This window comes from Dromiciops gliroides, chromosome 2, assembly GCF_019393635.1.
Source record: "Dromiciops gliroides isolate mDroGli1 chromosome 2, mDroGli1.pri, whole genome shotgun sequence".
Lineage (NCBI taxonomy): Eukaryota > Metazoa > Chordata > Mammalia > Microbiotheria > Microbiotheriidae > Dromiciops > Dromiciops gliroides.
This window is the reverse complement of record NC_057862.1, coordinates 132,878,084-133,022,262: the sequence shown is the minus strand read 5'-3', so window position 1 is coordinate 133,022,262 and position 144,179 is coordinate 132,878,084.

Here is a 144,179-nt window from a genome sequence, read left to right as displayed (position 1 = left end):
GAAAAACAACAGCACCAAAAACAAAAGAAATAGTATGGTTCAATCAGCATCCATATTCCACAGTTCTTTTTTTTCTGGATTTGGAGAGCCTTTTCTATCATGAGTCCTTTGGAACTTTCTTGTATCCTTGTATTGGTAAGAATAATCTAGTCTATCACAGTTGATCAACACATGTTGATGATACTGTGTACAATGTTCTTCTGGTTCTGCTCATCTCACTCATCATTAGTTCATGCAAGTCCTTCCAGGTTTCTCTGAACTCCTCCTGCTCATCATTTCTTACAGCACAATAGAATTCCATTACATTCATATACCAGAACTTGTTCAGCCATTCCCCAATTGATAGGCATTCCCTTGATTTCCAACTCTTTGCCACCACAAAATGAGCATCTATAAATATTTGTGGACATGTGAGTCCTTTTCCCTTTTTATGATCTCTTTGGGAAAAAGACCCAAAAGTGGTATTGCTGGGTCAAAGGCTATGCACAGCTTTATAGCCCTTTGGGCATAATTCCAAATTGCTCTCCAGAATGGTTGGATCCGCTCCACCAACAATGCATTGGTGTTCCAATTTTTCCACAGCTTCTGCAGCATTTATTATTTTCCTTTTTTGGATGACCATAGTTTCTTAAAGGCAATACTGATAAAACACAAAGAGGTACATCAGTAAAGAAATGGTCATGAATTATTTTGTTTTTAACCACAAGAACTTATAAACCCTCTCTGCTAAGGTGTAAAAGAAGATTTGGGGTATGGACAGAGTTCCCATAGCAAGAAATTATGACTTTTGGAGCAAAAGCATTCAATCAAGATAGACACCACACAAAGAGGATCTTTGGTTATCAAACTTTCATCTAGTTAGGAAGGAATATTTTCCTAATTCCAGATAACAAGAATGCTTCAAAATGACCAGTTCTAATATCAAACCTCTTTGGAAAAAGTTAAATCATTTAAAAGTGAGACAACTAAATAGCATGTGATGTTAGGCAATAAATAAAATAGTGTGTATTAATATTTCCCAGCCACTGTTATAGGCTTCAGGGATACAGATAAAAATGTTACACAGTCCTTACCCTCAAGTCATATCCAATCTACTGGGTAATTAATTAATGAATTGGTTATTGTTATGGTTTTGTCTCTAAGGGGATGATGCTCATCCATCTTTGAACTTCTTCCTTCTCCCTTCTTAGATGTTCTCTTTTTAGCCATGTGAGTAAAAGTCACTACATATAGACAACAAAATCATCTAGAGTCTGACAGTGCCACTTTGAGATAAGATTTTGCTTTGGTAACATTTAAAAGGAAACTAATTTAAGATGTCCAACAGGCTTTTCTAAAATGCTACCATTTTGTTTTAAATGCACTAAATATTTTGATAAGTAGAATTTACCTGATCTAAATATTCTGATAAGTAGAATTCACCTCATCCACCACAGGAAATGCTAGCTCTCCTTGAGGTTTTTTTTTCCTCTGATGCTTTAAAAATCTCATTATAGGCTGTTCCAGTTTAAGTTCATCAATAAGAAATAATCTAAACATTCTTTACTCTAATTTCCAGTTTACTCAACCTGAGTTTAATATAATTTAAGATGGGCAGCTAGATGGTACAATGGATAGAGTGCTGGCCCTAAAGTCAGGAAGACAAGTTCAAATCCAGCCCCAGACACTCACTAGCTGTGTGACCCTCGGCAAGATGCTTAATTCTTAATTCTGCTTCAGTTCCTCACCAGTAAATTGAGTTGGAGAATGAAGTAGCAAACCACTCCAGTATCTTTGCCAAGAAAACCCCCAAAATGAGCTCATGAAAAATCTGACATGACTAAAATGACTCAACAGCAAAAAAAACATAAGATTCTCATGATTTGTATCATATTATATCTGTCTATTAGACCATCTCAAGATAGGCATTGTTATGTTGTCATAAATGTTCCTTTAAAAAAAAATACTTGCATAGAGAAAGAAATTACAAAATCCCAGATCTGAAAGAAGTCTCAATAGTGACCTTTGTCTAAAAAGGAATACCCAACAAGTACTCATTTGATATTTCCTTGAAAAAAAAAAAAGATCTTTGCAGGAATTAGCAGAAAGAGAGAGTTTAATTTGAATTCTAAGTTCCTTCTAGTTCAAAATCTATAATCTTATAGTTGTTGTTTGTCTGAATATATGTTTTCATTGGTTTTGGAAATCCTGAGGGGGAAAAATTCCTAAAAGCAAGTCAGGTTATCAACTGTTCTACAACACGTATTCTTAGATGGTTGCCCAGAACACATAAAAGACACATGGGTTAAAGAGATAGCATGTGTCAGATGCAGGCCTTGAACTCATGACTTCTTAACTCAGAGGCTTTCTCTATTTCCATTACCCCCGGTTGGCTTTCCTGATCAAATTCTTATATCCAGTTCTGGAACCACAAACCAACCCACATTTATCAATAGTTCTCATTGCTAGAAAAATATTTTTCCTCATATAAAAACTAAATCTGTCTCTTTGGTACTTCCACCCATTTCTCTTTGTCTGGCAATTGGGGAAGAAGCAGAAAAAGTTAAATTCCTCTTCCCCATAGTATATTTAAACCTTCTCTTCTCCAGGACAACCATCACTAGTTCTTTCAGTAAGTTTTTCAAGGCCTTTCACTACATTCATCACCCTCCACTGAACGTTCTTTAGATTATCAATACTTTTCCTTAAATATGATGTCTAGAACTGAACACAATACTCCAGATTTGATCTCACAAATGTAGAGCAAATTTCAAGACTATGGAGAAATATTGGATTTCTACTGAAGAAACTTTGGAAGCATGAATTCACTTTGGTAATGGGGGGAAATAATTATAACAATAAACCCATAAAACATAAATGAAACACAGAGTCAATTTCCCTAAAGTAGCTAAAGAAAGATGAACATTTCCTGGGGTAAAAAAGAAAATGGATTTATAGACATAATAGAGCACATAATAAACAAGTCAAAAGCTAACTAAAACACCTTTGCAACAAACACATCTCTCCACCAAGCAATAGTAAAGGCTGACAAGTGCACATCATTGGATTTGTCAATTGTAACCGAAAAACTTTTACTTCTGCAAGGAGCTTCTGAAATTTCTAAGATGAAAAACTGGACTCAAAAGGCCCTACTTGGGCAACATCTGTTTTTTTTGTATGTGAGGCAATTGGTTTTAAGTGACTTGCCCAGGGTCACACAGCTAGTAAATGTCAAGTGTCTGAGGTCAGATTTGAACTCAGTTTCTCCTGACTCCAGGACCAGTGCTCTATCCACTGTGCCACCTCGCTGACCCTACTTGGGCAACATCTGAATGAACTCAATCCGCAAATATGGTGGAAAATAAATAAATGATAAGGAAGGGTTTTATAATGTAGATTTAAGAAAAGATCATTGACATCAGAAATTATTATTATTAAAGGTACCAGATTTAATGGTCAATACAGATTATATGAGGAAATGGTAGAAACTGTGAGACATTATCAATAAAAACAATTTATTGCCTACCAAATACTTTGCAAGCCACATCCCAGTAGCTAGAATTGCATTTATAAGAGGCTCACTCTCTTTCTTAGGCAGATAAATGACAAATCCAACCCCAGAATATCCTGTAGAATATAAATAATATGCTGTACTTGTGCCAGGCATTTATTAAAGAGTGTCACTCACAATCCCTGGATATAACGTTAATCCATTTAAAATGTAAGAACAATATCTTAATTGATGTTTTCATACCAAATGCTTAAAATCTCCAAGCTATATGAAAGAGAGATATAACAAAGATCAAACTCATGTGGGAAGAGCATGAAGTGTATATCAAACCTGTGCATTTTCTACTACTGGGATTATACAGAGCATATTTTCAGTGTGCCTGTGGAGGATAAGTTTACATCCTAATACTTTTATTTAACTTTAAATTAGTTAGTTTGTCTAACTATGCAATAATCTAAAGAACATTAAATGTAAAAGAATAATAGCAGGATAGCAACTTGTCCCATGACCATTTCTATCTGAATTCCACATATATATATATACACACACACACACACACACACACACACACACACACACACACACACATATAGTGTTTTAGGTTGGCAAAAGGATTTATATACATTATTTCACTGATCTTCATAAGAACCATGTAAGATAAGTAGAGGATTGTGGCTAAATTATTCTAAATTAATGGAATTTGAAGATAAGCTGTAGCTTTCAGCAAAAATCACAAAGCCTAAGACCATTAGCCCAATTTCTTGGCTAGGGTTGTCCCAAACAAGACTTGGAATTGCTGAGTTTCAGATGTTTTGAAGGAATACTTGGCATTCATGTAAGAAATGAATAGTAGAGAATGTGGCAGAATTTGTTTTCTCTTTTCTAAGCTGAACCAATTCATTTATCCCCTTTTTTGCCCCAGTTCAAAATTGAATCATCTTAAATATTTTCCTCTGAAATCCTTCTAAGTTTCCTACACCCCTCAACTGTAGAGTCCAATATTGGATATAGTGATACTCAATATAAACCAGTCAAATAGGAAATGGTTTCATGACTCTTACTTATTACATGCCCATTAGTGAAACCCCAAGGCTTGATTCTTTTAATAGCACTAAATTGCTGCATCACGTTTCGTTTGTTCATTGAGTTATTTTCAGCACGATGTCCGCTACATTCCTTCTGCTTCTATTATTTGTTGACAGCGAGGTTATTAACTGAACAGTGGTGTTATTTACCACGTCACTAATACCCTAGTACAGTACAGGAAATCTCGAAGCAGCAGAGACCTCCGAGGTGAAAAGTAGACCAACATGGGGGCTTATTGCTTTAAATGATCAATAGGGAGGCCCGAAATTGGCAGCTTGCAACACCAGCAGATGCAACACCACCAGTGGGGATGGTACACCAATAATGTCAGGAGCAATCTGTGGGAATGAATAAAATGTGGGCAGCAGGAATTCATTAGATGAACAGATTGGAGTGGGTTACAGTGTAGTTATACACTGAGCAGGCTTGGTCCTAAGGCAGAAAACACCAGCATGAGCACAGACAAGAAGCTGATTTTTTTTTCCTTTGGTCCCACAAGACACATTTGAAAATGCTGGCAACCTCATCCCAGGCCTAGATTGATGGAATTCCCTTTGGAGGGTGTCAGATCTCCTTAAACAGCTTGAAGGGTTGCTGGTGAATGATGCGAGGCTCTCCTTCCTTCTACCATGGGAATTGAGCATACTGCCTCCAGAACCCTGTCAACTTCAGGATGCTCTACTCCATTGTGGCCAAAGACTGACATTTTACAGAGCATCATGTGATAGAAAGTACTGATTCATGAACAGAATGCATTACCTTTGTGCTTATATTTTGCTGAATGCAAATTTTAGCTTTGCTCATGCTACTTCCCATTTTTCCCCTACATTCCCCTCATCTCTCATTACTCCTTTGGCCTGCTCTGTATTCTACTCAAACTTGGCTGTTCTCTGACTTCAACAAATATTCTTTCTTTACTCTGCCCAGTCTCTTACTTCAAACCCCATGCCTGGAAATCCCTCAATTGCTCCCTCAATTTTTTTTTTTTTTTGGTGAGGCAATTGGGGTTAAGTGACTTGCCCAGGGTCACACAGCTAGTAAGTGTCAAGTGTCTGAGGCCGAATTTGAACTCAGGCACTCCTGAATCCAGCGCTGGTGCTTTATCCACTGCGCCACCTAGCTGCCCCACTCCCTCAATTGTTAATGACTCTTTGAAGTCTACCTCAAGTGCCCCCTCTTTTGTGTGAAGTCTTCCCTCATCCCTTCTTTCAGAAACAACCTCCCTACTCATACATGATATAGCATTTTGTCTGAAAATCCTATAATTGACTTTGCACACTTTTAAGAATTATCTATGAACCTCCATGAGTGTTTATCTCATTGTGCCTAGCACAGTACTCTACATGTAAAAAGGGTTTAATATGTTTGTCTTATAAATAACTGATGTGATCTGGAATGTTCCTTAGTTCTGATAAATTTTTATCCTTCAAAACCTATTTCAAAGCATAACAATAAAATAAAACAAGAAACTATTAACTAAAAATACATTAGGACCTTTATTTATATACTATGTATAAAATATAAACACCATGCTAGGTGACAAGGAAATTACAAAGATAAACTAGTCATAGTTCTCCCTTAAAACACTTTATTCTACTGGAAGAAATTAGAACATGTACAGAGGCAGATATTATACATTTATAAAATGGGGATTATTATAGCACCTACCTCACATGATTATTGCGATCATCAAATGAAATAATGCATGTAAATCATTCTGCAAACCTTAAGGTGCTCTGTAAATGTTATTACTGCTACAGAAATGATTCAACCATCCCTTTCAACAAACATTTACTAAGCACTTGTTATATACAAAACAGTCCGGTAGGCAGTGAAAATAAAAAGATAAAAATGAAATATACCCTGCCTTCAATGAGTTTATATTCTCCTATGAGAAACATAGTCTACAGGGAGAGAGAAAACAATCAATAATAGGTCATAAAGAGAAACACACAGAGATTTAGTTCTTTCTATGAAAACATGAGCAGCTATACTACATTTCCCAAGAAAACATTTTGTGTCTCATGTCATGGACACCTTGGAAATAATTCCAGCTGAAGTGGATCAAAAAAGAAAATCCTGGATCAAACATATGAATTTCTGGGACCATAAGAGAAGATCCTAACTCAGAAGGACTCAAGGAAGACATGCACAGAAGGTGAGTAGACACTGCTTATTACTAAATTAATGAGCATCTAGATGGGAATTAGCATGGTACACTGAAAAACTGATTTATGAATCAGAAAACCTGGGTTCAAAGCCTGCCTCAAAAGCCTACCTCCTGTGTATACTTGGGCAAGGTGTGGACCCTTATTAGCCTCAGTTTCTTCATTTGTAAAATGAGGGAATTTGAGTAGATAGCTTCTGAAGTCCCAGTACAGAGTATCTCCAAATTCATATTGGCCCTGACTAAAAAAACGTCAACTGCATTTCATATATAAGTTCCAGGATGCTCTTTCCCTGTATAATAAAAAGGAAGAATAGGAAATTTTGACATAGTTGTGTTATAATCCACTCTTGGAAGTGGTCTAGATTTGGAAAAGCACTAGACTGAGGAACAAGTGTCCTGGGTTCTAATTATTCTATAGTCACAGGATAGTTATGCATCCTTAATGTTACTGAGTTTCAGCAGACTCGTATACAAATTTTCCTCAACCTGAAATGGAAGCTCAAACTCGTTTCTTTTCCAAGTCTGGTATTTTTTCCATGGCAGTATTTTGCTCACAAGGTCTTGCTTTCCGCTAAAGAACTGACAAAATAAATAATCTATAACAATGTTACAATTTTTGACAATGCAACTTTCTAGCAACACAGGCTCTTCATTCAAAAGAATGAGACTTGTGGTCAGAATTTCAGTTAAATGGCAGGCCAATTTTGGATTTAGAAGACATACGAGAAGTTATCTAGTCAAACTTCCTGATTTTGTAGATAAAGAAACTATGATCTGAAGCTGCTAAATAACTACATAAAATTCTAGAATCTCAGAGTTAGATAAAACCTAAAAGGTCATGTGGTCAAACCTGACCAAAAAATCCCCTAAATTAGCAATTCTCAAACATTTTAATCTCAAAACACTTTACTGTTCTAACCCTAAAGAGCTTTTGTTTATGTGGGCTATTTCTATTGATATCTACCTTGTTAGAATTTAAAAGATCTTACTGTTATCATGAAAATTGTCAGTCCCCAACATTCCTGCATCTAACTTTTTCAACTTCAAGCATTCACATGATTTTAGTAGTAAATTCATTTTCACTTTCTTATTGGCAATGATGTACATTTGCAGATATGTGCAATAGGAAAAAAATGAAGGTCCCTATATGTGTAAATTTGGAGTGACTGGTATCCTTCTAGAATATCAATAGCCTATGTCATTAGGTCTCATTATTGAAATGTTTCAGCCAGAACAGGTATTACTGAAAATAGCCAAGGCTCGGGTCTTCATGCTCCATGAGGTGGCCACTGTTGTACTGGGAAGTTGTACTGAAGTTAAGCTCACTGGCCTGTTTATAGACTCCATTATATTGTCCCTTTTGGAAAATTTAGAAAAAGTTTGTACTTTTTGAGTGCTACATCATATCTCTTATACTCCAGGATCTTTCAAAGATAACCCAAAACGTGGTCAGCAATCACATCTGCCAATCATTTAGTACACAACAGTACAATTATTCAAGGTTTAATGATTTTATTTCATTGAGGACAGCTAGGTGTTCTCTTGTAATCTCCAAACTTATCTTGACTTTAAATTCCCTGTCAGTTATTTTTGTTCTGTTTTCCTTGGGAAAGAAAACAAAAAACAAAATGGGAATTTAATATTTCAGGACTTTTCCCACTGTTCATTATCAAAATCACATCTATACAAAGCAGAGTTCGTATCTTTTCTTTGACCCCTCTGTTGCTACAACAGCAACAACAACAAGGCCAACCCTTTTTGTTGGCCTTAATATTTATACTAAGCCTTAGTTAAGTCAACTCTTTAGCATTTATGACATTATTAATGATATTCTTTTGTAATCATTTTCAACTGATATTCCTGTTTATATTTTCTTCTCATTTCATTTTATAAATTGAGTTGGTTAATGAATTCTCTGTGCAGAAACGTTTTTACTCTTAATTTGTTTCTCCTTTTCTTCTTTATCAGAATCACTTCCATTTTAATCTTAAAATTTTTCTTTTGAGAGTTTCCTATTTGCCTTGGACTTGCTACTCCTACATAATACTGCTGGCTTCTATTTTCCCTTTATCCTAACCCTTGAAAATCTTTCCACAAATCTAGGGCTACTACCAAAATAAGTTCACTTTTGCTTTCCTCTTTTGTGATTTTATGACAGAGTAGGTCACTGCCCTCCCCCCCCCCAACTTTTGCCCACCAGTTTTTCTCCAGATCTTCCATATCCAAATCCAGGGAACTTTTCACTACAAAAAGAAAGAAGATGTTGAGGTAGTTCCCTGTCTTGTCATGTGTGTCATCTTACATCAGTTAGGCAGCTCTCTATTCTGTCCATTAATATAACTGGCCATTCATCTGATTTCTGACTGCAGTCACTTCTGTAAATGAATTCTGAATGTCCATGAAGAAATGTCACATATTTCTCAGGGAGACATACAGGTAAGGGTCTCTAGGGTTATTATTTGCTGACTTGAGATGTATATTTATTGATAACCTATAGAACCTTGGGTTCCAATCTTGCAACCTTTACATCGACTGAATTGGCATTATGGTCAGAAGGGATTTTTCCTGGGCAGTTCAGATCAAGTAATATAAAGGAAACTTTACTTTTTAGTTTGCTTGTGCAATAATTATTTAAAAACTGTCCTACTTGCAGGTCACACCAGATACAGATTGTTAAACATCAGATATTCTATTCATTCCACATCCATAGATGTCATTCTGTGCCAACTGTTCATTTGTATTCCTACCAATAGATAGCACAGCTTACATTTAGATTCCAAAATTTTCTCACACTATTATATCAGCATTATTTGGCTCTGCTCTAAAAGTCTTAAGTTTACTTATCTATTTAATCTTCACTCTAGTAATTTCATATGAAGGACATTTTCATAGCATCATATTCTCATAGATTTAGAGTTAGAAGAGACTTCAAAGGCCATCTAGTTCAAACCTCTCATGCTATAAATAACAAAACTGAGGCCTATAGAGACCACATTACTTACCCAGGGTCACATATGTGCTTTTCAAAGTCAAGATTCAAACTGAGACCCTCTGATTCCAAATGTAGCACTACTTTAATTTCTATAACATTATTATCATAAATAAACTGCAAACACTTAAATTTCTATACTTGATTTTCCTAGAACATGCTTCATATCATTAAATATGCCATGTTTAAGGGACTTTTCTTATTCTTTTTATAAAGGACTAAAGTGTTAGTTTTGTAATAAGTTTGGGTCTATACAAATATGAGACAAAAAATATGTTGGTAAAAAGCCCTAAGTTTTCTAAATGTAGATGAGTACAGATTAAGAAAGCAGTAATTAATTTCCTTTGACCTCAAGCTGAAATTCCTTTCTAAAGCTGTCATAAAGAGAAAGAGGCCAGAGAGAAGAAGTGAAACTGTGTAACAATGCAATTAAACCCTTGTAATGAGGTCAGCCATTGGACTTGTTGCAACTGATATCATTATAGCAATGAGAAGGCATTATATGGATGGCCTGATTTTTTACTTGATGCATTTTTTTTACTTAACTCTTTAGCACCAGATATATATTTCCTAGCCATACAATGCAATACATAAATGCATACATGCATGTATTACATATGGAGAGAGAGAGAGAGAGAGAGAGAGAGAGAGAGAGAGAGAGAGAGATTCATTCTACAGCTGCATTTGAAGAATAGAAAATTTACCAATCTTAAATCTCTTTTTTGTGGAAAGCAATAGAGTATAGAAGAAAGAGTTTTGGAGTCAATTAACCTGAATTCTGGTCCCAGTTTTCCCAGTAAATGTGACCCAGTAGTAACATGTCACTTTCCCAGTAACATGTCACTGAAACTCTATGGATTAGAACTCCCCCTTTGTAAGATGAGTGTTTTGACCTACAGAGTGTGAAGGATTCCTTTGAGTTCTAAATTTGGATGGTTCTAGCACCCTTTTATTCACTAAATTCCAGTGGCTCCTTATCATCACCACAATAAGATTTAAAAACCTGTTTGGTGTTTAAAGCTCTTCATAACAGGCTCCACCTTTCCTTTCCTCTTTCATCTTCCATCCCCTCCACACCCTTACCTCTCCACAAACTCTTCAATTCAGTGACAATGGCCTCCTTGCTATTGTTCAAACCAGACACTCCATCTCTGACTCCCAGAATGGCCATCTTGATTCCCCTGAATTCTAAGGTCCTTCCTCTATTATTTCCAATTTATTCTGACTATATTTTGTTTGTACCTAGTTGTTTGTATGTTGTTTCTCACTTCCCCCCCCCTCCCCATTACATTGTGAGCACCTTTAGAGTAAGGGCTGCCATTTGCCTTTTATTTTATTTCTCCAGTACTTAGTACAATTCCTGAAGGGGGCAGCTTGGTGACATAGTGGATAGAGCAGTGGCCCTAAAATTAGGAGAACCTGAGTTCAAATTTCATCTCAGACTCTCACTAGCTGTGTGAATGTGGACAGGTTACTTAACCCCAATTACCTTAAATATCCAGGGCCAACTCCAGTTGTTGGGAGATATATATAGATATATATATACACACACACATACATATAAACATTCATACACACACACTATATATATATATATATATAGTGAGAGCTGGAATAACACCCCCTGCTGGGAAGAACATTTTGTGAGCTCTGCCCTGAGGACATAGCCATGTGGCCTTGGTGTCAGGAAGTGATGTTTGCTCATGGGTACTGTCGATCAAAGCTACCAGCCAATTAGCTTGGAGCTGTGTGTGTGTGTACAGCTCTGTTTCCTGTTGGAGAAGAGGCTTCTGGGTGAGGGAAGGAGCAAGTGCTCTCTCTTTTGCCGGGGACCTCAGTTTGAATGGAGCTGAGATGCTGGCTCCCTGAGATAGATAGATGAAGGAAAATTGGCCTCTTTCTCTCTCCTCACCAAATTCTTATGCTCCTAAATAAATATTTAAAGGTCTAAACTCTTGGTAAAGCTTATAATTAATGGCAACCACTCATTAGATTTTTAGACAGTCTAGCTAGAATTTTAGCCCCTTTCAGTAGCAACTTTAATATATATATGTGTGTGTGTGTGTGTGTATAGGTATGTGTATATATGTGTGTATATATCTCCACACATAAACACACACATACATATATATGTATATATCACAAGCATACATATATATATGTGTGTGTGTGTGTGTGTGTATCTTGCCACTGGATCCAGATGGCTCTGGAGGAAAGAGTGAGGTTGGTGACTTTGCCCAGCCCTGCCTCACTTAAATCCAATTCACTGCAAGTCATGACATCACCCCAATATCATGGTCCTCTTCAAGAATGAAGGACAGACAACAACAACAATTCCTTAAACATAGTAGACTATTAATAAATGTTTACTATTTAACTAATCAAAAATATTTAAAAACCTAAAAATAAGTAAGTTATTGGCTATGTGAGCCACTCAAACCATCACCAAAAAAAATGGAACAGGCATTCAGAATAAATTCTGAGCTAAAAATAAGAGCTCCGCAATTTTTATTTTTGTTTTCATTTCCCAACAATTATGTATCCATAGATAAGAAAAGGGGTGGAGTTCATGTATATATGTATCTTAAAATTAGTTGATTGCTTTTGTTATGTGTATTAAAAACTCTCCTCTGAAGTCTTACTCTGGCACATTTTCATGTTATGGAGGAGACCTTGGGCTTTAAAAAGACATGACAAAAGAATATAAGTTCCAAAATATCATTAGAAGCTAGAATGGATCATAGATGGAGAAATGAATGGTACATCAGAGGTCATCTTGTTGAACACCCCAGTTTTACAGAAGAGAAAGCTAAAGCACAAGGCAGTTAGGTGACACCTAAGATTGCATGTACAGTAGTATCAGAAGTTAGATTTAAACCCAGGTCTTCTAAGCCCATAATTTCTGCATTGTACTATGCTTGTTAGGTACGCTTTGAGTCTGTCTTCCTGGGACTGTTCTAGGTAAGTAAAGGAAGGGGTCATTGCCAAAAGCTTGATAGCCAGGTGATTATTTTGTTAGGTTATAACAACTCATGAGGACCATTTACTAAGGTAGAAAATTATTATAATCAACATTAGAAAGGGAGGAATCCTTAATGAAATAATGGACCATTGACTAAAATAACCATTAAAGAATTAAATCTTGAAGCACAAATTTCTAGTGTTTCCTCGTTATAACTAGATTTATATCTCCTTAGCATGGTTTATAATTTAGTATTTGAGAATATTTGCTTCTGGCTATGGAAAACAAAAACAAAAGCTTCAGGAAAAGTGTGTGTGCGTGTTCACATAATAGAAGCTAGAACTAAACTGTTGATATATTGTGCAGTTTGATCAAAGACTACAATTTAAATCATTTTCCCTATTCCTTCATTTCAGAAAGTTTTGTGCCAATAGAAATCTTCATGACCCATCATGTTTCTGTATGAGATATGAACCTTTTCACATCCCATGATTTGTAACAATCACAGCTAACTTTTCTATATTTTTCCTGTGTATCTCAAGATGATATCTGAAAATTCACTGATTTCCACTTCTGTGCCCTTAAACATTTTTCTGTGATTGTATAGTATTTAACCAAGTTGAATGACCCTAATTGAATCTATCATACAATTCCATAGCTGGAAGCTATAGTTCCAGCAAAATTTTGTCATTCTTAATGAATCCCAGAATGATATTTTCAACAACTTGCTTCAAAACTTCTCCATTTACCAATATCCAGTAGTCTCTGTGGGGGGGAGGGGGGATAATCTACCATTTGAATACATTGATTTGGACAAAAAATAAAAATGTGAACATTTTGCCCTCCTATTTAGAATCATAGAATTTCAGAGTTGGAAGGAAATTCTGTGGCTATCCAGTCTAATACAGATGCAGAAAGAAATTCTCACTCAGTATAGTCAATGAGAAGTCATCCAGATTTCACAGGAAGATTTGCAGTAAGAGATAATTCACAGTCCCCTAAAGCAAACCAATCTATTCTAATAATTAGTGTAATTTCCTTACATCAAAACTTTGTTTGCCTCTTTGTAACTTTTATCCATTGTTACTAAGTCTGCCCTTTAAAGCCAAACACATGTCTAACTCAATTTCATAATGAAGACCTTTCAAATACATGAAGACAATTATTTATGTCCCCCAAGGTTCTTCACTTCTCTTAGCTAAATATTGCCAGTTCCTCCCCATAATCTTCCTATGGTATAGACTCAAAGCCCTTTACAAACCTGGTTTTCTTTCTCTGGATATTCTCCAGGTTACCAGTGTTTCCCAATGATGCCCATAAATGAACATAATACCCTAGATGTGATGCATCTTGTGCAGAAAACTGTTAGACTACCACATCACTATTACTAGAAGCTGTGACTTTTTCAACAAGTCCCAAGATCAAGTGAGATTTGTTAATATTATTAATACTAACAATAATTAATTGGTTGATAAGATTGTTAAGCATTATATCATACTGTCGACTAACGGTGAGCTTAATCTACTGATATATCCAGATCCTATTCAAATAAACTTTTGTCTAATCACATTTCCTTCATCTTATACTTATTAAGTAAATTCCTTGAGCCTGTAAGCTAGACTTTATATTACCTCCTATTAAATTTCATTTTCTTAAATTCAACCAAATTGTCTAGCCTGCCAAGATCTTTTGGGATCCTGAATTTATTATCTAGTATGCCAGTTCTTACTCCAAGCTTTGTGTCATCTTCAAAATTGTAATGATGCCCACCCCCCATGCAAATCATTGATAAAATGTGTTCAACAGTACTAGGGCCAAATGCAGATTACTGAGATACACCAATGGAAACTTACTGACTAAATTTGACTTCTAATGACAATTCTGAGCATAGCCATTTAACTAGTTTCCTTTAATCTATCCAATTGCATTATTATATAACTTATTTTAATGTTTTCTACAAGAATAGAATGTTATTTTTAATAAATCTTGGTTTAAAAAAAGGTAAACTATGTCTAATATTTCTTTGAAGCATTAGTTTAGTAATTTCAAAACAGGAAATGTTAGTCTGATACAACCTGTTCTTGAATAAGTCATATAGATCTTTTTCATCATTACTTCTTTTTTCTAGATGTTAACTAACTACCTCTTTATAATACATTTTGAATCTCCCATGAAATTGAAGTCAAATTTACTTGCCCATAGGTTTGTAACACAATCTATTCCTTTAAGAAAGATCAAGAACCAGCAATATCACTGCTACATTTATATCCCAAAGATATCTCCAAAAAGAGAAATAGAGCTGTTTGTACAAAACTATTTATAGCAGCTTTTTTGTGATGACTACGAATTGGAAATCAAAGGAATGCTCATCAATTGGAGAGTGACTAAACAAACTGTGGTATATGATGGTGATAGAATATTATTGTTCTATAAGAAATGACAAGCAGAATGACTTCAGAAAGGCCTGGAAAGATATGCATGAAATGGTGTATTGTGAAGTGAGCAGAACCAAGAGAACATTTTACATAGAGACAGCAATATTGTTTGATGAAGAATTGTAAATGACTTGACTTCACAACAATACAATGATCCTAGACAATCTTGAAGGACTATTGATGAAACATACTATCCACCTCCAAAGAAAGAACTGTTAGTGATGGAACAGACTGGAGCATTCTATTTTTCACTTTTTTTTTATTAATCTAGTTTTCTTGTACAAAATGACAAATATGGTAACATTTTACATAATTATATATGTATAGCCCATAACTGATTATTTCCTGCCTCAGGGAGGGGGGACAGGAGGGAGGGAAAGAGGGATAAAAATTTCAACCCCAAACTATAAATAAAAATATTTATTATTTTTAAAAAAAGAAAATTAGATTGCAGTGTCAAAAAGGTCCTACAAGTGTTCACTTGTATTATGTCATCAGTATTTTATTGGAATACAATTGTAGATGATTGAATGAATTAAGAACTTTGAGTCAAAAAATAAAAGAAAGATCAAGAAAATAAATATTCTTCTCTTCTCTAATTTTCCAAAGATATATCATTGAAATATCACTGGCAGTGGTTTAATCATTGTATCTACCAGTTATTGTTTAGGTTTGGAGTTTTTTTGTTTGTTTGTTTGCTCAGTTAGTTGGTATTTGGCAGATTTGTTAGTGTCCAAGGATATAATCCATGCTGGTCAGGTCTCTGAATTCTTCAAAAACAGTTATGTGCTCTTACTATTCTCTTATCTTTGGTCCAAATTCCCTGCTAATCATTTTTTGTTCTGGTCTTTCTAGTATAAAGGACATTCTCCTTGAAAGAGAAAAGAAGAGTAGAAGAATTAGGCAACTCTAACTTCTCTTTTTTCAGTTATCTTTATTGTATCCATCTCAAGCAGCTGTCCTTGGTTGGTGTTTGTCCTTTTCTTGAAGAGGACCATGACATCAGGAGGTAATGTCACGACTTGCAGTGAATTGGATTTAAGTAAGGGAAGGCTGTGCCAGCCCACTCTATCCTCCAAAGGCATCTGGACAAGATATATATCAGGACAACTGGATATGGCTCCTGGTATTTTTAAGGCAGTGGGGTTAAGTGACTTGGCCAGAGTCACACAATTATTAAGTATCTGAGATGAGATTTGAACTCAGGTCCTCCCAACTTCAGAGCCACTGCTCTATCCACTATGCCATGTATCTGCTCCAACAGCTATCCTAAAACTTCTTTGATGGTGCTCTTCTACCTAGCATAACTGGGAAAAATGTTCTTTTGACTATTAGCCTTCTTTGCCAGCTTTAGCTCGTTCTGATCTTTAGCATTTCTAACAATATTGTTTTAGGAGATTGTGCTGTTTTTGCATTCATTCTCTTTTTTCTTTCCATTACTTCCCCACATATCCACACTAGTCATTTCAGACAGTTTCTAATTTCCCTCCTCAGCATAATCATTTCCCAAAAAGGGATCAATTTTAACCAGATTAAAAACTTAATAAATGTTCATTACTTTATTTTTAGTTTTGCTGTAAGAAAGAAATTGTCTCTGAAGTCCCTTCTTGTCCATCAAAAAGCTTAATGAGAACTTGCTGTATTCTACGATGTCTAGAAAATCAGAATAGATTAGATTTTAACTACTTTTTGAAGGGTACCAATATTTTCCTTTGTCTGCCTACTATTTTCCCTTCATTTAAAAAAATAGATTTTTGTAAATAAATTATCCAATTAAAAAGTAAGTACAGATTTTTTGTAGAACAAAAACAAGGAATTTCAGCTAATTTTACCATAGTATTTTCATAAGAGAATATGAAAAGAAACCATACACAATTTAATATTGTCTCTGATTATATTAACTTTTCCTTATTTTTATATCTAGCTGTCTATATCAGGATTTTACTAAACAGAGATAGACCTTCATGCTCACTTTATCTAACCATAGGTTTTCTTGATAATATACAAGTTGATCTGGTGGACAAAAAATATAATGGGAATATGTGGCTTCCCATCTTAACACAATAAGGGTCTCTATTCTAATTCAGATATATGAAGCAGAACATGAGACAGTATCAAACTCTGTCTATAACTTAGTAAGCTGATCCTGAGTGGCCCTCAGACTTCAGGGGTAGCAGTGTTTTATACTTAGAATGACGAGAATTGAAGTCTTGAACAAATAAACTAATATAGAGTATAAGCCAACCTTAACCACCTTTGAATGCAGTAGTCATGAGGTCACATAAAGATAAGCATAGGTGTTAGTAGAAATCCTTTGGTGCCAGAGACTGTACTTAATGAACTCATCTATCATTCTGTTTCTGTTTACATGTCTCTCTCCCTCTGGGAAGGGGCCCCGTCTAATGAGACTATATTGGCAGGTTACTTCAAAAAGTGTCATCTTTTTCATGTGTGTGTGTATGTATTTAATCCCAACATAGAAATGGAAGTTCCTCAATGGCATGGAGAGAGCTAGTAATGTTACCCTCAAACACCTCCCCCTAAAAAAATTATTTTTTTAACAGAAAAGAAATGATTTTGTTTTATTTATATGGTAGTCATAAGCTAAACCAGCTATCTGTGTATAGTCTCATCATAAACTTATTATAATAAATATCAAAATTAATGCAAAGACAGAAAAAAGAATGAAAATGAAGAAATACTATAATAACTTTTTAAAATTCTATCCTGATAAATTTAAATGAATTATTAGTGATAACAATAAGAAATGGGTAGATATAGTTATAAAATTCTAAAAGGCAGGGGGCAGATAGGTGGAGCAGTGGATAAAGCACTGGCCCTGGATTCAGGAGGACCTGAGTTCAAATGTGACCTCAGACACTTGACACTTACTAGCTGTGTGAACCTGGGCAAGTCACTTAACCCTCATTTCCCCATCCAAAAAAAAAGTTATAATATTTTTATTTAGAAATTTAATCATTGTAACTCAATTGCCATAATGAGACCTAAAGCTTCTAAAACTCACCTTTGTTAAGAAACCTGCCTCTTACAGAGATGGAAACCAAATGTAACACAGGTATATGCTTGTCAAGTGTAGACATGGAAGGAACCCAAGGGCATAAAAGATTTAGAATATAAAATAGTGTGTGAAGTCTTACTTAGAAGGATAGTGGGATTTTATTAGCATAAAAGCTTGATAGAAATCTAACTAAGCAAAATTTACTCACAAGGATTTGATTTAAGGATGATGATGGAAAGAGGGGAACAAACAGAAGAAAGATGGACAAAATCTGTGAAGATATTAAAAATAAACTCTTCTCACCATCAAGGAAAATGGGGCTGTCATAAATGACTCTAACGTCACATTACTGGGTGTGTTTCTGGAATAAGTTTCTAGGAGTGTTTTCAGGGAGCTCACAGTCAACAAGGAGAGACAACATTCAAACAACCGAGTACAAAGAAGACACATACAGGATAAACAAGGGATAGTCTCAGAATGAAGGCACTAAGATTAAGGAGGACTGAGAAAGGCTTCTTGCAGATATTTAGAGTTTACCTGATAATTGAAGAAAGTCAGGCAAACCAGAATGCAGAGATGAGGAGGGAGAGAATTCCAATAATGATCAATAGTCAGTGAAAATGCTTGGATTTGGAAGAATGAATGTCAGGTGAGGAACAGCAAGGAAACCAGTTTCACTGGATCTCAGAGCATATGTAGGGGAACTGGGTGTAAAAAGACTAGAATGTTAGAAAGAGGCCAGGTTATGAGGGGATTTAAAATCTAAGTGGGATTTTATATATGATCCTGAAGGTGATAGGGAGATGAAAGTTTATTGATTGGGATAGGGAAGGAAGGAATGACATAATCAAATTTGAGTTTGAGGAAAATCAACTTGGTAGGTTAGTGGAAGATAAACTGGAGTGAGAGAGACATGAGACCGGGAAACTAAACAGTAGTAGACTAATGTAATAGTCCAATCATGAGGTAATGAGGGGCTCCTCCATGGCGATAGGAAGGCCACAGAAGGGTATACGAATTAAATCACTTGACAATTGGTTGGAAATGGGAGAGTATGTGTGGTGAGAGACTTAGGATGACACCTGAGTTACAAGCCTGAAGGACTAAAAGGATGGTGGTTCTATCAATAGTAATGCTAATAATTCACAAGATATATAATGGAGGAAGAGATACCAGACATAGAAAATATCATAGACCTAATTATGTTTTCTAAAATGATTAAATGACAATCTTTCTAATAAGATCAATTTTTAATTAAACTATACACATAGCAAGGACATTCTGGATGAGGATATTAGCAGACAGTAAAAAAATTTAAATAAACCAAATCTTCACTCAATTCACTAAAAGAGAATAGTGAATAGAATATGCCACTGTGCTTGTTGTTTGGTATTGGGAAAAGCATTTGATTCAGTAGAGCAAAATTTTAGGCTCTCCTCCAACACAGATGTCTTCCCTGTGCATGTCAAAATTATACAAGACCCCTTTAAAATGTAGTCAGAGAGATACCTTTGCTAGATGATTCTCTTTATAAGCATCAAGCAATGAATAAAAAAGGAGACTTTAGCTTTTCTTGTCAAAGTTTTTCAACACTGTTTCAGAGGAGATCCAGCACAGAGTGCAAGTTGAAGAGGAATTCCTCTTCAGTGGCAAAGTGCTCCAGATGCTCAGGTTTGCAGATGTTGGTTGCATCTAAATCTGGAACATTACAGACCCGACTAAAATAGATACACAATCCCTCAAATGAATTACAACTAACTATCCCCCTGGGAAAAACACATAGATAAAACATGAATACTTTTAAAACTATGATATGCAATAAAATGGACCACCTATAGAGCTCATCCATGCATCTATCTATCCTATCTATTTATGACAAAAACTGCAAATGGAAATTGAATTAGGACCAGAATTAATTAGTAGAGCAAAGTGAGATGCTTTTAGTGACCCAAAGTTTCTTTTTGCAACATTGGCCTATATTTTTAATATCAATATTCTTCTGGTGCTGCTATGTGGCTGAATACTAGTATCTAATTTGGAAATGAAATATAGCTAGGAGGTAGAACTAGCACACTAGGTAATGGATTCAGGATCCCAAAAGACCTTGGTAGGCTATACAATTGGACTGGATATTTTTGTGGGGCAATGAGGGTTAAATGACTTGCCCAGGGTCACACAACTAGTAAGTGTCAAGTGTCTGAGGCTGGATTTGAACTCAGGTCCTCCTGAATCCAAGGCCAGTGCTTTATGCACTGCACCGCCTAGCTGCCCCCGGACTGGATTTAAAAAAAATAATAAATTTAATAGGTATAGAGATAAAGTTTAACATTTGGGTTCAAGGAGTTGACTTTTGGCATATAAGATGAAGTTTATCTGAATAGGTTCTGGATATTTTAGTGGACTCTAAGTTCAACATTAGTCAACTATATTATATAAAACTCAACAATAAATCTTTTTTGATCTTGAGTCTATGACAGAACAGGATAATGTAGAGGAACTGGGAATGTTTAGCTTGGAGAAATGAAGGTATCCTCAAAGCACAGTAGAGAGACATAGGATGGTTATGAGCAGGCTACATCATCTTAGAAACAAGAAGGATAGAGAAGATATCATCAAAAATATATGAATAGATGGGCTGGTAATAAGGCAATAACAACCAGTTAATGATGAAAAGGCTGTGTATTCCATTAATATTATTGCTATGTCATGAGGAGAGCAAAGGAGGCCCCCATAGCATTGGTGGGATTCTTCATCATAAACTTATGAGAGGACATGGGTTAGATTCACATAAGAAGTACAATAATGGATAGGTTGTGATATGAATATTTGAAAGGAATACTCATATCCCTGAGGTAATAATTTCTTGTTGGAGTATGTGGTATCACCAAATAGAATGGAAACTCCATAAGGACAGAGATTGCACCTTGGGTTTGTAAAAAAAATGTTTATTTAGTATTCTCCCACTATAATCATCACCAGGATACCCTACCTCAAGAAGCTCTTAATGAAAGCTATCAACTGGTTTGGCTGCCATATTGTCTAACAAAATGCAGGGTACTTATTGTATCATGCAGGACCATCACTAAGCCACCTGTGAGATTTTTTAGGGCACATACATCATGTTGTATGCCCCTCTCTCCCAGTATTTTAAGAGAAAGACTTGGGTTGAGATAAATTACAAGGTTAAACTTGAAGAGTAAATGATTACATCATGATTAGAGATAAGTTTTAAAGAGGAGTTCCATTGGATTTGCCAAGTGGGGGGGTGAAAAGAAAGGAAAGGATTATTATTTAGGAGATTCAGCTATTCCTTTTTCAACTATCACTTAGGTAAAATACTTTCTCACTTAGTCACTGGCATACTTTTAATACTAAGGAAGCTTAATTAAATTTAACAAGCTTCTATTAATCACCTACTATGTTCTTGACACCGTAATAGGTACTAGAGATACAAAGATAAAAAATGTATCTGCCCTCAGGGAATGTACATTCTAATGTGGCTTAAGAGATGATATCATATGTGCACTTAGAAATAAAAACAAAACATATACAAAATCATTTCAAGAGGGAAAGCAGGAATCAGTAAAGGCATCATGAAGGACGTGGCATCTGAGCATCCAAGGGGAAGAAAGGAGGAAAAAAATGTGTTGCTAGCATGAAGGACTACCTGAGCAAAGGCATGGAAGAAAGCAATGATATCAATAATCAATCAACAAAACATTTAATAAAAATCTATTTGTGCCTGCAAGTATGCTCGGTATCAGGGATATTAGAGTAAACATGAGACAGACCCTGTCCTCAAGGAGCATGACATGTAGAGAAAACAGCTAGCAATTTAAATAGGATGGTGAAAAGTCGTCTAAAGTATTGAGCGTGGGTATGCCAATTCACATTGCCATAGGATACAATTGACTTACAGTTAGTAGAGAGCTTAGAAACAATACCCCATGCTATTCCCAAATATAAGAATTGCCACATGATTTTTAACTCTGTAGAGTTAGAAAGTAATAATTATTTCCATATAGCTTACCCAGATAGCCAGATGAGGATAAGGTTGTTTATTACCTTCATGTTGTTATGATAATTGTAGATGTTCTCATTATGAAAACTATGTTACCTTTGTTTATGTTAGGTCAGCCAAGTGCACACCTCTCATTTACTAGCTGCTAGACCTTAGGTAATGTAAGTGGTCACTCAACTACTCCCAGACAGGATAGACAAATCATTTAGGATGCAAAGATAATTAGCAATGCATGAACCTTGGCAGGTCAGTAGATCCCTGAAAGTGGGTAAAATTGTCCTGGAAAAGGAAATATGGAGAGAATTCTTTAAAACATTCTTCCAACATCCCATTTCTGATTTTAAAAGAAATAATAAGAGCAAGAGAGTATTTCAGCTTTCTAGTAAAGGAATGAAAACTATTAAATAGAAAGAAATCTTATTTGACTTCCAAATCATGGTAAAAGTTTAGTTTGAATATTATTAGTGTTCTTCAACTTGATTTACACCTTTAAGAAATTCTATAAAACTTCCTATTAATTTAGTATCTCCCAAAGCAGATAAGTTTATCATGTTGCATTGGTTTTTATCATCTTTCTCTTCAAATGAAATACTATATGCCATTTCCTCAGGATTGCATTTATTATTTAATATTTTCCTATGAAAGGTTTCTTTTCCATTGCAAATGCTGAGTTCCTCCCTCAGTCTTAGACTATTGACCCTTTAACTTAAAACAAGCTATTAATGCCTAACACCATTATTAGTATTCAAGGAAGTAATGATTGGTCCTGAAATGTAAATGGGCACTGAAACACCTTCTATTTTGTAAAATAATTATCTGGACTAATAATTATTTCATATGACTCTTTTTGATTAATAGGGAAAGGGCAGATTAGAGCTTGAAATTGTGGTTCTTGAAGGTCTGAATTCAAATAGCAGTGACCATCAACAAGTTTTTCTTTATTTAGAGACAGCAACAAGCTGATTCTTGCTTGTATATTGATGGGAAATAGTTTTTTTTTAATCAATTTAATTGAACTTAACCCTTTCGTGACAGACAAAGAATTTTAATTTTGTAAAAGATCATGTCACAGTCTTCAGATTTCTAGGCTTCTAATAAAACATATAAGCCCGAAGGTCAGATATGTTTTAGATCTATACAATGAAGTAAAGCTTCTTCTTCTATGGTATTCTTCCTATAGCTGACCTGAGGTAGTAGTATCTCATGAAGGTAAAATGGTCCTTCCATTCTCACCTTGATAGCTATGAGGATTATTTACATTTTAGGCTGCTATATTAAAATATATAAAATTTTGATATTACTGTGATGACTAATAGGGATCAAGGTGAAAGTATTTAAACAAACTTCACTCCAGCATTCTCATTTAACAAGTAAAAACAGGGTTAGAAATCAACAAAATGAAACCATAGAAGCTCCCTGAGAAATAATTTGAAGAGTATGTCAACCAAGACAATACCATCATGGAAAAGTCACCTAGATACCTTGTGAAATTAATTAGGTAAAAGGGAGGGAAAAACTTTGAGCTACTGTAATTTGTATTGTCATAGTTTCACCCAAATGTTACCAATGCTGAGACTCTCTTTTCTATATACTGAGGGTCAAATACAACATCATTTAAATGCTAAGGGAGGAAGTATGGACAGTAATGAGTAGCAAAAGAGAAACAATGAATATGTCTACATATTAAAAAGCTATGTTCTCTCATTGGGTAAAAGGATATTCTAATTAATCAAATATACTGGTGAATGGACTATGGCAATATGTATCTTATATATAGATCACTCATTTGAAAAGAATTAGGATATAATGTGTATTTGATATTAAAATAATACTAAGCATAATTTATATGTCTTTGATGATTCAGAAAGTATTCAGAAAACCAAAGTAACCCAGGTCATCATTATAAATATTCATTTTCATTTCACATTACAAATGTTGAGGGAAACATAAGGCCAAAGTTAACTCCCCTGGTACTCAGGGCCTCAAAATCCATTCTCACCAAGTGATTTCTTCACAGCACACCCACCCAAGGGTATATTGTCTATGCTAGGCAATTTGCTCAGCTGGGCTCACAGAATCTGTTCTTCTCTAGAGCATAACTCTCAATGACCAGCAATCATTCTATCTTGAGTTCATAGCCACTCTCTCCTTTTGCTTCCAGCTATCTTGTTCTTTGAAGTTTCTTCCAACCTCAAGTTACTACCCCCCTGTTGTTGTTATTTTTGTGTGTTTTTTTCTGCTTGAAGTGTGTGCCTCTATTTCTACAATTGTGTCTTGACCTTTCTGTAATTTACTCTTTATTGAATGGGATGTGGTCTTCTGGGAGAAAAACTCAGCTCTTGGATTCCATGTTCCATGAGATGAAAGGATAAGAAGAGAACATGATACCACTGGGACCAAATGGATTTTTCCCTGAATGTGTACTCCTATGTAAAATTCCTATGAGTAAACTATGTCTTTTAAGGGTCACCCAGGAGTATTATCCATCCAGTGACATTGCCTGCTTCTGATTCACACAAGGGACTTGTTTATAGCTCATAAAGGAATCACCTGGGATATTTTTATGCAGTTTAATGCTGTCCCTCTTCTGTAATAAAGTCCAGGGCCTTCAAGGACTAACTCATAGATGAGAGACATAGACAGATGGACAGACACAGAGACAGAGACAGACAGAGACATAGAGAGAGATAAAAATGTACAAACATACATAGACATATATTATAAATATGTTTGTGTATGGCCCTGGTAAATTTCTAAGGCTAAAATTACAAAAAAAAAAAAACAACTTGCTTAGCTACATTGAAATCACATCAATATATCTTGAGAGGAAAATATATGTGTGTGTGGGCATATTTACCTATGTTTATATATACACATATGAATGGATGGATATAAAAAACCACATACACAGTATATACACAGAAAATATATAGTATATGCAAACAAACTATATACTTACAAACTAGATTATAGTATAATTTTATGTTTGAACAACTTGGAGAGATTTAGTGGCATTTTGTAAGGCTCTGAGCTTATTCAACTCTGTCTGATCCAATATTGTTACCAGAGATTTAGATGAATATGTGGATGACATTTATAAATTTTGAAGATGATGCAAAGCTGGTAAAGAGAGCTCATACATTGTATTGATAAAATCACAACTTCAAAAGACTTCAACAGCCTCAAATAATAGACTGAAAAAAACAATATTTTATCCATACTATACAATTTTAAGTTCATCAATTGGATTCAAGAACTCAATTGCATAGATATTGGATAGGAGATATCTGACTTAACACCAGTTAAATCATATTTAAAAGATTCAGAGGTTTTAATTGACTACCAGCTCACTCTAAGCCAATAGCGTGAGCAAACTAAGTTTAGTATAAAATGTAATATAAGCTAGCATTAACATAACATGGAGAATCAAATCACAGGAAGTAATTGTACTGCTATAGTCTATATTCATAAGACCATGTAAGAAGTTCTATGTTCCAACCAAGGTACCACATTTTAAGAGGGACACTGACAAATTAGCACTCATCATTCGTAGAAGTGCAACAATAATGATGAATGATTAGGAAGCCATTTTTTATGGAAAACAGTAAAAGGTACTAGAAATTATGAGTCTGGAGAAGACTCAGAGATTAGTTTCATGATAATAGTCTTCAAATATTTGGAAGATTGTGATGTTGAAAGTGGAGTAGACTTATTCAGCTTTGTTGCAAAGGGTAATTCAATTCCCTGCAATTCAACAAGCACTTATTAAGTACCTGCTCTATTCAAGATACTGTGATAAAGTATGACAAAACAATAGGGATGAGGAATGAATGTGCATTTTCATTGATATAAAAAACTCCCAGATGGGTAAGCCCTCTCCATCAATGCAGGTGGGCCTCTTCTCTACAACTGAGAGTCTTGAAAGATTGCCTAAATAATTGAGACATTAAGTGCCTTGCCTAGAATTATACAACCAGCATGTGTCAGAGATGATGCAGATCTTCAGGATGGCAAGATCAGCTCTCAATCCCCTATGCTAATATCAGCACACATCTTGGTATACAAAGACAAGGCAAAAATCAATAAGTGCCCTTAACAAGCTTTCATTCTTCTGGCATTTATAAAAACTTACACAAATAATTAAGTACAATATTATTCGAGAATGGAAGGAGAACTAACTCCAATAAATAGAGTGGACAGGAAAGGTTTCTCATAGAAGTGAACCTTGAGGAAGCTGTGTACCAATGGTAGAAGAGTTAAGGAGGTGGATTTTGGCTCAATATAAGGCAATTTTTTTTCTAATAATTAGAATGGTTTACAAATTAAAATGGCTATTTCAAAAAATAATAATAGTTTCCTGGGACTATAAGTGTTTAAGCAGGAGGGTAGCTCACATATTAAAAGCAGTATTGAGAGAATTCTTGCTTTGAATGAGAGTTAGGGCTACCTGAAAACCAACCAATGTATCAAGAAACTTTAAAAGAGAGATTATAACAATACAAATGTCAAATTATCTCTTACTTTTTCTATTCAGCTAATAAAACCAAACAAAAAGTGCATTATAAAGTACTGAGGAACCTTGGGAACTTTGCCTTGATAAATTTGAAAGGAAGAGAAAGACTAATCCCCCCACCTTAGATTGGAATTTGTTTATTCTGCATACTTTTAATCACAGTTAATAACTATCCTACTTTCAGGGGTTCTCTAAATAGGCCACAGATAAGCAGTCCCAACTATATGCAAAGTAGTACTTTCCATGTAATGTTTTCTTCACTATATTCCATTATTACTCATACTCAAAATACAACAGAGAAAATTACTATAAAAATTGTAGAAAGGACACTAATCACTAATTCTATAGGGTGTATTGCTTCAATTAATGTATTTTTATTATTGGGGAGGGGTGAGAGAATAGTACTTGTTAAAAGTATCTAGGCATTTTATCTATACTATTCAATTTTAAGTTCATCAATTGGATTCAAGAACTCAATTGCATAGATATTGGATAGGAGATATCTGACAACACCAGTTAAATCATATTTAAAAGATCCAGAGGTTTTAATTGACTACCAGCTCACTCTAAGCCAATAGCGTGAGCAAACTAAGTTTAGTATAAAATGTAATATAAGCTAGCATTAACATAACATGGAGGATCAAATCACAGGAAATAATTTTGCTGCTTTATTCTATATTCATAAGACCATATGAGAAGTTCTATGTTCCAACCAAGGATTTGAATAAATGGCAATGGAATATAGGGTATCCTCCCTCAGAATATATGCCTAGGTAGAGATAAAATCATATACATGAAAATTTTATGAATAAAGATAATGTATAAGACGGAATTGACACAAATGTACTTTTTTTACCCAATAGATTTATTCTGAAAAAGTTTTATTCAAGTTATAAAAAAGCAAATTAAGAAGTATTAAATTTTGTCTTATAAAAACATCTTAAGGATGTTGCTAAGGCCTAAACATCTTATGTGTACTTTATAGTGGATTCATGCTTTTGTTTGTTCAAATAAGTGCTTACTTTGATATAAGCTCACCTACTTTGCCTTCATTTCTGACTCATCTTCATATCTTCAGTGTGACTATTGATTGATTCAACTATGTAGGGCTTTACCAATCTGAATCAAATAAGTTGAAATTCAAGAGAGATAAATGTGATCTCAATAGCGTTGAAAAATTAGCTTCCCGGGTATTAGATAGGGACATATGATTTAGAGAATAGTCCTTGTGAAAAGTATCTAGGCATTTTAGTGAACTCCAAGTACAAAATTTAACAGCAGTGTAATTTGGCACTAAAAAAGACTGGGTGAATAAACTAAGCCTGGAGAAAGAAGACTCAAGGTAAATAATCAATCAATCAACAAGCTTTTATTGTGTGTACTATATTTCAGACACTGTGCAAATAAAAATGCAAAGAATACAATAATCCCTACTCTAAAGAAGTTTATATTCTATCCTGGTGAATCATCAATTATATAGTTAAGATATATTGAATAAATACAGAAAAAGTAAAGGAGTTAAATACAAGGTTGTGAAGGAGGGAGGACATTTATTGTAGAGATGTATCAGGAAAGGCTTTGCGTAGAATGTGCTTGAGTTAAGTCTTTAAAAAAATAGGAATTCTATAAAGCAAAGGCAATCAAAAGCTTTCTTCAAGGCATAGGGGAAGACCAGCACAAAGGCAGAGAGGTGGGAAATGAAATAGCATATGTGAACAACAAAAAGGCCAATGTTGCTAGGTCACAGAAGAATGGCATGGAATCTATAACTTAGATAACTTTGTTCAACTATTTGATCACTAAGAATAAGCCAGGCAGAAAATAGGGAAAAGTACACTTAGCCAATATATTAATTTCTGTCATAGAAAATATCCAACATAGAATCTAATTTGAAGATGGGCTCTCTACAGTGGATAAGCTTCGCAAGATGCTCTATATTATGTATGACATCTTGGTGGATACAGCAAACAAAAAGACATATCACTCTTACAGATGAGATCTACAATCACACTCAAGAATTTTGCTTAACTATCCACAAAAGAAAAACCAAGTGGATAAAGTATAATTATTGTTCAGATACTGATATGTCATTAGAGAACTTAAAGAGTTAAACTATCAACAAGTCAATTCACATGCATTTCTTAAGTGACCACCATTTGCCAAGCACTGTGCTAGGTAACAGGCTTACAACTACCAAAAATGAAACAATTCCTGTAAACAAAGAATTTATATTTTAATGGAAGAGATAAAAACAAATATATAAGTATATACAAGCTAAATATATAGTAAAAATAGAAATTAATACAAAGAAGTTAAATATAAAGTATTTGCAAGAGAAGACACTAGCAATTTGGCAATCTAGAAAGTCTTTGTGCAGAAGATGATGACTGACCTGAATTTTAAAGGAGGATCAATATTTTTTTAGGCAGAAATGAAAAGGAAATACATTCTAGGCATGTTGAATGGCCACTGAAAAAGCATGTAGAAGAAAGATGATGTAGCATCTGAAAGGAATATAAAGAAGGACAATTTAGCTAGATTTTAGATTTATGTTATTAGGAATTATTATCAATGAGACTAGAAAATAAAGGAAATCTTTTTAGTGAACTTATTAAATTCCATAGGAAAATGGAAAAAAAAAACCAACAGAACAAACAGAATCTTGAAAATTCATCATAAGAAAAAAAATGCACATTTGTGTTTTGTAAAACAATATACTTCAGATTAGAGTGAATATTCACAATTGTAGAGTTCTGTACAGTTTGTGAAAATGTTTTATTTATCTTATTTCATTTTATCCTTGAAAAAAGTCACCTGAGGGAGGGAGGGAAAATACTATTATACACAAGTGAGAAGCAAACAGACACTCAAAGAAATTACAGGACTTGCCCATGGTAACACTACTAGAAATGGTCAGATCCAAGAAATAAAAATTCTCATTTTCTGACTCTTTGTGTAATGTTATTTTCACTATGTATTCCACAGAATACATAGTGTTTCTGTGGTAATAGGAGTGGTCTCTTTAGCATAGCTACGAAATTTAGAAAATTGTTGATGAAAATGAGTACCTAATTACGGCATGACATTTTCATTCTAGACCAATATTATAAATACCTACAATGCCCTCCTAGAAGCATCATAGAAGTCTTTTTTCAAGGAGTGGTAGTAGAAAGGTGGCTATCTTTTTCACTTTATAGCCTCATAAAAGGCCTTCCCTTTATTCTACCCATTCTACAAAAAACAATGACAATGCTATTGGTAGAAATTAAAAGTTGAAGCTCACGTTTAAAGAAAAAGAAGCATGCTACCATGAAAGATGACCTACAGAGAGCTGTCTTATTAGCTATCATGTCATTGGCCTCTTTCTAGATATTTCACTGGGAGAAAAGTGCTTAATTTTTCTGCCTTCCATTCTTTGTGATGGTATTTTCACAGGAACAAACATCCCAGTTATGCCATTATGAAAACAGTATTGGCACTAGCTTGTCTAAAACAGAAGCCATCAGTTACTGCACAAAATACCTCAGGTCCAAATAGTTGGAATCATTCAGTCCTTTCCAAGGTCTAACATTTTAGACAGTGAATAATCTCCCCAAAGTACCTATTTTATTATTTTAAATTGTCAAATTTAACTCTGAAAGAATTAAAAACTCTTATCAGCACAGTAAACAACCAGGATACCAGAAGACTGATTGATGATAAGAAATTTACCCACCTCCTGAACAAGATGATAAATATGCAGAATGAGACATATTTTTAAACATAAGCAATTTTAGACATTTATTTTGCTGGGTACATTTGTTATAAGTATTTTTTCCATTTTACTTTCCTTTCTTTATGGAAGGGGTGGAAGAAAGAGAATATAAATGATTATTATATAACAAGTAATCTAAAACATTGATAATTTTAGAAAAGATGGAAGTTATTTGCTTCTTAACTTTGCTTTCATTATAAATCTGGACAAGACAATGAAATTGAGTGGGGTTTTCCCCATTTGCTTTCTTTCCAATCTCCAATTCCAGAACAGTGTCTGCATGTTTTGTAATTGGTGCCTGATTCCCCCCCCCACAACATGTTCTTGCCAAGGATATCATTATGACATTCTGCAGTAACAAGCTTTCTTCTGTTCAAATTTATATCAATTAGTTTAGGACAGTAATTCAATTGGACGGCCCACTGGATTTTGAAAGACTTGTGACGATGTCAAAGTGATGACCTTTTTCCTCCTCTCTCAGCCAAAAGCAATTTTTTAACAAGGAGCACTGGAAAGAAATGCTACTTTGAAAATTAGATATTGATCATGGGCAATGCCATGGTGAACACCATTGGATTAGTCAGACGCCAGTGAATCGTGACATGGGTGTTTCCCTTATCACAATTATCTGAAAAGCAGAAGGAAAAAAAAACACAACACAGAAAGGGGAAGAAAAGACAGAGAGTAGTCTAATTAAGGCTTGGCTTCTTGTCTACTGGAGTTCATTTAATCCTCTAAAACAGAAATGTAGATTGTAAGATTGGTCTGGATAGAATCATGCCCAAGTCATCTAAAATAATTATTTAAAAGAAAGCTACAACAATAAAGCAACTGAGTAGCATAAATCACTTGATAGTGCTGTTAAAGATGAGAAACTAGCTGCCAGTTAAGTAGACTTTGGGAAGACTGAAATTGCTTGGAGACAATACCGTGCAAAGTTATTTTGATAAATTAACCCTGCTTTGGCCAGCATTTTTGTCTCACTAAAACACCATTAACCCCCATGCCCTGAAATGCCCATTAGAAACAATTTGGATACAAGCACAAGGAGACCGTAACAATTATAGACAGTAGCTTTAAAAGTATAATTGACTTTTTTGAGGGCTAATTTAGGCAGCACTTCAAGGACTGCATAAATATCTCCATATATGAGCCACTTAATGGAGAGAGTAGCTGAAAAGAACAATTTTGTTGTACTTTGAGGGGTAAAAATGTTTCCATTAGTTGTAGTTTTTTCCTAGAAAAAGGGGGAAATCTACTGAAAATGCAAGGCAATGTGACAAGTTAAGTCACAACTTCTAGTTAGTTTGAAGTTGGGTGCAATCCTTACCACTGACAAGCAGAAAATGGAAGGACCATTTCATATTTAATGAGGTTTTTAAAGTGTAGGTGATTTTAAATTTTTTATCATAAAGTATCTGTAGTAGGATAATATCCCTTTAGATCCTTGAAGGCAGGGACTATTTTCATTTTTGTCTTCACATTCCAGCACCTAGCTAGCCAAAGTCATCACTAAGGCATGGTGAATCAAACATTTCTGAGGGTGTTTAAATGTAGAAGTTGCTAAGTGCTTAAACTTCTTCAATAGCATCGAAACAGCTAAGGATAAAATTTAGCTTATGAAAATAATTAGTTAAAATAGGGAGCTGGCTGGTGATGCACACTTTCTTCTCCCAGCTGGAGAGTGACCTTGACATGACTCAGATCATGAGGAAGTCCAGTGTCTCTTATTGGGAAATGCAAGGTTTCTTGCTAATCATTCATCCTAGGTCTAAATTAGACATCTCATGAAAGTTGAAGAGAAAAGAAAAGCAAAGGGTACCCATTAGAAAATAAACTCCTTGAAGGCAGGAACTTTTTAATGCCTTTGTTTGCATCCCCAGTACTTGACACAGTGCCTGGCACACTGTAAGTATTTTTAAAATGTTTATTAAGTATTAGAAGTAGTCTCAGGATTTGGAATCTGAAGATCCAATTTTTAAGTTCTCATTTTTCTACTAGTTAGCTATGAGCCCTTTTACAAGTTATATCACACCTCTAAGCCACACTTCCTGGGCTCTAAAAACTAGAAGAACTCTAAGGCATCTGAATTCTATGATCTTAAAAACAAAAGGGGGCAGCTAGGTGGTGCAGTGGATAAAGTACCAGCCCTGGATTCAGGAGGACCTGAGTTCAAATCCAGACCCAGACACTTGACACTTACTAGCTGTGTGACCCTGGAAAAGTCACTTAACTCTCATTTTCCCACCCAAAAAAACAACAACAACAAAGTATGACTTTGCTCCCAATAGAGTTAAACTTTATATATACATATATACATATATATGTATATATATATAAAATCAGAGAACTTCTCAAGACCTAAGTATCTCTTGTATAATGCAGAAAAGACATTCTTTATTTTAACCAAATTCCACCATTTTCTATATCTTACAAAGTAGTCACATAGCTATAACTTTCCTCAAAAGGAGAAGATATAGATATAGATAGATATAGATATAGTTCTGAAAAATAGTAATTCATTTTTCATAACATGATTGATAAGATCAAATAATCAAAGACATAGAGAGGAAAGCTCCTTCCAGTAGTCATCTAATGCAACACTTTCATTTTATAGATGGGGAAACTGAGGCTCAGAAAGGTTAAGCATATTGCTCGAAGTCACTTGCCACCTAGTAAATGGCAGAACAGGATTTCAAACCCAGGACATCTGATTCCAAACTCACTACTCTTTCTATTATGCCACAATTCTTCCATGCAGTCTGAAATAAGTTTTTCCTATGTTTATGACTAAATGAAATCATGCTTGAGGAAGAAATTCCACTGTATAAAATTATTAAATACTTATAAAATTTCCCATGAGAAAATAAAAACAAGTCTAACCTTAAGAAACTACTGCTGAGCCCATAGGAGAAGAGGTATTGTTTAAATTCCATTTCCCACTAAAAAACCCCATTGTTTTGGACCTAGACATGTAATTCAACCAGCTTCAGACACAGGGCAGGGGAGCTTGGACTCTGTGAAAGTGGAGCTAAGATCTTTTTTTTTTCTCACTCCATTTGGCTCATTAAAACTCTACACTGGATCTGAAGGGACAAATAATTTAAAACTGAAGTTTATACTCACTTTTAAGTTTTCCTTAAGGGGAGGAGTTGTAACAACCCATATGTGTACATAGGTTTATGGATCAGATGTAGGATGGGTATTTGTACCATCTCTGCAATCACCCTTCTAAACCCTAACTAAAGTGGCAGGTTAGGTCCTTAAGGGGATTTCTGACTACTTCTCTGCCAAGGGTTCTAGATCTAGGCAGATTACCTCTGATTCCCTATACCAGAGGCTATCCAAAATTTCCCCTGGATCCCTGCCACAACAACAGTAATCAAGTGGGATTATAATATTGGGTAGGAATCAAATGAGATAACATGTATAAAGCATTAACATAGTGCTTAGCATATAGTAAACATTATATAAATGCTTATTTCCTCCCTCTACTTGCTAAACATCTATGGAACTCATAAAAAAGGTTCAGCACTTGGAGTTGATTTCTCGTTGTTTATAGGATAGCAGGCAAACCTTATCAATTGAACCTGCAACTTTCATTCCACAGGAATCTCACATTAAGACAATTGGTAGAGGTCTATGTAAACAGGAAATGAAATAAAACAAACATATGAGCTATAAATCAATATTCTACAGATCCCAAATCCATACTTTTCATTTTAGCTGTAATACTCATACTGGGTACAGGAATACAAGAGATATTAGTATAAAAGCATTCAAACAAAAGGTTTTTATTATTATTTTTTGTGGGGCAATGAAGGTTAACTGACTTACCCAGGATCACATAGCTGGTAAGTGTCAAGTGTCTGAGGCTGCATTTGAACTCAGGTCCTCCTGACTCCAGGGCCGGTGTTTTTATCCACTGCACCACCTAGCTGCCCCCCAAACAAAAGTTATTGCAAAGAAACTGGTCTGACTCATAAGGAAGCACAGAAATTTGACTACTATACAATTACAGTTGAATTCCAAAGAGAAATAAAAATGCCAAGTTTTCTCTATTAGATCTTAAAAGCTAGAATCCAGGGTGGAGAATCTGACTGAGAAATCAGGCAATATTTATTGTACATGATTAACCTGTACTTTCATAAGCCAATCTCTCATCACATATTTCCTATATATAAAAGTAAGTCTAAACATGGACCATTGTCAAGTAGCATTTGACTACAAAAACAAAAACGTTGTTAAAAACCTCAAACAGGATTCAGTAACAACTTTTTAACTATTATTAAAAATCTACTGAAAGACCGATACTTAAACTTTATCAGAAAATAAAAGTATTTTGCAGTATTGATAATTAGCCATTTTACATTTTACCTCAGCTCTGCAACTCCTGATACTTGTCAGTTAGTAAAATTTACAGACTTGGCCCATTCTTCTCATTAGTGGCTCTCCCTCCCACCAAGCAGCTTCACTCATTGGACCCAGGACCTCCAGATATCTGGAACTCATGAAGTTGTCACCCAGCTTTGATATACTTACTTCAAAGTTGTTTTTTTCATTTACTCATGAAAAGAAATACCAAAAGGCAGCCAGAGAAATTAGGCATGTTTGGGTAGTTGAGAATGTAATATATGTGGGAGTGTCAGTGGTAGAAGTACACAACCCCTCAATCCTCACACTCCAGAGGAAGTCTAGGAAAAGCATATACCTGCCACACAGAACTCAAAGGAAAGAGACCCTGACAAAAGCTGTCTCTCCTCTTAAAAAAATTATCTATTTTTACATTCTTTTCTTTTTAAATTTTGAGTTCCAAATTCTCTCCCTCTTTCCTATGTATTCCCCCACCCACTGAGAAGGCAAGCAATGTGATATCAATTATACATATGAAATAAAGCAAAACATATTTCCATAATAGACATGTTGCAAAAAAGAAAAAGTAAAAGGCAAAAAAGGTGAGAAAACTATATTTCAATTTACACTCAGAGTTCATCAGTTCTCTAAAATGGATAGCATGTTTTTCATGATGAATGCTTTGGAATCACCTAGAATTATTGGAGGGTTTTCTTTTCTTTTTTTTTCAGGGCAATGAGGGTTAAGTGACTTGCCCAGAGTCACACAGCTAGTATGTGTCAAGTGTCTGAGCCTGGATTTTAGTACAGGTCCTCCTGAATCCAGGGCTGGTGCTTTATCCACTGCACCACCCAGCTGCCCCTAGGATTATTGTAATGATCAAAATAGCCAAGTTTTTCACAGTTGGTTATCATTACAACATCACTGCTACTGTGCACAATGATCTTCCAAGTTCTCTCTTCACTTTTCATCAGTTCATTTAGATCTTGCCATGTTTTGCTGAAACACCCCCCTCATCATTTCTTATAGCACAATACTACTCCATCACAATCATATACCACAACTTGTTCAGCCATTCTTTAATTGATGAACATTCCTTCAATTTCCAATTCTCTTCACACAAAAATAGCTGATATAAATATTTTTGTACAAGGTCCTTTTCCTTTTTTCTTTGATCTATTTGGGATACAGACCAAGTAGTGGCACTGATGGATCAAAATTTTATAGCCCTTTGGGCACAGTTCCAAACCATTCTCCAGAATGATTATATCAGTTCTCTTCTCTATCAACAATTCTTTAGTTTATGTATTTTTCCCTCCAGCATTTATCATTTCTGATAGGTGTGAGATGATACCACAAAGTTATTTTAATTTGCAATTCTCTAATCAGTAATAAATTAGAGCAGTTTTATATGACTATAGATAGCTTTGATTTCTTTTTCTGAAAACTTCCCAGTCATATCTTTTGAACATTTATCAATTGGAGAATGGCTCTTATTGTTTATAAACTTAACTCCATTCCCTATAAAACTGAGAAATGAGGTCTTTATCAGAGAAACTTGAAGCAAAATTTTTATCTCACTTAATTGTCTATGGTACTTTTTAGCAGAAAGTAATTTCTTTGATTATCTCTTTTAATTAGGTGTATTTTTGGTTTTTCATTGTCTGAGATCATGATTGCTACTCTTGCTTTTTTTTTCCTTTACCTGAAGCATGTTAAATTCTTCTTGAGCCCTTTATTTTAACTCTGCGTGTGTCCTATTTGAAGTGTGTCTGTTATAAACAATTTATTGTTGAATTCTGGTTTCTCATCCATTCTGCTATCTGCTTCCATTTTATGGATGAAATTATCCCAGTCACATTCACAATTATGATTACTGTGTATTTTCCTTAATTCCATTATCTCTTGTTCATTCTTCTCTCTATTTTTATCCTGTCCCTCCTCAAAAGTCTATATTGCTAACCACAGGATCCCTTAATCTGTCCTCCCTTTAAATATTTCCTTCTTTTTCTTATCCTCTTTTCTATATATTTCCCTACTGGGTAAAATTGATTTCTATATACAACGGATTGCGTATAAATATTCTTCCCTCGTTAAACAAATCCCAATGAGAATGAGCAACCATTGCCCACCCCCATCTCAATTTCCCCTTTACTGTAAAAGTTCTTCCTTATGTGTGCCTTTTATGTAAGAATTTTTTCCCCATTCTTCCTCTTCCTTGCCCCTTCTCCCAGTGCATCCCTCTTTCTCCTTAATTATTTTGGAGCTCTTTCTAGCATAAAAGACACACATCCATGACCTCTTTCTAAATAATTTGCTTTTAATTGCCCTAATAATGATATGGGTATTAGAAGTTATGGTATAATTTTCCCATACAGGACTGTATATAGTTTGGCCTTATTGAGTCCCTTGATTTCTCTTTCATGTTTACTTTTTTATGCTTCTCTTGAGTCTTGTGTTTGAATGCCACATTTCCTATTCAACTTTGGTCTTTTCATCAGGAATGCTTGAAAAGCCTCTATTTCCTTAAATATCCATTTTTCTCCTGGAGGATTATACTCAGTTTTCCTGTGTAGGTTATTTTTTTTTGTTTTAATCCTTGCTTCTATGCCTTCCAGAACATCATATTCCAAGTCCTCTATTCCTTTAACATGGAAGCCACTAAATATTGTGTGACCCTGACTGTGACCCCACAATATCTGAATTGTTTCCTTCTGACTTCTTGCAATATTTTCTCCTTAACCTGAGAGCTCTGAAATTTGGCTATTATATTTCTGACAATTTTCATTTTGGGATGTCTTTGAGGGGGTGATAAGTAGATTCTTTCAATTTCTGTTTTAGTTTCTGGTTCTAGGATATCAGGGTGGTTATCCTTAATAATTTCTTGAAATATAATATCTAGGATCTTTTTTTAATCATGGTTTTCAGGTAGTACAATATTTCTTAAATTATCTCTCCTTGATCTATTTTCTAAGTTTGTTATTTTTCCAATAAGATATTTCACATTTTCTTCTATTTTTCATTGTTTTTACTTTTAATAGATGCAGCACCCTTCCCTACCCCCTCACCCACCCACCCACTCTCAATGCTATCAAAGGATATGGGAAGACAAAGGAACCACTTTGACCTTTCTGTGTCATACCAACACAGCAAGTTCTTTAGTATTGAACTACCATATGTCCAGAAGCAGTTAGAAATTTCATCATTTCTAGCAGTCACCATGTCCCTGAAATACCTAGAATTTTCCAGGATAGTTCAGGGCTCAATTTTCTTAGCATAATCCCCATAGGCCAAATCAACCTCTGTTACATAAGCATACTATCTTCACCACTCCTATTAGCTCTAATTGTGAGGTTTGGGGTGGGGATTGGGGGAGACAACCTCACCCAGTGTCACGGGTCAGGTATCTCAAGGTGAATTCTTACTAGACACTTAAAAAGAAGAAAGAACTGAGGAGGTGGGAAGCAGGTTAAGCAAACAGGCTTATTCAGCACACAATTATAATCAGAAACAGCTCAGGTCACCAGACAAGACACCACTGTCCTTATGTGGAAAGTGGTGCCAGAGGTTTGACCATATGGGAGGAAATTATTTAAGTACATGCTTTGGGAGGTTCCATCTTTCCTTGAGTTTTTGTCCAAGAAAGATTAGACATGACAGAGACCTGATACAAATCAGTTCCACTAAGGCAGGTGTGTATCACTGTTTGATGTTTGATGATAAGAGGGTGGGGCCTGACTTGACTACAGATTAGGCAACTCTAAGGTTTCTAATTGTAAAGGGTCATAGCTATTATGACCTCCACATCAGGATTCCCCAAATAAAGTGGGTAGACCAAAGGTCCCTTTACTACTACCTACACACCCTCACAAAACTACTGTTTGAATGAAAAAATAAGTAAAGAAGAAACAAGAGAATGATAGTTCTCAACTGGTGATAGACTAGATAGATGATAGATAGACAGATAGATAGATAGAAACAGACGGATAGATGACAGATGATAGATAGATAGATAGATGATAGATAGATAGATAGATAGATAGATAGATAGATAGATAGATAGATAGATAGATAGATAGATAGATAGATAGATAGATAGATTATATAGACAGACAGAAAGACAGACTTTATTTTCACTGGTCAATGCAATTCTTGTTTTACCAAAAATATATATAGCAGCTCTTAAAAAAAACTATAGAAATATTTCTACTTGTATTGGGTTTTATATTTCCACTTCACCTACAATGTATTCTGGTTCACAGTTCCAAAATTCTGGCTGGCCTCTTGCTATAGTCCTCTAGGACTCAATGTTTGGCAGAACAACTATACTGTCTTTAGGTTGGCACAGAGATTGAGCAGGGTAGAACAGGAACCCTGGTAGTTTTATGTTGTTAGTCTGACTTGGAAGTCTCTCACTTTGGCCAAAGAGTAAAGAATTAAAATCCATTCATCCTCAAGAGCTCTGTTATGCTCACACTTTCTTGGGAAGAATTTTGTTATTATTGTGGTTAGAAACACCACCACTGCTACAGCCACACTATATCTGTCAGATTTGTCTTTAGTATCCCTATGCCAGGCTGACAAGCTCCCCCCCCTCCCCTATATGTGGATCAATAGGGACAGGCTCTCCACCCCTCAAAAGATTCACTTACATTAACTGGTGAGGTGGAAGCAGTGAATGAACAATAGAAGGCTGTCAAGCTCGACAGCAGGGCATGGATGTATGAGCGCAGAGCTGACAGCAAGGGCCTCAGAGGGTAAACTGCTTTGCTGGAACTAATTAAACAGATGAAATTATTACATGAATATGCAGATGTTGTTTACATTTTACCATATGGTATTATTTCAGGTAATAACTCGCAGGAGAATCCCTTCCTCTCATCAAGAGGAAATGGGTTGAAAAGGAGGCTCTCTGTGTCACCTTTCAGTTGCTAGGCAGACATTGATATGGCAGGTTCCCTATCTAAGTCACCAAGAATCTTCCACTTGCATCCACTGTAAGCTGAAGACATCGGGGTTCCTCCTAAAAGGTAACACAGGGAAAGATGAGTCATTTACCACAATAAAATGGTTCAGACTGCTGGTTGTTGGTTTGTTATTGTTGTTTCAGTCAACAATAGTGGGTGAGGGAGACCCTACTAAGAATGACCTGCCAGCAAGGCTTGAAATCACTGAGCCATTGCCAAGAGCTGGTAGACTTATTGATTTGTCTACATAGCAAATTCTCTATTATCTTTCATAGAATAGCTCATTGTTATTATTTTCCCCTAACAAAAATAAAAAAACTTATATAGCCAAATATGTACTGTTCATCAAAGCCAGAAAACTAATACCTGTATTCCAAAAAATTGAATGAACATTTTTTAAAATCCTTGTTATATATGGGTTGCCAGGCAGCACTATGGAAATAGGTGCAAAGAATAGCAAGGTGACTACTCTGAAGGAAAAAAAAAAAAACCTCATGAAGGTGTATATTCAACATACATTTATTAGTTGCCTATTGCATGCAAGGCAGTGGAGAAACAGATCATAATTACATATTCTCTACCCTCAGGAATTAGACATACATAAATAGGGATTTATCCATTAGAATGTAAGCTCCTTGAGGATAGGTTCTTTCTTGTTTGTTTTGTATTCCTAGTACCTGGCTCATGGTAAGTGCTTTATCCATTGACTGATCTCTCTAGAAACAGGTACTAGACCCATGATTTAATCAAAACAGTGAATAGCCAGATAACAAAACTACCTCTATCAATGCAAGTTTGCATTTGATAATGACTTTTCTCCAACTTATCCTTAGAGATTTGCCAGAGGATTGAAAAAAAAATCAATTTTACTTGGTTATCCAGCCATTATATATCAATGACAGGACTTGAACTCAGCTCTTCCTGGCTACATAATTAGCTCTTTCTATTACATTAAGCTGATTCTCATTAAACAGATAAGTACAAAAAAAAAGTAAGAAATCATTTATTTACAGAATAGACTAGAGTAGTCTGAGAAGTTAAAAGAGGGAGGAAATAGTGTCCAACTGTAGAAATCAGATTTTTTTTTTCCCAAGAAGAGACTGAGATTGAGAAGGATGATTCCACTCCAGGAATCCCCAAGGGCATAGAAACAAGAGAGGGCAGTAGTAGGTCAGAGCAAAGTAGGTTTCACAATCAGGAACAAACCTCTTTTCTTTGAAGATTCATTTGATTTTTAGAAATATCCAAAAGTGATTCAGAGTTAGAGCTAGTGAATAAGTTTGAGGCTCAACTCAGGAAATAGGGTAAGACTGTATTTGGTCAAAAATAAGGTATAACTAAGTGGTAACAGATTTTCTTTTGTGATTTGTAAACTGCCTCTGATAGAAATGTCCAAAAAGAAATTCCAAAAGTCTTTCCAGGAATGGCAGCACTATGGAAATAGGTGCAAAGAATAGCAAGGTGACTACTCTGAAGGAAAAAAAAAAAACCTCATGAAGGTGTATAATTTCTCATTCTTTTGATTTAAAAAAAGGAAAAAAAAAGGATAAACTGTGCCCTCAGTTAACAGATACTATACAAATTGTAGATAGACCAAATTCAGAAAGTGCATCAGTAAATAGGCTACTAGAAATTTAGAAAGTATTTTGAATGGAAAACTTAATTAAAAGAATTGTTTGTACTCATAGTAGTTCCCAAACACCTATTTAACATTAAATATAACTTAATTATAGTCTTAAGAGTTCACTCCAGAATTCTAGGTTCTGGAAACATGTATCATATTATACCAGAGGAAAAAGGAAAAAGGAAAAAAAAGGAGTGTCAACTTCTATCTTTCCTGGGCACAAGACTAGTCTTAAGCAATATACTGAAGTAATAAAGTTTGTCTATATTATACTCATTTTCTACAATCCTCTTCAATTTCCTAATATACCATAAGCTCTTTGAGAGGGCCTTTTTTATCCCCAGCACCTAGAGTGGTATGGTTTCTTAATAACTATTTGCTAAATGTCCCTCTTCATAGGCTCTCGATCTCCAGTTATGTCCATACTTATAAAACTACTCATCTATCAGAAGCTCCTTGTCTATCAAAGAAATGGCCATTACTGGTCCATGCTGTTCAATGATGAGGGACTGACTCCAGTTATGTAGGATAAAGACTCAGAAACTGAATCTAGAATAGACACAGCAGCATTATTCAAATCCCCTCTTTGGTGTGCTCTTTTATTTTGTCTCCCAAGAATTATAGAACTTGATTATGGACCATATAGACCCCAAGGAAGACAAAAATTTGTCCTAATGATGCTGCAGGCAGGTTCACACAACTCAAGAAAGACATGGGGGAGAGATCCTGGAGTCCAGAGCCACAATCCTGCAAATTTAGGACCTTTATATAGGATCAGAGCTTGAAAGTTGAATAGAACCTCCTTCAGGGATTATTCAGTCCAACCTTCTCAGTTTACAAACAAGGAAATTCAGTTCTAGACACAGTGACTTAACCATGAAAGGACAAGTACTAAAGTAGAAAAAAGCAGGATTTAAACCTGTTTTAACTCCAAAATAAGCATTTATTCTATTACTCCACACCTGCTAATACTGTCTCATACTTCCATACACTGCATTGCAAGTTACAGAGGGGTCAGCCTTGCCTGACTGGGGTAAACTAGAATGGACGGTAGAATAAATGCCTTCTCAAACACTGCTGAACATAGATGGATCCCCTGATGGTCATTCATTTCTATAATATCGCCTCAACGGAGCTTTATCAACCTCCTATTTGTTATTAATACCCCCCATAGTTACACTTCACCCAAACATACTCTATTCTCCAAGGGATTACAAGCTCCAGAATTTTCTCTCTGTCTTCCCCACAATCAAAAACACTTATTTCTTCAAGGTAGCTAGCTCAGGTATTAGGAAAGTATCAGACTAGTTTATACTGATATGTGAGTGGTGATAGTTCTTTAATTCTCCCAGAAATACCTGATTTTCAAAAAGATGTATTAACTTAAATCAATATACAATAGATGTCATTTCAGGCAATGAAAGGAAAACTAGTCAATAGTGTAATAGTGGAAGGTATGTTGGGCAGAGTTGGGAGGGGCAAACATTTAGGAAACTGAGTATTCTTTCTAAAATCATAGGTTCTCCAAAAGCTCTATTTTTGTTTTTAATAAGAGCAGTAAGGGGACAGCTAGGTGGCACTGTGGATAGAGCACCGGCCCTGGAATCAGAAGTAACTGAGTTCAAATCCAGCCTCAGACACTTAACACTTACTAGCTGTGTGACCCTGGGCAAGTCACTTAACCCCAATTGCCTCATTAAAAAAATAAAAAATAAAAAAATAAGAGTAGTGAAATGAATTCTAAAAATAAAAGGGGTGGGGAGATAGAAGGAGCAGGGGATTAAGTTACTCTTCATATACATAGGTAAATTGAGAGTTTATACATCTGGGACTGCCCATATAGTCACATTTTGTGTTCAGAGTAGTTGGATAGTTTTACAGCATATAAAATATTTGTAATAACGGCATTCCTTTTCAATAAGTTTTCCTTAATATTGAAAAGGTTGCTGGATAGAATTATAGAGCCATAAGATTCTCTTAGACAACAAGATAAGGAGTCATTAATAATAGGCATTTTCAGTGGACAGTCAGTTAGGCACTGACACTACACAATTACTGTATCTCCCATGCAAAGATACGTAGTGAATAATCAACACATTTCTAAAAGGTGTTTACTCCAGAAGGATGATATAGTGACAGACCACAGTACTTAAAATATTTATTTATTCTCAAGGGGCAGAGAAATTGCTGTATTTTTCTTCATTTACACCTAAGGAAAATTTTTATTCTTCCAAGACTAAATTATTCCTAGCAACATCACTAGTACCATATGTAGTGTCTCACCCCATTCACCCCTCAACCCACTGCCATCCTCCGATACAGCCTACAGTTATTTTTTAGCTAAAAAGTGAATTGTCTTGATTTCTGTGATTCATTCAATCTGATACACATTATGACAATTTCTTGTAGGGATAAAAAGAAATGGATAAGTCCAGAGACCTTTCCATTATCATATATCTTGTCTTCCTAAATGATAGACCATAGATTTAGAGCTAGAAGTGACCTTGGAGGTTCAACTTCCTCATTTTATAAATGAGGATGCTAAGACCCAGAATAGTTGTGTGATTTGTCCAAGGTCACCCAGGTAGTGAGTCTATAAGTGACAAATAATGATAGCTTATGAAAGGGTGATACATGGTTTCGTTGTTGTTGTTGTTGTTGTTTTAATAAATATGTCCCTGGGGTAGCTAGGTGGTACAGTGCATAGAACACTGGCACTAAAGTCAAGAGAACCCGAGTTCAAATCTCACCTCAGACACTTACTAGCTGTGTGATCCTGGGCAAGTCACCTAACCCCAATTGCCTTAAAACATCCAGGTCCATCTCTAGTTGTCCTGATATAAATCTTGCCACTGGATCCAGATGGCTCTGGAGGAGAGAGTAAAGTTCATCATCTTGCACAGTCTTCCCTCAATTAAATCCAATTTACTGCAAGTCATGACATCACCCCAATGGCATGGTCTTTTTCAAGAACAAGGGACAAAAAAGAAGAAATATGCCTCTGCAACTAAAAAAAAAAGTTTGCTCTTAAGCTATACTTTGGGTGCATTTATAGAGTATAGTAGAGAAAACTTTTCCAGCAATAACCTGTGACTTATGGTAGGCAAATTATGTGGTCAGGTTGAGAATTTCAGTGTCATTTATGTCTTTTACCACATATAAATTTTCATTCAAAGAATTGAAGAAGAAAAAACTCACCAGACATTAAAATTATGATGAAGTATGATTTGAATAGGATTTGAATTTAATCCCAGGTCTTCATATATAAATGATTAAAGCACATATTAGTATTAGATTTACTAGTTCAGAGAAACAACTAAAATCATACCTACAAGTGTTCAGCTATTAGAACTAATCCAGTACAGTATTTGGCCAGTTTCTTTGGGATTTTTATGTAATTACTAGTCAAAGACATTGCTTTTCTCTGTAATAATTTTAGGTAAACTATCTTTTAAAATAATTATTAGCCCCTCTGCTCTCTTGCCTACCTTGACATATAATGTGCATCTGATCATAGGATCACATACTCAGATGTAGAGGGAATCTCAGAGGTCCAACTTCATCATTTTTTCTTGGCAGATTTGTGAAGACCATAGAAAGTAAAGCAATTAAGTTCAGCCTATATAATATTCTTAGCTTATTCATACAATAAAAAGAAAACCCTGGGCTGAGTCTAAGATGAAATTTGGTAGAGGTAAATGTATAGGCAAATCTTTGAGTTGAAATAATCAAGTTTACAAACACATGATGAAGGAAGCTTGGTATGACAAAAAAATCAATGAGGAAAAGTAGATTTAAACTAGACTGGGAAGTGTTTTAAGAGCCAATCTGATGAGTTTGGATTTTATCCAGGAGGCAATAGGTAGGCAGTGAAGAAGCTTGAACAGAAAGCTAAAATGATCAAATCTATGCTTAGGAAGAATTTTTGTCAACCATTTGATGAATGATGTCTTTGTACACTTATTAAAATCCAAAATTATTTAAGATAGCCATTGAGACAAAATTATGGAAAGACATACATTTAATATTATGGGAAAATTAATTCTATTCTCAATTATTATTTTATTCTTATTAATCCCAATACTAGAGAAAAAATAAGCAGTAGTAGGAAAACCCACAGGAGTTATGGACTAGTAAAGATGGAGTAAACCATCACTTAGAGTGATGACTCAGATATCTGATACCAGGCATAAATAAAGAATACTATAGTCATCAATGTACTGTTCCATAAACTTTGCATTCAATTCTCTACATCTTCGGGCTTTATATTCTTTTACCAAGAGAATACAAACTATCTGCTTGGGAAAGTATTAGATGAAGTGGCCGGCTGGAAGTTCAGCAGTTCAGCATGGACAAATTGTATCTGGGCTTATTAAGAGGTAATCCACCAGTGGCTATACAAGTACTTATTAAGCACCTAGTCTGTTCCATATGTTATACTAGGTGCAGGGAATACAAATAGAAGAAATGAAGAGGAAGGTTGATAGAGGAAACCCCAACCTCTATGATAATGGCAATTCATATTTAATAAAGCTTAAGAATTTACAAAGTAATTTCTCCATAACAATAAGGTAAATTTGTTGTTCAGTCATGTCCAACCCTTCATGAATCCATTTGGGGTTTTCTTATTAAATATACTGGAGTGGTTTGCTATTTCTTTCTCCAGCTTGTTTAGCAAATGAGGAAACTGAGGCAGAGTTAAGGGACTTGCCCAGGATCACAGATAATAAGTGTCTGAGGCACAATTTGAACTCAGGAAGATGAGCCTTCTTGACTCCAGGCTTGACATTCTATCCACTGAGTAACCTAGCTGCCTCAATAAGGTAAATAGTATAGGCATTCTTATCGTTAATACACATATGTGTGTGTGCACATATATTGATAGAGAGGCTTAGAAATCACTTACCCAAGTACATATAGCCTGTAAATTCATATCAAAGTCAGGATATAAATAAGTTTATATCCTTCTATTATCCCTCACTTTGTCACATTTTAGATTATTCATTTGTGAAAAAGTCCATTACTCATCACTCAAACAACTCCGACCACTGAGGCTAGGACCAAAATACTGCTCCACACAGGGCTGCCTCAGCCCATCTGAGCTACATAGGAATTAGGAGTTGGGTCCACCTTCTACCCCATGTGTCAGTTTTCCTGCAGCCAACATCTCTTCCACCCCGATGATTTAGAACTATTTCTCTATTGTAAATCATGGCCTCATCCCAGAGGTGTTTATATCCCATGGTTTATAATCATCTGTTCTGTATAGAATCACTGAAATGGATCATTGGAAGTGAGCTGTTATCATAGAGTGAAACAATGACATAGATTACCCAAAACATCAGATAGTACACAAAATGAATGTTTCTGTTGGATTTTAGAGTAAAATTATAATTTAGGGCAGAATATTTATTTTTCATATTTTGTATAGTTTGGGATGTTAAGATTTGTTGAACTTGCTTCATATTACAGCAGTGAACAGTAGGGGAAAGCTATCTAGGGAAGTATTAGGTAAAAAGGGGAAGTCCAACCTGGCATAATAAGTGACCTCAATTAGGTCCATAAAATGGGTAATCCATATGTAGATGATAAAATATTGATATTGATAGGATTTTAAGGTGATGGATCACATATAACAAGGTATAGCCCATTGTTTTCATTTAATTTTTTATTTGTTTTGCCTTACAAACGATTTGAATCATTTTGTGTAACATCCAAGTCAGTAGAGTAAAAGTACCTTGTGGTGAGGGACTATCCCATTTGTTGTATCCCTGGAACCAACTTACAGTGCCTGGAACTTACCAGGAACTTAATAAATCTTTAAGAATTAGATAAATTATAATCTTGGTTGTTGAGATACAAGTTTCCATTCTTTGCAGTTTCCATTATGCGTTATTATAAGTCAAAAGCCACTTTCTTCCTTTAGAATAGCAATTGGCTTCCACTTAGTATTTTATCTGAACCCAAAAAGACCATGGAAGGACAACTAAAAATCTCTCCCATACTCAAGCTTCAACATATTCCCCTGTTCCTAAGATTCCTTCACTGAAATATAAAAAGACTAACGGAGCATGAAGGTTAGCTTTATTGTGAAGCCAGGAGTAACCATAAACTGAAGGGCACCCCTACATAGCATGTGTAACAAGCAGATAATAAAACAGAGACTTGGTAAAAGAAATTCATGTGGCATTACAGATTTTAGGAAAGGCATTTGGGTCAGAAGGAAATCTCACAGCGTTTCCAGTCCCTAAAGGTTATTAGGCTTATATTTGATGTTTCCTTTCTGGGTGTTTTAAATATATAACTTATTGGTTTATTGCTTTCATTATTTTATAGAAATCTTTATAAAAAATTGATTTTAACCCAGAACCATTTCCAATTATTTCAAATATTACATCCCTACTATTATCTCTATTAATATTAATGAGAGGGTAGCTAAGTGGCACAGTGGATAAAGCACTGGCCCTGAATTCAGGAGGACCTGAGTTCAAATCCGACCTCACACACTTGACATTTACTAGCTGTGTGACCCTGGGCAAGTCACTTAACCCTCATTGCCCTCAAAAAACCATATATATATATATATATATGCCATATATATATATGGCAGTCAGCATGGAGAATTAGAACAATCATCTCTAACCTTTTCATAGCACTTTAAGATTTGAAAAATATTTTACATATATTATGTCATTTGAGCCTCACAACAACACTGAGTTCTAAATGCTACAGGTATTATTATCATTCCCATTTTGCCAATGAGTAGAGGGTGAGAGAATCTAAATAACTTATGCAAGTTCACAAAGCTAGTTAATGCTTGACAAATTATTCAAAACCCAGCTTCTTTACTCCAAGTCCAGAGCACTACCATAATGTCTGTACACCCAAGGGATAATCCTTCTCCATGACTGACAGAAGTTTGGACCCTAAGAAATCCCCTTGACTTCTCTGGGCCACAACTTCCTAATTTATGAAATGAGGGAAATGTAAAATGATCTCTACCTATATATGACTATGAAGTAGTTTTTGCAAACATCAAGTTGAAGCATCCAGAAAGCTGATTAAATACCTCCCAAATTGAAATAAGAATTGTAGGAGGCCTACTCTTTGCCAAGCTCCATTTTCTAATCTGCATGCCAAACACTCACATTACTAAGTTACAACACAGTACTGAAATCAAGCATCATTGCCTATTCAAAGGATGAGGTTTTTCTTTCTTTCTTTCTTTCTTTTTTTTTTTGCATGATGGGCAACAAAATGTCAGTTAGATTTTTAGTAGCAGACTTTATTTTGATGGCTAATGTCTCAGATTTTATAGGTCAAAGTTTCTTGGTTGGAGTATCAAACCTGAGTCTAAAAGTCACATGTATATTCAAAGAAAAGAGGTATAAATTAATCTGTTGATAAAAAGGGCAAGATTTATCTGATATGGGGTAGAATTATGAAAAGAGCTTTGCCTTTAGAATAAAAAAAAAATTCTGCTCTTTCATTAGCCACCTCTATGGCCTTAAGCAAGTAACTTAAACTTTCTCAGTCTCATTTCCTCATTTCTAAAATGAGGAGTTTGGATGAATTGACATTTTAGGTCCATTCTAGTCCTAAATCTGTGAGTTGCTGTCATCTTAACTTAGGTCAGTTACTGGATGATAATCATGGAGCTTATCCCTAGGCCTATAATCAAAACCACCACAGCTTGGTAGGATCTGAAAGGGAAAGCCTCCCCTGGTATAATATTAGAGAATCCAAAATTAGTTCCATACCTCAATGAGCCAATAGATTGAGGCTTTATTGTCAGAGTGAATAAATAAATTACCTATAATATGAAAACAATAGGTGAATATTTCCACATAAAATGTTTTTATGTAGATTATCATGAATTTATGCTACTTATACCAGGAAGAGAAACCAAATCCAAACGACTAGTCATAAGTGAAATGTGAAGTACTTTAGTCTAATATGTGTTTATATTTTAAGGAGCTATGTGGTCCAAGATTTATCACTCTGTAGCTGACCTGATGATGACACTCTCCAAACTCCTTATGAAAAAGACAGGAGTTAGAGGTCTTTGGTAGGAATCCATCAGACCCATATATGATGGAGGAGTTGTACTTCTATAGCATAGCCTTAATTCAGTTAATTATCAACAAGAATATATTAAAGGCTTACCATGTGCCAATATGTATACTAAGTACTGAGGATTTTTAAAATTCAAAGGTGGGGTGGCTAGGTGGTGCAGTGGATAAAGCAACAGCCTTGGATTCAGGAGTTCCTGAGTTCAAATCCAGCCTCAGACACTTGACACTTACTAGCTGTGTGACCCTGGGCAAGTCGCTTAACCCCCATTGCCCCACAAAAAAGAAAAAAAGAAAAGAAAAGTCAAAGGCATTTTCCCTATCCCACGGGAGCTCCTATTCTAATGGAGAAGATAACTTGCAAAAACATGTACATATGGGGCAGCTAGGTGGCGCAGTGGATAGAGCACCGGCCCTGGAGTCAGGAGTACCTGAGTTCAAATCCGGCCTCAGACACTTAACACTTACTAGCTGTGTGACCCTGGGCAAGTCACTTAACCCCAACTGCCTCACTAAAAAAAAAAAAAAACATGTACACATATAAGCAAGATAATATACAGTATAAATGGAAGATAACTCAGAGCAAACAGTGAAGAGAGATGGGTGGGGGCAGGGAAGACCAAGAAAGGTTTCCTACAGAAAGTCTTATTTGAGATGTCTTGAAAGAAACTAGGGAATTGAGGAAGATGTAAGGTTGGTGGGGGAGAATATTATTTTAATGAATCATGCAATTTCTCAGTTATGACAAGTAGAATGTAAAGAGTTGGATTTTTATAGAAGATTCCAAACTCATTCATCTGCCCCTTCACTAGATCCCTGATTTATCAGAACCATCCAAGTTGTCTTTCAGGAGGGTCACTCTTTAATCCCTCTATCAGAGCAAACTGCTGAATACTTTTCTAATTGTAGGAATCCTGGAGGGACCACAGTAGGACATTATCTTATAGTTTGGGGCTTCTGCTGTCCTTCTTCCATGCAATAGGAAGGCCTCTTTCCAAGATATTTCAGTTTTCATGTATCCATGTTTGACATTAATCAACATGGAGAGAAAAGGTAATAGTTGTGTATATGTGTGTGGTTTTACGTAAAAGTAGAAATAAATATTTGGTGAATGAATCAGTGAATGAATCTATCCTCCTATCTTCCACATAGAGCAGGTAAACTGTCACCTGTCTTTTACCAAAGAAATAACTGAGACACAGAATAACCAAATTATTTGCTAGTTGTCATATAGTCCATTGGCATGGACCTGCAATTAAAAGTCATATCTGATATACCATGAATTCTTCATCACCTAGTCTACTATCAATGATTTTTCTTTTCCACTCTGTGCTTTTTTTATTTACCTTTAATTTATTTCTTCAGTTGCAAATAACTCATTTATATTTCTTGAACAATAGAATCTCTGGATAATTCAACAAATAGGATTTGGGATTTTTAATGAGGTTTCTTCATTTCTGGAAGTATACAGTCATTAACAGTGCAATTTGATTAAGTCTGATATGTGCATTAGAAGCTTTGTTTTTCAGCCTAAGATAGTTTCTCATGAATAATATGGAAAAAACTACATTCTGTCTCTTGCTTGTCTTAACCCTGAATGAAAAACTGTATGATTGAGGCAAAATTGTTACCAGCAATTTTCAAAGAGGTTTCATTTTATATAAAATGAGATTAAAGTTATTTATAATTTACACATTTTATTTGTGATTTATCAATCAAATTGAAACTCAGAAAACATTTGAAGGTTTGTCTTATTTTAAGTTAATTATACTGTTGACTTGAACCCTGAGTAAAATTCAATGTAGAATTCTTTTCCCAATAATGTATCTCTGCTAATATTCCATAAAGAGGAATATTTAAAATGTATGTATACAGACTGAAAAGTGAAGCATATACTAAAAAATTTCAATGTGGAAAATACTATGTAAGATGAAGCTAAACATAAAGGATATGAAGTTTTAAAGAATTTCTATATCAGCTTTGGAAAAAGACAAGTGATAAAGAAAATGTGCCAGTGAAGGTGATAGCTATAATTATTTCCACTTTAGTAAGTTTCAAATGAAACTATACCATATAAAATCATCATTCTTTATGAATTCCTCTTAGATATTTATTAAGCACACTTTAAAATATAATATTTTAATCATTTGATATTTGGGTTTTACTCTTTTAAATAAATGAATGAAAAATAATCTGTATCTAGAGTGCCAGATTTTGGAAGGGTGGCCTTCCTATTGGCCTGTGAGTTTTTTACACCTGCAATTATTTGGGGGTGCAAAATAGGCTACAGTAACAATTGTTCCCATAAACAACTAATTGTAGCTGTTGTTAGCCACCTGTGGGTATAATTAACTGCTTGCCCTTAATCTTCCAAGAATGTCCAAATCCACCCATAATTAGTCAATGAGATATGGTATCATTTTCATGTGGTGGAAAATACTGGACTATATTCAGAAATTTTAAATCAAATGTTTACATTCAGGGGGCAGGTAGGTGGCACAGTGGATGGAGCACTGGCCCTGGAGTTCAGGAGGACCTGAGTTCAAATCCTGCCTCAGGCACTTGACATTTACTAGCTGTGTCAGCTTGGGCAAGTCACTTAACCCCAAATGCCTCACTAAAAAAAATTTTTTTTTTAAAGTTTAAATTCAGATTTGTATTGGTAATGGTTTTTCAATTAGCAAGTTTCGCCAATCATGGGATACACTTTTTTTTCTCTTTTGCGGAAATTGGGATTAAGTGATTTGTCCAGGACCACACAGCTAGTAAGTATGTAAGGCTGGATTTGAACTCAGGTCCTCCTGACTACAGAGCCAGTGCTGTATCTGCTGTGCCACCTACCTACCCTATAGGATATATATTTTAAAACATATTTCCTTTTTCCAATATGAATCACTACAAACCTCTACTCTCTTTAAAATAACTGCTATGGGAAGTAGTATATTACTTTCACCCTTTTTTCAAAATGCCTCATACATACATACATTTATATATAAATACATACATACATATATAATTGGAATCAACAAATTAACAAATATAATTAGCCTTAGCAAGTTATCTAGAGTTCTGAGAAGTTAAGTCATTTTACCAGGACCCCAGAATCAGTATATGGAAGAAATGGAACTTGAAAACAAATCTTCCAAACTGAAAGGCCAGCTAACTATCCACTATGCCATGTAGAGATGAAGATGAGACATTAGGTAGAAAACCAGATCACAAAAAAAAAAATGCAAATTACATAAGTTTCTTTACATCTCAAGACCAAACAAATCCCTTGTGTATGTAGCAATAAATAGTTCAATAGTTCACCTTTATCTTGCATTATGAGGTTGAAAGCTTGAACTCTACTTGGAATCCTTATTCACTGGCACAAGCATCAGAATACAACTTTAACCAATACAGCAAAAGATTCTTCTTACCAGCCGCCAGCTATCACCCACTTCACCCCAAAACTCCATTTCCTCCAATGTGAGTTTCAACTCTTTATTTTTAAGAATGGCCTATGAAGAAAAGAAGTCAGTTTAGTTTGGAATAATTACCTTTCCATTGCGTTCTGAATTTCTTTTAAATAATGGTAAATGTGCATACAAATATATTTTGGACTTACTTTTGATCAGTTGGTGTTTTGTGCCATGAAGGGAAGAGGCTTTCCTAGACTTAAAAATAAGAAACCAAAAGCATTGAGGCAACCTGTAGAATACTTAAAGATCTATGCCAGGTCTAAAGCAGAACTCACAGTGGTGTGGCAGCTGTGAACAGTGGCTACTGGGTTGCACAACCACTGTTGAGTCATTCTTTAAGAATAATCAAGTGTATAGTATTTTTACCTATTTGCAGAAGCAGATTTAAAGCCATGACTTCCATACTTTCAACATAAATCATTCTCTGTTCAAAGATGTGTATTGTTATTATTATTTGAGCGTGTGTGTGTGTGTGTGTGTGTGTGTGTATCTGTGTGAGAGAGTGAATAATGTTGTCATAAAATAGACTAGAAGGTTTGGGAGCTTGAAAGCAATATCTTTCTCCACTAAACTGCTTTATTACTGCCATTCCCCTCCCTCTTGGGCATGCATTCAGCTGAGACTAGGCCAAATTGGCAGTCATTTTCAAAGCGCTTGGCAGGCCCATGATCTCTGGGAGTTCTCAGCTGACATCTCTCTCAACCATTCTATCCAAGGGTCAGTGGGAGCTCTGACTCCTAGGCCCTGGCCTGCCTAGACTGTGTCATGAGTCAGGACCAATATAAATTAAAATCTTAAAGTCATACTGTGAAGGCATTCTTTACCCCCTGAGGTATTTTTTGCAATGACAGTTCTCTTTTTGACTAGTTTCCTAGTTTTGTAATCTCACAGCATAGAGTGTCAGTGCATTCATGGGCAGAGGGAATGAAATAGTCTATTTGGGGATGAAAGGGTTAAATTGATAAAAAAAAATTAAGAAATTATTTGAGTAGATGTGTTGACTGTTGATAAGCAGACTTGAAATAATAATAGTAGAGGCTGCTTATCACAAGCAGGCAATAGTTCTATGGTAGTGTTTGGGCTGATGAAAAAAAATGGAAACAGAAATTAATAGTGACAGTACTGGTAGAAACAAGCCATAAATTTGATACCAAGTCATAAAATACAGCCTAACCCAATAAACACATGCTACTATTATTATATTAATATTTTTCTTTAAAAATCACAGCATTATAAAAATGGAAGGTAGGTAGATGAACACTTTTTAAAAAATGGGAGTTCTCACTCACTGTGGCTTAGAGGCATAGAGATTACTTTTTAGCTGAATGAAAAAGTCTAAGGTAAATGGAAGCATAAAGACCCCCTATTCTAGTAAGAAAAACATATACAATGGTGGCCATGCTTCTTTCCATTACTAAAAACAAACAAACAAACAAAACTATGTGAGATTTTGGATTCAGGTTTTAATACTTTGAATAGCTCCACTTTAGCAAGTGTTTTTGTTTACTTGTGGTTATTCTTTTTTTGTTGTTGTTTGTTTGTTTGTTTGTTTGTTGGCCAGGCAATAAGGGTTAAGTGACTTGCCTAGGATCACACAGCTAGTGAGTGTCAAGTGTGTGAAGCCGGATTTGAACTCAGGTCCTCTGAATCCACAGCCAGTGTTTTATCCACTGTGCCACCTAGCTGCCCCCTCCTTATTGTTATTCTAACACTATAATTTTATGGATGTGGATTCAGAGAAACGGAGTTTGAATTCTGGCTCTGTTTGTACAACTATGGTTAAGACATTTTGGGCCTCAATTTCCTTTTCCATAAAATGAGAAGACTTGACTATATGGTTGCTAAGGTCCCTCACACAACAAAATATACATCCTATGAATTCATCAGCCAATATTTATTAAGCACCTTGAGTATGTAATATTTCTGGACCAGTAACTATAAATCATTTAGGACATTTTAAAACATGTCCTCCAGAACTCAAAAAAAGTGGATTCCCTTTGGTCTACAATTCACTTATTTAAAGAATTGATTATTATGGGAGCACCTACAAATTTTAATTGGCCACAATAGTCTACCACAGCTTTTGGGCTTTTAAAGTCAGGTGGGCTGATAATAATCTGGTATAAGTCTTCCAAGGAAGTAAGGAGAGGGTACTCCTGATTTTACAGTGAAGGAACAGACACAAAGGGGAAAAGCAACTTGCTCAAGGTCATGCAATCTGATGTTGGCAGACACAAAACTAGGTGGTTTTAATCTTAGGCCATGTTTCCATCTGTGACACACTGCTGCCTCTCTCTCTCTCTCTCTCTCAAAAGTCACATTGCTTTGATGGAAACTGCAAAAAAGATTCCAATAATGCTGGTGAAATTAGTCAAGCAGACAGGTTTTTTCAAGCTAATTTAAACATATTCTGAGAGGCAAAGGTTGAGTATGTTTATATGTATATGTGTGTGTATTTGTGAATGAGCTTCAGAAAATAAGCCGTAATTTGATAAGATTTTACAAACTCTACATTTTGTTTCCAATGATGTTTCCTTTCAGCTTCCTATATGGTGGGTCTTCCAACCAGACAAGACATCAAAACTTGACTTAATAGGTGACAGGGGTAAAATATCTAGGTCTTTAAATGTAGGGTATCCTGAGGTACATACAAGCCTCAGTCTAAGATGTAATAAAGTAATCTAAAACCAGGCCCAGCCTGCCAGTTCAGGCCTAAAGGGATTTGATTCAGTGTCAAAACCTTTGGCTCACGAGGTCATTTTCTATTCTTGCTTTTCTTATAACAAAAGCAGAGGCTTCTTTTTTTTTTCCTGTGTGTATGTGTGTGTGTGTGAATGTATGTGTGTGTGTGTGTGTGTGTTTTAAGTCTAGTGAATTCATCTGCTGCTGTTTGTTGAGCATTGAGCCTTTATTTCAGCCTACTGGAACGTTTTCATTAGATGGAGGCCTCTGAAGTGTGCTAGAGGCTGAGGTTTGTGCAAGTAAAAATCTTAGGCCTCTCCAGAAGCAGCCTGATTGAAATCAGCACTGTGTCAGGGGCTGTCATATCTCAGAAAAGACATAAAACACACGGAAACATCAATAAGCAACAAGCCTCTGACAGCTCTGAGACATTCCAGCTGACAAGAAGAGAAAGGGGGTAAGGTTAGGGCTCAGGGGGGATATTTAAAATGCCTAACAGCCAGTCGAAGTGTTGGCAGGCTTCAGGGAGGCCTAGAGAAGACAAGATAAAGTCTATCAGGTTATCACCTGGTTCGAGATGGATTCCTCATAGCAAGGCCATAGGGATAAGACAATGACACAACTGTTTTCCCCCTTTTATTTTAAAATGTTTCCAAGAATCAGGCTGCATTTATACTGTTACCCAGACAACGTTTGTGCAAGAGAAGATTAAAAAAAATGTTAAAAAGGAAAAAAGGGAGAAATCAGTGAGTTAAAGAATTCTGCTTCTAGCTACAATGTCCAGAAATCAAAAAGGATTAACAAGGTTTTTTTCATTTAATTTCCTGTACACCAGAAGCTTTTGTTAAGAGATCAGAGATATTGCTATTTATTGAATTTTTAATATGATCTTTATTAAAAGGCAGCACACATGTTTGGTTTTCCCTCTCTCTCTTTCTTTCTTTTTTTTAACATGCATGGATATAAAAATCAAAGCCTAGGAATGATGAACCATAGTTGTTTGATTTCACTCCCTTCCTATTATGTTTGAGGATTCAGATCTAGTACTTATTGAAATTTTTAAAAGAAAACAGATAAATGTTCCCCACCCCCTTCTCCTTTTAACTGTCCTCTATCTTACAAAGAAAGTGATGGTCATTGCACCTTAACCCTTCAAGCATCTTAGCCAATTGGAGAAACTTCAGAAATATCCTAGAGCCTACAATGATGAGATGGCAACCTAAATCTAAATAAAATAAAAGTAGAGTAAATTGAAGCATTTCCCCTTCTTTCTCCCCAATTCATTTCATCCCAATGTACAAATTATTGGCCAATTTTCAAAATATTCTATGTTCATCAAGGGAATAGACATATTCAGAAAAAGAAAAGCAGAGAACTACGATAGTAGAGGAAATTTCTACTCCTTATCCTCATCAATGACATTGAGTAGATAATTTCACCTCATCAGGGTTTTAGTTTACATATCCAGATGGACAAATTACCTAATCTCTAAGGTTCCTGAAAGTTCCAAGGTTCTAGATTCTTATTTTTCAGTTCCACTAAAGACTTTGTGATTTTAAAAGAATGGTCCCATGGGTAAATAAATGAAGTTTTAGAAAGAATGAGTTTTTCTGTTGTCTTCAAGTTCCCATCTCTACAGATACATGCTGTTGCTCCATATAACATTCAATTCAAGAAACAATGAAGTACCTTTTACCTGGAAGATACCATGCTAAGTGCTGGAATGGACTTGTGATTTCCATTTTCAGTGCCATACTACTTGGTGCAAACATATCCTACTTACTTTCCTTTGACAACCTGGATCCTTCTATTTCCCACTCACACTAAAATTTATGGATTCCTCTTTTGGGCTTTTAATCAGCCAGAAAATGAGCCAATTTTACTCAGGGTGGACTCAACAAGTTATATGTGATAACCCTTCAGCATTGCTTTAAAAAGGCTTGAATCATACCTTTAACTATGTCCCATATCCTATGGAACATAGCTGACCAATAAGACACCATGTGAAATGTGAGATATTTATGTTAAAAGGCCTGTCTTCTAGATGTTTTTAAGAATAAAGGTAAGCAATTATCTTTTTGGACTGGGTTGAGTATATGGCTGTCTTATTCTATAGGACTGCCTAGATTAATTTTCAAGGTCACCTCTGGCTTCATAATTCTGCAAGAAAAAAAAGCTGTCTTAATCTTAAGGAACAACAGAAATCATGCATTTGTGAGCCATTGGATTCTGTGAGAAGTACATGCTGTACTCAATTAGTTCAATAGACCTGAGTTTCAGTCCTAGTTTCTGTATTTATCAGATATGGGGCTGGTGGTTTAACTTCCTTTATCTATAAAATACAAGTAATATTATGCATGTGATATACTTTTGAGGAGTATTGTGAGAAAATAATTTTTAACTGAAAAGCATAATATATACATGTAAGCTATAACTACCAATTTAATTTCTTTAAATGTATCTTTACTTTATAGTTGCCATGGCTAGAGAATTTTTCTCCTGTGGACAAGGCTACTAAAGATGAGCCTCTCCATGCTTAGCTAAACTATTCGTGTTTTTTTTCTCAGAAAGCAAGAAATACTTCACTAATAATTAATAATAATAATAATATCCATAGCTATGATTTCATTGGTATAGGGAACCCCCATTGAATAAAATTCATTTTGCTTATATATTTTGGTAGCTACTCTGAAACTTAAAATAAGAAAAGAGGGAAGGAAGGAAGGAAGGAGGAATAGAGGGAAAAGAAAGAAAAATAGAGGGGGCAGCTAGGTAGAACAGTGAATAAAGCACTGGTCCTGGATTCAGGAGGATCTGAGTTCAAATCCATCCTCAGATGATTGAAGCTTACTAGCTGTGTGACCCTGGACAATTTGTTTATCCTCATTGCCCCACAAAGAAAAAATAGAAAGGAAGGAAGGAAGGAAGAAGGAAAGAAAGAAAGAAAGAAAGAAGAAAGAAAGAAAGAAAGAAAGAAAGAAAGAAAGAAAGAAAGAAAGAAAGAAGGAAGGAAGGAAGGAAGGAAGGAAGGAAGGAAGGAAGGAAGGAAGGAAGGAAGGAAGGAAGGAAGGAAGGAAGGAAGGAAGGAAGGAAAAAAAGAAAGAAAGAAAGAAAGAAAAGGGAAGGAGGGAAGGAAGGAAGGAAGGAAGGAAGGAAGGAAGGAAGGAAGGAAGGAAGGAAGGAAGGAAGGAAGGAAGGAAGGAAGGAAGGAAGGAAAAAAAGAAAGAAAGAAAGAAAGAAAGAAAGAAAGAAAGAAAGAAAGAAAGAAAGAAAGAAAGAAAGAAAGAAAGAAAGAAAGAAAGAAAGAAAAGGGAAGGAGGGAAGGAGAAAGAAAAACAAGAGAAAATGGAGGAAAGAATCCTTTTGTTTCCTCACTTTTTATATTTGATATTTGTTGTTTTTTATAATTATTCAGCTTACAAAAAAAACAAAAAAGACTACATAATTTATAAAATGCTAAAACTTGTCTGGTTTATCACTTAGAGAACCTAGAATCTTTCCATTTTAGAGTATTGGGTGATGTTCCATCCTTCTTTTAGGTTCCATTTACGAAGCTGACTTCTATATTGAATAAAATGAGAATTAAATTAGTTGAGACAAAATTTTGGGTGTGGTATTTCCCTTTTTATTTGGGTTAAGGGAGAAGCTACAGAAAAGTCATATGATTTCTAAGAATAAAAACAGGCCAAGTAAATAATCCAGAAATTAGCTTTATTTGTAACTGGTCTGTTATTATTCTCTAATATACTGAAGACATCAAGTTTGATATTTATTCTGATGTAAAGTTTTAAGGAAAGTTATTGAGTTCTTACAACTAATCTATGTGATTTGACAATGTTATGAACCTATATTTTAGTAAATATAGAATTGTATTTGATCATGTGTGCGGTAAATGTTTGTTTTTAATGTGTGGTGGTATATATGCCATTTCAGGTCTAAGTAAATCAATAAAATCCAGGAAATTCTCAGACAATCTTGTATTAAAAATCCAATAATTTAGTCCCAGGGGCTTCAGCAAAGACTAATGTTAAATGAACATTGTGTTCTATCTTTTATTTATTTAGCATCTTTAATTTAGTGCTACCTATAACAGGTGCACACTTTCCTCAGAGGAGGTCTTAATCATTTACTTCTTTGGAGACTCAATGACTTTGAAACCAAAGGAATTTTTCCTCCCCTTCAGTAATTAACATCATAGGAAGTAGCCAATTGCAGATCTGACTCTGGTATACTTTATAAAAATGTTGGTGATGATTATGATGATGGTGAATCCCCCTTTGCATAATTCTTTTTGGTTGAAAAAATGTTTTCTGTACAAGAAACTTGTGAGATAAAGTTGGATGACATCTCTACTAAGAATGTGAGTATACATACATATTGAAATATATAACAGGAAGTTAACTGAAACTACCAGTTCATGTTTATGCTGAGCAAAAGGCTGCTGCCAGATTTTATTAATTTCAATGGTTTGTCCTTTTTTATAAATAAAATTTATATATAGCTTTGAAGAGTTAAAATTTAATGAGCCATCTCCATTTTGATTGTTTTTGAAAACTATTCCCAGATTCACAACGCTAGAAAAATAATTCAAAATTGAGTGGAATACATCACTTCCCCTTCACCTTTCAGGTACCTTTATGATAATATATGCAAACATGATTCATCTATTTTCAAGGTGATATTTTTCAGACATTAATTTAATCGAAGAAACTATTCAAGTGTCTTTTCCTTTAATCTTTTTATTTAGGGAATTCAAATTACTAGTTGTTTTAATACTTTTTTATTTACTACCTGATTTGTCATCTTTCTTATAGTTTGGCAATTGACTTGACTAAACTGAATATTGATTTGTGAAGCATTGTAATAATGCATATCTCAGAAAATGTACAATTACTATGAAGTATATTCCTATCAGCTTAATAACTACTAACTAAAGAATGACTGCTTAATGTGCCACATGCCATCTTTCTGAGATATACCATTTATGTCAATGAAAAAAGACATCAAAGAGTAAAAGTCTTTAATAGGATGTTCTCTCTATCTTTTCTTTCACTTCAATAATTTGGTTCAATTCATGTACTATGAACAAAGCACCAAAAAAAGAGCCCTAAGCATATATCTTAAAATTAATGAAAATGCTAGATAGGATAAATTAAAATAAGGTATCTTACATGTAAGCACTGGAAAATGTTGCATTATGGGAGAAAACATCCACTAGTTTTATTTTAGTATAATAATCATGATAATACAAAATTAAAGTACTCATGTTCTCAGGTAAGACCAAAAAAGATCTAACAATACTGAAGTTTTTTCTGGAATTTTCCTGCTTCTGCCAGGAAAAAAAAAACACTATTTTTTCCAGACTATGATAGTAGAGCAATCCAAGTAGAATAGGCATTGCCTGATAACTATATTATCACACATAACCTCAATGTTATCCAGCCTTAGTCTCTTTCTTAAGTACTACAACTGCAATAACTTCCTATCAGGCATTTCAAACTCCTTGTGGATAAATATTTATTCATTTTTATCTTCTTTCATTCCCAACATCTAACACAGTTCTCAATAAATTTGTGTTGATTGATTGGTTGGTTGGATATACTTCATCTGCTGTGCAAAGACATTATGAAAGCAGGAGATTCCAAGCAACCTAATAAAGGTTAAACAATATACAGTTCAAAGATATCAAGCTAAAAATGATCTCAAATTTTTTAAATACTTAGCATAGGTTAACACTGACAAGAAGTATTATTTTGAAATAAAGCAGAGAAGCAGAAAGGTATTATAAAAGAGAACATTGGATGTATGGGCAGGTAACCTATCATTAACATCTAACTATTCTTATGATCTTCATTACATTGGAGTTGTCTTTTGCTTCCTCTGAGTCTCAGTTTCTTAATTTGTAAAATTTAAAAGATGAAATCCGTGATCCTTGAGGTTATTACTGACTCTAACATGTTATGATCATATGATTTAACAACTAAAATATTTAATGTTAAGGTTTCTCATTCTCCTAATTTTTAAAAAGATACTCTTTAATATTTCAAGGCTTCAGTATATTTGTAATTCCATTTATGTGATTAATACCTCCATAAATGATGATTTATTGTAAATAAATCATTCTACTAATCTTGGGAGATTCTTGTCCTTGTTCTCTCATACATTTGCTACAGAGGACCTATCCAATATTCTGAAGCACATCCTTCAGGATGTGGATTTTCTTTTACACACACACACACACACACATGCATACATATATATGTATGTGCATATACATACACATATATGCACATGTATATATGTGAACATATGCGCATGTCTGTGCATGTGAATATATGTGTGTAGGTATAAGTGTATATATATATATCACTACCACAGCATTTGGTATGTCTTTCTATTATCCCCACTCTTATTTCAGGACAATTCCTTCTACTTTGGGGAGTATATATTTCCTCCATGGTATTCTTTAAGTTGATTTTTGGTTATCATTGTTAACATGTATCACCTTGCTTTCATCCACTATCCATCTTTCCATTGACCTTTGTGTCACTTATAACTGATTCTTCAGAGAGAGACAGCCAGGAGGTATGGTTCTGAACCTAGAGTCAGGAAAACACGAGGTCAAACCTAGTTTCAGATACTATGTGATTCTAGGTAAGTCACTACTTTTATCTGCCTCAATTTCCTCATATATAAAATTGGAATAATAATAGCTCCTAGGTAGCATGGTAGATAGAGAGCCAAGCCTGAGGTCAGGAAGGCTTATCTTCCTGCATTAAAATCTGGTGTCAGACACTTACTAACTCTGTGACCCTGGGCAAGTCACTTATCCCTCTTTGCCTCAGTTCTTCATCTATTAAATGACCTGGAGAAGAAAATGGCAAATCACTACAGAAAACCCCAAATGGGGTCATGAAGTGTTGGACACAACTGGAAAAATAGCAACCCCAAGGGTTGTTATGAGAATGGACTGGAATAATATTTGCAAAGCACTTTAAAATATTTAAAGCCCTATATAAACCCTATCTACCATCATCATCATCATGATCATCGTTTTCTAAAGTGTTATGAATAAAATCATATTCTCATTCACACAATGTTTAAAATATAAATTAAGAAATGCAGCAAAAGCTCATAACAATAATATGGGGCATTTATCTGACACAATAGATATATTAACACATTTGAAGATTCTTCTCACTCCTGAAGCCTTTAAAACCTGCTTTTCCTACTTCTTTCTCACTTGAAGACCTCACCTCTTACTTTGCTGGAAAAATATTGAAGCATATGATGATACCGCTCTATTTTCTTTTCCTCTTCTTATCAAAATCTCCTGTTATCATTTCCCTCCTTCTTCTCCTTTCCTCCCAGGCTCTGACAAAGAAGTGGCTCTGCTCCTTGTTGAAACAAACTGCTCTGTGTTCATTCTTGATTCCATACCTCCCATCTTCTCCAGATTAAGTCCTCAAATATTCACCTTCTGTCTTGCATCTCCAACCTCTCCCTAGTGATTATTTCCTATCTTGCCACCTTCAAACATGTCCAAGTAGCCCCCATCCTGATAAAAACCTTAATTAGACCCTGCAACCCTCAAGCTGTCACTCTGTCCTCTCTCAGTGAAACTCCTTTAAAAAGTTTACACTCACTACCTCCACTTCCTCAACCCTTTGCAATATGACTAAGTCTCATCACTTAACAGAAAACTGTTCTCTCTAAAGTTATCAGTGATCTTTTAATCTCCAAATCTAATGGTACTTTTGCAGTTCTCTCCCATTTTGACTTTGTTGCTTTTGACACTATTGACCACGCCGTAATTCTATATATTCTATCTGCTCTAGGATTTTGTGAAATTATTTCCTCCTGATTCTCTTCCTATCTATGTATTCATTACTTCTCAAAGTCTATTTTGCTGCCTCACCATCTGTATCACATCCTTGGTTGAAGAAGAGGGAGAGAGTGAAAAACAAACATAGATAGAGAGATACATACAGACAGAGAACAGAGAGCATATTTATTAAGGTATTAAATGCTTACTCTTTACCAGACACTGTGTTAGGCCCCATGGTATATAATATGAGCAAGAGAGACAACCTCTGCCACTAAGAAGCTTATGTTCCAATGGGGGAAGATGACACATAAAAGATAGCTAGAAGGGAGGGTGGGTGGTAGGAAGAAAGGGTATCTTTGAGGACACAATGCTACTGGGAAGGGGATGGAAAAGAAGTCTAGAAGTCAAGTTACAAGAGAAATGAAACTTTGCTGGGGGCCTTCCTGAAGCAATGGTCCAGGCAGGAAATCACTAATCAGGAGAATAGGACCTCAGGATGGAGGTATCTTTACAGTGGCAAGGCATCTGATGAGGTGCAAGGCAAAAAATGTTTCCAAAAAAATTCTGTCATAGCCTCTCTCTGTGTGTCTCTCTCTGCTGCTCTCCATTTCTATATCGCTGTGTCTCTCTCTTTTCTCCTCTCCCCTCCTGTCTTCTTCTCTTGTCTTCTCCCTCCTCTTTCTCCTCCTTCTCTTCCTCCTCCTCCTCTTCCTTCCTCTTTTTCTTTGTGTCTTACTCTCTTTCTGTATGTGTTTTTGTCTATCTCTGTCTCTGTCTCTATGTGTCTACCTCTCTGTCTCTCTCACTCTCTGCCTCTTTCTGTGTCTCTCTGTCTCCTCATTAGCTTCTTCCAAGTCTATGCAGATTACTCAGAGATATATTCATCTAACCTCAATCTCTCCCCTGGCCTTCAGTCTCAGATTATCACTAATTGTCTGTTGGACATTTCAAACTGGATTTCCCAGAGAAATCTCAAATTCAGTATGTGCAAAACTGAATCATCTTCTCCCCAAATCCCTCTCCTCTTCCAAAGTTCTCTATTTTTCTGTCAACACCATTCTTCCAGGCTTTCATGTTCATAGATTCCTCATTATCCTTGACTCCTCACTCTTTTTGAGTTCAGATATTCAATCAGTTGAAAATCCTATTTTTACCTCCATAACATGTCTCACATTTGTCCCCTTCTTCTTTCCCCTCATATTACTACCATCATAATTCATTTCCTTATAACTTCTTGCCTAGATTATTCCAATAGCTTCCAAATTAGTGTCTCTTCAGCAAATCTCTCCACCATCCAGTGATCCTATCCATTGTGTCAATGAAATCCGATGATTCCACTTCTCAATCAGCTCCAGTGGCTTCCTATTGCCTGAGGTTTGCAAAGTGCTTTATAAACTAATTTCATTTCACCCTAAAATTAGCCCCCAGAAGTAGGTGCTATTGTCCCCATTTTACAGTTGAGGAAGCTGATGCGAAGTGACTTGTACTGGATCACAGAACCAGTACCTGTGGTTGGATTTAATTCAGATTTTCCTCTTTCCAGACCCAGTTCTCTCTCTAGTGTACCATTTTATGTTTTTTTTTTTTAATTACCTCCTTTCTTTAGCTTTTAAAGCCTTTCAGAATAAGTTCCGCACATATCTTTCTGGCCCAAATGAACATGACTCCCCTTTCAGATCCATTCAAATTAGCCTACTCTGTTCTTAACACATAATGCTCCATCTCTCATCTTTGTGCTTTTACATGAGATCCATGCCTGGAATGCATTCCCTCCTTATTTATACCTCAGAGAGTCTTTTTCTTTCTTTAAGATGCACATCAAGCATCATCTTCTTCAGTCTTTATTGTTCCTCTGGTTGCTTGTACCCTCCCTACCAAATGATCTTTGCATATAACTACTTTCTATAATTTTATTCACTTTATATTTAAGATATAAAAAGATAGAGAGATAGAGAGAGAGAGAGAGAGAGAGAGAGAGAGAGAGAGAGAGAGATAGATAGATAGATAGATAGATAGATAGATAGATAGATAGATAGATAGATAGATAGAGTCACCCCTGTAAGAATGAGAGTTCCTCGCTGGTAGAGATTGTGTCATGCTTGGTACTTATATCACCACCCACTAGTACACTACCTGGAATATAATAGGCACTTATTGGTTGATTGATTGATACATGTTATTGATTATCTCATGACAATTCTGTGAGCTAAGAACTACAGTTAATATCATTCTTATTCCATTCACATATGAAGAAATTGAGGCTGAAAGATTATGAATTCCCCATAGATACATAACTATTAAGTATTTGAATTGGAATTCCAAGTTGTTATACAACCTCCTTAGAAATAAATGTAGCTCTCCATTTAACATTATACTCCAGATCTATCGTGACAACCAATACAGAACATCTCCCCTATATAAGATTGCCTCTCTAAGTTAAGATAAACAAAAATTATAATCAATGACACTTGATGTGAAATGCAGATGAGTTTATAATTGTAAGAATAAGTGGAATGTGAGTTTAAATACAGAAAATTTTATCCATTGAACTCATTGGTCTTATTATCTATTTATAATAACTATGCCAAGTCTTATCTCCTTAAAAAACAGAAATCTATCAAAAAGAGGTGATTGAAAATAATCCTAAATATACTCTATCAAGATAAGATAAGGCTGGTTTCCCATTTCTCTTCCTAAAAGAAGACCAAGACTTATACTCTATTTCTTATAATAAGCACACTAGGTTGACCTAATTATAAAATGGAAGAAATTCTCTCCTATTGCAGTTAGTGGATTCCCAGTAACATACACACTCATACACATGCTTCTTAAGAGCCTTCCATACTTGTCAAAGTCAAGTTCACTGATCACTTCCTTTTAAGTTTATCTGACAATCAGTGCTGTTTTTATGAGCTAGTGGAAAGCAAACTGATTTCTCCTTAGCCTATAGTTATTAGATGATGCACTTAAAATCCCTTATTATGAAACTGTCTGTGTCATGAGATATTGAGTTGGTCCTGACGGAACTAATGAAAGGCTCTTTTGAGCCACTTGATTCTTGGAATCTCAAGTACTATACTGGAATGTTATACTCAAGCTCATAACTTTAGCTCATAGAGTCAATAAACACTAAGCTATAGTGATTGAGTCTCCCTATGGGTGCATTTTTTTTTTAATAAAGACAATTATTGAAAAAGCTTTTGTGTTTAAGACAACACTCATGTTCTAAGTTTCTTTTTGTTTTCTTTTCTTTTTTGTACTGTAATTCTGCTCCAGATTAGGTGCATTTATTTGTTTGTTAAAGTTAAGAAATTCTATGAGAAGATAGTTTTCCTGTTATTTTTATTATATTGCATATGCATATTTTATTAAAGTATCTGACATTGCAATAAGTTTACAATTTATTTACATTTAATTAATGAACAGTGGAAAGGAATAATGTTTATATCACTTTTTCTCCAATATTGTCTTTTTTAAATGTAGAAAGGATTATTTTTATAGCAGTTTCTAAATGAAGAGTTCTAAGTCCATTAAGATCAAAATCCCTTAGCAAGGATACAAAGTATCAACTAGCACAGGAAGTTGCTTATTTTTGTGTAAAAATGACAGAATCATTTCCAACAAATTGCCACCATATGAAATGGACAAAAAAGTCTCCTTCTGAGAGTTCCAGAATCCCAGGAGGAGATTGTTGCTGGTAGATTGGAAGGAAGAGTAGCCCTAACTCCCCTTTCAAAATGATAATGTAGTTAGGTTATTGGAAAGTTGACTGTGGGAGTTGTTCCTAGCAGAGTCTGTGAGTCTTAAAGCAATGTATTTTTTTTTCATCTTTCATTGCCTCTTCTTTTTAATTGGGTGGTTTTAATCCTACGCCGTTCCTTGTCTTTCCTCTTCTCTCAGAAATCTCATGATTGTATGAAATTTAATTTTTTTTTTATCCAGAACTTTCTCAGTCAAGTTTCCTTGCTTTCTAAATAGGTTCCTGGAATTCTTCACATATCCTGGGTTTATTTTTTTTTCTCTTTTGAATTTTGAACATTTCAAGACACCTGGGTTTCCTTATTCTCTCTCAAGAAAAGTGAAAGTATCTTAATGTTCCCATCACAATTTATATCCTTTGATGTAGCATTATCTTTTCCCCCAATGATGCATGCTTTCCAAGGCAATAATCCCTTTCCTCTGCTACAAAAGAATCTGGACTTTTTCATTAAAGTCCAGTTCAGCAAAGTGGAGCCATCTGTTTGACTTTGTATCTTAAATGTCACATTGCTTTGATGGGAGAACAGATGCACAGCTGACAACTGTACAGATATAATTGGTAGGGTACCAAATATCCAACTTTGGGACCATTTGATATGTGGAAACTTGGACCTGTACCAGTTTTAGCCTTAATCAATGGAGGAGAATATATTCAAGCAATACTGGAACCTTCTGAGTTGTTTTATTGAGATCTATTTTATTTTGCTTATTTTATTGATAGATTCTGTTCTCTTTATCACCTTCTTATAACTGTCAACAACCCCATCACCAAGATGCTTTTCTGCCCCTTATTCCTTACTGAAAACTAATGTGATTACCCCAGACTTAATGTTATCTCTCTTCTTCCCAAATCAAACGGAGTGGTCCACACTGTTAACACCACACAGTTTAGAATTCTGAAATTCTATGCTCATCACGCCTTTCCCAGAATTGCATTTTTGGAACACTACCTCCTTTATGCAGCTTCGTGACTTTCGTTTGCTGTTTGTAGGCTGCTGGGTAATGCAATGGAAAGAGCACTGGACATGTCGTCAGGACAACCTGTATCCTTGAAGACCTCAGACACTTAAAAGATGTGATCCTGAGCACGTTACTTAACCTCTGGCTCACTTTCCTCACCTGAAAATTAGGATAATCATAGAACTTTGCTTCTCAAGGTTGTTGTAAGGTTGAAGTGAGATATTTTAAAATGTAAAGAATTCTGCAAACCTTAAAATATTGTATAAATGATATATCTTTTTTCATTGGTTACAAAGTTTTGTGGACCTAGAATCTTAGTACCATTGCTAACATTTCTATAGAAAAAGCATTCCAAGTTCAAAACAATAGACTTACTTCTCTACTGTCGAAATAAAACTAGTTTCCTAAAGTACAATAGTATTTCATTACTTTTCCTGTGCCACAATTGGTTCAGCCACTTCTCAAATGAAGGTCACCCCATTAGTTCTTTAACCCTCCAAAAAGAGCTTAAAAGGTAACTTCAGGGAAACTTGGGGAGATAAGTGACCTGATAAAGAATGAAATGAGCAAGATCAAGAGAACAATTACTATAACAGCAGCAATGTAAAGACAAAAACTTTGAAAGGCTTAAGAAGTTTGATGAATAAAATGACTAACCATGATCCCAGAGGACTGATGATGACTCCCTCCTGACAGGGTGGTGATGGACACAAGTGAAGAATTAGATGCATATTTTTTGTAAATGGACAATATAAGTATTTGTTTTGCTTGACTGTGCTTGTTTATTACAAGGATTTGGGGTATTTTTTTTTTCCTTTTGAATTGGTGAGGACACAGAGAGAGATAAGGAAATGCTTTGTTGTTTATTGAATAAGTGATTTAATAATAAAAGACAATTAACAATAATCAAGAAAATATTGAAAAAAGGTAACACAACTATCGTGAAATACTCTTTAGGTCCTGCAAGTAGCACTTCTGGCCATATAGTCCATACCAAAAAGGTTAATATAACTTCTATAAAGTATGTAGTATGATTCCAGGAGGCATCTTACCTTCTGATAAAATTACCAATCTAAGTACCAAAGATAATACTCTGTGTGTGTGTGTCTGTGTCTGTGTGTGTTTGAGGGACAATGAGGGTTAAGCAACTTGCCCAGGGTCACACAGCTAGCAAGTGTCAAGTGTCTGAGGCAAGATTTGAACTCAGGTCCTCCTGAATCCAAGGCCAGTGCTTTATCCACTGCACCACCTAGGTGACCCCAAAGATAATACTTTTTAAAAGCCAAAGCACCAGAAAAGGTTGTCATTGCTCTCTTTATAATGATGTCACATTCCCCCCCAAAATTATAAATTGAATAAACTTATTGGGTTAATTTCATCAAATATAATTCCTTGAGTAGTATGACTGTCATAATATATGCTCTGCTTGCAGCCTCGTCTCGACTTTGATTTAAGAGCATTAGGAAACTATGTAATTTTTGGTGTAGTCTTTTTATTCCCATGATAATTTATGTCTGTGGGTAAGCATTTTATTTTATCAGAGACATGGTGCTAGAGTTATTTTCTGAAGCGCTTGAGTTTTCCTTTGATGCTACTGAAATTAAAGGCAGAGCCGCAGATAGTACCCATGCTGTTCGTCACAGAGTCAGAGGTTAGAATTACATTTGCTGCTATTTATTGTGGCTCTTTCCATTGCAGTAGTTCTGGTAGCCCTTCTCACAGGCAATGCAGTATTATTAATATTGCAGGCATCAAAACATTTGTGAATGGAATATAATTGACTTGTCAGTCACATTAGCAATATCCCCTATGGAATATCATTCCCAACAATGGCTAAGCATAATATTCTTAGGTTATTTACATGTGGCTCCTTAAGTCTCAAACCTTTGAAGAGTCGTAAATATTTATTTTAGATTGAACACTGTTGCGTGGCAATACTGTGCTCTAAGGAACAAAGAAAAGCAAAAGTAAATTTACTGCTAATATATTCCACATTTTTACCTATTTCTTAAGTCTTAATGCATAGATATGACTAGGTAAAAATAAACAATATGGAGGATTTAAGGGGGGGCAGAAATAGGCCTAAGAGGCCTAATCTTTTGGAGTCTTACTCAAATTCCAAAATCTTGTAATACTTCTGCGTTACTCAAGTAATATCATTCAAATCTAAGTCATCCTAACAAAATGAGATTTTTCAAAATGGAAGAAACTTATCCTAATTTTTATGTATGATAGGCAGAAAAGGACAAACTCTATGGAGATAGCATAAAAAGTCAAGTACTGAACTCAAGAAATCAAATGTTAATGGTATTAAAAATTCTGTCAAACAACTTTTTTTTCTTTTAATTTTGCAGGGCAATGAGGGTTGAGTGACTTGCCTAGGGTCACACAGCTAGTAAGTGTCAAGTGTCTGAGGCCAGATTTGAACTCAGATACTCCTGAATCCAGGGCCGGTGCTTTCGCACTGCACCATCTAGCTGCCCCTGTCAAACAGCTCTTAAAATTAATTCAATTTCTACAAAAAAAAAACTTGAGGTAGGAGAAATTTCCATGATCAGAAATAAAATATATGGTCACAATCACTTTCAATGACAAACTGACAAAAGAATTTCATGTATATGTAATTACTTAAATATAGAAATTATTTTAAAACTTTGAAGCATTTTAGGTAGTTCACTTAAAAAGTTATGCAATCTTTTTTTTTTTTTTAGTGAGGCAATTGGGGTTAAGTGACTTGCCCAGGGTCACACAGCTAGTAAGTGTTAAGTGTCTGAAGGCCGGATTTGAACTCAGGTACTTCTGAGTCCAGGGCCAGTGCTCTATCCACTGCACCACCTAGCTGCCCAAAAAGTTATGCAATCTTAAAAAAATAACTAGTCTATTTCAATTAAAATTGTTCTATTTAAAGAAAGGAAAGTTTGAAACAATCAGCATTAAATGAGGAAATCGGGAAATACCTTTTATAAAGTGACCATTGAGATATTCCTTGAAAGTTAGGGGTTAGAAGAGGCCAAGGTGAGAAAGAGTTACATGGTGTCATGCAATAGCGCAAGGGGCAACTAGGTGGCACAGTGGATAAAGCACCGGCCTTGGATTCAGGAAGACCTGAGTTCAAATCCAGCCTCAGACACTTGACACTTACTAGCTGTGTGACCCTGGGCAAGTCACTTAACTCCCATTGCCCTGAAAAAAAAAACCACCAAAAAAAAAAAAAAATAGTGCAAACATGGGAAGACCAAGAAGTTCAAAACATTAAGTTGACAAAACGTCCTTGTACTGGATGTTTCTTCTCACCAACATTTCTCCACTCTTTGTGAATCTGTATGATTCTTTTCAATGTAGTGATAATTAAAATGCATCTTTTAAAATAACCTTTGGTCAATCTTGTGCTAATCTCACTTCAGTTGATGTCACTAAAGCTTCAAGCTGATCTTTCTTTACAACCTTTTTTTAAAAATCTGAATTAAAACTTTCTGTGTCTTCCTATTTTCTTGCTCAACATTTGAATGGCCCCCGATTTAGAGAGCTTTGAAAATAATTCCAGGTATAAATGAATTTGAGAATACTGAAGGCTTTACTACTTTAAGATAAGTACTGTTCAGAAGTTTTAGGCTGTGATCTTTGACTAAGTATGCTGAGACTGATAACTCCACTAATCCATACATCCTAAAGCCAGACTTTTCTATATTTCTTATTAAAGAAAATGCCTAAAAATTCAGACAATTTTTTGGTATTCTTTGACCAACAGAATGTGTCTGGAATAAAGATACCATGGTTTTAAACTAATGAAATTTCATTTTAACTAGACTTGCCTTAGACAAACACTAACATTTGACTTCTATGAGATTTTTATATGGACTTACCTTAATCTTTCCATAAAGAATAACATGAACATGCTTACTGACTGATAACAAAACTAGTAACATTCATTAATTTCTGTTTTAAAAATCTTTTTTTCTGTAATCGGTATAACATAGTCTTCTAGCGACTACAATTAATGTAATACATAATTTTTTTTCTGTGATGCTTTATAACTCTAGCTTTCAGATAAACTTTCACTGTGGGTTTTAGTAAAGGGAGGAAAAACAGTATATAGATGCTGCAGTAGGTGCAGAAATGTGAGGGTAAGCCTGAGAATAACGCAGTGCTTTAAGCAAAATACTTCAGTTTCCATTCAATTCAATAAACATTTATTAAGTGCCTACTGTTTACAAGGTCTTGTGCTAGACGTTGTGAACATGAAGAAAAAATAAAGCACTCAGGCATAATGTAGCTGAATTAAATGAATGAAAAGGCATTTATTACATGCTTACTATGTGGCAAACATTATGCTTTAAAAGGATACACTGAAGATACAAAATCAAACCTGGCATCCCTTTTCCTGAAAGAGTTTAGCTTCTAATTTGGGAAAACAATGTACGGTAGTCAAGGAGGCATATTTTGATTTTGAAAGTTACAAAGATAATGAGTAAAACCAAAGGTGAATAGATTGATGAACCCTTTCTAGGAGCAGTGGCAGTATTAATTTGATTATGATTTTAGCAGGAAGTTAGCAACATAAAGTTGGATGAACATTTATTAGATAGGTTGTAAAAGGTATTCTTATTCAAATGTACAATGAACTTCATGGTCTCCCAATGAACTCTGGAATCTCTGATTTTGTGGTTCTGGCAAGAGAGTCAGACCCATTATATAGATTTTGGAGTCATCTGCATAGTGATGATAATTCAACCTAAAGTGACAAATGATAGCACCAAGTGACAAAGTGTTAAGAAAGAAGAGACAAAAAGACAATAGAGTCAAAGACAGAAATGACTTATTCCATATCAGAGATACATGGACAAAGAGAACAAATATCAATGAAAGGATTTAAATTTGCAATAAAGATTAATAATGGGTTGACCATGAGTGAATCAGAGAGAGAAAGAGAGGGATAGTATGAAGGCATGGCAGAGAATGGGGGAGGGAAATTTCAGAATTCAAGACCATGAAGATAGATCAATTTGGAGAGATGGTAAGGTCTGCACTGTGATCAACCCTGTGGTTGGTTGAGGTATAATGGAGGTAAAATCACAAGACTTAAGGATGTTAATCAATGATGAATTTAATATGTTTGTGGAAGGGATATTTACATATTATTGAAGTCTGCCTGCATGACAATAGGAGTTGTGGTATAGAGAAACTGAAGTCAGACACTCAAGTCTTTGAGGAAGAAGAAAGAGAAATTTGAAATCCAGTAGAGAAATAGATAACAGTGCCAAGGATATTGAAGTGTCATACAGATGAGTGGGTGAACTCAAAGGAGAAGATGGTGCTAAATGAAAGCATCAGAAGTTATCTTCAAATGGCAAAGAAGGAACATGCCAACCACTGTTCTTGGACGTGTGAGGAGGAATGAGAGAAGGAAAAACTTACACTGACAAGGCTGGTCAGACATGAGATAGCTGAAAAAATCCAGCTTTCTATGAGTGTCAGAAGTGCAAAGGGTAACAGAGAAAGTTATCAGTATGAAGGCAAATTATAAAAAAATAGAGCAGAACTTTTCAGAGACCATATTGGAGAAAAAGAATAGAACAGAATAGGGACTGAATAAAAGTGGGGATTAGTTGCATACAGGTAAGAATACAGGAAAAGAGGGCAGAGACAGCAAGAGCTATGAATCACGGGGCTTAAAGAAGCAAGAGATGGGAGTTTGCTAGCCACAAGACTTGCTAGCCCTAGGACAGGGAAAGTTCCAGCTGACCAGACTAGTGATAATAGGGTTCATGGTAATAATGGTCAGAAAGAACCAGTGGCAAAACAGGCCACCAATCAGAGGCCAGCATCATTCTTCTGTCCCATTCTGGTCTATAAAGTTGATGGTCATGCTGACTGAACTAGTCTTTCTACAAAGGATGCCCCTAGTCCCAAGAAGAATGTTGCCACATTAATCTGTGCCCCTTCTCCATAATATTTAAAACATGGAACTTCAGATCTGATCAGAGACAAGTGGTTTGTCCAACTGCCAAAGGCAGTACCTCCTCTTAACCCAACTACACCAGTCCCCACATATATGTACTCTTACTGCCAGTGGAAGGCTAAAGATCATATTTTCTCATGGATCAATGTCCAAAAACATGGAATTATTTTCAAAAAACACCCAACACTTTTCATTATAAGAATACCCTTTGCCTTAGTCTAAGAAAAACTGTTTTTAATTAACCTGGAATGTTATTTTCATGAATCTCCTTTTTTCCTGGAAAGGTTTTTCCTCCAGTTTTATCTCCTCTGTGGAAGAGGGAGGGAAATGTATGTGAATAATGATAAAATTCCATTTATATAGAAATTGTTAGTTAGCAAAGTTTCCTCACAATAACAGTTTAAGGTCTATAGCATACATATTATTATGCCCACAGCATAGATAATGTAAATTGAGGCTCAGAGAAAGTGGAGTGACATGACTAAAGTTATTTAGTGCAACAGCTAAGCTCAGGTCTTCAACCCAGTTCTTCTATTTAAAAAGACAGTGCTCTTTGTAGCCACAATATCCTGCCCTTCAAAAAAAATCCCTAAATATGTCTATTTCATATATACATATTTGAAAATACATGTGTCTTATTCTTACAATATTGATTCTGTTCTCTAACTAATAAATCTTGAGGGAAAGTTCTTTTTTAGAGGTTTCAAGGTTCAATAAAATTTAAATAATTTTTAAATAACAAAAACACCTAAAAAACATTTTAATTCTTCCAAAGACATAACCTGTGTCAGTTCTCTCTGCTGATATAAACCATAACCCCTCCAATACCTAGTAGATGGCTTAATGAGTTGCTGCAGGCCAAAAAAATCATCAATCTGTGACCAGCCTTCTTGTAATGAGCCTCTCTGAACTTAGCTATGCTGGTCTTCGATTGATAAACCTATAGTCAATTACCAGGTCTGCCATAGAAGCCTTTCTAGAAAGTCAGGATCTCTCAAAATTTATGCATAGAAGATATAATAAGTGTAGCTCACATTTAATTATGTTTTAAGGGATGCAGAATACTTCATATTATATCCTCTCTATCATGGAATAATGAGGCAGGTAGGTAGCATAGTGGATAGACTGCTGAATCTGAAGTCAGGAAGATATGAGTTCAAATCCTGATTCAGACATAAAATCACTATATGGACCTGGGCAAGTAAAATAAAACCCATGTATCCTCAGTTTCCTCATCTATAAAGTAGGAATAATGATAGCACCTACCTCACAGGGTAATTTCAGGGAGCAAAGGGGGTTAATACAAAATGTCCCAAATTTCTTAGTACAATCTTTTTTTTTTGAGGCAATCAAGGTTAAGTGACTTGCCTGAGATCACACAGCTAGTAAGCATCTGAAGCTGGTTTTGGATTAAGGTCTACCTAACTCCAAGGCTGGTGATCTATCCATTGCCCCACCTAATCACCCCTTAGCCAATCTTATTAAGCTTTATAACCTAAATCTAAAGAAAGACTGTTGGGACATCCTGTACAGCACTTTGCACATCTTAAAGCCCTGTATTTGAACTCACAACATTCCTATCAGGTAAGTGGTGTTATTAACCCCATTTTACAGATGAAGAAATTGAGGCCAAGAGAGGTTAACTTGAGCAAGGTCAAACAGCTTTCATCTGAGATAGAATTTGAACCCACATGTTCTTTCTTCCAAATGCAGAGCTTTATCAGCTATACCATACTGCAGGTAGACTTCATACAGTCATATTTTTTGCTTTGTTTCAAAGGTTTTTCATTGAAGTGCAGAAAATTATGATGGGGTGCTGATGGAAGGAACTAACTTTTCCATTAAAATTTCATAGCTTTAGAGAGGACAAGGTCACCTTTATACTGTAATGAGGCATGAAATTAAAGCTCTGGGGTGGGTCAGTAAAAAACATATTTTTAGATATTTTAAAGATTTTCTAATTCTGACAACTTAATAAGATAATTAAGCAAATATACTTTTGCAATTTTTTCCATCCCTTATTTAAAAATTATTTTATTTACAAGTAGCCTGAACTTAGTAAACTTATCAACTTCTTTCAAAGTCTTTGAGTCAAGAAGAGTGAGAGAATCATTTCCCTGATATCTCACATAGAGTTTTGAGATTACTATGTGTGCTCTTCATCATTATCTTTATTCTACAGAAACTTTCCCAGTATAGATCTGTCTCGACTGAGATTTTTATGGCTATGAAAATTTTGATGTCTCCCAGAATTACTGGCATTCTGATTACGATATCCTTTTGGATGAAGACCATGAAAGCTTTTAGCTTATGTAAGTACTATATGCAGAAATTTTATAGAATGACATGTGAAACAATTCAACTTTAAACCAATCATCATTTGATTGAAATACATTGAACTTTGTAGGTCAGTTATACTGACTCTATAGTTCTACTGGAAAATTATTTTCGATAGTTGATCACAGAACTATATTTGTTTTTCTTTTTGAGAGGGTGAATATTGTTAACAAGTGATACCCAAAAATGTTCATTTGTAACTGTTTGAACATGGAAAGTACCACTTGAGTCAAAATGCATTTTCTTACAAGAAAATTGCAGTGAATGATATCTGACTTACCTGTGTTTATCAGAATTCTAAAGATTATACAATACTGCATTTTATATGGCAATGGATACATAAAAAATCTGAGCTATCTCCATCAATGCAGATCACAATATTGTCATACCTTCCTATCCTATGGAATTCTTATCCTTATTTTTGTTTTCTTTCTAGAAATCTTACATAGAGCACCTCTCCGACTGTTAAATATATTTCTCTTGTTCTTTTAGTATTTCAGGAATATCACTGCAGCACATGGGTTTATTTCCCCACCTTTTCTTATTAAGAATATCCTTGATGTATTTAATAACACTTCTCACAGGCATGTAAACACCAGCAATATACTATATCTGATTTATCCATGAGGTATCTTTTCATTGTCTTAGGACCATTTGGAACTTGAATTATCCCAAGATTATCTCCCCAAAAATGCATGGTAAAATATAACATCATAGAAGATCATAGATTCACATATTATAATTTAGAAGATATCTCAGAGATTATCCCAAACCATATATGAATTGGAATTCCCTTTGCAGTATTCCAAACAAAGTATAATACCTCCTTTACTTGAAGACTTCAAATATGAGAGAATTCACTTTTTCAGGATGCAGCCTGCTCCACTTTCAGGCAGTTTGAATTGTTCTATCTTGCTGGAATCTGCCTTTCTGCAATTTTCAGCCATAGCTCTGCCCTCTGGGGCTAAAAAAACCTCCCCCTTCCATATGAGAGTACTTCAAATTCTTTAGGATATCAGTCTTGGCCCACCTTCCAAACAAGTCTTCTCTTGCCTTAAACAGATAACTGAAGAGGAACTAAAACTTTTTTTTCCCTCTGAGGGTCCTTTGAAGAGGACCTCAAATTTATCTCACTTCCTGGGAGGAAATAGAACATTCTTATATTTTCCTATCTTTAAAATAAAGCTGATATGGAAAAAATATATTGATAAAGTAATGTAACAGAAATTATTTACAGTACAGATATATACTCTGTTCTCACTTTAATTAAGTAGGGATGCTCTAGTAGATTTAAAATGCAGTCTCCTTTATGAAAAGTTGAGTTACATGAAATCTTTTGTACCTCTCCATTCCATCTTCAACAAAACTACCAATGGGATATGCCTAAAATATAATTCTTATGCCATTTACCCAATCAAAAATTCTAGTAACTTTCTATTGCCTCTAGGATAAAATGCACACTCTTCTGTTTAGCACTTTAAGTTCTTGGCAATCTGGCTTCATTCCATCCTTCCAGGCTATTAAGTGCACATTATTGGCCTATTTGCTGTTTCAAAACACAATATTCTATCTCCCATCTCTATGCTGTTGCACATGCTATTGCTCTGCTTACAATACACGGTATCTCCATTTCCATTCTTAGAATCCCTTCAGAGCTTGGCTAAAGTGCAAGCTGCTCCATGAGGTCTTTCCTAAACCATGAAGCTATTAGTGCCCTCACCCAGGTACTTGGCATTTACTCCATATATTTTGTATTTACATATATTTTATATATATAATTGTATTTGCTTTATTATAGTATAACTGATTATCATTAATTATTATATTTAGTTTATTATATTTGTATTACATATAACTACATTTTATTATCAAATTATTTGTTTGTAAACTTATAAAGTATATATTCACATATACACATATATTTATACCTGTACATATATATGTGTATATGTATGTATTTATATGGAAGTTATTCAGTATCTTGGCATGGCACTGGCATACTGTTACAGGCATACAACAATAAAGTCAATATAATGGCTCTGTAGACCTTCAGTTTGGTAAGCAATCTAATATCTCTTCTCTCCCATACTTTCCTCCCAATCACTGAGCTCACTCTAGCAATGCATATGTCAACCTCATTATCAATGTGTACAACCCTGGAAAGGATACTACCAAGATAATGAACTTATCCACAGTATTTAAAACATCTCCATTTGCTGTTACCAATGATTACATGTAAGGATTGTGTGGTGCTGGCTGGTCAAGAACTTGTATTTTCTTGGTGTTAATTGTTAGGCCAAAATTAGAACAAGTAGCAAAGAATCAATCCAGACCCTGTTGCATCTCAGCTTTGGATACTACATTGAATACACAATCATCTATGAATGAAAAAAAATCATGCACAAACTTTCACTCTATTTTAATCTTGGCTTGTAGCCTTTTCAAGTGAAATAACTTAACAACAGTAAGGTATCTGACCTTGACATCATGTTCATCCCCATTGAAGGTGTCTCACAACATTGTTGAAAACATCATACTAAAAAGCATAGGAACAAGCACACAGTTTTGTTTTATTCCACTGGTGCCTGGGAAAATGCAAGAGCATCATCCATTATCTAGAATACAGGCAATCGTACCATGACAAAATTGATGCATTATATTGATGTACTTCACTGAGCAACCAAATTTTGACATAATTTTCTATAACCCCTCATGACTGGTAGTATCAAAGGCCTTGTTCATCTAAGATCAATGAATGCTGTGTACAGACCTCTGTTGTACTCCTGACATTTAGATATACATGTAGAGATACACACATGTTGCTTTCTCCAGTTGAATGTAAGTTCCTCAAGGGCAGGGACTGTTTTATTCTTGTCTTCATATCCCCGGTAGTGCCTTGTACATAGTAGGCACTTAACAAATCTTGTTGATTAATTGGTTCATTTGAAAATATAGTTATTGTATAAAGAAAGATATTGGGGCAGCTAGGTGGCATGGTGGATAGAGCACTGGCCCTGGATTCAGGAGAACTTGAGTTCAAATCCTGCCTCAGACATTTAACACTTACTAGCTGTGTAACCCTGGGCGAGTCACTTAACCCCACTTGCCTCACCAAAGAAAGAAAGAAAGAAAGAAAGAAAGAAAGAAAGGTATTGACCAATGAAGGGATAGGATATCTCAAGTTGGAGTAGAGTTGGGAATAGAAATCAATAAAGTAGGGGACCATCTATGGTGCTATCCGCAGAAGAAGGAGACATAAGGGACATTTTTTAATATAACTTTTTATAAATCTGTTTTCAATGATAGAAAAATTTGTCCTCTGTGGCAAGTATATACTTGTGATAAGTTTGGACAATGTGGAGCATGGGAATGAGTCAGAAGGCCTGTTTTCAAATTCTATCTCTATCCCTTGTTCCCTGTATGATTTGGTAAAACTCACCTCTCTGTGGGTCTCAGTTTCCTCATTTGTAAACTGGCCCATGGAGAAGTAAATTTCTCAAGGTCACACAAATAGCAAATGAAAGATCTACAGAAGTCCCTCCTTGCTTTAAATCCCCAAATCTGTCAAAGCCTCTGTCAAACAGTAAAAACAATGGGATCCAATCATTAAATGGAGGGACAGAACAATTTTCAAGTTTTGCCTGATTCTAGGTAGAAAACAGAGGGTTTTCTGGAGTGGTCTTTGTAGAACTTCATATTCCTCTTATGTTTTGAGTTTTGTTACAAAATATTGCATTTAACCCTAATTTCTGAAGAAGACAGAAAATATTAGGCAAACTCATAACCAGCATATCAACCACTAATTAATTAATTATTTGGCTATGGCATCTGATTAGAGAAAGAAAGGTCGAGTATAACCCAAAGCACTGCAAACTTAGGCTCTACTTCCACAATAATAGTGTCAGAGTGGTGGAAACAAAGGCCAAGAGTGGATTAAATGTCTATACCTTTTGAACAAGAGACTCCATTACTGGACTTGTGCCCCAAGAAAGCCATTTTTAAGAAGAATCCATGTACACCCCAAATTTTAGAGCAGCACTTTTTTGATAGCCAAGATTTATACTCAAAATAGATACCCATCACTTGAAGAATGATTAAACAAATGTTGATCAATGAATTTAATACACTGTTACTGAGTTATAAGAAATGTGCATGATGGATACAGAGAAGAATGGAAAGATCTGTATGAACTGATGCAGAATGAAGTAAATAAAGTCAATATAACAACATATCCAGCAACAGCAACAATGGAAATGGAAATAATGATGAACTGTCAAAAATCAAAAGCAAATGTACCAAGATTATAAAGATCAAACAAGACTCAGATGAAGAGATTTGAGAAAATGTCCCAAACTCATCCCTTCATGAAGGTATTACACATTACATGTGTTTTCAGAATTTCTCAATGTATTGATCAGTAGTGTGTATTTTGTTTTCTTTCTCTAAAAAAAATACTATTTGTCCTGTGGGATGCTTCTGAGAAGGGTAAGGGAAAGGATAAATGTGATAACTGTGGTAGTGTTAGAAATAGAAAATATCTAGAAAAACTTGTTTTTAAGAAGGCCAAGCACATTCTCTATATCTGATATCTTTACCTGTTAACTCCTCTCTATTTTATATACTCTTCCACTAAAAACTAAAATGAAACACGTCTTTTTCTACAAAAGGTATGTAACATGTATAAAGTTCCATCAATCTAAGATTTAAAAAGATGATTTGTAAAAAATCAGATAGAGTTAGTTTCTGCTCATTGTCAAATTTAACGTATTGGGATTTATTTGGTTAATGTATTTCTAAGTAAAATTAAAATTAGCATTTCAAATAAAAATAGTAACATAGATCATCCTCTTACTAGCTATTACATAATATATAAAAAGGGCATTGACTTCCTTAATGTACTTTCCTTTGTCTTGAGTCAATTTGAAACATTTTATATATCATGAAATAACCTTATTTCACCTTTTCCATTAAAATTTTTAGAATATAATTGATCCTTCTTTTATTTAAATTCCTCTCTTCAAGAATATATTTGCTACATGGCCTTCTGTTGGTTTATTGATCCTAGGTTGAATGCTAGTAAGAGACTGCAGAAACTGTGTAGTATATCCCTTTCATTTTACAGGTTAAAAAACTGAGTCACAGGAAGGGTAAGTAGTTTGCCTGAGGTATAACTTGACTCATATAATGTGCATCAGAAGCAGGATTTGAACATGTGTTCTCTGATTCAAAAACCATTTTACTATGCTGTGTTGGTTATTTCATCATCTATAAAATCACTCATATGTATTAAATAGCAACAATGCATGAGTTATTGCCTATGCAAAGACAAAAATGAAATAGTCCCTGCCTTCAGGAAGCTTCTGATCTCTATTGAAAGAGAAGAATACCACATTCCTCCATCCTTCTGATCTAAAATTCGATAATATAAAGTTGGTAAAGATTTTTTACCTCATCACTTAACTACACAAGCTAACATAGCATTTTTCTATACTTGATATTTCTAGAATTCAAAAGGAAATAAAATTTAAAATAAGTTTATAGAAATTCTACAGAAATCAGAATGTCTAAATTCTGATGTTAGAATCCCTTTTTTAACAGGGATTCATTAGAGGATAATACTCAAGTTGGTAGAAGATATCTTCTCTCCCCTCGCAACTCTGATGAACCAAGAATTAGCTCTAAAGTGCATTTTATACTAAATAGTAAAAATCACTCACGCATCCTTCTTTCTGAATTTTTTCTCCTGAAGATTTTTTTCTAACAGTATTTCTGCCAAAAAGAAAAACCCCTTGAACCTTGTCTTTCTCTTCTAGTACAGATAATGAGACAACTACTTAAACTGCATTTAAAAAGTGCTGAGTAGTTGAACTCAATACCTAATGATGTTACTCAGCTTGTCGGAGTCTGATTGACACTAAAAGTAATAAATTAGAACAGAAAATGATTTTACAAGATCCCTTGGTTGACAGGCAGGCTAAATGTAATATCCTCTATTACAGTTGTCACTGGATTCTATAGAGTTCAGATTTTCAGCATTGTAGACTATGAGGTGTTATGATTCCATCCTCTTTGGCATAGTTTCTATCGAGCACATGAAATTAATTGGGCTATTTACCAATACAAATTCAGATAGGGAAAGTTTGGGACCCTTAAGAATAACAGTGATGATAGTAGATTTCTATACATGGAGTATATTACTATGATACATTTTTAAGTGAAATAAAACTATCACTAATTGTATATTCCCTCTGTTATTTATTTACTATACCTATAGGAGTAAAAAATGATAATGTAGAAAGCTCTGGCTGAACCTTCAGAATTAGTAAAATTCAGATTTGGATTAATTGCAAAGATATCCTATTTGGAAACTTCATGTAAAAAAAACAAATCAAAGTATGGGTTCACTTCAACAGAAATTCTAAACTAACTCCTTTGTCCACAGAGAAGTTAGAGGAATTGAATGTACCAACAATCATAAATCTAACTCCTTTTATCTCATAAGCACTCCCTCCCCACCCTTCAATCCCCCAAAATGGTTAATATAGTCTTTTAGTTTTGAAGATTAAAAGAGGTCCAAAGTTTTGATAGATGAAGTTTAGAAATATCCCCTCAGTTTAGTTTTAAGCAATCCCTGGGAATCATCACAGATTATTTTTAATTCTGATTCATTCAGTGAGCTCTGCTAATGCAATGATTTTCTCCATGGAAGTCCTTAACCACAGTGGCCATTTGCAGCTGATGATTTTTTTTATAAATAATTTATAAAGCCTCTATACACTTATACTTTTACACTGAAAGGGAGAGGGAGAACAGAATTGCATCTTAAACTCTATTTACAAATTTACCTTGGCAGGCCCTCTTACTGCCAATAGGAAACGATGTTGCATATTTAATTTGCTCTTTTGTTACAACGGGGCTTAGGTTAGTTAATTTCAATTTTCGATTTCAAAAGCTATCAAATATGGCTCAGATGAGAAATCAATTTTTCTCAGCTGCCTCTGTTTTTGTGATGGGGAGATTTCTTATTGGCTGAAGGTGAGCCATGTGACATGGCAAGAGATTAGTTCACTAGACCCCGTGTTGCTGCCACCTCAATTACTGGCTGCCTCTTGTAATTTAGCCTTATAACACCTAATTTCAAGACAGAACTCATATTTAATTCATGAAAGCTTCCACAAGAGTAATTGTGAAATAAATTGCCATAGAAAATATCCATTTGTGACTCATTTTAATTTTGTGTGCTAGTAGTATGCTATTTGTTCTACTTGTTTAACACTTTAGCAAAAACATTTTTTTTAAATATTGAACTTTATGGACTAAGAGGTTAATATTCTTTGCTGTTTTGCCCACATTGAATATCCACCCTTACTATGGTTTTCTTTGCAAAACTCCTATCCAGTAGAATATCAAAAGGTTGCTAAATCAGGAACTTATAATCTCCTAATTATTGAATGTGTTGTTATGATCTGCATATAACTTTAAAAGTAGCATCTAAAATCACAAGTGATAGCTTATAAATGGTAGTTACATGACAAGGATCATTTGAAGGGCCAAGAAATAAATACAGTTTAATTTCTATAATATTTTAAACAAAGCCATTCATTATACACATTGACATTTCATTACAACATTGGTATATATTTTTAAATTCTTTAACCAAAATATATATTTCCACTGTATACACACCATTTTGTCCTTTTCCTCTCTGTTGCTATGACAACAAGGTGGGTGAGGCCTTCTCAACTGCCAAACTCAGCTGTCATCCCTTCACCCTAAAAGCCTTATAATTGCTTTTATTTGCATACGACAATTAGGCAGGATGGCTCACAGCGAGAAAACCAACCTTTCTCTCCCCAAGTGCACACAACGCCAGCCTGTAATTTATAAAAGATACGCGCCATGTGGTGGAGCACTAAAATAGAGTGATGAGTCCTTTCATCTGATTGTAAGCCATTAACAAAAGAAAACATCCCCTTTCAGGCTGTAAAAAATGCCTATCTGGTGTGAACCTGCAAAATCACCAAGTTTCCCCCCCTCCCGTATAGACCCTTCACATTCATTATCACATTGAACTCAAAAAGACTCCCATTGAAAGAGTTACATTTTTGTGTTTTATGAGTAATGGGGTGCAAATAAAATCCACACTTGGGTAAAACTGCATCTTCTAGGGTGGTTGGTGGGATTTTTTTCACCTTTGCATAACATCACATGTTGAAATGTCAAATTAATATGATCATTATTACCCTTCCTCTTGTAGAAACTCTGACAAAATTTTACAATCGTCATTCACATCTGTGAATGCTCCAGTCAGGAAAACTGTGGATGGTTTGAATCAAACTCTTTCAATTTTTAAAAGGTCTTCAAAAATCAGTGTAGAATGAAAAGAGTCAAAACAGTTTTGTGATTCAGGTTTTCTTAATGGTAACTTAAAATGAATGTATTATATTAATGTTTTAGGTATTATATAGAAAAAAAAGGTTTTCAGTAAAATTCAAATATTCCATTTAGGTAAACTACTAAACTTTCAACTGTTCTTTTTGTTACTTTGAAATTTCTTTCAGTTTTTTTTTTGGGGGGGGGAGGTGGAGGTAGAGAATCTTGCCATTAACCAGTCCTTTGTTTTTCTACCATGAGCTTCAAACTTAAACTTCATTCATGGGGGAAAAATTCCAGGCAAAAGGACATTGGTTATTGTCACATATGAAAATCAGATAATAGTTGAACCCTAAAATTATAACCTGTTACATTCACCAGGCATCTTTTTTAAAAAAAGTAGCAGGAACACTCTTTTTAATGAATATTTATTGAATGCCTACAATATGTTAGGTCCTGAAGTTTGAGATTTTTTTCTCTTAAACAGACACCAGTAAATCATATTCACAGTTCCAATGGTCATGTAATTATTTAAAGAGGTGAGGAGTTTGGGATTAAATTAATTTATATGATTGTATTATATAAAGGCTTTATGAAGCATAGATTATTCTGTTTTTATCCTTATAACTTCAGATAATGACTTGTAAGAATGAGAATAACTTTTACAAGAAAATATGAAAATGAAAGCTTTATAACTTGGAAGTAACTTCAAAAGGGAATCAAAGTATAGTGTCTTATGAAGAGAAGGGCCATGTATGAGTTACCTTTAAGGTAAAAATGTATTAGATGCACTATTTAAAATACCTTTCACTCTACTTAGTTTTAAACTGACATAAGTATGATAAATCTCTGTTTTGGCTTTGTATTTTATTCATATAACCATTGTGCAGTTTATTACTCCATTGTGCTCTACTTTGCCCATAGATATAGAGATAGATATTGATGTTGATGTAGGTATAGCTATAAATGCCTAAATGCTCTCAATATTTTAATTCAGATTGAATTTCATAGATATATTGATGTTGAACTAGCACAATGAATCCCAGACAATCTGGGGTACCTTATTGAACTAAAACTTCTAAAATCAAGTGATGATGTTAATGTTAATGAAAAACAAGAGGCCTATTTCTAGTAAACATTTTCATCTTATGAATGGGATGTAGACAGGTCAAAACTTCATGGAACTTAAATATACATTTTTTTTTTACTTCTGACAGTTCAATAAATATATCAGAATCTGTCCAATTTTATTAACACTGCATTGTCACCTCCAACACTACCCCAAAACAGAACAAAACAAGACTATTCCAATGGGAAGGAATATGTGAAAAGGTAGAGGCCTTCGACAAAGAACTGATAGTTTAAAAATAGCATCTGACATTAAAAAGATTTAGTAAGCTGAAGGGGCAAACAACAAATCATGAACTTTTTTCTTTAAAATATCCTGTGCTTGCAGGGAAAAAAAAACATACTCTACAGGTTTGGGTGTATCTTTTTCAATTATCCAGGAACTACTTTAATTAACCAGAAAATTTCCTAAATTAAATACTATTGATCACTTTGGAAGCAAAGTTCTGGCCTTAAGACCTGGCATTTTCTGATCTATGAATGAAAGATCCAGAAAAGAACTCAGTTTGAGGGATTTTGTTTTATTAAAAATTTGGTATTTAGTAAATTTCAACTCTATTCATGCTTGAAAACCAACTGTACATATCTCAAAAGCAGAATATATAAAGACTCTATAATATTTCCTTAAAATGAAAGTCTAAATTCATTATTCATTTTTAAATGTATGTAACACTCAGTATTTCTCTATTTCTTCAAAGAAGGGATGAATTTTTGTCATGCCCTTAGTTTGGTAGGATAACTAGAAAATGATGGATGGTTATAAGGATGAGGTCAGGTGAAAAGGGTTTTTTAAAAATACAACTCTAATTTGCAAAATATAAAAATTTGTTGGGTAAAAACACAAATTGTAAGCAGTTAGGCAAAAGAAAAATTTGCTAGAGGAAACTTCTTAAGGGCAGCCCTCTCTTGCTTTTTGACCACTTACATAGATTTTATGCCACTATAGACTATATTAGTCTATTAAACACACACACACACAACCACAGAAGCTAGCAGTGTACTTAAGCTATATATACAAGAAATAAAGGCCTGTAGGACACTTACTAAAACAAAGTTGGAAATATGAAAGATTTACTGTGTATTTATCTAGAAGTGTGACACACATTTGTCTACAATATATAGAATTTTGGTTTTTTGTTATTAGAAAGTTTTCAGAATAAATAATGTTTAATTTTTTTTAAAAAATTACTCTGAGACGTGGACCCTTATCTTTCCTTTATATGTTAGAATATTTATATTTTAATTTCTATAATATGAGAGAAGTATATGGGGCAGCTGAATTTTGTTTCTCTTCTAAATCGTCTTTCATGACTGGACCAGAGCAAGTTAGAAATGCTTTCCTCATGAGGATAGCCTGCCCATTCATATAAACCACCAACATATTTCCTTGCTAAGACTATCTAAATACATATGTACCCATATATACATGCATGTATGTCCACTAGATAGCAATAAGGCTCCTATTTCTTACATTTTGTTCAGTATAACAAGTACAGAAATAAAAGGCACCATTATGCATCATTAGTTTATGCTCCTATGAATTAATTCTGATCCTAGGAAAATATTATGTAGAATTTTCTGCAATTATGTACTTTCAATTTGTGATATGATGGGTTACCCGCTAGGACATTTAGTGGGGAAACTGCCCTACTCTGTTAACAATTCCTTTAGAAGGACCATATAGCTTCAGCATTCTACCTTTCAAATATTCTCATTTTATATTCAGAGTTGAGTGGGTGTTTTTTTTTCTTTTCCATTTATAATAAAAAAAAAATGCACCAGGTAAGAACTCTAAGTTTTAAATGGAACCTTCTGTGTGCAAATATTAGAGAGACATTAATAATAAATTTGGAGGTAGGCACACATAGGCTGCTTTTCTGACTTGGTTCCGAACCTCAGACACTAGAACTTGAACTGCTCAGTTTGACACTGACACTTTTTAGGGAACAAAGTATCTCCACCACTACCTCTCCACCCTCGATTCAAATCTCATCTGAGAACTACTGAAATGAAGCTGTCACTCAGGACTGCTCAGGGACCTGTCAGCAAAACATTGAGCCTTTTCATTTTGATGGGTCAGCCTGCAATCCCCTTGAAAGAGAAGTCCGTGCCACTGTGGTTTTTCTTTCCACAGGAATTCTGAATTCTAATGAAACTCCAAATCGCTCAATAAAGGCAGGGGCACGGGGAAGTAATCCAACCCAGATCTGAGTGAAATTTGTATTTTATCTTTTTTCCCAGCCCATTATTCTAATAGCTTAGGTGGTTCACAAAGGGTTGGTTTGCAGGGCAGGCGCTAGCGGAATGAGGTGTCCTTTGTCTTGATGCTACACTGAGATTAGGTAGCAGCTCTCTGAAAATGAAAGGGCATGGCTCAAATTTCCTTGGGTAAATATCCATCCACCTATTGTAGTTTGCACCTACAGTGCTACACATACATTTCTAATGTGTGACTGCACTGATAGAGGAAGAAAAATTCACATTAACATTTTTTGGTAGAGACAAAACAGCCTTTCAATAACACTGTATAAACGCTTTGCGATCAAATGAAGGAAATGGCGTTGTCACCCAAGATTAGCCACTACTTACTTGGCGATCAGAGACTGGTGGTGGAAGGTCGATATCATTTTTGTAGCATCAAATGATGATTACCTCTGTTAAGATTCTTTCATTAACCCAGCACTTTCACAATTTTTAGACTGTTAAGAATGTTGAAGACCTTTCATGCTTTAGACCTCTGTTCTTTATTTTCTAAATGATGATAAGTGATAAATGTTCTTCAAATGAATCATTCATTCATCCCCTTAAACTATACTATTTGCCTGGCATTTAACATGATATTCCATGTATGTATCTGTGTGTTGTGTGTATATACATACACGCACATATTGTGTAGGCACAAATATGACTTTAAAAATTAAAAAATTCCATGAAAGTGTTCTTTTCTATATGTCATAACATGTTACACTTTCCGCTATAGAAATATACAAGTAGAAGTGTTAATATATTTGAAGTAGATGACTTTGTGGCTTTGTAGTAATATATTAAACTAGATCACAGTTAACCTTTGTTTTCTTATTAACCTTCTGGAATAGCTAATAAGTAATACTTTAAATATACTACTGTGCCCCACCCACACTAAAAGCATGTTTATGTTACTAAAATCTTAACAGAGTAAAAATTCATTTTTCCTTCTTTCTGCATAACATAATGTCCTGAAAATGTCATCTTCCTCTACTTTACCTGTCCAAAGAACATCTGCTATAACTCCAGGTGCTTGTGTCCAGACGTTCATTAGATCTATTTTTTCCAAGTGCTCTGCAGTGTGAAGATGAAGAGTGAATTTAAAATGATTACACACACACACACGCGTGCGCACACACACACACACACATACACACACACCCTTTAAAAGTTTAAGATAAATATTTGAAAAAAGCACAAGTATAAAAATATAATGATCTCCACAGTAGCATCCTCTGAACCATATTCTCTCCTTGATAATTACACTTTAAGGGAAGAATTAAATCCTGTAATCTAAGAGTACCTAACCTGAGGTCCAGGAACTTTAAAAAAATATTTTGATAACCCCATCTAGATATAATTGATTTCCTTTATAACCCCATTGATTTTATTTTTTGCATTTAAAAATATTTTTTCCATGGAGCGGTCCTTAGACTTTACCTGTCTGCCAAAAGGGTCCATCACACACACACACACACACACACACACACACACACACACACACACATGATAAGAACTCCTATCCTAAACTTTCCAAATTCACTCATTTAAAATGAATATGTATATATAAATATATACATATATATTATATTTGAAGTTTCTATTCTTTCTTAAATTGTTATTTTGTGCCTATGTTGCATATGTGGTTTATTATTGGAAACATTAACATGTTCAAAACAGATCAATGGTCTCAATTATAAACAGTTTGCTCAGATTAATTTAGTCTATTCAAATGACCTTTATTCATTCCCACTTGCCAGGTTTTCCCCCCTCTCTATCAAAAATAAGTATCACTTCCAGGTATAAGTAAACATCTATCTTTTCCTTGATTTAAAAAGTGCCTGTCCAGTTAGTTAAATCTCCTTGTCTCACTCTACCAATGTGCTTTTAATGAAGAAAATGAGATTTAAAAAATAAAAACTGTCTTTTATAGTTGGACACTTTGAGTCTTTTGAATAGTTGGTTTAAGAAGCTACCTGAAGTCAATTCTATATTTTCTGAAATTTAAGTGACACAGTTTGTTGCTTTATTGTTGTTGTTGGTGGTGGCGGTGTGTGGCATACTCTAAATATAAGACATTTAGACATAATAGGAAAGAATAATTTAGCCTACAATTCAGTATTAAAAAGTTAGTGTTCCTCAACTGTCCAGAGTGGAGAGGGGTAGGGATGGGGTTGGGGGGGGGAGAGTGGGGGGGATTTATTCTTCTTCGTTTCATTGCTAGATATGTTTTTTTTATAAAAATACACTTCATTCCTGAAAACTTTAATAGCTAAAAGTGATTAATAAAGTTAAGGGAACTGTGATTTCTTCTATATTTAATTCTTCTCTTGGTTTCTTACTCCTTTTAAATGCTGAGTAGTTCTCAGAAGGTTCTCTTAGTTCTTAGATCCTAAGCAGAGAAGGGATACGTATGAAAAATAATACTTTGATGTGAGTAAGCTAAAGAAACAGCCAGTTTACTTGAGATTCTGGACAATTTTATTTTCTGTCCTTTTTTCTATGAAGCAAAGTTTCTCAGCAACTCAATGTCTTCTATAGCTTCATAAAATCAGTGCCTATCTATTTGGAAAAGGATTTCTAAAGCTTTTTGAAGTTTTAATATCAAAGATACATTTTCAATTACAGGTAAAAAAAAACTTTAGGAGCATACAAAACTACATGTGCATTTCCCAAATGTACAAAACTGGGTCCATTTGTATGTTTAATTTAAGTAATTTGTCAAGTCAACACTTTAGTGGATTGTTGCTTAATATATGCAAATAATCACTATTCTGCCAATAGGCCCATTCAAAATGAGAATGTTTACATTCTTGTGAATACATATGTTCCTGTATTTCCAAATTTGACCAAAGGCTTTTAAATGTCTAGCTTCCCTAAGCTTATCATTCTTTTATTTGTCCCTCTTTCTTTGGCTAGTTTTATAAGCAATAATTCTTATTTGACTATGTATGACCACTTCAGTCCAATTTTTAGAACAGTGAGATTTAGACCCATGTGGCTAATGTGTTTCTGAAGATTATTCATACATACTACATATGTTATTCCACAGGAGTAAGATATGCACTCTTAGAAGTACCTCTCAGCCATTAGCACATTATAGCAGTCATTTACTTAATGTATTCTAGTTGTCTCAAAGAGCTGATGTTACTTGTAAAAGTGCTTAACATTGTCATGGTGTACTTTACACTCTGAGAAAGTATTGCTGATTCAATGTTTAGCCAAATAAAAATGACTGAAAATGTCTTCATCATATCTTTCCAAAGGATGAATATCTTCAGCCAAGTTATTTTGTCATTCAAAAACTCTAAAAAAAACATTGAATAGACCCAATTTTTCAATGCACCAACTGAAAATGTGATAGAAATACAATTTATTATAATCTTCATATGTTTATGTAGAAATGTGAGAATTTATTTTCCCCATGATAAGAATGTCCAGTGGACCATTTTCTAATTTGTGTGGCTATGAAGGATACATAGGTAATCCTGAAGAACTAAGACAGGAGAATCAGATATTTATCATGATGCCTCAGTTTCTCTCTGTAAAATATAATGAAAACATTTGTCACCTAGCCATTTTTAGCCCCTGTAAGAAATAATGACAAAATATTGGGAAATTAATTTGAAAACAGAGGCAGAAGATGCCATGGGAATAAACAGCAATTTTATTAATTGCCTTGAAATAGAAAATGTTGAGTTTAACTCAATGCTAGTTTCTTTGGAGTAAACACTAAATATAACATCCAGAGTGATATGGTTAAAATTAACTTGCAGTTGCTTTTCAAGCTGGTGAGATACAATTAAAAATGGGTGATATTGCCAAAAATTTCATTTGCTGCTTTCTCTCTCATGAATAATATCTGTACATTCAGGTCTTCATTATATCTCTCAATGGCTTTGGAATTCCACTGCATCTGTTTATTCTTGTTTTTTATCAATGGAAAAATCATTAATGCTCTATGCAATGTTAGGCACCACAATCATACTCACCAGGCATACAGGCATACCACCTCAAACAAGAATCTTAATATCTCTCTCTCTCTCTCTCTCTCTCTCTCTCTCTCTCTCTCTCTCTCTCTCTCTCTCTCTCTTTTTCTCTCTCTCCCCTTCCCTCCCTCCCTCCTTTCCTCCCTCACTTCCTCCCTCCCTCCATCTCTCCCTTCCTCTCTCTCTCCTTTCCCTCCCTTCCTCCCTCCCTCCCTTCTACTCTCCCTCCATTTTGATATTACAATGTACAATATAAGGTGCAAATGAATACTGTCTCCTCTCCTGCCTGCTCACAGTATGCCAAACAGCACTGAAAGGGTTAATTGGCATTTTAAAAAGGTAATTGTAAAGTGTAACTGTCAGGGTTATCCTCAGAATTGGGAGGTGGGATGTAGGTCTCCCACCCACTGGAGACTCTTACATCTTGAAGAGCAAGCTGAAGACAAAAGCGGTGCGACTGCTGTTTCTTGATTTTCCCTTTCAGCTGCAACAGCTAACCCCCAATGTGCTCTTTTGAGTTTACTGTATCAAGCCAGTAGTTACTGCAGAGTGGTATGTACTGTGCCCTGACTATAAAATTACATTGGGATTTGATTGTAGCCTAAATATGCAGTAAATCATTATATGTTTGGAAAATCATGCATAACATACACACAGGATTTGTTTGGAAAAGGACCACAAATTGACTATAGTGTAAAATAGACCAATATTTTTAAGACATTTCTATGACTTTAGCCTGAAGTTTAAAATAAAAAATACATTTGTAAACAGGTAATTGTAAAGTAAAAGTAAATGGCTGTTATCTTATGTGCAGATAACTACAAGTAGGAAAGGAAACCCTGGGTTAGTTTCAGCAGCACAGCTCACAACATCATAATCTCAGTTTAATTGGAGAAAGGAAGCATTTCATTTGGTTCCTATGTTTAACATAGTGAGTAAAGTAAGATGATAAATCATAAAGTAAGGTGTGGATGTACCTGAGGGTTTATACTACCATAAGCTTAAAGGAATAACTAGACAACTGGGTATCACAGGAATACATAAGAACTGAGAATCATGTGAAATTGGACCATATTCTGGATTGGGACTCAAATCAAAAGAATGGCTGGAATTGGTATGGAGTTTTAAAAATTACAAAGTTCTATATATTCTGTATCTTCTTCGATCCTCATAGAATACTGTAAGTTGAGTGCTAAAGGTATCATTATACCCATTGCACAACTGAGGAAACTGAGACTCAAAGAGGTGCTATCTATAACATCAATAGTAAGAGTTAGAGGTTGGGTGCTGTCTCCAAGTCCACCACTGTTTTTATTATATCATGCTTAAGTGGTAAATTCTTAAGTTCTTGGATTAAAATGACATGTTTATAGCAAAATAAATCTTAAGACAATAAACAGGTTTCATTTTCATTGCAACAAGGAGTATTACACGTTCTATGTGAATATATGTATATTCTCCCCTATAAGTAGAAGCAAAAGGATAATTGTGAAGCTCTATTAAAATATGCAGCTTGTCAATAAGTAAGGAGTATGGGACTTGGTCTCCCCAATATTACTCTTGGCTGACCTACTCCAGCCAGTTACTCTTTCCAAGCAACCTGTTTAAGAAAGAAAGATGGGGGGGGGGACATATCAGTTTATGCATTGCCAGGCCATGTGGTGGGGCCGGAGACTCACCACAGCAGAGGGGAGACAATGCTATCATTCAGCACCTCCAATGTTGGGCAGCTCCAACAAGGGGGGAGAAAAACTGCTTCAGTTTTAAAGTAGGCACTGGCTTTCTCTGCTATAACATCTGCCAAAGCAATGTCTTTCTGCTAGTACTCAAGTATCCCCCTCCCATTACATATAAAGAATTGGGAAAACACAGTGGCCATTTAAAAGGATGTTTTAAAAGGTCTTATACATACCCAGAATGATATAGACAGAAAGGTGAATAGAACTGAATTAATTTTGGACTATAACCATTGTTCTTACTTGGCATTCTTAAGAAGAATGTCAATTAGTATTAATTAGAATCAATTCAGTATAACTTTAAAGACTTGAGATAATTCCATTTAATCTATTTCACATCCATAGCCAATATTACAATAATAAACAGTTGTACTTTTGGTACTGAAAAAATGTTATTTACATCTTTCCTTCAATGTCAATTCATTTAAGGGGTCTGTATTGTATCCCTTTAACAGGTATCCATTCAAATGGGTTCCAGTGAAATTCTTCTGTCAGTCCTCAGGCTCACATCTACTGAATGTTTTCCCCTTTGCCTTCTGCATCTTTACTTACTTTTGTAGAAGCCTAATGCAGTATAATTGAAACAATTTTATTGTCTGAAGCTATTCATTCTAATGTTTCAATGACAGAAAATACTGGTCAATTTGACAAGTTAATATGACTTCAGTGGTCATTTGAACTCCTTTAAGCCATTGGGTGCTAAAATTGCTTGTCACCTCCCTTCACCTGCAAACTGAATACAACTAGTACATGTGGGGGAAAAAACTTTTTCACTGAAAAGATGCTCTGTCAGGAGTAATTGCAAGTTTTGATAATTGATAGAACATTGCCCCTTTATATATAACTCTCAAAAGCAACACTTAACCCCTCCCATTGGCCACTTTTATTAAAACACTAAAAGTTTATATTTAATTTTGATTGCTGAGAGCTTGATCGGTCTTATATTCATCTTTAATATATGAAAGTGTCCTTAAAAGTAATCACTCTAAAACAAATGATAAGATAGTCCATTATTCACAGAATGGGCTTAAGGTCTCATGCTAAAAGTTAAATAGTAGAGGGGCTCTCCACTTTTGTGACTTATAATGGCAAAATGGCAATTGACAATGCCAGTAGAGCTGGAATAGTTCTTAACAAGGACTTACTCTACTGCTTTTATTTTACAGATAAGAAAACTAACATGACTTACTTGCCCTTGGTTACCCAATTATTTCATGGCAGAAGTGGAACAAGAACTTGTGTCCCCACACACACACCTTCACTAGTACACTGCATTTTCTATATATATTATATTGAACAAACACCATTTTAACATGGTTATTTGAAAAGTAATTTTCAGTTATACACAGACAGACAGAGAATGAAACAGAGACAGAGAGGGAGGAAGGGAGGGAAAAGGGAGAAAGGAAAGGAGGGAGGGAGAAGAAGGGAAGGACAGAGATAGAGAAAAAACTATGTGTATGTTTGGGAATTTTTTTCTCATATATTTATATGAAGTATTTGATTCAATTAAACAAATAATTATTAAGAGCCGACTGTATGCAGAATACTATGTTGGGTATTGAAGGTGATACAAAATTTAATTGCTCCTGTAAAGAAGCTGATTTCTTTAAAATAAGAGATCTTGAATAAAACTTGAATTTTAGTTCAAAAACTTTAAAAATATGTTCATATTATTTTCCTAAAGTGATAATTTCTCTGTAATTCTAGCGATACCATAATGGTTTCCATTGTCACCAATTCTATAGTTTAGCAAGAGAACACTTTGCTCTTTCCTGATTACATCATTGTTACCTTTATAAGCATATTTTGTCCTTTTGACTAAGAACAAAAGCTATCTATAAAATTCTGACTATAATTTTTATGGAAAAAACATCCCAAGAAATAAGGCCAAAAGCAGTTACTTTCTACAACCAGTTTCTCCTAAAGGGTATATAGTTGGGCCATATTTCTTTAGCATACTAAAAGATATTTTTCAGTCCTCTATATGTCTAGTCCTCCCCATTTGCAATGATGTTAACATACTTATTAACATTAAAAATCTGCTTAAGTGGAATACTCTTATATAAGAGTATCAACCAATGATAGCAGGCCCTGTATTTAGTTCCCAATCATAGCACTTTAATTGTTTTGAAGGAATTCATATGTCCTTCCTCTGAAACGTAACTTTCTGATAGTCAATACATATATGTTTACTCCACATAACAATATCTAGTCATTTAAAATAAATATAAACATCATATCTGTGCTAGAGAAGAAATATCTTATAGCTTACTAAGAAAACACAAATAGAGTCTTCGGTATTTTCATGTCTTGTCCCTACTTTTCATATTCTTTAAAAAAAAAATCTCACCTTAAATTTCTCAATAGAAACACATGGAATTTATGTACAAAATTCTGTATTTTCTACCCCCATCCCACCCTACCCCATACACATATACACAAAGTAAGCACCTCAGTCTATGATCATGTTTAGGAATGTAATTTTGAAGATTCTGAATAGAAGATTTCCATGAGGCTTTTTAAAAATCTCCATTTTATATTATTTTGGTCTGAAATATATTTAATGTTTCTTTTTATCTGATATCTTTGCTTTCCTTTAGCTCTCAAAAAGATTATTTGGATCTTCACCATAGAGGTATACGTGCCAGGAAAAAAAAGGGTTCTCTAGAACAGAAGGTGGGCTAATTATTTAAAGGAATGGCCTTCGTGACTCTGATGATCTGTCTGTTTGTGGATAAAGTCCTACAACTGTGAAGGGCCTCACACACTAGAAAAAGGGAAAGGGAAAAAAAAGAAAAAAAATCAAAGTACTCAGTGGAGATACATCAGAGAGACTACACAAGAAGGGTATCGTAGTTTTAGAGCCCCCAGAAATCCTGACCAAAGAAGTAGTTAGTCCCAGGTCTACATCAAAAGAAAACAACATTCTGTGTCATTGCTAGCCTTTGCTGTGATGTTTTGCCCTCAGTCTCAGAATAATCAAAAGTCATGGTTTAAAAAAAAAAAAAAGATAGACTGTCCCTTTAAAATTAGATCATCCCTTTTATTAATATGCAGAATGAGTTGTCAATTGACCAAGCAACAAATGTACGTCCTCATATCCTCGTTTTCACTTCTATCTATGAATATTTTAAAACCCTAATGTGCGCTTGGCCATTTGGGTTTTAAGCAAAGACTTATCACAGTGTAAAACCCCTCATTTTTATCCCTTAGCTGAGGGCTTCTTTTTCCCTTTTCCAGGGTGTCATTAAAAATCTGATGCCAAGAGCTGGGACTTGGCAGGGTTTGCGATATAATTTGCAATCTGCAGTGTTTGCTGGCTAGCCCCCACCTGCCCCCCTCTCCCTCTCTCTCTCTCTTTTTTTACCAGCCTGCCTGCTAGAGTCAATAGGGGGCATCCCTCATCTGTCTAAAAGAAAAATAGCAGCATACTAATTAGAATTCTATTTGCCAGAAGCCTCAGAGTTGCTGTGCTTATAGATTTCAAGCTTCTTTTGTTTGAATTAAATTGCCAACTTTTTTTTTTCTTCCTTCTTTGCACTAGCATGAGAGAGCGGGTGCCTTATTTGATTGAAGGGGGGGGAGGCCTCATCTATGGAAATGCTGAGGAAATGTCAGGGTTGTGTTTAAAAATGCCTGGTATGCTTTTCAGTGGCTGACTCCTGTCTTTAGCAGAGTTGTTTTGGGGAGCTGGTGGGAAGGGGGAGAAGTTCGAAAAGGGGAGGGAGGGGTGGAAACTTGCATTAAGCAATGGCACTCTGGTCCCCTTTCCTGACACTGAAATTCTGGGGTATAGCTGACATGCTTTTACCCAGAGCAAAGCCAGATGGTTCATGCTTGGATTAAAAAAAAAACTCAGGATGAGATCACAATGCTTGTTCATAACAAAATACACAACATCTCTCTTCCTTTGCTAAACCTTCATCTTACTGGAAGGAGTGAAGAAACATGTCATACATTCAAATAAAATGTCATATTTAACATGAATTAGCAAGCCTATAAAAGAATTCAAATTGTCCTTTATCAAAATGTCAAAACTATCCATGGAAACATTTTTACTATAACATTCATTTGGGGTTCAGGAATAACTGGGTTTTACACAGAAGCAGCAACTTTTGGGTACCAGGAAATATATAAATGAGTCAGCACAACCTAAGGCATTTTTCAGAACTGCTTCCCATTATAAAGAAAGTACATTCCTATAATCTTTTGAAAAGCATGACAAACCAAACTGTAAAGTAAGCCCCTGAATTCAACTACAGAATCCTACCATGTTTGTTTCTGCACCAGGAAAATATAAAGATTTTAATTTATTTATAACTGAGCCATCCATTCTTTGAAGCTCCAGGAACAGCCAAATACATACCCCATTGTGCACATAAGAATCTGCCAATGGATTTTACAGACCTGACTATCAATATAATACTTGTGTATTATGATAAGAATATATAAAATCAAAAATAAATAAAATATGATAAACCATCATTGACTGGCCCAACATTAAAGACTCTTGGCCTCTAATTTTTACCCAAAAAAATTACCAACAAGTTAAACATATATCACATGAGAGGTGACATAATTTAATCTTTTTAGATGAGTGCACTACTGGAAGCAAATCATCAAACTGCTTTATTTTCCCCCATAATAATTTATTTGCTGGCTTCTTCACAAAGTGTAATAGCACTGTAGCCATGCTAAAACATAGAGGGATCAACAGATTTCAAGAATGACCCCTCACCTTATTGTTAATGTTATCACCCTCTTATCTAGTACATTTCCTTTGAATTATGAGGGAGTCTTACTAGGAGAATAAGGATGAGGTCTTATTTTGGTAAATCTCTGTTTTATATGTGAATAGAGTCAAGATTAACATCTAGAAGAGATACTCTGAACAGGCTACTCTACATAAACCAAATATGCATAAAGATGATGGTAATGTATTCCTGAGTGATGATGTTTTTTAATTGATGAGAATTATGGTCTGGGGCCTTGTCTGAGCAAGGACACTATTTATGTATATTAATAGAAAATAGAGGAATTTTTGGTACTTAAAATGCAAGGTTTTTAGAAATGAATGCATTCTTGGTACCTTTGCATGTACCTTTAATTTTCTCAGAACCCAATGCTGACAAGCAAAGTATTGATGTTTACAGTATCATGTAAACCCTGGAGCCAACTATGCTCACATCTCTTTGAATTACTTTTCCACTTCTAAGCCTCTAAGAATCCAGTCTTCCTTTATCTGTTCTTGTTATAAAAAGTGGCAGGAGGCAGAGCTGCAGAATGACCCACAAGATGGCACCTGTCACCAGTGGGATTTCTCCTGCATTCTGCAGGCCAAATTTTGTTTGAACTTACTGTGGCCTCTGTCACATCCTCAATTTCCCTTCCACTCTTGGCTCTCTTTCCTAATCCCTTTCGTGCAGGCTGAGGCTATGTTTACCCAGCTTCTGAAATCTTTTTTCTGTGAAAAGCCAAAGTAAAACTTTAATTTGAAATCTGGATTCAAAATTAAGCAGAAGTACAGAGTGTATTTGGAAGGGGTTAGATACAACAGCTGCATACTTTGCCTGAGATACTGGAAAGGAAACTGGTGTTTTAAGATTCTGCCCATCACCATCACCACCACCATGGTATTTGCCACCAGCTCTTCCCCATAGATAATGCATTTGAAATATAAGATTACTTTAGGTCTCAAAGGTGAGGGAGTTGATTAGCACTCCAAAGAATCCCTTTGTTATTACTAAGAGGCAAGGTACATCACAAATAAATGAAGTGTAAGTGTCCTTATACTAGCCTGCTGTATTTTAAACCTGACCTAACAGGATCACCTTTTCAGAGAGGTAAACACTTTTCTGTGCATATTAAATCCAGTTTCTCCCTTTGCAAAGGAGTAAAAAAAATCTGATAAAGATGGGGAGGCCAATGTCATTGAAGTTTCTAGGGTGGTCCCAAATTCAGAAGTCATTTGATAGTTTTTCATGACAAGATCAAAAAATGTCCCTCCATTCACTTGTTGGTAACCAATTTTGTTGGGAGCTGTGGGGAAAAGAAAGAGAGTTTAAGTGGTTTGGATGTAATTAGAATATATTTGAATTATTTAGAAAAATATTTGACTCTCAGTACATGATTCACTCAGTCAAGACTCATAAAAAGACTGCTGAACACTAAGTTGGCAAAGGTCATTTAGTTTTATTAGCTTTCTTATTGGAATCATGAAAACTCCTTAAATGTTAAGATCATTAAATTGATTCTTAATAATAATACTTATCAATATGCTCTGAAATGAACTCAATTCAAAGAAGAGAGAGCTTTTGTATCTTATATTAATTAATTGTTATTGTTCAGAGTAATTAAAAGTTAGGTTAGAGGGAAGGGAGTAGCATTTAGGAGGCACACTACAGGAACACATTGCTTTAAAGTCACAAGCAGATTTACAGCCCTGGAACTGAATTCATTTTGCCATGCTGGTATTTATGAACACTGAAAACTTTGGAAACCTTAGTAGTTATCATATCACTGTATTGACTTTGCTTAGAATATAATCCTAAATGCCTGCTTTTGCTCAGGCAACACACCTTTATCTCATGCTTCTCCACTATTTTCTACCTTGTCATACCCCAAAATGTGTCATAGGCACATGAGAGTTCCCCATTGTGTAATCATCAGAAACAACATGCTACCGCTATTTCCCTTCTGCGCCACAGGAGGCAGATCTGCAAAAGGCCTATCAATAGAGTATGTTCAACTGAGCTCCCTAAGCAGTTCAAAAATGGCTCAAAAAATGGTTTTGAAGCATTGTAATTAAACTCATCTACAGCTGGTGTAATGAAACAAATAAGAGAAATTCATTGCCTATCAAGGACAGCTATCATTTGTGACTTTTTGTTTTTATCATTGTTGTTTCACCAGATTTTCTATGTAAGCTGCATTACTTCTGTTTCTTTTAACTACCATCCTACTCACTTGGGAGTCATTTTTAAGGTCAGCCAGTATACATTAATCCTGCCTGGAGTAAAAATTTACTCCTCACGATGGAAATGACAGGCCTCTACAACAACACATGAAAAAAGTCATTCATTATTTATAAAAAAGCAAAAATAATGGGCTGTCTTTTCTTACATTACACAAGTACTATACAAAAACTCTAAACTACATATTATTATGAAAGCTTTATTCCCTATAACATTGCCTTGATTTTGTAATTATTTTAGCTTTTCTATGCAGGAACAATAAAAAAAATCTTATTTTTCACAACAGTCAGATGAAATAACTGAAATCATGCCTTCCAGTTTGTTTTCTTTGATACAGTTTATCACACAGAAAGAGACAGAAAGAGAAGGGGGTGGGGCTAGCTTGAATAGTCTCCTTTATTTAGGGATTGAACCATATAGGTATGGAATAGGTTGAAAGAGAATATCTTAATTTACACAATCTATATGTTTCCAAAGTGAACTTGAAAATCATATAACTGAGATGTTTTTCTTCCAAACAGGGATCAAAAATAAGATCATGAAATCAAAACAACAGGGCAAGGACTTATCTTTCCTCTCCACCCCCAACAAATCTATCAGGAGTTTTTGGTGAGCTTACTAAACTGTCATGGAGGGACAAGGTAGAGATCAAATATACTGTTGAGTAAGGAAACAGAGCACAAACTTTGTCCAGAGCTTGGGGACAATGATGCTCAAAGATTAACCCACCCTCTCAATTAACACCTCACATGAAAATCCCAGCAAGGTCATGGGATCTGTGCCTCAGTGCGGTCAATCAGCATCGCCTGCCTCCATACAAACCAAGATCGAATGCAGAATTAACACCGGTCCCCAAGCCCTCGCTCACAGACTCACGTCAGATTAAGCCCTTGCATGGAGGAGATATGAAAAGCATTTCTAATTAGGGTCTGAGGTTACTGGTTAAAATGCAGTCGAGCAGTCTACCAACCATTCTTTTCCTTTTTTATAATTTTAATTAAACTCAGATACTATTTAATTCCTACCTGCATATATTTAGTACTACTTGAATGCAACCTGATAAAGAATACTCCTGATCCCCACTTAACTGCCACAAGGACTTATTAAAGAGAGGGTGACTGTCTCCAAGATCTTCCATGGGTCCCTTTGCAATAATTACTTTTCTATCAAATGAAAAGCATAATATTTTTCTGTAAATAGATTTTTTTTCCCTGCGAAACTTTGACTCCCCTACTCTCATGACAAAATTGCAATTATAACTTCACTGTAGGGGTTACTTATTATCAGACTAGCCATTAAAAAGCTTCCTTTGCATACCCAGTCTCTGTTTTCTCATGGCTTACAGGAACTTGAGATGTACACTGGAGGATTTTTCCTACAAATACATAACTAATTAGGTATGGATGTGTTGCTTCTGTATTTAAAAATGCTGTTTACTGGATCCTATTTGAATTATTAGAAATTCCACTGTGCAGCTGAGTACTTCTGCCATTGTGTGATTAGTAGTCTAGATCCTTGGTACCCATTTTTAATATCTGCAATGACCCTAGAAGCCTTAAGACAACATCTTCAGCATACTAAAATCTTGCTATTCCAAATTACAATTCTGAATAATTCAGGGATCATAGTATCATTGTAAGGCATTGTGAAAACTTTGGGATTCTAGCATCTTCAGTGACTTATTTTTTTCATTTTCATTATTACCATGGTAATGGCTTGAAATAAGTATTACTATCAAAAATATTTTATAGGTATTTTTATGAGAAATAAAACATGAAATGATCCAAATAAACTTCATGTAAAATAGTTGAATCTGAAGTTCGAGTACTTGTAGGACAGACAAAACTGTCTATTTGAATTAAGGAGCCATGTTAACTAAACTTGATTGTTTCACTCTTTAAAAACCAACCTGCAAGTGGCAATAGAGAAGAAAACAGTAAATTATTATCAAATTGGCAACTCATGCTGATGTTGAAAGGAAACTCTAAGTAAAAAATTCATTTGGGAAACAAAAGAATCTTTTAAATTCCTAATTATTTAATTGCTAGTCTAAAAGATGAGAAATTTGGATAGCTAAAATCCAAGCAAGAAGGGTTGCCTAAGATAATCTAAGGCAACTAACTCTTTCAAAAGATTATGTGACTTAGAAGGGTAAAGTTGCTAAATGATGGAGCTGGGACTAGAACCTAGGGTTCCAGACTCCAGATTTGGTACACTTTCCACTACTCATGGAAAGCCAAGATATATGCATCTTCAAACTCTCAAAGGTATCACTGGGTTAATAGAGAATTGTTGAGAGATGCTCAAAATGACTTGGAGAATTTTCTTAGACTGTCTTAAATGTAAAATGAAATTCATCATGTTTATAAAGTCTTATTTTGAACTGCATAGTACTCAGTACTATACAACTATCAAAATTTCGTATAATCAATTTAACATAAGCACCTGAAACTTTCTATGCCTCCTCTGTTTTGGTATCCCCCTTTTTCTCAAGGATTGTTCCCATTAATATTGATTTCAGTCCTTTCCTTTTTCCATTTGCATAGCATTTCTGAGCTAGATCATAAATTCACTATTTTGACTGCTATTTTGTTTACATGGAGTCAAAGATTCAAAAGTTAGGATGCAGAATTATTTTCTGGCACTCTCATATGATTTCTAAATGAGTTGAAAGTATACATATTTGTACATAAAGGCTTTTATATTTCTTTTTAAAAGTTTATCTTTATTTAAATTTAAGCTTAATGTAAAAGACATTATGGCATTATGGCTAAGAAAAGAAGTAAGCCTGTCATGAAGCCAAAATGAGATGAATGACTTTGGTATTCTCAAGCAATTAAAAGACTCTGAGGAAAGCCTGAAGTGCATGGCTGGCTCAACTGTGGAAAATTTGAGAACATCTGTGTATACATACATACATACACACACACACATATATATATATATATACATACACATATATATGCATATGTTCATGTGCATGTCCATGTGAATGTGCATATGCATATATACATAGAGAGAGACCTAGATAGAAATCACATAGACAAATGAGGTATAGAGGGATGTCAATGAAAGCATAGATCCATTTGTGCGTATATATGTCTATATACATTATCTATACATAAATTCATATGTGTATGTATTTCTATACAAATGCATACTCGAATGTGGGCATGAATAATGAAATTTTAAGTATTGTTTCAAAACAGTTTATTCCAGAGATATGAACACACACTATTTTCCAAAATAATAATATATTCTATTAACATATTTATACAAGCAAATGACAAGTTTTTTTTTATTCCAACAAAGAAATGTTTATGTCAAATATGGCACTAAACTTTATATATCTCATTTCCCCTGAATTTTCATACTACAGTTTATCTTTAGGTGACCCAAATACTTGGGGGGAAAATAAGATGGTGCCAGATCACATCAAGGCAAATATGGAATGATCTCAAACATAAACTCGTGGATATTGTATGTAACTATACTGTGTCACTCTTATTATAGAATCACCCCAATTCATCAACATCTTGCCATTTTGATTGGAATGATGCCTTACCAGGATGATCCAGCACACTGAAATCCTCATGGAAATGTCACTGTAAACCCATAAAACAATGCTATCTTCATTGCCAGAAAATTGAATGAAATAACATTTTTCAAAGATTTCTTAATCACCGATACATGTGAGTTACTATACTAGGTAATGATATACAAAAATGAATTAAGACAACATCCCTTCTCTCAAGGAACTTACATTCAAGGAAATAGTTGGATTTTGACCTTTTCCACAGTGAAAAATTTGCAAGCTTCCCTTGCATGTTTTTACTTTTTCTTTCAGGTACATAATGGTGTACATATTACACTGAAAAATTCATAGAACTTGGACACATTTACTGATAACTAACATCAATCTACATAAGATGTGCTCAACCTAAGGTAAATTTCATTCATCATAACTTATTTCTAAGAGTAACAATAAGATTTTAGTGTTGAACTGCTATACTCTTTGATAGGTGAATTAGTATTCCAGTTTTTATAATATAGTATTTATCATTTATTTCAATATAGGTGAATAGAGTAGTACATGTGTGATTGATACATTTATATTTGGAAAAAATAAATGTACATTAGTTACTGATTCCCTCTTTTAGAAATGTCAAGTTCCAAAAGAGGCTCATCCAAACTCTTGTGTTCTAGGTAGTCACTGATTCTCAGGAAATATATTCCCTGAAAGTTAACGAATTAGCTCTTGAAGTAAACTAAAATTAACTTTTAAAAATTATTAAAGATAGTTTTAAGACTACCTGATCATTATATGTTGTGCTCATTATAAAGACTTCTAGAAATTATATCTTATTTCTCCAAAGAATGTCTCAACTTCAATCCAAGTGTTATCAGTTTGTATATGTTTCATTGGTATATTAAAATCTTTCATGGAATAGAAAGAGTGAAATTAAAGAAAATAGACCTAACTTCCAAGAGATAACTTGTCAGACTTTTAAACTTCTCAATCATCTGAAAGATGAGTGAATTGTTAGAGTATCAATAAATTAAATTTACTGAAAATGGCAATTGTCAATTCAACCTCTTTTTCCAGTAAAATATTTAATCTGAACTGCTAGTAGTTTAACTTACTTTTGCTAATTTCTTGCCCTTTCTCTTCTTTTGTGGATTTTCTACAAATTTTTGAAATAGTAAATAATAGTGAATAGTAAATAAAATAGTGAATAAGCAGGAACTAAATAATTCACTAACTGGCTATGAAAATCATATTAAATGTTTAAATGTACACATGATCATAGTGAAAATTAATGGGGCTTCTGAAGATTTCTTCTTAGGTATCTTTTTCATCAACTGCATCTTTTTAATTTATTTTTCCTTTTTTTTTTTCTTTTTTTTCTTTTTTTTGGGATGGGGCTATAAGGATTAAGTGACTTGCCAAGGGTCACACAGCTAGTAAGTGTCAAGTGTCTGAGGCCAGATTTGAACTCAGGTTCTCCTTAATCCAGGGCCGGTACTTTATCCACTGCTTTACCTAGATGCCCCTCAGGTATCTTTTTACAAGAATTGTTTCTGAGGTCATAGGCTTGAAATTCTCGTGCAAATGTTTAGCTTGCAATTTAGATATCATAAAAATGAAATAAATAAAAGAAAATTCTACTAGGCCAAGATATGAATTTTCCTTTGTTCAATGCTGATAAAAAGTTTTATATATGCCTTTTTATTTTTAAAAATAGTGTGATTCCACTAAGAAAAATGTACTCCCAATACCTAACGCATATTAGGTATTTAATAAAGAAGAAAAATGAAGCAGTACATTCCCTCAAGAAGTTGACTTTCTATTAAATAATTAGAACAGGTTCACAAAGAATCCAAATAAGTTAATTTGAGGAGACCAAGTGCTTATAACTTGGGGACTCAGGGAAGATTTTGCATAGAAGATTGGAGCTTTGAATGAAGATAAATATTCTGAGACAGAAACAAGACAGAAATGCATTATAGACATGGAGGACATCCTGTGCAATGGTGTGAAAAAGAGAGATGTCAATTGAAGAAAACGGGTAATAGTACAACTAGAATTAAATATATTTGTAACACTTGCCCCAAAGTCCATTGATATGGAACTCTCTCATTATTGGTGGAAATATATTGCATTAGAGATGAGGCAGAGTATGTGAAAAATAAGAGAGCTCTAGCCTTCACAAGTTTCCCTTTGGTTATTCATCACTCAAGTGCTCCTGGTTTCCATATTCCAGAGAAAAGATAGAAGAAGCCAATGGCACTTCAGATTGCTAAAGGAAAAGACTCTGGGAAGACTCTGAGAGGAGTGGGTCGTGTCTACCATGACCCTATTCCCAGCTTGCTACTCTATAAATTTCAGGATATATTCTCCTTACTTTAAATCAAGGACACTGCCTCAGGTGGGTCAAGTTATCTCATGTCCAATAAATTCCTTCATTCTGAATTTCCTGGTATATATTTTCCTATGTATACCTTCTCTTATTTCTGTTTTGCAATAATTTGGATAAAAGAGGTTTAGATATTTTTCTTATTCTTGTGACCTCTAAAATCTCTCCAAAACAGAAATTATGTAACAAAGGTAAAGCAACTTCAACTGTCTCCATGGTCTACATCACCGAGAATCCAAAAGAAGGTTCAAAAAATATATATACAGTGAGGCTAACTGACCCTAAGCTCCTTCAGCACCATTCCTACACTATATGAGGTTACTGTAGCAAAACCAAAGATTGAACGCATGGGCTTTTAACAAAACCCAACCATACACCCCAACCCTTCCTTCTTCCTTCTACTATAGTGGAAATCTCAACTCCAAGCTGAAGAAGTTTGCTCCCCAACAGTCATCACCACAACTTCCAATGCCACAAGAGCCTGCCAGGAACAAAAGCCTGAAGGGGCTCCAACAGACAGTGCTTCAATTGATAACTCTGTAACACCAGGGCTATAAATCTCTGAACTGCTGGTTCTCAAGTGGATAAACCTGTAGCACCAGCACTGCATAGCTCTGAACTTCCATTCTCATAGGGGACAACCCCATACTAACAGTGAGTCGGCTCTCTAAAGTACTAAAAGGAATGGGACAGGATTGGCGGAGTGTGAAGGGACAAGGGAAGAGAAGAGTGTATATAGTACTCCACCATGCCTGGCAGAAAGTTCTCAATATCCAGCAGGCTCCAGTTCTGTCCACCCCAAAAGTCATTTGGGGCACAGACCTAGGCTTGTAAAATGAATTGCCCAGAGTGGGAGGAGACTGAAATGTATTGACACTCAGATACCTCCCAGGGGAGATAGTCAGAAAGTGAACACTAGTAGAAATTAAAAGTGAAAATAGACAAATATCACCAGATATTATGAATAAGAAAACTCAAAGATATTGAACATAAGCAGATAAACCAACACTGACAACAGAAGAAACATGGTCTTCACATCTAGTAAATGAGTTCAAGCATCTGTGAATAAATGCTGCAAAGTAAAGGAAAATGATACAACAATTGGTGAGACAGAGGCCCCTGTGGAATGTGAGAACTGGGAACCAAAACAAACTGTTCCTGAGTGGTTCAAAAGAAAAAATAGATTTAGGAGAATAGAATTCATCACCTGCCGAGAAAAAAAATAATGGGCAGAATAGAAAAACTGGGATCTGGGACAGCAAGTCTCAACAAAGAAACAAAAGAAAGAACAAGAAATTGGTAATGCAAATATGCAAAAGTGAAGGACAATCTAGAAAAGAAGTAAAAAGAAACCAAGAAAATGAAAGAAAATATGCTCACTATGCAAGTAACACATACTGATCTCAAAGACAGAATGAGTAGAAACAAACTAAGGATTATAGATCTCCAAGAAGAACATGACAAGACAAAAAACCTGAACACTACAATGCAAAAAAAAAAAATAATAGAAGAGAATTGTCCAGAACTTCTGAACACATAAAATGCAATACTTACCAATTGAAAAAATTCCTAGGTCGCCTCAAGAAAAAAAACCTCAAAGCTGCAAACTCCAAGAAATGTAGTAGTTAAATTTACCAATTAGTTCAAAAACAAGTTCTGCAAGTGATCAGGAGATCAGGAGAATGATGTCAGAAATATTAAACTTGAAATGAACTAAGCTAGTGCTAAATACTAAAGACAGCAAACAGATCTTAATTTATAATGAGGAAAAGAGGAAGATTGAAGCTAGAAGAAGAACATGGCATGGGGGTCTATGGCAATATGATAAGTGATAAAGAGAACTATTGTACTCCTGATCTGTTTTAATTTTCTCTTTTAAGGACAATGTTTTTCTACTGAATAGTACCAAACACAAATGGCTTGTAGGAGGTTGAAATCCTATGATAAACAAAAGAACACGTAGATACTCTCCACAAATTCAGTTGAGTGGACCCTTTTAGCTACACCCAAGAGTACTAAGGAACTGAAGCAGATAGTTTCTGAGCCATGGTCAGTGATCAGTGATCATTGAAATTGCCATAAAGCTGAAAAAGAGAGCTAACACTTCGATGATGGTGTCAGAAGTCCAAAAAAATCTAAGCAGGCTTGAATGATTAACCAAACCTAAGATTAAATTCCATACAGATAAATGCAGCATCCTATATTTGGTGTATTTTTTTTCTAATCAACTTCACAAATATAATATGGTTGAAGTGTGGCTAATCAATTCATGTGCAAAGATATCAGAGAGTTTTAGTGTACTGAAAATTCAATATGAATCAACAAATTGTCATAGGAATTAAACAGGTGAACTGTAATCTGCATTCATAGGTACATAGCATAGCATTCAGTCTGGTGAAAGTGATGATCACAATGTTGTTGTTGTTGTTGAGTCATTTCAGTCATACCTAACTCTTCATGACCCCATTTATGGTTTTCTTGGCAGAGATACTGGAGTGGTTTGCCATTTCCTTCTCCAGCTCCTTTTACAGGTGAGGAAACCGAGGCAAATGAGGTTAAGTGATTTGTCCAGGGTCACACAGGTAGTAAGTGTCTAAAACCAAGGATGAGTCTTCCTGACTATAGGCCCACACTCTACTTCACCACCTAGTTGCCCTAATTCCACTATACTTTGCCTTGATCAGACCACATCTAGAGTGCTATTTACTTCTGGTCATTCCACTATGGAAAGGATATTGACAAACTCCAGTATCCAAATTGTGGAAGGGTGATGCCCTAAATGAAGTGGTTAAAGTAATTAGAGATATTTGTCCTGGAAAATATAAAAGCTAAAAGTCCCAAGTCTTCAAGTATTTGAAGAGCTGACATGTGGAATAGATATTAGATATGTTCTTCTTGATTCTAGAATGCAAAAGAATGAAAAATGGGTGGAGGTTGCAAGTGGCAGGTTTTAGCTCACAGTAGTAAGATTTGAAGCGACTACAGATATACTCAAACTAATTAGGTTGTCTTAGAACGTAATAGGTTGCCTTTTCCTGAAGGTTTGCAAAAGAATTCTAGATCAGCATTTATTGGGGATGTAAAAACAATTCTTGGCCAAGTGTAATTTGAACAAGATAGTCTACAGATGCCTCTTGGTTCAATACATAGAACAATGAGTCTGAAATCAGGAAGAATTTAATTAAAACCTAGCCTCAGATACTTATTAGCTGTGTGAACCTGGACTTGTCACTTAACCCTGGCTGCATCAGTTTCTTTAACTGTAAAAGACATAATAATAGTACTTACATCCATGATTGATGAGAGGATTAAAAATTTTTAAATCACAGCACAGTGGCTGGTATATAGTAGATGTTTAAACAATTCTTTCCTTTTCTTCCTTCATCCCTCCCTCCCATCCTTCCTTTCTTCTTTTCCTTCTTCTCAGTCCTTGTCTTTGATATTAGCTCAAGTAGCTTATGAATATGTTTAGTAAAGATGTTGGTTTCTCAGCTTCTCCAAATTTCAACTGTGAATGGGGATATAAAAAGGGGTGGTAGGTATTATCTTCCTCTAATTTCCCTCCTCATAGTCCAAATTCAATAATGTTCTTTCTTTTTTTTTTTTTTTGGTGAGGCAATTGCTATTAACTGACTTGCCCAGGGTCACACAGCTGGTAAGTGGTAAGTGTCTGAGTTCAGATTTGAACTCAGGTCCTCCTGAATCCAGGGCCATTGCTCTATCCATTGTGCCACCTAGATGCCCCAATAATGTTCTAATTCAATAATTCCCATGCAATTTTTCACCCTAGGCCTCATGACTTTAGGCAAGCTATAGTTCCAGATTTATATCCTTCACTCCACAAATTACCTCCACTTTGGACTTCATACCTTATATTTCCCTTGCTGTCTCTCTCAAAATCATGATAATGGCTCCATGAGATTTTTCTTTTTTTTGCTTCAATCCAAAGTCTATTCATGCAAATTATTTTACTAGGTAGAATCTTATAGATAATTCTTCACTTAATAATAAAATTGACTTCTATCAGTTGTTTTAAATTGGTATTGGTTTCCATGTCTTACAACTACAAACATAGGCCTCTATACTCCCTCTGACCCAAACATGGATTGCCTCATATAATTTCCCTCTACAACCAATATAAACTTTCTCCTAGATTCCTCTTCTCTAATTCTGACCCTGAAATACATGGTGACACCCCTAACTCCCCTTTCATTTACCATACTAAGTTAAAATAGGAACAATGAATGCTAAACATTTTTCCTTGTGCTGAATTATTAACTCTGAATACTTTACCTTTTCTAGTGTATTGTCATTGCTGATGCTTGGGCATAAATCCAAGTGATGGATTCTGTAGATCTCATGTTATTTTTCTTCTTCAAAATTATAAAAATGTATGCAACATACAAAAATAGCAACATAATTCTGTCTGTTCCCACTTTTCCACTGCCTACACATAATTTGGGGAGGTTCAACACCTTGAAAAATGTTAAACTTTTTAACATAATTGGCCTAATATTTTCCAAAAAATACAATATTAATTAAATGTAGTGTGGCCTAAGGGATAAAGAGTTGACCTCGGAACTAGGAAGACCAAGTTTTAAATCTCACTTATAATATAACTGCTGTGTGACCCTGGACCAATCACTTAACTTCACAGCTCTCCTAGGCAAATATCTAAGAACATAAACTGCAGGGAAGATAATAACATTCATTGGTAGAGAGAATGTTGTCATCTAGGAATTCTCTATGTCAATGAAATCACAGGTCCAGTCCCTATCACTATTATGAGATTACCATTACTAATAATTTTATTGGCTTCCCCCTAGTTAGTGCAATGCAAAGTAAGACTACTCTCACAATTTGGGAGTTTATGACCTAACATAGAGGACATTAATGTAAGCAGAATTTCCCGTTACTAGTTCAAACCAGTATATGTGGAAACAAATAATGAATACACACTAGGAAATTTGTTAAAAGTTATACATCTGCCACTACAGTGTATTTCAAGCTTGAGCTTAAAACATAACATAAAGCAAGACACAATATTATGGCTTACAATGTATATGCAGTCATTCTCCTTCCTTTGACTTTATCTCCAGGTCATCCACACCCCCAATAATTCCTCTGAACATTAGCATTGAACAAGTACAAATATGTAGGCAGTTCAGGTTTAGTGATTTAAGAATGTATGTCATTTTTTACAAGTCTAATTTGATTTCACATTTTTCTAGGCATTGTAGATTTTATCATTAGTAGTTGGAAGATAACGTTGTTTCTTCTTTGCTCAGCTCCTAAGAAAATTTAAAAGATAAAATTTCAAATTTTACTAATGTTTTTAAATTGTTTTCACTAAAATACCAACAAATATTTTGGAGTAAAAGCTCTGAATTCCAATAAAGAAAGTAAAACATAATTGGGATAGGGGAAATTTAAGCTTTCAGATTTGTGTGTGTGTGTGTGTGTGTGTGTGTGTGTGTGTGTGTGTTTGCTTTTTGGACTTTATCCACAGTTCCTCACTTACAGAAAAATTTCCATTAAGGAAACATGATCTATAATTGAAGATTGGTACTTACCTTCAACTTAGTGTTAGAAAGTTTTCTGGAACACACACAGGTTAAGTGATTTGCCAATGGTGTCAGAGGCACCATTTGAACTCATGTCTTCCTATCTCAAAGCCCTCTGGTAAATAATATCCAGGGAAAAATGAATATATTTTTAATTATTGATTCTCCCTCACATATCAGAAACAAAATCACTGAAAGATGACAAAGATCAAAAGAAGTTTACTTGTCTTTTGAAGTGTCACTCAGATGCTTTGTGGTTCTTTCTGAAACATCCAAGTCTGTAAGTCTGTGTCCAGAATGGCAAGATAAGCTGCCTTATCTTTGTAGAGAAGGAGGAATTAGATGTATCCAGGGTTTTTTGTCTATTTTGTCTTTTCTAAAACATTATTTGCCACAATATGTACTTTAACTTCTATGCCTGAGGAACTGGAAATAATAGAAATAAGCCAGACCCATAAGAGCTGAGTGTCAAAGAGATATATATTACCTGAATCTACAGCACTTACTTTCAACCTTTATGTAAATGTTTACTAACAATTAACAACCTAGTGCATTCCTAAAATGTATGTTTGACATATTCTTTAAAGAAATATTCATTTGACTCAAGGACATGCTGCATGCTCAACATTTCAGATTAATGAGCATGGACCCACAGCAAAGCTAGGTTAATACACCTGAATCTGATTGCCTACATCTGATATATAGTGAGTTAATGTCCCAAAGAGCTTAAGTTGTCTAATAGAGTAAATATGAGAATCATGAAAGATTGTATTTCTCTTAAAGGCTTTATCCAACAAAATCTGCATAAGTAATATACTGAAAACATAATAACAATAATACTGATAATATAATAATGATAGGCAAAGCTCTATCAAATATGTAATTAATATTTTAATTATATTTCTCTGAAATATATGTATCCCACTGTGCAAAGTAACTGGGTCTAGTAATTTTCCAAGAAGATGACAAGATTACCATTATTAATGTTCCAAGGTACAAGTGTTTATTTTTTAATGTTATTAATGTTACTAATTATGATGAATATGATTATATAGTCATTATGTGGTAGTCGGTTCTGATGATCCCACTTGGGTCCCTGGAATTTAACATTTTATATGTGTTAATAATTTACCTGTGGCAAAACCTAACTCTTTGTACTACATACATATATCTATATGTATGTTCATGTCAATTAAAATTAAACTATTTAAAAGCCCCAAATAGTTATTGGACCCATTATCTCTGTCAGTTGGGTTCTATAGAGTTTCCTAAAATTAGCATCCAAAAACTAGAATTCCAAACATTAAAAAACTCAAAACATCTGTTGTTAGGTTTTTGTTTTTCTGGGACAATGCTATTTTTTTCTGGTAATCAAAATATTAAACCTCTAAGCTTTATATCATAAGTTACCTTTTAAATTTATTGAATTCTTAAATTAAAATGCTTAGGTTCAGAATAATGCTGAAATCTCCATAAGCAGCATTATATTTGTTTTCTTACTTCCCAATTGTTTAATATTTACTCTACTCTAAGAGAAGTATCCAGGCAACCCCTTGAATGCTTATAATGTAACATATATGCATTCCTCCTATTTATAAGGGGTGAAATTCTAAAAGCTGGTTTAGAAGTCAGCTATTAGGCAGTCAGAACAAATTTCCCCATAGAAACAAGAATATAAATGATGGGTAAGTCTCCAGACAAGAACCACAAAAGCTGTTTAACTCACTTGTTCTGTGGTATAGAAGATACAGAGTTAGCCTTGGCCTCAGGAAGACCTGACTTCATATCCCTCCTCTGACACACACTTGTTATATGACCCTGAGCAAGTCATTGAGTCTCTCAGTTCTTCAGGCTACTATACCCTGCTGAATCCCAGGCTCAATCCCACTGAGCAGTAGATGGTAAATAAAGTATATGGGAGAAATCTTATCATAACCTCCAGACCTGAGCAGCTTCAGTAACAGTGAGAAGGGAGAGTACTAGAAAATGAAGTGGAGGAAGAATTTGAAGGGGGTAAAGGGAGAAAGATAAACAGACAGACATAAAGTAGAAGAAGCTACTTTTTATATCTTGAGAATTTGTAAGGCAGAGTTGCCTACAAATGAGAATGAGGACCCAATTACTACCTAGTTAATTCTGATAAATGTAAACATGTGAAGGAAAAAAAGAAATCATCATTTTAGCTTTGTAATATATGTACATGTATGACTGGCACTCTATTAGGATTTGTATCAAAGGGGGTGGGGTTCTATTGCCTCTGGATTTGGGCCTTTCACTTCTGATTGATGGCTTCTACTTGTAAAGCAGTCACCCGCACAGCTGTCTCCTGCTCCTGTCCTCCTTCCTACTGCTGTTTATGCACTTCTGGTTTCATTTATAATCCCCCTTGAATAGTAACATCCTACTGTTGAAGGAAATCCCACTACTGAAGTGCCTGCTTCACATTTACACGCATCCAATGTATTGCCAACTGCTCTATGGCACTGTATTTGCCAACTGAAAAGCAGACTTGTGGATCCCTTATCTATTCACTTTTCTGGTTTCTCAAATTATCTGTGTTTGACTTCCCTTTTATGTTTAAAGCATGACAAATTCCTTTGATATGTTCTGAATGCTGTGGAATGCCAACAGCATCAATTGAACTGCATAACGCTGTTGAAAGAGCAGTGATACAGTAACTTGCATTGGCCAAAACTAAAAATTTCTACTGTTTCATAGTTCCTTTGTATGCTACCTACTCTGATCATTAAACAGTGATGAAGCATTACAGTACATAATAAATTAATTATGAAAAAAAATGTATATGCTACTGACAAAAGTCAGAATTATGTCATCTGTGGCATAACATGCACTGTGTGGGGCTACGTGGAAATTTCTTTTACTTTTCATTTTAATTTTTTTAATAAATATATGGAACAGGGGCAGCTAGGTGGCGCAGTGGATAAAGCACTGGCCCTGAATTCAGGAGTACCTGAGTTCAAATCCGGCCCCAGACACTTGACACTTACTATCTGTGTGACCCTAGGCAAGTCACTTAAACCCCATTGTCCTGCAAAAAAAAAAAAATATATATATATATATATATATATGGAACAGTGAGGCTCTCCAGATGTTTCTGTTTGCATTAATCTCCTACACTACAGGGCTTCCTCAATAAAAATTCATGGCAACTCGAAAAGAAACTGAACTAGCAATACATGCAGGAAAAAACCAATCCAATCCATATTACAACACGAAAGTAGATTGGGAACGACTGAACCAGTCTATCACTACATGTATTTTAAATAAGCCCTGCAGATGGACAATAATTTGGCCTCAGAATTAAACAGGAGATCAGACAGGATCATATTTGGGAAATTCCTAATTTGTTCAAAAAATAATCCATACTTCCCCCACTTCCCCCACCACAGCACATCTTTAGTTGATTAGTCTTAATGTTCTTACTCACGTCATGTTCAATCCCTTAATGATTAACCTGTAAGTAATTATCTCTAGGGTTTTTTCACCTTTTTTGCATTATGGACCCCTTTGGCAGTGTGGTGAAGCCTATGAACACTTTCTCCAAAATGATGTTTGTAAATAAATATGATAAAATACACAGGATTACAAAAGAAACCAAATGCTAGTGAAAATAAATTTTTCCCCTATTGAAGTTCATGGATCCCCTGAAATCTATCCAAATACCACTGAGGGGAGCGGGGCATAAGAATATCTACTTTTGTTTTCTTATCTATAAAATCACCCTCAAAGTTAAGTTGCAAGTATCTGGGATATTCAAAAAGAAATAAAATAATGCCCACCTTTCATTTTCCTAAAAACTTAAGACCATACCTAAATTAAAATGCCATACATGTTTATTTTTGTTTGAAATATGAATCTATGACTTCACAGGTGTTGGAAACTCCCAATATGGAAATTCCTTTCATTAAGATAGTTAGCCACTGGTCTCATTCCCTACATCTGATATATAGTATGTTAAGAGTCTTAAAGTGTTTCCTTCAACACCAAGTTTAATTGACTTGTCTATGATCAAACAGCTAGTTATGTTTCAAAGAAGGGACATGAACCCAGCTCCTTCTAACTACAAAGTTAGCTCTCTTTCCACTATATGATTCCTCTTCCTTCCACAGAGAATACAATCCACAGTGTGACATTCTATTATTTGTTTTGTCTTATGTCTGACTCATACTTTTCTTTTTATTTACTAAAGCCTTGTGTTATGATTTTTAAAATCACATAAATCAGTTTAAAGTAGGTCTTAATTATAACCTGTTCTTTTTTGTCTCTTTACTATAATCATCAACCCAAAGAGATGGTTAAATGAGTCATTTAATTTTTTGAATTAGTGTGGAGACTTTCTGACATAAGTAGTTTCTATGATAGATTCAAATCAACTGATTCATGAATCAGCTTCTCACTGAGGTCAGGTTAAATTGTATTCCAATGTAACACAGTTAAATTGAGTGGAATTAGTGCCCACCAAGTTCCAAGGTGAATAATACATATTATAAACTTGTCTAACTTGGCAATGATTTGACAGTGTCTAATAGTGAAGAGAATGAAAATTAAGTTGCTACTTTCCAATATAGAGAGTAGCAACAACCATTTACATTACTTCAAATGATCTTTGGCTAGTTTCTTATATATTTGTGTCCCCACTTTAAGAATCCATTATAATCAATAACAAATTGATGAGGACTTTTATAACCAGTGAGGATTCTAGATAAAATAGAATTAGAGAGGAAGAATTTGTTGGTACATGTCTCCAGCCCTGATGAGAGGAGAAGTGTCTAGAATATGAGTTCCACTTGTTTAGACAGAAATATCAATAAAATAGAGAAGAATAACATATTAACCCATATAGCCTAATATGACTTTCTAGTTGGTGTATACTTGTCACCAATTCATCACTCACTAAGTAATCTCATGATTTACAATTTAGTTAATCATATGTACCTACATATCAGAAGGGGAATATAGACAACTAGTCTCAGTCATTGGTCTAGGTATAGCTTCCATTATAATTTTAGTAATTTGACCCTGTATTAGTATTTTGACTAACTAGAATCAATTAATAAAAGTCCAATCCCCATTCAGTAAAGCTGAATTTCATAACTTGCACAAACTGTGGACTAAAACTTATAATAGCCAGTCACAGGGTAAACATCCTAAGATTCCCTGGCAATTCCTGACATAAACATTCAGCTTACAAAGGACCCATAAATATAAACATGTAAATTGCCCCTAGCTATACTAGCCCACCTCTAACCTGCCCCCACCCCAGTACTTCAGAGCCATTTTAGAAACAACTGGAGTTTTGGTTTGTTTTTTGTATTCATTTATTTATTTAGTTATTAGTTATTGTCTGTAGTTTAATTTGTATTGAAAAGGGAGAAGCTGTAAAAAGCATAGCTTAGCTAAATTAACCTTAGTGGGGTGAGGTTAAACTCAATAACCCATATGGCCTAAAGTGAATATTCTTTTGGCAAATCCCTTTCCCTATGTTCAATTCTTTGTTCATCAAGCAATTTTATGAGTTATAATTTGATTTCCTATGTGGACCTACCACCCAGCAGGGAAGTATATGCAATGTTGCTGAACTACATAGTGAGCTTCCCCAAAAATATTTCCCCTATGGTTTGAACTTTTTTTACACTACTAAATTCAACCAATTATAAATTAATCTTGGTTAACAAAGAATCTCTTTTTTAAATATCAAGTCCATTGGGTATTTTAAGCCAATCTCTTTTTGTGAATTAGTTGCATCAAATCATTTCCCTGCTAACATCTACCTCTGATTAACTACAAGGAGATATATGAATATCTTTACTGGATAGGAGGAGAGGACATAGGGAATTTAGGAGCCTCTATGGCATTCCTTAAAGCAGTATAAAGATATTTAGTGTATGCCTGAAAACCTGGGCACGAAAGCAACGGAAAGTTTAAAAAATATAGATCAAGTGAGCCAGTGTCAAAGACAAGCATGTCTATAGCTTAATATTCCTGGGGGCTGCTGTGTGCCCAGGAAAAGGAAAGAAAACTCCCTTATTTTTCCTACTCCCTTTTTTATCCTTCGGTCAACTACTCCCAGCAGGATCCAGGACTCGGTATGAAAACTATTAGTATTACTGTTCAGTTATATTATGGGTTAAATGGATGTCTGTGGGCTATCTTAAAAACCTAACCATCATTTATAATATTGTCTCTATGGGAAATTGGGGGGCAAGTTTCAAACAACTGGCTTACAGACAAGGCAATGCTGGAGCCAGTTTCAAAGGGCCTGGATGAATGGATTGTTAAATTTTCATTCTGAGTATTTGCACATCATAAATGGGCAAACACTCCAAATCAGGGCTTGATTTATAGTTATGTTGATTGTCTAGACTTAATAAAGTAGTGGAGAAAATGTTATTTGCATAGTAAACTTTTAAAAGAATGTCTGTGGTACTTTTTTTTGGAGATCCAATTGTTAAACATTTACCAGCATACACTTGCTTAAAATGATCAACTTATGGAACATAACCCATTGATAAATAGGGAATTATTGCTAACTGATTTATAAAGAAATAACTTAAAAAATAAAGGGCTGACAATTGCTATAATTATGTAAGGAATGGCTCATTTAGTCTGGTCATCACAAGGTTGTCATCCTATAGACAGGGTGATCCAGTATCTGTTCCACAGTAAGCTATTAGCCAAGTGACAGCATTGAGCAAACTACAGTCATTTTATTAATTTTGTTTTGTTGTGTGTTATATTTAGTCACATAAAATGCTGCTTTCTGATCTTATGCTAATTTGGGATCCATCATCCTTTGGAAGCCAATATCCTTCAACCTACTCCCCGTTTGCATAAGATTGACATAATTATATCATGAGCTTCCCTATCTAGACATATTGTCCTACAGGAAATGTCTGTTCTTACCTGACCAAATAGTTTTCCAAATCAACAAACATTTAAGTTACAAATCTAAGCAAGGCATAAATCTAGGGGCTAGGGATATAATGACGAAAAGTAAAATAGTACCCTTAAGAATAAAACATGCAGGGGGCAGCTAGGTGGTGCAGTGGGTAGAGCACCGGCCCTGGATTCAGGAGAACCTGAGTTCAAATCCAGCCTCAGGCACTTGACACTTACTAGCTGTGTGACCCTGGGCAAGTCACTTAACCCTCATTGCTCCACGCAAAAAAAAAATTTAATTTAAATTAAATTAAAATAAAACATATGCCCAGATAAGCAAATATAAGATAATTGGAGGAGAAAGGGTAAATTAAACTAGGTGAAATAATGTAAGGTTTCATGGAGATCTCACCTAACCTGTGCCTTAAAGCAAGGATATAAGATGGGGACAAAGAAAGATTATATGATGGAGGTGGAAAGAAAGAGAAGGATTGATGTTTTTTATATAAATATGAGAAGCAGTAGATGCAGTGTTCAGTTAAAAGACCAAAAAGTTCCCCAGTTTGCCTAGAAGATACAATTCACAAGGATAAATACTGTGAAATAAAGCTGGAAAAGCCAAAGTTAGACTTCAGGTTAGACTGTGGAGCATATATTTTAAACTAGAAGTGACAAGGAGCCATTGAGGGTGTGAGATTTAAAATTGGATATTAGATCATAAATCTCCCCTCTTTAACCTTTCCCTTAATTTATCTCCCAGACTAGTAAATGGAAGAAGTTTCTGGTTTTTTAGTTAGAGCTTTTATTGTATGGTAGTCACAAGGTGATGTTGATTAGAGGGATAAGAAAGTAGAAATACAATACAAATCGTCTTAAGTCTAAGCTTAGTCTATATTCCGTATAAAACTCACCAAAAGCCCAAGGCCACCTTTGGGGAGAGAGAGAGACCACGTCAAGCTTACCTGCTGCTAACCGCGAGTCGGGCCGAGTCGAACTCCCGTCATCATCAGTCTGTGCAGCGCAGTCAGGAAACCAGCAGAGCAGGAAAAAGTTCCCACTTCCATTCTCTCCTTGCCTTTTAAGTGCGAACCCCGGAAGTCGAGTGCATAGCAGGCAGTCTGACGTGTGCAGCAGGTGGACTGGCGTGTGTAGCTCATACCGTTGGTCTCCTCCCTGAAAGGGTGGTCCTTCAAAAAACTGGCGTCTTTCAGTTATCGTAACCGACTGTTAAAAAACTTTCTTTTTTTTTTTACCATATTTCCCCCCTTTGCTTCCTCAACAAATGGAATGTTTCCTTGATGGAACAGTAAAAGGAATATAATAACTATTGCTAACTAATAATATGTGAACAACAATATAGAAAAGGAAGAAAGGAAAGTTTTGTCCAGAGGGGTGATTTTTTTCATCCTAATGAACCGACGCTTTGACATTAGTCTTGCAAAGGGAGAGCCTCTGCAGAGAGTATGTTACAGATAGTGTATATTATAACAGAAAGGAGATAGTAAAAACTAATAAAGCAAAACAGTTCATATAAAGTCTCTGATTTCTCTTGTCTTCTTGAAGTGGTAAGATGTCATCAGGAGGAAACTGGATTCTGGTCTGGAAAACTGGATTCTGGACTCTGGTCTGGAAAGCTGGATTCTGAACTCTGGTCTGGAAAGCTGGATTCTCTTCTTTAACTGTTTGAGTTGCTGCATTTTTACTAAATCTTAGCATAGCATTGTCAATGATCAAATTAATAAATTCCATTACATTCCCTCCTTTATATCCTTAGACTTCTAATAGAGAGTTGAGGTAGTTATGCATTCAGTAACACTTTTTACCACCATGTGTCTGGATCAAAGCCAAATTTAGTATGTGTTCATGACACCTGAAAATGTTATGGAAAGGTTATCATACCATATCTCATGGTTCCGAGACAGCCAGTGATTGTGCTAGGCCACAGGTGAGTTCAACTGAGTTAGATAAAAAGATAAATAAGTTCAGTTAAATTAGGTTAAATTAGGAGGGAGAGAGGATGAATACTGGACTGTGCCTAGTAATTGTGCTCTACATAGTCACCATCATAAGCAAAACATGGACTTACGTATACCTGTCTCTCCTTTTGTTACACATGTATTTTCTCCAGGGCCTGCATCAGAGTTCACGGCAAGTTAGTCTCTGAAATGATAAGTTTCCATACTTCCGAAATCTCATATTAATTTCACCAAAGACAGTATGATGGTAAAAATGCGTGCTATGCTGCATAACTGAGAATATATTAGTGATATATACAATAATTCAAAACCATACCCAGAGTATAATGACATATAAATAATGAACGAACGTAAATAGCTGATTATATTAAACATTATTACATAATCTTCTTTTAGCAAGTAAACCACATCATCTTATACATGAATTCTCTAGTATAACAGTAGCAGATACTTAAAGTGGTGATCAATTTATCAAAAAGAAATAAGACTTCAATTAGCAAGATTCAATATTCAATGTTTTCAATGAGGTATCAAGCAATAAGGTACAATAACCCTTTCTGGTCTTTTTTAGTTAAACAGAACAACATAAAAGAGAAAGGAGAAAAAAAAACTCATTAGAACTCATGGTTCTCTCAAAAAGAAAGAGTAAAAAAAAAGAATTCTGGTAGCTTCTGAGGCCCAATGGCCTCACCCACAGCATATACTTAAAATGTCTTTGAAAAGTCACTTAGTTTACAAAATTTAGTTTTAAAGAAAAGCAAAAGGAACAAAAGTCAAAAAACAAAGCAAAACCAAAACCAAAAATAAAAAGCAAAATATTCACTAAGCACCCTTTTGTGCTCTTAAAGAACTTAAAGGTGTGGTGAATTCCAGGTCTTTTCAGTGCCTTTCAAAAGTCAAAACAAAAAAAACAAAAACAAAAGGGATTTAAAAAAATATGTATAGGGTAGGGAAAGGGTGGGAGAAATTGAGGTGGGCCAGAAAACTAGGCCATGTGCTTCAGTGCTTTGCCTGTAGAAGGAAATGCTTGTTAAATTTTAAGGTATTTAAGCTGCTAGAATTTGGGGTATGCCACATTGTTTTAACTGGTTCCCCAATTCTCTGCATGCCAAAGTGGAAGGGTTTCTGAATTGTCATTTATTTTTCTAATGCTGTCATAATGTTCTTTATGGTAGAAAACGTGGAGTTCTTTAGCATTGGCTTTGTCTATACCATGAATTTGTCATAGGGGGTTATTCAACTGATGAATGATTACATTCAGTTGGTTATTTTGCAAAGGCTACAATTGCATTGTTCTCAACAAAAGTACTAGCTTTTTTTCACTATAACTTTCAAGCACCCTGGTTTAATTTCAGAGAACCTGAAGTTGTGGCTTGTGAGGTATTTAATGACTGCTGGTTTGATTCTAGCAACTCCTCCCGGACTATGCTTTCCTCTTCCTGTAATCACAGAGAGATATGGTTTACCACCATTCTGTTTATGCTCTTCAGTTTTTTGTTGCAATATAGTTATTAAATTATTTATGGCTTCATCTATGTGGAGTCCATGGAGGTCTAAAACATTCTTTGGTAGTAGGGAAGCATTGACTTTCTCAAATATCTGCACAGCAGCAAGATGGTTGGCTTCTCTCATCTTCTCCTCGTGGAGACTACCCTGCTGTGCATAAAATGTGGCAACATTTTTTTTTCCCCGTGCGATAAGCTTCTTTTGCCTTGCTATAGCATTCCAATCTCTTTTGCTGGTGAAGGACAGCCTCTGCCCTATAGTCATCATACTTAGGGGTTTTGTGCTGATCTTTAGATGCCTGACCAGAAAGCACTGGTGCCAGAATGCTCTGTTTAGGCTGATCTGGACCTTCCTCAGTGAGTCAAAGACATAATTTGCAAGTTCCTTAAGTCTATCAGCTGTTAAGCTCCTCCAATCTGGACATTGGGTCAGAAAATATTTGTGTACTTCTGGCAGTGAATTACAAATAAACATGTTGAGAATAATATAAGAATCTTTTAAATCAATTGGATCCAATCTGGTGTATTGCCTGGCGGTCTCACAAAGCCTATCATAAAATCTGCTTGGTCTTTCATTAGCCTCCTGAAATGTGCTCATAAATTTCATCCAGTTTTCAGGTTTTCTAGAGCATAATTCCATTCCCTTCAGAAGTGTTTCCCTAGCATCTTTTAATGTTTGAAAATCCCTGTCATTATTATAATTCCACTCTGGATCCTTTAGAGGCCATTCCTCATCGGCCTTACCCTTCACAACAAGGGCATTTCCTGCTGAGATAATATCTGTAATCTCAGTTGGGGACAGTAAAGTTTCCATAAGGCAAGTAACATCAGCCCAAGTGGGTTGATATATATTAAATATAGTCCTTAACTGTGAAACTACACCATTTGGATGTTTCTCAAAACTAGGGAAGATTGTTTTCCATGAGCTCAAGTCAGTTGCTGTAAAGAGGTGATATTTTCTAACCTGAAGTGACACTCCCTTTTTATTAAGTTCTATATTTTCCTGCAAGGGAAGTAGTTTCAGCTGATTTGATTTTAAAGACTGGCCAATATCTGTTCTGTAACTGGGTTACCTCCAGTACAGGGAGCTATCTTAGCGTCTCCCTCGTCACGTGGTGAGGCTGGGTTACCTTCAGCAGAGGGAGCCATCTTCGCGTCTCTCTCGACACATGGTCTACCTTTAATCTCTTTCCACATAACAACCATGATAATACCCATAATGAGAGTTATAGTCATGTGAACTATCGTGAGTATGGTATTACAATTTATTTCAACTGCAGGCATAAAATTCCTACTAATATTAAACACATTTTCAGTGGAATTACACTCATATCATTATACCAAAAAGATTTTGCTGTGTGAGTGAGGAGAAGACTGATAACACAATGAAGGAATACCGAGTAAACTAGATGTCTAAGTTTGGACAGTATGGTACCCCAACAAGCTCCAATGCAAAAATACAAAAAAAACCAAAGGGAAAATTATATATTCAATCATATTTTAAACTGAACTGGCTTTTTCCTTTAAAACAAGGCTTTTAGAGGCTTAAAGTCTTTAAGGTAGATTAGGCAAGGGGAAAGTCCATGGTGGGGGGGTGGTGGTATTTGGAAAATCCACCGAATTAGCTGGCTTGTGGCCAAACTAGGGAGGGTGGGAGGGTCCTTAAGGTCCCTTCAGGGGTTGCCAAACTGTGAGATTTAAAATTGGATATTAGATCATAAATCTCCCCTCTTTAACCTTTCCCTTAATTTATCTCCCAGACTAGTAAATGGAAGAAGTTTCTGGTTTTCTAGTTAGAGCTTTTATTGTATGGTAGTAACAAGGTGATGTTGATTAGAGGGATAGGAAAGTAGAAATACAATACAAATCGTCTTAAGTCTAAGCTTAGTCTACATTCCGTATAAAACTCACCAAAAGCCCAAGACCATCTTTGGGGAGAGAGAGAGACCATGTCAAACTCGTGCTGCTGCTAACCGCGAGTCGGGCTGAGTCGAACTCCCGTCATCATCAGTCTGTGCAGCGCAGTCAGGAGACCAGCAGAGCAGGAAAAAGCTCCCACTTCCATTCTCTCCTTGCCTTTTAAGCTCGAACCCCGGAAGTCAAGTGCATAGCAGGCAGTCTGACGTGCGCAGCAGGTAGACTGGCGTGTGTAGCTCATGCCGTTGGTCTCCTCCCTGAAAGGGTGGTCCTTCAAAAAACTGGCGTCTTTCAGTTATCCTAACTGACTGTTAAAAAACTTGCATTTTAGGGGCAGCTAGGTGGCACAGTGGATAAAGCACCAACCCTGGATTCAGGAGGACCTGAGTTCAAATCCGAACTCAGATACTTGACACTTAACTAGCTGTGTGACCTTGGGCAAGTCACTTAACCCTAATCGCCTCACCAAAAAAAAAAAAAAAAACAACAACCCAACCAAAAAACTTGCATTTTTTTTTTTTAACACAAGGGTTTTCAAGGGCTATAATGATGTGGTCAGATCTGTGTCTTGAAAAATTTTTTTTGTTTTGTTTTTGATGAGGAAATTGGGGCTAAGTGACTTGCCCAGGGTCATACAGCTAGTAAGTATTAAGTGTCTAAGGCTAGATTTTAACTCAGGTCCTCCTGAATCCAGGGCCGGTGCTCTATCCACTGCACCACCTAGCTGAACCTGAAAATTTTATTTTGGTACATGTTGAAGAATGGCTGAGTGAAGGGAGATATTGGATACAGGGAAACCAGTAAGGAGACTATTACATATATACATATATAAGGAGAAGTGTTAAGGGCTTGAACTAGCATAGCAGCTATATAAATTAAAAGGAATCAGATACCAGGAAATTTTATAGTGATAGAATCAATAAGATTTCTAAATTGATTGCATTTGTTTTGGAGAAAGAGGAAAGAGTTGAGTATTATTCTAAGATTCTAAACCTGAGGGACTGGAAAGGATGAGAATGGCTTCAATAGAAATAGGGAAGTTGTGTCTTCCTTCTGATTCTCCTTGAAAACCACAAAGAATGTTAGCACCTCCAGACCCAGGCAAATAAAGAGATAAAACAATCTGGGACTCCTGTCCCTAATAAACAAGAAACTGAAAACTGGGATGGACCCACCTAATAAAATGATCTGGTTACTTGTTCTTAAAGCAGAATTTGTTTCATGCAGTTGAGATGTTTCTCAGGAACATCCATAAATATGTCTATGTATGTTTCTATGGGATGAAAAATAACAGGATCACGACTTCAACCTCAAAGTTGAAGAGATGCATAGGTTCACTAAGGAGAAAAAAATGGAAAACAGAGGTAGCTGCAGTGTAATCATCCTGTTCCTGATCCCCTGTAGAAACACCATAATTTTGAAGGCCACAGGATATTATTTTAAATTTCCTTTTCTATTACCTATGGTTACTATCTCTGGCAAGAAAAAAATAAAAACCACTGACCTGGTAAAAAATTTTAAAGGGTTCAAAAAGTATACTCCTCACTGTAAAATAAAAATTAGCATGCACAAAATTTTAATAAACACCAGTCCCACTGGGTAAATGACAGCAAGTGTATGTTTGTGGGTTTATTCTCTTGATAGGCCACTGTTTACAGCAGCTCAGTAAGAAAAGCTTTCATTTCCCAGCAGAATTTTGTGTGAACAGACTGCAGGTCTGCAGAACTGTGTGTGGGTGGGTGTGTAAGGTGTTAAGAAGCTATATATAGAAGACAGCTTTTTATCCTCTTTAATTCCAGTCCAGAATTCAGAGAATAGTGCAATGTACTTCATTTTATAAAATAGGCTCATGAAAGTTGTTTTAGTACATCAAAATTTTTATTTATCAAATTATATTTAAATATTGAGAAATGTAACTGTTAAAGGAAGCCAGTGGGAGATTTTTTTATATTGCCAATAGCCACCACCCCCTAATTGATCTGTTTCCTTTATCTGATCGGTTATTTTTTTTTTAGTATCAAGTATTCTTAAAGTAAGATATATCTGATTTTGAGGAAAAGTTTAGTATTATTTTTTTTCTAAATTATAGCAAAAAAATATTATTGTTAAATTCCATTCTTTCATCCACATTAAAATTTACTAACATCCCATGTAGAAAGTAAAGATTTATTACAAATTTATTCATCAGATTATGAGTGAGTAGTTGGATGTGGTCATTAAGACCATTCATTGTTTGATTGCTATGATGACCAAAACAACTAATCAACCAATTCATTTGTGTTTAATTATTTGTGTCATGTAGATATAGTTAATGACATTCAATCCTGGTCAAAGAGCAACTGGCTGGGAGGCAGGAGGCCTGACTCCTCATCTCAACTCTGTCACAAATTATTTTGTGTGTCATGAATAACCAACATACTCTAAATTAATGTGCTGGAATTTCATACCATTTAAATGAATCATTATTGTGGAGGAAGTATCCCTTTATATTTTAATTATCTTTAATGATACCCATAAGATTTAAGTAATTTATTTTTTTAAAATTCCTCTCCTATGATTCCTTTTGGATGATGCACTTCTACTTATTGTATATCTACATGTGTGTATGTATGTGTGTGTGTGTGTGTGTGTGATTCCCTCTGGTTTATTCCCCCAACTTGCACTCACACTTGTGGCTTGAGTCCCCAGAGGGTAGCTGTTACTCTTACAGGTTCTAGAATACCCTGTGGGTGGCTACTTCTGCTACTGGAGCTCACAACTTTCCCATTAACAATCATCTAATAGACACAATTAGCTCTTAGCAAGGGAATTTGCTTTGAAAAAGCATAGCAAAAATAATAGCTACAAATCATGTTCCCCAGCAAACCTGCAACACATTCTCCTGCCAATACACACATGAACAGAGTGGGCTAATACATAAAGTGTGGTGTTAGTAAAGCCCACCAATAGAATAGATAGGTGGCAAAGGCAAATAATAACTCCTGGAACTTTGGGGCCCTGGAAGTTCTTTCCCCCTCTTTGTAGAGGGCTTAGAAAGCTCCCTTTGAATGCAGCATCTCTTCTGGAATGGTTACTTAGCTGGGATCCCACAGTTTGCTCCTCTCCATAGTCTAATTTTCTTTGATGATGCCTGGGGTCAGTATCCTTGAAGTAGTATCTCTGTCATCTATCTGGATTGTGTGACTCTGATCCCCACTGGATACAATATCTTTCTCTCCTTCAAAGGAATTACATTAAAACTTCATGTGTGATTACATCAACTGAAATGGGGGTAGAAGGTGGAATGGGGTGGAGAATACATCTTGAATGCTCACACATATGTATGTATGTACTTATACATGCCTGTATGTATATCTTTATGCATGTAGATATGTGTATGTTATGGGTATGCATGCATTATGGGACAGGTTGTCTAGTGCATTGAAAGATAACTTCAGAGTCAGAAAACACCTAGGTTCTGTAGTTGTTGTTAAGTCATTTCAGTTGTGTCTAACTTTTCATTACCCATTTGGGTTTTCTTGGTAAACATACTGGAGTGGTTTGCCATTTCCTTCTCCAGCTCATTTTATAGATGAAGAAACTGAGGGAAAGAGGGTTAAGTGACTTACCCAGGTTCACACACACACACACACACACACACACACACACACAGAGCTAGTAAGTTTCTGAGGCCAGATTTGAACTCAGGAAGATGAGTCATTCTGACTTCAGGCCTGGAGTTCTATCGACTGCATCACCTACAGGCCTGAACTGAGGTTCTAGTCTCATCTCTAATATATATTGGCTGCATTACCCTGAATAAGTTAACTTTTCAGTGTCAAGGCAATTCTATGCCTATAAATTGCAGACATATCTTTCTATACTAGTATAAGAACTCTCTCTGCCTCTCTCTCTTTGTCTCTGTCTTTCTCTCTCTCACACACACAAACACAAACACAAAGTTGTGTGCATGTATGTATAGACTACAAAAGCCAGAGAAAGTTCACTACTGTGTTGGGCTAATCCTTATGTAGTATACAAGCAAAGACATGAATGAGAATCAAATAAAATGAGAAAGCAGGGAGGAGTTGCTCTCTCTCCTGATGAAGGAATTACCTGCATTACACTAGGCAAACTGAGGATTTATCATATTTTTTAGAAAAATGTACACAAACACAGAAACATTTTGCCATTGTGAACAAAAGCTAGCCTTGGAGACAAGAAGAACCTGGGTTAAAATTCCAATTCTAATACATATTGACTATGCGATTCTGGAACTCTAAGGATATAGATAGATGATAGATAGATAGATAGATAGATAGATAGATAGATAGATAGATAGATAGATAGATAGATAGATAGATTGATAGATAGAGATGTATATGTATATGTATATATACACATATGATTTCAAAATCCATCTGACCACTTATCTTCCATAGATATCTGAATACTACATTAGTCCCCTCATGGCATTAAAAGAATTAGAAAATGTTCACTATTATGTTGGACTGACCCTTTCATGAAGTATTAAATCAAAGATATGATTCAATCAATAGATATTTATTTAGCACCTACTATGTGTCAGGAACTATGCCAAGGCCTGATCAGATATGCATAAGAGGATAAGAAAGCAGGGAAGGTTTGCATTCTATCCCAATGAAGAAAATACCCACAGTACCATAGGGAAACCATGGATTCATCAATGTTGCAAGTATTCTATGGTATATGTGATCGTGGTGGTTTTCTTATTGAATCAGGGAGAACTCACAAGCTGGCAAAGCATCCTTCTAATTGAAGAAGAATCTTTTAGAGAAATAGAGCTGTTGTGTAAAATCTCACTACAGCTTCTATTTTTTTTTCTCTTGAAGAAACAGTCCAGACATTAGAATGCTGAAAATAAAGTAAATACTCCAGTTAGTTCTTTTCCATTTACTTAGATTCAGAGTTAGCAGCTGAGTTAAATAGCACTAATGCATTCTTCTCACTCCAAATACATCAAAGAAAGAATGAAAAGGTATTGCTAAGTAAAGTTTTCAAAGCTTTTTTTTTTTGCTTTTTTAGCTGCCTATTTAATGGAAATTACTGCCATCTACTCCATAGATTATCTTTATTAAAAAAAATGAAAAAATCCATTTGATGCTTTGTAGGGAATGACTTTGAGACACCTAAGTACTTTTATTCCAGGTGCTTCATAAAGGTGATGCCCTGGGTTACCACTCTGAAGGTGGGGAGCCCACATTTGAATTTGATAGCTACAGTAATGTCAGGTAAATATAATTTCTGCTAAGATTCTTCGAAGAAAATGTCTACTCTTCTCAGGTGCCAACATCTGCAGCCCTTACTTTAATGCTTTCATCTTCATAACATTTTCCACCTTTAAACTTTTTTAAATTCAAAAAGACTGTTTAAATTAATTAGGTATAGAGTATTTGCCTAGCTTTTCCTTCCATCTCTCTAAGTAGTCTTGTAATATGTTCTCATCCACCCACCTCTTGGGATTCTGTGGGTGGTCAGGGCTCTGTTCTTTATTCCATTTCTACCAAGGTTCTGGGTCACATTGACCACTCTTGAGTAGGTTCAAATGCCATCCCACAAAAGTAACATAAATCTAACAATCCAAAGCCAAGCTTTCCCTCTTGAAGTTATCCCAAAAAGCATTAGCTCTTGCAAAATTTTTGAGTCTAATGTCCCCTGTCAGCTCAAATTTTAAAACAGTTCCAACCACAACCTCCCCTAAAGCAGGCATCACTTAGGCAATGTTTCCGTATGATTGAACTCCCAAGCATAGGTTACTATAACTATTGGTCCACATTTATATAGCTCACTACTTTTGGGAAAAGTCGGGATGGTAATAATGGTAAACAAGGAAGAAAACAAACATTTATTAAGTACCGGCTATGTATTAGGCACTGTTAATTTTTTTTTCAAATATGATCTAATATGACCCTCATAACAACCCTATAAGGTAGGTGCTATCATTATCCCCATATTACAGTTGTAAGAACTGAGGCAAACAGAGGTTAAGTAATTTGTCCAGAGTATCACAACTAGTAAATGTCTGAGGCTGGATTTGAACTCAGGTTTTCCTAACTCTGGATCCACAACTCTATCCACTGTACCACCTAGCTGAAGCCAAACTATAACTGAAGATATTAAGATTTAGATGGCTGTTGAGAGTGGAGGAGAGGTGCTTTAGCTATGCTATGCTGATTCTAGCACTACACCCAAGGATGCATTTTGAAGGAGGAGGAGGAAAACAATGATGACAAAAAAAACAAGAATGAGAACAAGAAGGAGGAGGAGGAGAATAAGAAGAGTAAGAACAAGAAGAACAAGATGAGGGAAGGGGAGGAGACAGGAGGAGGAGAGGAGATGATGATGATGATGATGATGATGAAGAAGAAGAAGAAGAAGAAGAAAGAAGACAAAGAAAAAGAAAGAAGACAAAGAAAAAGAAGAAGGTATTCACTCTGGGTATTCCTATGTTTTTTATATTAAAGAACCAACTGGCATAGAGCTACTTCTCTGTTTTCTAGTAAGGATATAACTGAATAAAGGATTGGTATATCTACACTCTACTCATGGCCTTCTTTCCTAGACTCCATATATGGCTGTAGACAAGTCCCCTATTTTCTCTATTTCAAGATGTACATTGAATTTGAGTGTTGGCCACAAGATGCACTGGTTGACAAAGAAATATGAAATTATTTAATCCATATAATTGGGAAAGCCAAAAAGAAGAAACAACTATCAATGGCGTTATAAATATCAGAGCCATATAATTCTTCAGCAACCCTCCTCTTTGCTAAAATCCTTACATCCAGCTTCTGTAGTTCCCCTGAGCCTAACAGTGAGACTCAACTTGTCCTTCTGAACTCAGAGATGAGGGAACACATGCAGAAGGATGATGTCAGGCTCAGGCATCCTCCTAATGCTAGGAGGACCCTTGCTCTGTTTCAGATGTCTAAGGGAAGTCATTAAGTATAAATAGCTATTGATATTGAAGTTAGATCCTTCTTGAGGTTCCCACTGATGACTCTATTGCTTTTAGGGGACTACAGAACCTAGTCTTTGTAGATCTCAATTTCCTGAATTCTGTTTACTTTTCTGTTCATTTGAGAAGCAACGTGGCATAAGGAAATGATTTCTGGATTTGGAGTTAAAAGACCTGAGGTTGATCCTTGCCTTGCTGCTTAAATACTGCCATAAATGGCTCTGGATAAGTTCTTTGGGTCTCAACTTCCCCAGCTATAAAATAAAAGGGTTATGACTCTTTGATGAGTTGATCTCTAAGTCACTTACAGATTTAAACCTATTATCCTATGATTCCATGGAGCTCTAACTCAATGTTTTCTTGACCATCCAAGATTAGTTTCGATTAAAGGTCCTAATTCTCAGGCCTGTGTCTGCAGTTTTCATTCAATTAGGTTATCTAGTATCACTTGTGACCCTGACCATCAAAAATCAGCAGAAGTTGCATCATACTCCATCCTTGGGAAACCTAAGAAGGACTCATAATCCCAAAAGCACTTACCAAAGTGGGTAATACATGCCACGAGATCCTTTAAGATAGACCTAAAACATGTCCTTGTCATGTAGAGAGCAGGCTTATTGGCCACACTGAAGCAGTACCATAGGAATGAGAGTCAGTACCCTGTTAAGCTTATAGAACCTGCCACTATTGCCCTTGAAAGAAGTAGTCCTCCATTAGTATTGCACAGATGAAGAACTGTGAATGACTTGACTATTTTCAGCCATACAATGATCCAAGACAATCTCAAAGGATTATTGATGAAACATACTACCCACCTCCAAAGAAAGAACTAACATTGATGGAACAGACTGAAGCATGCTATTTTTCACTCTCATTTTTTTAGTCAAGTTTTCTTATACAAAATGAAAAATATGGTAATGCTTTACATAATCATACATGTATAACCCATATCTGGTTGTTTGCTGCCTCAGGGCGGGGGGAGGTGAGGAAGGGAAAAAGGGATAAAAATTGGAACCCAAAACTATAAGTAAAAATATTTATTACAAAGAATAAAATAAAATAAAGTATGAGCTCTATAACTGTTTTGGATCCAGACAGGTCTAAAAAAGAGAAAGAAAAAAATTCTGTATTCTGAGCTCTATTGCTTTTGTTGTGAATCAGTCAATGCAGTCATGTCCAACTCTTCATGACCCTTTTAGGGGAATTTTCTTGGCAAAATTACTAGAGTGGTTCATCATTTACTTCTCTGGCTCATTTTACAGATGGGGAACTGAGGCAAAGAGGCTTCAGTGACTTGCCCAGGGTCACACACCTAGTAAGTGTCTGAGGCCAGATTTGAACTTAGGAAGATGAGTCTTCCTGACTCCAAACCCAACACTCTATCCACTGTGTGACCCAACTGCGCTCTCTATAGCAGAATCATCAGCAAATTGGTGAGGGAAAGGGAACAGTCATTTATTAAGTTCCTACTATGTATTTGAAATTGTACAAAGCACTTTGCAAATATTATGTAATTTGATCCTTACAACAACCATGTGAAATATATGCTATTATCCTTATTTTATAGGCGAGGAAACTGAGGCATCCACAGGTTAAGACTTGCCCAAGGTCACATAGTTGGCAAGTATATGAAGCTAGATTTGAACTCAGGTCTTTCTGACTCCAAGCCTGAATATCTTTCCATTGAACCACTTTGTTTTGCCTCTCTGAAATTATAGATAAATATTATACATAAACCTGTAAGACTAACTATTTGTATTTAAGATGGTGGAAATTTAACAGCACTTATGACACTCAGGAGTCTGATACAAAAGGGGCCGATTTGGAAGCATGAGATTAGAAGAATCATATCTACATCCTGACTAAAGGATCTTTGTTTAACCCAAAGAAATTGTACAGGATATGATAAATATCAACATCCCTGACATAGGTTGGGAGTACTTAAAGAAGCACTACTCCTGGACAAAGACATTGATTATGGCATTGTGTGTGCAGTTAAAGTGGATTAAGGCTATTAAACCCAACTTAGTGCTTGCTGGCACAGATAATTCATAAATACTCAGGCAACCTATTATTCAGTGCTTATTATATTTTATTTTTCTTGCTCTATATTTTAACCACTTTTGTTAATGTCTTTTTTTTACATCACAGTCCTTTATTTTTCACATCACCGTTCTTCCCATTTAAAATTTCTACCACTACCAAATGGGCTTGTCTTTTAACAAAGAGAAATAACTATACTTCAGTGCCCTTAACAGACTTCTCCATGCCTTCTACTTTTATTTCATTTCTTCATGATACCATGGAAAGAGCACTGAATTTAGAATATCAATACCTGGCTTCAAATCCTAACCCTTCCAATTGTTAGTGTGGTATAAATAATACTACATTTGGAGTCAGAGGACCTTGGTGGGTGGGTCAAATTTCAGTTCTAACCCTACAAGTGAGTTGAAGCAAATCACTTCACCTCACTATGCTTGTCCATAAAATGAGAGTGATGGAGTAGATGTCTTCTAGGTTATTCTGGAAATGATGTGGCAAAGAAAGTGCCAAGCCTGGTGTTGAAAAGAACTGAGTTCAAATACAGCCTTAAATACCTACTGGCTATATGATCCTAGGCAAGTCACTTAATCCTTTTTGCCTCAGTTTAATCATCTGTAAAATAATCCAGAGAAGGAAATGAAAAGCACTTGAGTTTCTTTGCCAAGAAAACCCCAAATGGGGTCATGACTAGAAACAACTGAACAACAGCAGGCTATTCTGAACCTGAGGCTCTAGAGAGAGAGCTGCTGAAAGGTAAATAAGTTAATACATGAGTGATCTTAAGTAAGTCGCTTAACTTCTTTCATCTCAGTTTCCTGAGAAGTAAAATGAGAATTTGGTATTAGATACCTCCAAAGCCCCTTTCTGTTGTTCTAAGTCTATGAAGTCAAGTCTTCTGATTCCAAGTCCTAAAACTTTTCTACCTCCCAGAATTTCTCATGCTCCTGTTTCACTTTCCCTAAACACATCACACTTTCACTTTGAATGTAGTACTAAACCAGATGAGTTGTTGATGCCTGTAATATTCACCAATGGGGAGGCTGAGGATGGTAGGTCTATTAAGCTACCTGATCAAGTGTACTCACTAAGTCCCCAATTTTCCTTCCTCACAGTGGTGCATGGATGAGCACTGGGTACTACAAAATAGAATATTCCTCCATATGATTTGCTGGGGGAAGAGGGTTCCCCTAATTACAATGGAAATATATTACAAATTAATGGAAAATATTGTGGTCTAATCGAATTACAGGATTTTAGAGTTGAAAGCAACCTTTATTCAAATGAGATTGTATAGATAAAATTGCTTTGTAAATATCAAAACACTATATAAATATCAGATGTTATTTTCTAACCTAACCTCCTCATTCTACAAATGTGAAAGATGGGGTGTTGGGAAGTAAAGTGATTTGGCCATAGTCACAGACTGGTTAAAGGCAGAGGCAAAGCAAGCATTAGAACTCTGCATCACCAACCAGCAGTCTAATACTTGTCCCAGCACACTCAACTGACACCTCTTTGTCCACTCATGAATTTTGAGTGATTTTCAAAATGTACCAAAGATTCTCCCTGTTATAAACAGACTAACTTGACCTCAAACACATTTTTAAAGAGGTCAACACTTTATTTAACAAAAGAATGGACAAAATGACCCCTGTATGGCCCTTCCAACTTCTTAATTATTTGATTCTCCACACTTTATTATGTTGTGGAAAATATTTGGCCACAATATGATTCATTATTTTGCCTATAATAATAGTAGGATCAGGGAGATTTAGGTCAATTCATTATTTTGAATCTGCTTTAATTTCTAAAATAATGTAGTTCTGCTTGTCTCATTTTGATATAATAAATATATTACTATATGATAAAATATCTTATGAGAAAGTAATATTTAATAAAATAAATATAATATATTACCTCAAAGAAAAATCAATTGTAATATGTGGTAATATACAGTACATTTGGAACTTATGATCAGCAATTTCTCTCAGGAGGAAATATTTGGAAGGGAAAAATGTGACTCTAATTTCAGAAACTAGTAGATCAAATATCTACCATATTAGTCACAGAGTACTAAATGGAACTGAACTGACTGGGAAGAGGTCAAAAAAGGCTCTAAATTTTCATCCACCAGAAGAGCAATAAAATTCAACCATACTTAAAATTATCAATTTCAAAATCTTTGATATGAGATTCAAATCTCTAGTACTCACAAAAGGTATTTATTTCTAAACTCTGGGCCAGATAAAGAAGAAACACTTCAAGTGATCTAAATATCATAAAAATGAGTGTGGAAGAAAATCATATGTTGAGAACTAGAAGGGAGCTTACTGGTCAACTGGTGAAGCCCAGAGCATTTAAGTGAACTGTCCAAAGTTAGATAATAAGTGACAAACCAGAGTTTGGAATTCAGGTCTTCTAACTCCAAAGTCAACTTGAGCTTCCTTAAACCAAAGATCTTCGAGTAAAGGTATGGAAGGTTTCAAGATGTAGGGAAGTAAGGTAATGGGTTCTATAAGTCATAATGAAAGGGCAAAAATAATACCCTTTTTACTTATGAACTTAAAATTAATATTTCAATATTCAAAAAAGAATGTACAATTTGATGGGAATTTTGTAGTGTAAATTAAATTTAACTCAGTAGTAACAAAGCTGCCCTCTGTCTATTGCCCTTTCTAAACTTTCCTTCTTTTTTCTTCTGTGCATTTTTAAATATTTTGTTGCTCTTATTTACTTTATTTTCTTTCTTTCCTAATTATATTTTTGTACTTCCATTACTATCCACTAATTCCCACCATGTACATTAACAGCCATCCCCAAACAGACCCCTCCTAACCATGTTGAGTGACTGGAATGTACCAAGCATTTACTGTCCTGAAAAGAGTGGTGCTTCTTGAATCAGAGGACCTTGTTTTGAATGTAGGGTTTGCCACTTACTACTGGCATGATCATGAACAAGTCATTTAACTTCTCTAATCTTAGTTTTTTTCTTTGAAAAATAAAGATTTGGGACTAAATGACCTATAGGGTCACTTTCAATTCTAACTCTAGAACCCTACTCTCCTTTCCCCTTCCTTCTTCACCCCCAAAAGAAATAAAAGGAGAGAGAGAGAGAGAGAGAGAGAGAGAGAGAGAGAGAGAAAGAGAGAGAGAGAGAAGGAAGGAGGGAGGAAGAAAGAAAGAAAGAAAGAAAGAAAGAAAGAAAGAAAGAAAGAAAGAAAGAAAGAAAGGAAGGAAGGAAGGAAGGAAGGAAGGAAGGAAGGAAGGAAGGAAGGAAGGAAGGAAGGAAGGAAGGAAGGAAGGAAGGAAGGAAGGAAGGAAGGAAGGAAGGAAGGAAGGAAGGAAGGAAGGAAGGAAGGAAGAAAGGAAGAAAAAGAAAGAAAGAAAGAAAGAAAGAAAGAAAGAAAGAAAGAAAGAAAGAAAGAAAGAAAGAAAGAAAGAAAGAAAGAAAGAAAGAAAGAAAGAAAGAAAGGAAGGAAGGAAGAAAGAAAGAAAGAAAGAAAGAAAGAAAGAAAGAAAGAAAGAAAGAAAGAAAGAAAGAAAGAAAGAAAGAAAGAGAGAAGAGAAGAGAGGGAGAGAGGAAAGCTGGAGGGAGGGAGGGAAAATTTAAAAATACTGATTTATTTTAGAAAATTGAATATAAATCATTGAGGGAGGACCTGAAATGTATTTCTGGTAAGAAAGGAAAACCTCCTACCAGTTCCTGTGAAATTTCTCTTTTTATAGTCACATTTCCAGTGACGTAGCTCAAATTCTCATTCCCACCTCAACAGTTGGCTTGAACTAATAACTGATTTAAAAAAAAAAAATGAAAACAGGTTGCCTTTGTTAAGCTATAGGGCACCAAAAAAGACACACAACTGGATATCAAACTTGTGAGACTTTCAAGAGCTAAGATGTACACTGACAGGAAGAAAGCAGCGTGAAGTAAATTTGTAAACTCAGAAGCTGACTAGCAAAGAAGATTCAAAAGAAAAAAAGGTAAGAAAGTAATTAAATATCCTGGAGACAATGATGGGCTCTCAAATTCCTGGGCAATATAATGGTTTAATTGGTAGAGGAAAGGGAGGCAGACAAATAGAAACAGCTAGACAGAGACAGAGAGAGGCAAAGAGACAGAGCTCTTTAATGAGGAGATAAATTTGTGCTCATTTTAAAATAATCCCTAACCCATTACCTCAGGGCAAAAGGTATATTTAAGTCAATTAACAACCATTATAAGGACCTACTATATGTATCAGGCACTGGTTTAGGTGCTAGAGATGCAAAAAAATGAAGGAATGAGGAAGAAAGAAAGAAAAAGGAAGGAAGGAAGGAAGGAAGGAAGGAAGGAAGGAAGGAAGGAAGGAAGGAAGGAAGGAAGGAAGGAAGGAAGGAAGGAAGGAAGGAAGGAAGGAAGGAAGGAAGGAAGGAAGGAAGGAAGGAAGAAGAAAAGAAAGGAAACAGTTACTTTACTCAAGTGATACATTGTATAATATGTTTTAGGAGGCAGGTAGGTGCATTGCAGATAGTCAGACCTGGAGTCTAAAGGACTAATCTTTCTGAGTTCAAATCTAGCTTTAGACTCTTACTAGGTGTGTTACCTTGGGCAAGTCACTTAAACTCTCTTTGCCTCAGTTCCTCATCTATAAAATGATCTAGAGAAGGAAATGGTAAACCACCCCCAGTATCATTGCCATGATCTGCTCCCCATGGGGTCATGAAGTGCTAGACATAACCAAACAACAATATATTTATCTGTGAAATAACTATTTTTATAATTTCTTTAAGGGTTTCTTGCAGCATATATGCCAACTAGAAATGTACTAATGCATATAGATACAGGATGAAATAAATATTTTCAGGCATGAACAATGTTTCAAATCAGTTTGATTAGGTTTATTTGTTACAAAAGAGGGTTTCTATTTGACCAGGAAGGGGCACAAGGGGTAATGGTGGTTGTGCAAAAAGCTTTAAAAAAGAAAGAAAATAATGTTAAGGGAAATGACAAAAATACAAAAAGAAAAAAGAAACTCAGAAGGGGATACAATACATAATTTAAATTTAATATACAATTTTTAAAAACTATATGTAAAAAGAAGTTCAGAGTTTTATACACTATCATCTTCATTTTTTGTTTTTGTTTATTGAAATGTTATTAAGGTCATAATGAAATTTTACATTTAAATTTAAAACAGAAATATACCAGTGATAGCCATGTTGTAAAATATAATAAAATAAAATAGCTACTTTGATAGGGAATCAACTTCTGGTGAGCATTTCATTTAGAAATGTATTTAAGAGGTCTTACTTTCTGAGAACACTGTTAGTCAACATATCTGAGTGCCTAATCTCAGTGTTATCTTTTTTCCCCCAATTTTAGAACTTCTTAATCTTTATGGTAATCAGTTTGTCTTAGACAATTCCCATGGATTGATTGAAGCTGGAAGGAGCCTTTGATGATTTTAGCTAACCCAACTACCTCATTTTACAAATGAAAAAAACTGAAGACCATAAAGATTAAGTGATTTGCCCAAGGTCATAGGTATAGTTAGTAGAAAGAATGAGAACTAAAACTTCTGATTTACAATTCAGTGCTCCTTCCATTAAACCATTCTTTTTCTAACTTGGGAAGTGAATACTGTTTTTGCTTCTCTTCATTCTCTCCTCCATGATTTCTTCCAGAGCCAAATTAGACATAGGACAACCAAAACTGACCAAAATGGACCTGTCACCATTTCCTTTTCCTATTGGTGTGCATTGTGTATAATCAATCCTCACAGGATCCATAGCCTTCATCGACCTCTCCAAAGATCAGCTAGTAGAGGATTAGAAGATTGGATAGGGAAGAGAAGATGCTGAGAACCACCCAATCCCTATCTCCATAGTAAATTTTTAGTCATTTGTGAAATGAAGGTAATAGTGTTTGCACTACCAAAGGTAAAGAGTTATTGGGAGGAAAGTGTTTTGCAAATGATAAAGCATGTGCAAAACTAAATTCAGTGAGTTATGTCTTCAACCATGATCAAAAGTCTCACAGCAGTTCTAGAGTGTAGCACAGGTAAACAAGTTATACAATATGTGGGTTACTAGAAAATAACTTTCTAGCTTCTCAAGTGATAGTAAATGTCCTTACATTTTATAGATGGAATTAGGGTTCATCCAACCTAATCCGATTCATTTATGAAATAAGGAAACTAAGGTCTAGAGTGTTAGTTTGGCTTGCCCAATATCGCATAGCTGATTAAGGCTTTAGATAAACTGGGTTGTGGTCTAATCTCTGCCAACCTTAATGACCCAAGCCTAAAACTAATGTCTTTGTGAGGCACCTATCACAGGCTGCCTTATCTTTTCATCATTTTTGTGCTTGTCCTCTCCTCTACTGAATTAGAAGTGAGTAGGGCTTTGCAAATAGTCATCAATCATTTTTTTTGTTTGGTGAATGACAATGGATGAAGAATAGAATAATATTAAGCAGTTAAACGGTTGACCCTTAAAGTGTTTCTAAAATCTGAAAAAAAAAGAATCTAATCTCACTAATACCAGGAAAAAAGTTGTATTTGACCAAGAAGCAACTAGTTCTAACTGCCCACTGTGATAGAGAGTAAAATAGAACTAGTGACATCTTACTGCATTTCTTGTACAAACCATCAGAAAATACAATTATTAGGAGATATATTCCCTTTTGCATTTTGAATTCTTGGTTCATAGAATCTGAGGTCATCAGGAAACTTAGAAATCATATAACCATTGTCCAAATGAGAAAACTGAGGCCCAGTAAATTTAAATGAGTCTACCAATATCCCATAAGTGACAGAGCCAAGATTTGAATTCAGATCCTCTCATTCTAAATCTAGCACTGTTTCCATTCCTAATATTATTCTCTGTTTCCTTATTTTTCATTATTTCAACATACTTAAAATTGTGTTCATCACCACAGCACAGGAATATGGAAACCAAAAAAATGACATTAATGAAAATGAATAATAGAAAATTATCAAAGCCTTATTAGAAGAAATATTTCCTTTAAAACTTGAAATAGCAGTAATTTCTTGAACTAGGTATTCCCTCCACCAAATGATCAAAATCTCTCTATAATATACCATAATAGATTGCCTTTGAAAATTGTTGTGGCCAGACATGGTAACACACACCTATAACCCAATGCCTGGAGGATGAGGCAGGTAGATCAATGGGCCTTGGGCATTCTGAACTACAGTAGAGTTCATACTGATTTGGTGTTTAACATGTCCAGGTCTCACCCCAATATAAAGAATCTTAGAAACAGGGGACCACCAGAATGTCTATGGAAGGGTCAACCTGCCCACTCTGAAAACAGAACATGGCAATGTTTCCATGTTGATCAGCAGTAAGATAGCCATTGCACTCCCAGCCGGGGTAAAAAAAGGGAGACCTTGTTCCCCAAAAAATATTTATTTATAATTATGTGGGGGCAGCTATGTGGTGCAGTGAATAGAGCACTGGCCCTGGATTCTGGAGGACCTGAGTTCATATCTGACCTCAAACACTTAACACTTACTAGCTGTGTGACCCTGGGCAAGTCACTTAACCCCAATTGCCCCTCAAATAAACAAACAAACAAACAAAAAGAATTATGTGGTAAAAACAAAAAAATTCTCTCCCTGTAGCCAGGCTGGTGATATGTCTCTGAACTTAGTGTTCTTTGCACAATATAGTGGCCTCTATAGTAAAGTTCTACTCTGTTATCTCATCCCAGTGTGGAGAAAAATCATGGCCCTTATTTCAAGTCCTGAGCAGTTGATTCTGTCTCAGGGACCAAAATTCCTATCAACAGTACCACTTTGATCTATTCCCATTGTTCTGGCTGTCAACATTATGTGAAAGACCCCCACATTCCTACCTAAGCCCCAGACCAATGTTCCTTTTGGTTCTCTCTGTCTTTATATACCATTAACTACTAAAATTCAGTATACCAAAAATTATTAACTGCCCTGCCCTGAAAAAATCAGTCCAACACCTGGCTGTAAAAAGTGCATGCATACTGGCTCAAATATGATTATGACTTTGATAAAAAAATTGTATTACACATTGAGAGGTAAGTATGCTTTATTTTGATCCATTTTATTATGCCAGATACCTATAGAAAACAAAAAAATAATAGCTCAAGAAACTTACATTTTCTTCATTTCCTTTAAAAGACGATGGTAAGATTCAATTCACCTAAACTTTAACTTTAAATGTCTGCTATGTGAAAAGCACTAAGCTATTTGCTGAGGATAAAAAAACATAAACAAAACAGTCAGCACCTGCTGTGGCCATTCCTTCATCCTGATTATACTCTCATCCTGGAGTTTTTATAATACTGTTCTTTCTCTCCTGGTTCTCCTCTAAATTCTCCAGCAGACTATTCTCAGACATCTTTGCTGTATTACAATTCATATTTTCCCTCTTAACCCTGGACTATCCTCAAGTCTCTGTCCGGTGTCCTCTTCTTTCTCTCCCTGCACCCTATCACTTCATGACTTCATCAGCTCCCATAAGTTCAATGGTCATTTTTATACCGATGATACTAATACATAAATATCAGGTCCTAATTTCTCTCTTGAGCTCTAGTTCTGCACTACCAATTACTGCTGATATCTTCAAATGAATGTCTTATAGGCATCTCAAACTTAGTTTGTCTAGAATGGAAATCATTAGTTTTTTCTTAAAATCCACTTCTCTTCCTAACATCCTTATTTCTGTAGAAAGTCCAATCAAGGAGGTTTATAAACTCTGCACTATCCTAACTCTTCCTTCTCTTTCTCACTCCCTGCACATCTAACTAGTTGTGAAGTCTTGTCAAATCCACATCCTCTATTTAACCCTCATTTGTTTCTATCTATTCATTTTGGTACCCTCTCTAATTTACTTTTCTATGATGCTACAAACACAGATTCAGTTCCCCTATGGATTTTTCCTCATCTAAAAACAAAGAAGTTGTATTTATACACTCTGAGGTCTCTTCTATCTATCTTTGGTCCTATCATCCTCATTCAATGCCTCACTACCACTCATTTATACTATTATAGTTCATTTATGTGTCTTCCATCCCTTCTTCATATAACTGCTAAGTTGACATTCCTAAAACTTAAGTCTGACCATGTGACTTCCTTGCTCAAGAAGCTTCAGTGGTTCTCCATTGTCTGAAGCATAAAGAACAAACTCCCTTTTTAGACATTTAAAATCTTTCACAAACTTGTTACAACCTATCCTTTACACACTCCATATTCCAAACACTAGCCTGCCTGTTGCACCTCATACACAAGATTACATCTCCAACCTCCTTTTTTTTTCCCCACAACCTACCTCCTTAGCTCTGCCTTTTTGACCCCCTAGCTCCCTTCAACTCTCCTATTAAATGGCAGGTTTTGCACAAGACCTTGCCACACCTGAAATTGCTTCGCATTTATTTTGTATATATTTTCCATTGACTCATCTGTACACATATTACTTCCCTTCAATAGAATGTAAACTTTTTTTTGTGGGGCAATGAGGGTTAAGTGACTTGCCCAGGTTCACACAGCTAGTAAGTGTCAAGTGTCTGAGGCCGGATTTGAACTCAGGTCCTCCTGAATCCAGGGCCGGTGCTTTATCCACTGCATCATCTAGCTGCCCAAGTGTAAACTTTTGAAATAAAGAAATTGTTTGTCTTCTTTGTATGCCCAGGGTGAACATAGTGCCTCAAACTTATTAGGACCTTGATAAACTCTTGTTGGATGAATGATATCAAGGAGCTTATGTGCTAATATGGAAAAGGCTAAAATACAACATGTACCCTCATGTTTTACCATGAAATAAATACAAGATATTTTGAGGAAGGGGAAAGCATTAATCAATAGTCTCCAGGGAAGGCTGAGTTTCTAGGAGGTAGAGAAAAGGATATTCCAGCCATAAGGAATATCCTGTGCAGAAAGCATGGAAATAGGAGAAAATGTCTAGAACCCTGGAAACAGTTAAGAAATACCTTTGGTCAAAACACAACTATGTCATTTTTCTGCCCACATTTTGAAGGACTTACTAAGCTAAACTTAGGTGTTTGTATTTTATCATGGAGGCAATGGAGGGCCAATGAAGGATTTTGAGCACGGAAGTAACATGATCATACCTATATCTTAAGGATATTAATTTGATAGTTATGTGGAGGATTCATTGCAGAAGTTGAAGAGAAGAATCATGGAGAACAGTAGGAGGTTATTATAATAATTCAGACAAGTACTAATGAGGGCTTGAACAAGAGTAATGGTCATGTTAGTGGAGAGAAGGGAAAATATTGAGAGCCTTTGTGGAAATAGAATAGACAAGAAGAGGCACATGGTTGATGAGGGAAAGAAAAGAGTCATATATGCCTTCCTGATTACTTATCTAAGTATCTGGAAGAATGGTGATACCTTTTATTGACATAGGGAAGATTGGTGAAAATATGGATTTTGTTTTGTTCTTATTTTGCCTTCTTTCACTATGGGGGTGGTAAATCCTATTTTGGACA